At 58.4% G+C, this 103,903-nt stretch overlaps 3 protein-coding genes and 1 long non-coding RNA gene across 5 annotated transcripts; 3 read left to right on the forward strand and 1 right to left on the reverse strand.

Moving 5' to 3' along the window:
• Positions 1–2,217: 2,217 nt before the first annotated feature.
• Positions 2,218–23,933, forward strand: PDXK (pyridoxal kinase). The gene is made up of 11 exons (XM_047797539.1): positions 2,218–2,460; positions 14,726–14,780; positions 16,244–16,348; positions 16,785–16,868; positions 17,208–17,254; positions 18,009–18,094; positions 18,962–19,007; positions 21,392–21,503; positions 22,064–22,200; positions 23,380–23,446; positions 23,700–23,933. The coding sequence occupies exons 1-11, from the start codon at positions 2,374–2,376 to the stop codon at positions 23,810–23,812; spliced, it is 939 nt and encodes a 312-aa protein (XP_047653495.1). The 5' UTR covers positions 2,218–2,373; the 3' UTR covers positions 23,813–23,933.
• Positions 23,934–31,152: 7,219 nt separating this feature from the next.
• CSTB (cystatin B) lies at positions 31,153–35,566 on the reverse strand. The gene is made up of 3 exons (XM_047797546.1): positions 35,403–35,566; positions 31,842–31,943; positions 31,153–31,501 (listed from the first exon to the last, which is right to left on the reverse strand). The coding sequence occupies exons 1-3, from the start codon at positions 35,466–35,468 to the stop codon at positions 31,373–31,375; spliced, it is 297 nt and encodes a 98-aa protein (XP_047653502.1). The 5' UTR covers positions 35,469–35,566; the 3' UTR covers positions 31,153–31,372.
• Positions 35,567–36,067: 501 nt separating this feature from the next.
• On the forward strand, positions 36,068–41,275 carry LOC125113771 (uncharacterized). Of its 2 annotated transcripts, none has more exons than XR_007131590.1 (3): positions 36,068–36,508; positions 37,289–37,351; positions 41,245–41,275. It is a non-coding gene; the product is annotated as an uncharacterized LOC125113771 (long non-coding RNA). The 2 variants fall into 2 exon arrangements; XR_007131589.1 differs by lacking the exon at positions 41,245–41,275 and adding an exon at positions 38,329–38,491.
• Positions 41,276–48,056: 6,781 nt separating this feature from the next.
• Positions 48,057–60,949, forward strand: RRP1 (ribosomal RNA processing 1). Its single transcript, XM_047797552.1, has 13 exons — positions 48,057–48,290; positions 49,936–50,018; positions 51,465–51,522; positions 52,647–52,732; positions 53,127–53,188; positions 55,296–55,425; positions 55,509–55,573; positions 55,738–55,904; positions 58,223–58,308; positions 58,932–59,029; positions 59,202–59,221; positions 59,857–59,967; positions 60,484–60,949. The coding sequence occupies exons 1-13, from the start codon at positions 48,158–48,160 to the stop codon at positions 60,717–60,719; spliced, it is 1,335 nt and encodes a 444-aa protein (XP_047653508.1). The 5' UTR covers positions 48,057–48,157; the 3' UTR covers positions 60,720–60,949.
• Positions 60,950–103,903: the final 42,954 nt, after the last annotated feature.

A 103,903-nucleotide genomic window follows, 5' to 3' on the forward strand; every position in this document is an offset into this window, starting at 1 on the left:
CCAGGGAGGAGCCTCGGGGCGGGGGCCCGGCTCCTCTTCAAGGAAGATACGGACCAGTATCTCGGAGCCGCTTCTGCAGAACTAAACCCCCAACAAATGAAGACCAGAGAGGGGGACCCCCAGAACCTGTCCCGGGGCCCCTAAACACCAGCTTAGAAGACGAAAGCGAGCTTGCCTTTATCCTGGTCCTTCTCTCTGCCGCCCTATTTTCCACGCCCAAACTCTAAAACCTCCTCCTAACCTCGCCCCAGGGAGGGCACAGTCTTTAGGGCCTTGGCCTGCCGGGGCCTCCTCAGTCTGGCAAAGCAATAAAGCTTTTTTTCCTCCCTCACCCAAAACTCGGTCTCCGCGTTTCTATCGGGCCCCAGTGGACACCCACAGGCCGAGCCCCCAGATTTCCTGGGACCTAAGGGGTGACGGGCTTGACCTTTTCTGACCCTCCTGACTTGAACTAAAGCTTGGTCTCTGTCCGCCTTCGTCCCAGTTCGAAGCTGAGTTCTCCGCTGCTCAATGCCCTTCTTGAATATGCATGAGCCCTTCGCTTCAAACCTCCCCAGTTTTGCTGTTGGGGGGACACTGCTTTTGGAAAGATCCCTCGTGTCCTCCTGACTTGCTGTGACTAATCATCTCTCCCTCTTCGGCTTGGCTGTCTCTTTTGGCTGGACACCCGCCAAGAGGCAAATCCCAGTTTTCTGGGTAACCAGGGCCCAGTCCTTATGGCCTCATTTAACCTTGATCACCTCCCACAAGGTCCAGCTCCAAACAGCACTTTGAGGACCGGGGTCGGGGAGGGGCGGGGCGGGGGGGGGGGGGGGGCACGGGCCACGTGGCCCAGCTGCAACACCCTGAGGCAGAGGGCCTGCCACGTGTCCAGGGTTGGAGACCTAGGGGCCTGGGCGTCCCCAAGGTCTCATGTCCCTGAGGTTCTCATGGCCCCGCAGAGATGTGGCCCCAGACCTCTGAGGAGGCGCCCCCCCCCCCCCCCCGCCCCCGGAGCCTTGATGCTGTGGGGTGGGCATGGAGCCCGTCGTTGCCGAAATTCGGCCTCTGTCTGCCAGTGCCGAATGAAAATGCAGAGAAAGAGTTTTGGGTGCAGGAGAAAAAGGCAGCTTTATTGTTGTGCCAGGGAAGGCGGCTGCAGCGGGCAAATGCCTTAAAGACTGTGCCCGCCTTGGAAGGGATTAGGAGGGCACGGTCTTTATGGTTTTCTATGGTTTGGGGAGTGGAAAATAGGGCTGCAGATAAGGGTCAGGGTGGAGGCCAGCTTGCATTGTCTTTCAGAGCTGGTGTTTAGTGGCCCCAGGTCTGGTGCTGGCGGTCCTCCTTCTTCCTGGAAGGAAGATGCTTCTCCTGGAAGGAAGATGCTTCGGGAGCAGTTCTTCCCCTTACTGGGGGTTTTAGTTCTGCAGAAAGGCTCAAAGACAGTCTTGCTATTCCACCGCCCTGCCCCAAGGCTGTCCTGCCCCTCCCTGCTCTCTGCATCCCCTCCCCTCCCTGAGGAGCAGCTGCCCTTGGGAACTCAGGGAAGGTCCAGGAGGCTGAGGTTTAGTCCCCAAAAACAAGACATGGAGGCCACAGAAAGGCTTGTGTGTCCAGGAGCCCCACAGGACACTAGCACGCTTACACTGCGGCCTAGCGCTGGGCGCGCGGTGGCCGGAGGGGCAGTGCACTGCACCGGGTTCTGGGCTCTGGAGGCCCTAGGCGAGGACCCGCCTGGCCCGATGGGGCCTGGGCGAGGGAACGTGCAGGCCCGCGGCCCTCCGCTCGCACCCTTGCCGGGTTCCACTCCCAGGGCGCCACGTCCCTGCGTTTCCACGTTGGGAAGGGTCCTTGTCTGACCCGCTCAGGGTGCCCCCGCCGGGGAGGCGCCAATGACTGCGGAGCCCTGGGGTTAGAGGCGCGCGCAGGAGCAGGACAGGGGACCTCGGGAGCGAACGAACGACTCAGGGAGCGGATAATGAAGGCTCGGGACGCCGCAGCGCCTTCCTCGGTAAAATCGAAAGTGCAAAGCCGGCGTTTTGGACGGTGGCCGCCCACGTGCCCGGGGCGCCGAGTGACGCCGGCGGGTTGCCGGGGCCAGGGGTGCGGTCTGCAGTTGCCGGTCCCCAGGGAGGGCCCGGGGGCGGGGCCTCGCGGATGCCCCTCCCTAACCCGCCCCCCGGCCCGCCCCGCGCAGCGCGGGCCCCGCGGGTTCCCAGCCGCGCTGAGGTCAGAAGGAGGCGGCCCGTCGTCCGAGCCGAGCGCCTGCGCCGAGCGGGGACGCGGCGGAGCGCAGCCCGAGCGCGGCGGGAGCCGAGCGGAGCGGATCGGAGCCCCAGCGCGCGGCGGAGACGCTGACCCCGCCCGGCCCCGCGCCGCCCCGGCTGGCCCGGCATGGAGCAGGAGTGCCGGGTGCTCTCCATTCAGAGCCACGTCGTCCGCGGCTACGTGGGCAACCGAGCGGCAACGTTCCCGCTGCAGGTACGCTTACGTAACGCAGCGGTGTCCCCGCGCCCGGCCGTGCGGGCCCGCGGAGGAGTGGCCGCAGCCCGATTGCGTGACCTTGGCCAGGCCACCCGGGCGGCCCCGAGGCCCCCCTCGGGAGCGCGGGCTGGCCCAGGCGGGCGCGGGAGGCAGGCGCTTGGCGGGGGCGGGGTGGCCCTTGAGCCCCTGCGGATGGATGGGATGGGGCAGGGATGGGAGCATCGGGTTAGGATGAAGCCCGGGTGCCTGAGCTGTGCGCACCTGCCAGCCCCCGCCCCTTCCCGCCGGCGCGACCCCGGGGCTAAGAAAGAGCGGCGCCGCGACCCGAGATCCCGAGAAAGAGGGCCTGGGTAGGCAGGTGTTTGCTTTGCTCACCTGGTGAGCTCCCCCTCCATCCCTGTCCCCTGCGGGTCAGGACGGCAACAGGGAAGGGGAGGAGTAATCTCGCAGTGAGGCCCGGGGAGGCCAGGGAGGGTGCCGGCCTGCGGCTGATCATTCCTGGGAGGTGGTCCCCTGGAGGGCGATGGGGCGGAGAAGGCCTGCCTGCAGGTGTGGTGTTGGCGCTGAAGAAGGCAGGCCCAGAGGCCACTTCCCGCCCCTGCAGGCTCTGGCTTTAGCACCTGCTCTCTGGCTGCACTGGGCTTCCTCCCGCCTCCTGCCCGGCCTCCTTGAGGCTCGGGTCTCCCTGTGGCTCATCAGCCAGCACCTGCTGCTTCCTGTTGCAGCCTCAAGGTTACTGTTGGGCAGCCCTGGGAGGAGAGGTGGAGGCCTGAGTGCAGGGGAGAGTCATGCTCGGGTGTCGGCATTGGGGCACAGGCCCGTGCTTACCGGCGGGCTCAGCAGGAGGCTGGCGGTCCAAGCAGGGTGGCTGCGCTCTTGGACCACTCACCTTCCGTCCATTGTCCCTGGGCCGGATCCCTAAGCTGGGAGCAGACCTCAGGCCCCTGCTGTGTGTGCTCTGTTCCCATGCTGGGCCCTTGAGGACATAAGGGGCCACTCTCACAATGGCCTGTGGGGTGCCGGCTGGCTAGAGGGACCGTGGGGAGGGGTGGAGCTGCCTCGGTGGAGCTCGAGGGCCCACCTCAGGCTGGCCTGCTTGTCCCCAGAGGAGGAAAGAGTGGGGCAAAGACTTGAAGGTGAAAAGTACAAGGGTTCAAGGCCAAAGTGACCTGCCTGGCTGGCCCTGATCTGTGAGCACACCTGTGTGTGGTGCTTCAGATACCTGGTCCTTGGTCCTCCTGTTCCAGGTGGTGGAGGGCAGGCCAGAGGGGACAGTCAGGGTGCCCACCTGACCTGAGGCCCGGTCACGGATTGCTTGGGCAGGGCCCCTGGGGTGGGCCCCTGCAGAGGGGAAGGTGCAGGGTCTCTGAAGCAGGGGCAGCCGGGGTAGGGGGGGTGGGGGACCAGGCAGAACCCTGAGAACAGAGCACACCTCCCCCAGAGTGGTAGCAGCCGCTGCTCCCCCACCTGGAGGGAGCCTGGGGCGCCGCCCTTGGCAGAGGTGTGCAGAGCTGTGCCAGCCTCTGTCAGCTTCCCTGTGCTTCTGCCTCTCCCAAGCCCCCGTCCACCTGCGGCCAGTTTGGTCCCCAGACAAGCACAGGATCTGCTGGCCCTGGGCCTTGTTCCTGAATGCTGGCACTAACCCTCGGCTTCCACACCGTCGTGCCCCTTTCCAGCTTCCTGGCACCCACGTGGGGAAGCGCCTCTTAAGGACAATGCCTCGGAGTTCCCGTCCTGACGCAGTGGTTAACGAATCCAACTAGGAACCATGACGTTGCAGGTTCGATCCCTGGCCTTGCTCAGTGGGTTAAGGACCCGGCATGGCCGTGAGCGGTGGTGTAGGTTGCAGACGCGGCTCGGATCCCGCATGGCTGTGGCTGTGGTGTAGGCCGGCGGCTACAGCTCCGATTCGACCCCTAGCCTGGGAACCTCCATATGCTGCAGGAACGGCCCTAGAAATGGCAAAAAGACAAAAAAAAAAAGGACAACGCCTTGATTCCTACCTGGGGTCTCCCAAGTGCCTGGCATCCTGCACCCGGACCTGTGGGCTTGAGGGATATAGGTGTGGCGCTGTCACTCCCTCCTGTCACCCTTGGGGTGGGGGTGACGCCTCTGCCTCTGATTTAATCCATCCCTGCACTTTTGTCTACTTCGACGTCCTCCACCTTGTCATTGTGAGATTGTGAGTTTGCGTTTTATCTGGGGACCTGCTGAGGTCTGTCTGTAGCCCAGGGGCCCCGCGGGACAGCTCCAGAGAGGGCAGGCAGAAGCCAGTTTGCGTGACATTTTTGGCTGCGGCCTGCGTGCATTCAAGCATAAGTCTAGGGCGAAGGTTCCTGCCGACGCCAGAAAGCGGATCTCCTGACTTAATGATTTCAGTGCTTTCCCGTGTATGGGAAGATGCAGGAGTTTGGGGTCGTTGAAACGCTCTCCGAGGTGTGCATGTAACTAGCGAGGGCTGATCAGAGAAGTGAGCGCCTCCTCCCTGCATCCCTCAGGCGGGTGGCTGCCGTGGGTTCCACTAGCCTCGTGGAACCGGAGGCGAGCCGGGCTGGATGCGGGTTGGGGCCTCACTGGGTCCTTTGCCCTCATCTCCTCCTCCTCCTCCTCCTGATTACAGAAGTAGGGGGTGGCCTTGGGGGTGGGGAGAGCCAAGGAGAGGGAGAGGCCTCAGAACAAACGCATTCCGCCGAACCAAGTCCACCTTGACGGAGGGTGAGAAGAAACTCCCAGCCCGAGCGCAGACACCGCCCTGGCTAGAGGGCCCGCTTAGGGCGCAGAGCAGGCCCACAACGAAATAATCTCCAGACATTCCCAGTTCACTGAACACTCCTCCCCTTAACCCCTTAGCTCTTCCTTGCCCGGACCCCACGGCCCCACCTGGCCCAGGCTGCAGAGCCCAGGCCCCTGCAGGCCTTTTGCTCCCTACCCTAAGTCAGCTGTGCCCAAGGGGAGGTATGGCCCAGGGGAACCCGGCTGGACACAGGCTTTTGGGCTCTGGTTCCCAAATGCTTTTCCCCGGGTCCCACAGCACATGGTTGTGCTGGCAGGTGGGCAGCTACCTTCTCTGAGCGGAGAAACACGTTGTCCAAAAAGGGAAAGGACCAGAACCTTGACCCTGGTTGGGATTTGTTTCTGGGCTGAGTCCAAAGTCCGTTTTAGTGGCTGAGGGGAACAAGCCACTGTGGCACTGGAGGCAGAGCCTTGGGCGGGGTGACCCCGCAGGGAGCGTGAGGGGGCTCTCGGCCTTCATGGGGGCGGGGGCTGGCGAGTGCATGGGATGCCCCTGGGGTGCCCTCCGCCGGGTGGGGGCCTCCCGCTGCTCTGGCCTTGGTTCTGGGGAAGGAAAGGGTGTGGATAGAGGACGTGCAGCCCCTCACCCCCACCCTGGTGGCGTGTTTCCTCTTGCAAGAGGCACCGTCTCAGTGGGCTGTCAGGGGTGGTTCTTCTGAGCCCCTGTGGCCATGCCGGCTCCTTAACCCGCTGAGTGAGTCAGGGATCCGGCCTGCATCCTTGTGGACACGAGTAGGGTTCCTGACCCCCTGAGTCAACGGGAGCTCACAATCTCCCCTGTTTTCCTAGGGCCGTGCACATCTTCCAGCCGCCCCCGCAGCTCTGCCTCTGCCCTCTTGCTTCCCGTTTTGGAGAAAATCCTTTGGGTTCTTGAGGCTTAGGGTTATGTATGAGTTTGCTGGGGCCGCGGTAACAAAGGGCCACAGATTTATTCTCATGGTTCTAGGAGCCAAAAGTCTGGCATGGTCGCAGGGCTGCAGTTCCTCCAGAGACAGGGGTGAGGGGGTCCTTCCTGCCTCTTCCAGCTTTGGGTGGCTCTGGGCATCCTTGGCTTGTGGCCATGTACCTCCAGTCTCTGCTTCTGTCACGTGGCTTCTCCTGTGTGTTTCTATAAGGACCTTTGTCACTGGGCCCAGGGTCCGTCCATCAAGGACGGTTCTCGGAGTTCCTATTGTGGCTCAACGGGTGAAGAACCCAAGTAGTGTCCGTGAGGATGCGGGTTCGATCCTTGGCCTCACTCCGTGGGTTCTGGATCCAGTGTTGCCGCAAGATGGCTCTGGTGTAAGCCGGCAGCTACAGCTCCAATGCGACCCCTGGCCTGGAAACTTCCATATGTCACGGCCGTGGCCCTGAAACGATTTTTTTTTTAAGGACGATGCTTGGCTTGACCGTGTCTCGCACGCCCCCGTCTCCGACTCCGTGTGTGCGCGAGTCCCCAGCCAACATGGGTTTCAGGGGCCACCATTCAGGTCGAGGTAGCTTAGAAAGATCCTCTTCATCGAAATTTAAAGGGGGCACAAATTGGGGGTTCACATAAAGGCCCAGAGTAGATAACACAACATCCGAGAGCCGACCTATTTGGAAGGGACGGAGCAGTCGAGAGTCAAGCTGCCCTTTGAGCCGCGGCCGCGACCCCATCTCCCTTGCGGCCAGGATGCCGGCAGCCGCCCTGCTGGGCAGGCAGCCCTCGAAGGTGCCCAGGCGGGTAGGTCGCTGGCTTCATGCTGACTGAACTTGGCACCACAGCTGCCGGCACGCGTGACCTCTGCTGCGGGTTCCCGGAGGCTCACAGCGCCGGGGAGGTGACATCTTGAAGGGCCGTGTGGGGACAGTGACATGACTCTGAATTCTAGGGCCTTGAGAGTCACCCCCCCCTTTTTTTTTTGGTCTTTTTAGGGCTGCACCCGTGGCATATGGAGGTTTCTGGGCTAGGGTCGAATTGGAGCTGTAGCCCCTGGCCTACACCACAGACAGCCACAGCAACACCAGATCTGAGCTGCATCTGCGACCTACACCACAGCTCACAGCAATGCTGGATCCTTAACCCACTGAGCAAGGCCAGGGATCGAACCTGCATCCTCATGGATGCTAGTCAGATTCATTAACCGCTGAGCCACAACGGGAACTCTGAGAGTCACCCTTGAAATAAGGAGTTCCCGTCATGGCGCAGTGGTTGACAAATCTGACTAGGAACCGTGAGGTTGAGGGTTCGATTCCTGCCCTTGCTCAGTGGGTTGAGGATCCGACATGGCCTGTGAGCTGCGGTGTAGGTCGCAGATGTGGCTCAGATCCTGTGTTGCTGTGGCTGTGGTGTAGACCGGCAGCTGCAGCTCCGATTCGACCCCTAGTCTGGGAACCTCCATATGCTGCGGGTGCGGCCCTTAAAAGACAAATAGATAGATAGATAGATACATAGAAATACCATGAGAAGGGGAGGTGGGACCGCTGGTGACCGTGGACGGTGGTTTAGGGGGACACCTCAGTTTGGGGTCTCAGTTTGGGTCTGTAGACATCAGCCTCCTTTTCTGAATCTCTGCTCATCACTCACTGCAGAAACAGAACCAAAATATGATTCTGTTTCTTGGTACAAGGACCTCGAGGCCAGGCCTCTTTGCCAGTGGACTGTGGCTTGGAAGAGCAGGCTGGCGGGCAGCGGGGTGTGCTGAGAGGCCTGGAAACCTGGGTTCAGACCCTTGCCTGTGCCCAGGAGCTGAGCTGGAGGGCCCTGCGGCTGCCCGGCCCACTCCGCTCTGGAGCAGAGCAGAGACCGCAGAGCTGCCGACAGACTCTGGCCCGGGGAGGGGGGTGGGGGGGCCCCTTTCAGAGCCCTCTGAGCTGCAGGGTGGCCTTCCGCAGAGGATGAATGGATTAGTGGTTAAAATGCCTGGTCCTTGAGAAGAAAATCTTTGCATTTTTTCCTTAGGATTCCCAGGCTAAAAAGGACCTTTTTCTACCAGAAGTATGTTTGCAAGATCCTGGAAGAATGTCACCTGCCCTTTAAAGGATGTAGTTTTTGCTTGTGTGTTTTTCGTGGTGACACACATGCTGGCAAAGAGCGCAGGGGCGCCGTCGCCCAAAAGCTCGCTCCTTCCCAGGGGTGCTGCCCGGGGCGGGGGGGCGGGGGGTCTGGGCTCGGTGGCCTGGGTGTGTCCTCTGGCCTGTGCTCTGCAGGCGCGGGACCTGCCCGCTTCCCCGGCCTCTGGAGTCCCCTTCCGATCCAGGCGCGTCCCAGCCCTGGACCTGTCGCGTCATCGTTTGGTGTTTTTCCGTGAATGTCCAGAATTGCTTAACGTCTTGGTTTTCTGACTCTTACGTTGGGGCTGCTGTTTGGGACTCCTCGCCTGTCCTGGCTGAGAGCAGGAACGTGACCGCCCCATTTTCTGCCCTTTCTCACCGGGTCTGCGTGTCTTTGGGGTGTGGGTAGGTGTGTACGCGTGAGCAGGTGTGCAGTTGTGTGGGGTGGCCTGGCTGTCCGGTGCGGTGCCCTGTCTTGTGTTTGCGTGATGCCTCACAGGGACCCCTCTGGAGGGGTGGGTGAGTCTGCAAGCAGGTGGCCTCTGTGGCCCCCACAGCAGGGGCTTGGATGTCCCCTGGAGCTCACCACACAGAGCTGTTGAAATAAGATCAGCCACTTCTCAGGGGGAGCCAGAAGAGTGACCCAAAGAGGAGAACAAATGGAGTTTCTCAAGGAGAAAGGACGGTGGGGTGGGGCGGGGTGGGGGGTAGAATGCAGACCCCCCCCACCCAGAGCCTTCGGGCCCCCAGCCCCAGTGCTGGGAATTTGGGGTGAGACCCCTTTTCTTAGGGCTTTGCAGCGCAGCCCAGCAAAACCCGACCTACTGTGCGGCCTGCAAGCCAGGGCCGGTGCACTGCGCTGCGAGTGGGACCGAGGCCGAGTGACCGGGTCCAGGGATGTGATGCTGAGGCAAGGACATTCATGGGGCGAAGGTGGCCTTGGGACTTAAGGCTCTGCTTCAGGAGACACATGGCTGTCAGGGATGAGAGGTGTGGGCTGAATTGTGGACACGGGGCAGGGCACTCGGCCGGGGGGCGGATCAGGATGACCACAGGCACATGGCTTGTGTCGCCTCTTTCCTGATTCCAGTTTCCCGGAAGGGTGACTAAAGGGCTTGCAAAACAAGTGAAGGATTTTGAAGACAGGGAGGTGACCCGTCTTCCTGCCCAACACGAGCTGCTCCCCCTAGAAGGACGTGGCGGTTGGGGCTCCCCCACTCCTGCTGTGCCGAAGGCTCCCCACGGGGTCTCCCTGCAGGGCTGGAGGCTGGTGCCTGGCTGGGCGCACCTGCCACCCCCCAGGCCAAGGGATCCGCGGGAGCCAGGGCTGCATTCCCCTGTTCCCCTGTTCCCCTGTCACTGCTCCTGGTGGCCGGATGCCTCCGGGACATCTGATGTGCCCTCCCCGGGTGTGCATGTACAAAGTTTGTTGGGGTCTCCCCTGCCCTGGAAGAAGCCGGAGGGGGCTGGAGGCTGGCTGAGGCGGCCGCCTGTCCTGACAGATAAGATGTGGCAGCTGCGATGCCCTTCTAGGGCTCGAGTCACACGTTTGCCTTCAGCGCCTGTCGCCTGTCACCAGGACCTGGCCACGGTGCGTCCGTCTTGGCTGTGCATCTCGGCGGCCCTCTCTGATCAGAGACCGTGGCTTCAGTGTTAGTGGACGTTGAGTGGAGCCACGTCTCCTCCACAGCCCAGCGGAGCTGGCACGACCCCAGGTCCCCAGCGCTGGCTCGTCATTGTGGGGCTTCTCAGCTGAGGCTCTAGTTCTTCCAGAAGCGGGAGTGCACTTGCTGGTGGAGCCTGAGGCCTGGCTTTGGCCACCAGCCTGCATTCAGAGGCTCAGGGGGGCCCCTTGGCACAGACTTCTCAAAACCCCTCCAGCCCGGGGCTGCAGAGGGAGCTGAGAGCTCGGTTTCCACCGGGTCTGAACTGAGAGGGGCTCACCGAGGCACGGAGGTGGTGTCAGCTTTGGGGGGTTAAGAAAGCGTGGAATTCCCAGAACGGTGGGACACGCAGCCTGGGGCCTGGGCTTTGTCCCCGGGGGGCATCTGGGGGCCGGGGCAAGGGGGCCGCAGCACAGAGGCTCCGGGCATGGGAGTGGGGACCCGAAGCAGGCCCGCTTGGGCGTCTCCGCAGAAAATTCCAGGAGCACCTGCCCCAGGCTGGCGCTGGGCTGGCGCTGGGGGTGGGGGCGGCCCGGTGGCTGCTCCTGCTGTCCTGCCTCAGGCGGTGTTTCCCTTTATCTCTCAAGGCCTGGCTTCCCCTCCCCTCCCTGCCACGGAACTAGGCTTCCTCTTTTTTCTTCAAAAGAGTCTCACTGCTGGTAAGTGTGGAACAGCTGGCAGGGGTGGGGCCGTGCCAGTCAGTGTGAGCCCTGGCCCCCGGCTGCCGCCAGCTCCCAGCCGGAGTTGGGAGAGAGCCTAGGATTCCTCCTTGGCCAGCGCACTGGGGAGTTGCCGTGAACTGACGGGGGTGTGAGCGGGGATACTTACTGCCTGCTTTCTATAGCATCCCCGTGGGCTCGATGGCTCTCCCGCGTGAGTTTAGTAGGCTGCACGGGAGGCTGATGGTTGCCCGGCTCCAGGGCCCGGCGTGCGCAGGGTCCTCTCCCCTGCGCCCTGGTTTCCTCTCCTGCCTGCGGCCCGGGCACACGGCTCTTTTGGAACAGGTGGAGGGGCGGCTGACAGCATGGTGTTTGTGGCAGGTGTACGGCCAAGTGATCCAGTTGTGTATTTCTTCAGATTATTTCTCATTTATAGGTTATGAGAAGGTGTCAAACGTAGTACCCTGTGTTCTACCGTAAGTCCTCGTTTGATTGATGTACAGGGCTGTGTGTCTTCTCTGAGTGTCACTGGCGTGTCGTGGGCTTGCGGTGTTGTCGGTTTCAGGTGCCCTGCAGGGTGACTCAGTCGTACACCTGCATATGCTCACATCTGCCCTGCTGTCCCGTCCAGGTTAGTGGGAGCACTGACTGAGTCCTTTTCCCTGTGCGCTGCAGGAGGGCCTCAGTGGTGAGCCGTTCTGTACGGCGTAGTGTGTACGGTTTAGTCCCAACCTCCTAATTCATCCCTCTCCATGGTGGCTTTCCCTGTGGTAACCCCAAGTTCGATTTCAAAGTCTGAGTTTCTATTTTACACGTGAGTCTTCTGTATCATTGTGGATCAGGTTCCACCTGAAGTGACCTCATGATATTTGTCTTTCTCTGACTTGGTTCACTGAGTATGGTAATCTCTAGGTCCATTCGTAATTGCTGCACATGGCGTTTCATTCTTTTTCATGGCTGAGTAGAAACGGAAAATTTTACGGGAGCCCAATTGGAGGCATATAGCCCAGGAAGAGCGTCTCGAAAAGCTCGGGTGACTGTGTCCGCAGCTGGAAATCAAGGCACAGCAGTATGTTTTTTGAGGGCAAAGACTGGCATCGAATGGTCTTTTCTAGAGTTGACATAATCAGATCTAAGCGCCGTGGGACCCCTTACCGAGCAGCAATGTTATCTGGTTGGAGAACATTGCTCTTTGCGGTGCAAGTATTTCTGCTGCTGGGAAGTCTGGTCTGGTCTGGTCTGTGCACCAGGCAGATACACGGTGCAGAGTCGGGGAGGGGAGGCCGAAGGGCAGAGGACACTTTATGGTTAAACTTTTATGGTGGCATAACATAGGAACTTTATCTCACACGCCGTATCTTGGCTATTGTAAATAGTGCTGCTATGAATATTGGAGCGCAGGTATTTTTTCCCATTAAGAGTTTCCATCTTTTCTGGATAAGCTGCCCAGGAGTGGAATTGCTGGATTCTGTTTAGCTTAAGGAACCTCCATTCTGTTCTCCATAGTGGCTGCACCAGCCTATATTCCCTCCAACAGCGCAGAAGGGCTCCCCTTTCTCTCCGCACCCTCTCTGGCATTTATTACTTGTAGACTGTTGTTCCCAGGCTAGGGGTCGAATCAGAATCAGAGCTACAGCGGAAGCTTCTAAGTCTTATTAAGTCCGACTTGTTCACTTTTGCTCTTATTTCTTCGGCCTTGGGAGAAGAGAACGCTGGGTGTGTGTAAGTGGATTGGACTCACCTGGAGGTTGCAAGGGCGGGCAGAGGGAGAAACAGACCTGGGGATCTGTCGTGTCTTTGCTCTGGTTACTTATTTTGCTTATTAACAGCTGTTTGTTCCCTTAGGACCATTAATTACTGGGGCCTGTTCTAGGACAAGCCTTGTGGCCAGGCTTAGGTCACCACATGGCTTAGGCCAAAAGTGGCTTTTTTTTTTTTTTTTTTGTCTTTTTAGGGCTGCACCTGCGGCATATGGAGGTTCCCAGGCCAGGGGTCGAATCGGAGCTGTTGCCGCTGGCCTACACCACAGCCTCAGCAACTGATGCCAGATCTGAGCCGCGTCTGCTGCCTCTACGACAGCTCACAGCAACGCCGGATCCTTAACCCACTGAGCGAGGCCAGGGATCGAACCTGCAACCTCATGGTTCCTAGTCAGATTCATTTCCGCTGCGCCACGACGGAAACTCCAAAAGTGGCTTCTCTTATGTCAAGAGAGCCAAGAGAGCCTTACCGAATGGGATCCTGCCATATAGCACTGGGAACTGTATCTAGTCACTTGTGATGGAGCGTGATGGAGGATAATGTGAGAAAAAGAATGTGCACATATATACGTGTGTGACTGGGTCACTTTTCTGTACAGTAGAAAATGGACAGAGCACTATAAACTATAATACAAAAAGTAAAAACCACTATTAAAAAAAAAAAAAAAAAAGCCATACCAAGAGTTCCTGTTGTGGCTCAGTGGGTGAAGGACCTAACACAATGTCCATGAGGATGCGTGTTCGATCCCAGGCCTTGCCCACTGGGCTAAAGGACCCAGCGTTGCTGTGGCTGTGGTGTGGGTGGGCAGCTGCAGCGCCAATTCAGCCCCTAGGCATGGAACTTCCTTAAGTTGTGGGTGCGGCCCTAAAAAGCAAACACAAACAAGCAAACAAAACCAGCCGTGCCTGGACCCCCTGGAACTTGGAGAGAGAGGCGAGCGTAGCGTTGTGTGATGGGGGTACCGCAAACACGGGAGGACCTCAGGGTGAGGGGCTGCGTCTGGGGGCCCTGCCTCTGCAGGTGGAGAGCACTGTTGCGGCAGGACCCTCCCCATCTCCCGTCCCCCGCTGGCCCAGTGAGTGCCCAGCGGGAGCCCTGGGCTTGAGTGGGGCCCTGATGTCCAGAGTCGCAGCCCCAGCATCCCAGAGCCGAGCACCAAAGGGGCGGGGGCGGCTGAAGATGGGCTTTTAACCGCAGGAGCCTCCTTCCTCCTTCCTCTCCGAGCTCGCTCGGCCCCCGCGCTTGTGGGTCTGCCCTGTGCCCTCAGCCTGGCACGTGGGTTTGGTCGCTACCCTCATGCTAGCGTGTGATGCTGTTTTATAAGCTGCGGGTTTGGGAAACAGAGATGCCAGCACAAGGGCTTAGCGCTGTCATTGAAAAGCAGAAAATAGCACCTTCAGAGGTGCCAGCTCTAAAGGATTAATTATCTCCAGAAGCGATGGAGCAGGCTGTTTTGGCAGGATTTTCAGGGTTTGCGTCATCATCGCTTCAACTCTGTTTCTTTTGGAATTGATGAGAATTTTAGGGACCCGAACCACTGCGGACTCTGTGTCCAGGAGGCCATGAAATCTGGCAAGGAATTGCAAAGTGCCCATTTTAACTTTCTAGTTCATAAAAAGGTTGTTGGTTTTTGTTCCTTTAAGTCCTCATAATACTGGTTTAAAATTCTTGGAAAGACTTGATAACATACAAAACTTTTCATCTCTTGTTGTTCTTTTGGCTGCACTGGAGACTTTCCAAAGTTCCCAGGCCAGAGATCAAACCCAGTGCTGTTGTCACCAGAGCCACAGCAGTGACACCAGATCCTTAACACGTTGAGCCACCAGGGAACTCCAGCCTTTCATCCCTTTCATTAAAAGGGGGGCCCGTGACGTTCCTGTCCTGGCTCAGCAGGAATGAACCCGACTAGTATCCTTAAGGATGCAGGTTCAATTCCTGGCCTCCCTCAGTGGGTTAAGGATCTGGCATTGCCATGAGCTGTGGTGTAGGTTGCAAATCCGGCTTGGATCCAGCGTGGCTGTGGCTGTGGGGTAGGCCGGCAGCTGTAGCTCCAGTACCACCCCTAGCCTGAGAACTTCCATATGCTGCGAGTGTGGCCCTAAATAAAGCGGGGAGCTCCAGACTTCCCACCCTGGCACAGTGGGTTAAGAATCCAACTGCAGCGGCTCTGATGGCTGGGGAGACGCAGGTTCGGTCCCCAGCCTGGCACAGGATCCTGCATTGCTGAAGGTGCGGCCATAAATGGGGAGGGGGCTCCTACTCCATAAGCTTTTTTTTGGCTGTGCCTGCTGCCTGCAGATGTTCCCTGGTCCGTGATCGAACCTTCCACCCCAGCAGTGACCCCAGACCCTTCTCTGTCCCTTCTCGCAGGTTCTGGGGTTCGAGGTCGATGCAGTGAATTCTGTCCAGTTTTCAAACCACACAGGTAAGGCGACCTCAGCCGTCCTGGTGAGTGTGGGAGGAGAAATGGCTCTTTGGAAAATGGGCCAGCCCCTCCCCCACGGACAGGAAATGGAGCCCAGGTGGGGGGCCTGCCTGGGCACAGGGCGTGGGCAGGGATGGCAGGTTTGCCTGCGTTGAAGCTGGTTGACCTGGCCAGGCAACGGGACCTCTCAGCCCCTCCAGTTTCCTCCCTCCATAGACTGGGGGTGGCTCCCCTGGCGCCTCCTCCGGGCCGGGCCAGCCCCGTGCAGTGCGCCTGCCTGAGCCCCTCTGCCCGGGGGGCACGGCAGGCTGGGAGGAGGCAGATTTTCTCTTAAAAACCAGAGCCTAGTGTCTCTGGGACCCCAAGGTTTCTGGGCACAGAAAGCCTTCTCCAGGTAGGCTGGCCCCAGGGGACATTGGGTCAGGGACCTTGGAAAGCCCCCAAGGTGTCCCGGGCTCCCCACCCCCGTGGCCTCGCTGCACTGCCCTGGAATCTGGCACTGCGGCAGTGGCAGGAGAACAAAGCCACTCAGTTCTTAGAAACATCCCCATATCCCTTCTTTGAAATTACTCAGAATCTCAGAGCACAGAACGTCCCAGAAACAGCTGGCCGCAGGCCGATCAGAGAGGCGGAAGGGTCCCCCTCAGCCCGCGTTCTCAGGGGGGTGCGGTCAGGTCATCCGGGGAGGAGAGGAGCTACGTGCAGGTTCAGACGAGAACCTGTGCCCTGGGCACAGTGACATTGGGAGGCTCCCCAAAAGTTGTCATCAAGCCAGTGAACCTCCCTGAAGCTGACAGGTTTTACTGGCAGTTTTATCTACCCATTTTTTTTTCCTGCTCTCTTTTTTTTAAAGTAAAGGAGCCAGACTGGCTTAGATGTTAAGTGATGGACGTCTGCCCGCGGGCTCCCCCCAGGGCAGTGCCAAGGCTTCGGAGCAGCCTCTGTGGTTTGCTACTTCAGCAGGGGTTTCCTGTTACCAAGATCCCAGCCCTTGGGCGGGCGCCCGGAGCAAACATCGGGGCTGGAGGCTGGCGGCTGGGGCAGGCCTGGTTGTCCAAGCACGTGGCGTGTGACCAGCTGCCAGGCCTGGCAGTGACCCCGTAGTAGGGTGGGTGGGGAGACAGGGGCCTGCGGCCGATAATGCAGTGAGGAGCTGGGTCCCTCTGCGTCCGTGGCTCAACCTCTGCAGTTTTTTCATTTGTAAATTGAGCAGGTTGGGTCACCTCAGATCAGAGTCCTGGGCACTCAGAACCTGACTGGATCTGGAGATAAGATCCTAAAAGGGGCAGGTTCGGGTACCTCATCCAACCTGATGGGTGGCCCTGGAGGCGACTGGGACTCAGGCCTTCAGAGGAACCATCCCCGCAACGCAGCGGGGGATGGGTGGCCTGCCAGGCCAGCGGCTGAAGCCGTGTCCGGCCCCTCGAGCCCACGTGCCAGGGTCCCGCGCGCTCTCCCCGCAGGCTACGCGCACTGGAAGGGCCAGGTGCTGAACTCGGACGAGCTGCACACGCTGTACGAGGGGCTGAAGCTGAACAACGTGAACAAGTATGACTACGTGCTCACGGGTGAGGCCCCGGGGCGCCTGCTTGGACGGTGGCCGTCCTGACGGCCACGTCGCCACCCTGGGCGTCGGTGCCCCCCGGCCGGGGACGGGCGGGTCGGGGACGAAAACACCCAGGTAGGCAACAGGCTGCCACCTGCTACGTTGGTTTCATCAGCAAACCCACGTGGTCGGTTTATCATGTTAATTCTGCAAAAGGGCGAGGTTGCCCCTCGTACACCCGCGGCTTCTCCGTTTTCTGTGATTTCGTGCGAGAGTTAACGCTGCTTTTGGGACATGCGTGTCCCCTCGGTGTCTACAGTTGTCACTGTACAGGTGGCCCCTGTCTTCACCCTGGTCGCAGGGTCCGGGCACCGCCCGCTGGTCTCGGGGCGGAAGGCTGTGATGGCACTGGTCCCCCTTGGCTCCAGGCGGGTGACGAGAGTCCTGCCCTCCCACAGGTTACACGAGGGACAAGTCCTTCCTGGCCATGGTGGTGGACATCGTGCGGGAGCTGAAGCAGCAGAACCCGAGGCTGGTGTACGGTAGGCACTGGGCCCGCGCCGCACGCGTGCCTGGGGCTCCCACCTCACGTCCTGCCCCTTCTGGCCCTGTAGCAGCCGGGGCTCCGGGGACAAGTGGACTGCAGGCCATGTCTGAACCTGGCGTCTGTCGGGGGCGGGTGGGAGAGGCAGGTGACAGCGGCTGTAATCAGCGGCCCCATGCCAGGCCCTGTGGTTGGGGTGTGTGAGCCCCCGCCTCTGGGGCACAGGGTGGGGTGGGCGCCTCCCAGGCCGGAGGATCAGTGCGAAGTGCCGGGTGAGGAGACAGGGCGTGTGCGTGGGGCTGCAGTTTGCTGATGAAACGCCCTTTGTGTCCCGCAGTGTGCGACCCGGTGATGGGAGACAAGTGGGACGGAGAAGGCTCCATGGTGAGTGCGTCCGCCCGTGTCGCGGGTCGGTGGCACTGTTGGCACCCGCGCCCCATGTCGAGCTGGGCGAGCCCCGCCCTCAGGGTGAAGACCTGGCCCTGTTGGGTGGAGAGGCCTGCTCGACAGGAGGCTTCGTTGGAGGGCCTGAGGGTGGGTGGGTGTTTCAGGTTATGTGTCTTTGTGGAAGCTGAAGCAGCCACAGACAATTTGTAGATGGATGAGCCTGGCTGTTTTCTAGTAAAATCTCAGGTGTGGACCCTGGAGGTTTGCAGTTTTCCTGTGTCACATAATGAATGTTTTTCTTTTAACTCCCCGCCCTTAACCTTTTAAAAACTCTTGGGTGGCTCAGTGGTTAACAAACTTGACTGGGATCCATGAGGATTCAGGTTCGATCCCTGGCCTCGCTCAGTGGGTTAAGGATCTGGCGTTGCCTTGGGCTGTGGTGTAGGTTGCAGATGTGGCTCGGATCCTGCATTGCTGTGGCTGTGGTTCCGATTAGACCCCTAGCCTGGGAACCTCCATATGCCATGGGTGTGGTCCTAAGAAGCAAAATAATAAAAACACTAACGTTTAAAAAATAAAAACAAAAAAACCTTTTAAAATCACTCTTAGCCTATGAACTGACCCGGGCATGGTGGGCGCTGTCCCCCGGTGTGGCCTAACCAAGGCTGGTGCACCAGGGTGGAAGGGCTCCCCCAGCGCTGCCTCGGGGACCCCCACGTGCACCTGCGCTGTCCCTGTCTCTGCCCCACAGTACGTCCCCGAGGACCTCCTTCCAGTCTACAGAGAGAAGGTCGTGCCAGTGGCAGACATCATAACCCCCAACCAGTTTGAGGCGGAGTAAGTAGCTGGCACCAGCTGGAGCGTCCCCATCTGCAGGGCGGGGCACCCCACCGAGTACCAGGGTCAAAGGCGCCGTCGGTGGTGGGTTCACCCCAATGCCCTATGGTATTGAGGACCCCCTAGCCGTTTTTCTGAACAGCAAGAGCCTCTGGGGACAGGAAGGGGCGGGCACAGGGGCTCTGGCGCATGGGTGACAGGCCACAGCACAGAGAGCCATGCCCGTGCACACGGGCTGCCACCCCGGAGCTCTGAAACCCACATCCCAAATGCCCACGTGGGTAAAAGAAACAGAGCAGGCCCTGCTGCCTGGCTCCCAGGGCCTGGGGTGCTCCGCCTCTGATGACCTAGGGGTCAGGCCCCAGGGAGGAAGGGCCTCCCAGAGCCGCGGGGCGCAGCTGGGCTCTGCGGTGTGTGTGTCTCCCTTGGCCCCTCAGCCAGGTCCCCTCTGGCTCCGAGGTCCCCCTTCAGGCACTGGTGGGGCCCAGGGTTCCCTGACCTGCGCCCCCCGCACACATCAATCCTGGGGGCGAGCGGCTCACCCAGGGGAGCCTGGTGCCTGGTGGCTCACTGTGCACTGACCGTGGGCAGCTCTGGGACTCGCTGGCACCACGTGCTGTGACCATTTGTGGCTGTGCTTCCTGGTTCCAAGCAGTAACCGCGGTCTCACCCGGGCGGCTTTGTGTCCCCTTTTGGAATTGAACTTGACTCTTGAGCCGTCCCCAGCCTCAGGGGCCGTGTGGTCTGTGATGGCTGGCAGCTGTGAGTTCCCTGTGGGGCAGGAGGGGTCCCCAGTGCGCTGTGGCCCCAGGGGTCTTATCGGTGGCCTCAGGAGTGGTGGCTCACCTGTACCTCCCTGTCTTCCAGGTTGCTGACTGGCAGGAGGATCCACAGTGAGGAAGAAGCCTTGGCGGTGAGAGGCCTTCCAGGCCTGGCCTGGAGCCGGCAGCGCCGCTCATGGCGGTGGGGGGCCGGGGGTGGGGGGGAGCAGGCCTGGGAGTGGGCACCCCGAGGGGTCAGCATCCCACTTGCTGCCACCCAGTCTCCAGGGCCCCAGGGACGCATCCTAAGTTCCGTTTTGGCCACTGGGTTGGTTGCCTGCAGCTTCGTGCCTGTTGGGTCTGGGCTGGCCCACGCTCCATTCTCGCAACAGCTGTCCCGTTGGAGCCTCCGAGTGCTGCCCACGGGGCGGCTGAGAACAGCAGAAGTTTGTTCTCTGTTCTGGAGGCTGGAGGGCTGGGGCGGGGGGCAGGCTGCTCTGTCTGGACCCTGCAGGAGGATTCCCTTCCCGCCTCCCCCAGCTGCTGGGGGCGGCAGGTGGTCCTTGGAGCTCGCTCCTTGGCCTCCTCTCTGTGTCTCTGTCCTGATCTCGCACAAGGACACCGGCCAGGTGACCGCATCTTACCTTGATTACACCTGCCCAGGCCCCCTCTGCCACATGAGAGAAGAGGTGCTAGGGGTTAGGGCTTCCGCATCTCTTTGGGGGGGGGGGGGTCACAGTTCAGCCATGACAGGTGCAGCATTTATAGAGCGCCTGCTGTGTACTGTGCCCTGCGTGAGTCTTGCTTCTCGGGTCCTGCCAGAGGTATTGTCACGGGTTTGTCACCCCGAGGCCCTGCCCTCCTGCTTAGTGGCCTGTGCCCATGACCTGTGTGCACAGCAGGGGCCTGGGCGCCCGCGGAGAGTGCCTGCCTGCCGGGCGCTGCTTGGGCTGAGGCTTACGCTGCCTGGTGGACGGTCAGGGCAGTGAGCGCACAGGAGAGGGCGCTTTGGGCACCTTTCTCACCAGTGCCCACTGAGCTCTGTACCAGGCAGGGTCCCACAGTGCACCAGTGGGAGGGTCTCCTGGGTGTTGCTTGGGTGGGAGGAGGATGTGTCTGGAGCACAGGTGAGAGTGTGCCAGTGAGGAGACTGGCACATGTCTGGCTGGGTGTGTCTGGAGCCACAGGGCAGGATTTCAGACAGAAGGGCGGTCAGGGTGACACCACAGCCCTGGGCGAGGTTTTTCAAAGTTCTTTCAAACTCTGGTCATGCTGACAAGCCCTAGGTGGGGTTTAGCACCCCTGGGCCGCGCCCCCAGCCCCAGGCCCTGCCCAGAGTGCCAGGCACTGCCAGGGCCTCACCTCCCACATCCAGGCCTCATCAGAGTCTGCTGGCCCCTGGGTCAGCGCTGTCGGCGGCCAGTGGGGCCCATGCCTGGGCCTGTGGGGCTGCGAAGCCGCTTCCCTGAGAGGGAGAGGGCTCGCTGGGGCCGGGGAGACGGGGCTGTGGGCGTGATGACCCTCGTCTCGAAAGGACCCAGGTTCCTGCAGGGTCCCCACTACAGGGTGGCTGCTGCAGGGGGCGGGGGCGGGGCACACCTGCTGTGTGGGAGGGGCCTGGGCCTGTGGGGGGGGGGGGTTGGGGAGTGCTCATGTGTTTGTGTGGGTCCGTGTGTGGGGTTTGCACAGATAGGTTCACGGGTGCACACACAGCGTGTGTGGGTTTTGCACAGGTATGTTCACATGGGTGCTGCGGGTGCACGTGCGTGTGAGTCTCGGCCTTGGGCAGAGGGCGCCTGCGCGCCCTCACCACTCTGGCTCATTTGCCTGAGGCCCATCTCCTGTGAAAGCTGCTCACCCCGCCCGCGGGTCGCAGCTGATGAGCGGCACCAGACACCCCGAGGGTGCCCTTAGAATCCAGGGTTGGCATCAGAACCCTGCTCGAGCTCAGCGTGACCCCACAGGATGGGAGTTCTGAGCAGCTGAGCTGCCCCACCCTGTGGAGGGCAAGGGAAGGGCCCTTCTACCTGGTACGAGGCCCTGCTGGTGTGGCTGGCACTTTCCTGAGCCCCAAGCTCACCCTAGTTTGGGGATCGGGCCCTCAGGGTGGGACGCAGGAAGTCTCCAGCCCTGCGTGCGTGTTGAGTGAGTAAAGGAGCCCATGAGGGGCTTCCAGAAGCAGAGGGGCAGGAAGCCCTTCTGGCCTGGTGGTTGCTGGGCGTGGCTTCTGCCACCCTGGAGCCCAGGTGAGCAAGGACGGTGGCCTGACCAGCTGGCTCCTTCCTGCAGGGTCAGACACAGGTAGGGTGCAGGGTGGGGTGACAGTCATGCCCCCTTGGACTTCAAGGCAGCTCTAGCCCAGCAAAGCCAATGGGCACAGGGCCGGGCCCAGGGGGTGGCTCCCACGTTCTCAGCCTCTCGTCTCCGTCCATCCAGCAGACTCGAAGAATCTGAGGGGCTGGGCAGAGGGGCACGGCTGCCAAGTGCCCGGCACAGGTGGCCAGGGTGTGGCTGACGGCCCCATCGTGTCCTGCAGGTGATGGACATGCTGCACGCAATGGGCCCTGACACAGTGGTCATTACGAGCTCGGACCTCCCGTCCCCGAGGGGCAAAGACTACCTGATCGCGCTGGGGAGCCAGAGGACGCGTGAGTGGCCATCCCGACCCCCCGCCACCCCGTGTGGGGCCGCCTTCTGCCTTCCTGCCACGTGACCCTTGAGGTTTCTGAGGTTTGGGGTCCAAGAGAAAGAAAATCATACCAGACTGGGCAGGTAGCCAGTCTCCTGAGCCCTGGAGAGGTCAGGCTGCACACAATTGGAAGAGGTTTCTGAGACTTGGGGGCGGCCAGTGCCCCCCACGCTGGCAGCACAGGGCTAACACCCCCTCATACCAGCCCCTTTGGAGCCCAGCTCCTGGGGAGCCAGGTGCCCACGGGTCTCCCCCTACCCGGGCCACCCTGCCACGCGGCTGGTCCCCATGCCGATGTCACTGGGAGGGCGTGTCCTGCTCTGCCGTGTCCTTTAAAGATGCTCAAGCCCCGCCTCCTCCCTTTTTCTACTTGGGCTGGACGGTCCCTGGGGGGTGTCGGGCATACAGGCGGGCTGAGCCCCCTGACCTGTGTGGGAGAGGCAGCCCGCTTCCCAGGCCACAGGCCTCTCCCGGCCCGGGCTTGGGGTCCCAGCCGCCCTCCCCTCCCCTCCCCTCCAGGATCCCCCGACGGCTCCGTGGCGACGCAGCGTATCCGCATGGAGATATGCAAGGTGGACGCGGTCTTCGTGGGCACTGGGGACCTCTTTGCCGCCATGCTGCTGGCGTGGACGCACAAGCACCCCAACAACCTCAAGGTCAGCCGGGGGCCTAAAGGGGGTGGGTCCTGACCAGATGAAGCCTGAGGGTCGAGAGGAGGTGCAGCCTCAGCACCTCGGGATCTAGAAGCACCGCCGGCAGGGAGACCAATCAAAGCTTGTCCTACAACAGGTCCCTTGGAGGGTAAAGGACAGGGTGGTCGGACGTGCCAGAGACTCATCTCTTGGGATTGTCCCCCCCTGTCCCCCGCTTTGTGAGTCACTGTCCCTGGTGCCCCGGGTGGGGCTAAAGCCGTTTTGCCCCCTGCTGGGCAGGTGGGCTGGCAAATTGGGGGTGGGGTCTTTGCTGTGCCGCGCGGGGTCACGGTTGCCTCCTTTGACCTCCCTCTGCAGCGTCCCCTCCCCTAGGGGCAGGTGCACACCCTCCCCAGCAGTCAGGACATGAAATTCAGGGCTGGGGCCCTTCCCATCACCGACGCGGCTCGCGTGCTTGGTCTCCGCGGTGGTTTCGCCCTCTGCTTCCTCACTCGAGGGACCAAGGCCAGCTGGTGCCCAGAAGGCCAAGCCCGGGATCAGCCCTGGGTCCCCGAGTCGGGAGGGAGTCCAGTCCGTCTTCCTCCTCAGCACCTGCTAAGCCCCGGGTCCCTTAAGATGCCAGCAGGCAGGGACCTAGGCCACCTTTGGGGCAGGAGCTCTCTCCTGTGTACATTTTTAATAACTATTCATTCCGGAGATGCTCACTAAGCACCTACCATGTGCACCTACTATGTGCCAGGCAGTATCTATTGGCCAAAGGTGCCATGGTCCGTTTAGCACACAGGCCTCTGCTCTCCTGGGACCTCTGTGGCCGTGGCCCACCTGGGGGGACCCTGTGACCCCGGAGCCAGTGCTGGTGTTAATGGACAGTCCCAGAGTTCCCATCGTGGCTCAGCATGTTAAGAACCCAACTGGTATCCAAGAGGATGCGGGTTCGATCCTTGGCCTCGCTCATGAGGTTAAAGATCCAGCGTTGCCACAAACTGCAGTGAGGTCTCAGATGGGCCTCAGCTCTGCCGTGGCTGTGGCTGTGGCTGTGGGGGAGGCCGGCAGCTGCAGCTCCGATTCGTCCCCTAGCCTGGGAACCTCCATGTGCTGTGGGTGTGGCTCTAGGAAGACGAAGGACAGTCCCACCCGGGTCGTGGGTGGCTGGGCCGGGCTCAGTGGCCTCTCCTCCCGCAGGTGGCCTGTGAGAAGACGGTGTCAGCCATGCACCACGTCCTGCGGCGGACCATCCAGTGTGCCAAAGGTACCCTCTGGCCGGGCTGGTGGGGTGCGGTGTGGCCTCGTGAACCGGCCCACGGCTCCCGCCGTCTCCCAGGCCTGGGCCTGGGCCCCCCGGGGCGGGGGCAGCCTTGTGGCGCTCTCTTCCGACGTGGGGGGGGGGCGGGGGTCTCCAGTTGGGGGCTCAGCCAAAGGCAGGGGAAGGAGGCTCTTCCCCGGGGGGGGGGGGGCACCCCATCCCCACTCTGTCCCCGTCCTGAGCGTGGTCTCTCCTGCAGCCAAGGCTGGCGAAGGCCGGAAGCCCAGCCCGGCCCAGCTGGAGCTGAGGATGGTGCAGAGCAAGAGGGACATTGAGGACCCGGAGGTGGTTGTCCAGGCCACGGTGCTGTGAGGGCCGCCCGCGCCCGCCTCCCAACGCCCAGTGCCCCGGTGTCTCTGTTTCCGTCCTCGTGAAAGATGTAACATCTGCCTTAGAGCTGTGACCGAAACTTGGTATTTTTTTCTTTTCCGAGTGTCCAGCCTCAATGGGTCGTCATTGTCAAAATGTGCCAGTTGTGCTTTTTCACACGAACGACGTGATTGCAGGCCCAGTTCCCCTCCCACGAAGGCTCCTGGGCCTCCCCCGAAAACCAGCTCGGGACGTCCTCCCTCGGGCTGGCTCGGGCCCATCCTGGGAGGCCGTGGTGTCAGCCTCCGGGGACGCGTCGGGGGTGGCCGGTCACCTCCGGAAGGAGGAGGCCAAGTGTGTGTGCCCTGGTCCCGACCCGCCCCCCTTTCTGTGTTCCTGCTTCAGAAGCTTTTGCCTCTTGCCTGCGGCGGGCTGGGCCCCTGGGGGTTTCAGATGCTCTGTGTTCCTTCGCCGTGTGGATGGGATCCTGCAGCTCAGGTGCACAGGCGCTGCAGTTAGTTTGGTGGGGGCCTTCGCGGGACCCCGAAAGTCCCAAGTCGGTCTGCAGATCTAACTTGTGTCGGGGGGCTGCCTTGTAACGCCCGGCATCTCCAGGGTCCCCTTGGGGGCCGGGACAGAGTTTGCGGACCAGGGTGGCCTGTGGAAGAACGCGCCAGGTTCTTTTGGGAAAACTCCTCCAGTTTCTGGTAGAACACGGTGTGTCTGCCGCCTGCTGCTGGTGACACATGCATTGTGTCACCACATCTCTCACAGGCAGGTAGAGGACAGGCTGTTGGCATGTTGAACCCCACAGTTCTGTGTGCTGGACCAGCCGGAGGCACCCCCAGCCAGCCTCTGCCCTCCACCCCTCCCCACAGCGGGCAGGGGGCAGCGTGTCAGAGGAGCAGCTGGCAAGACGCCGCACATGGGCTGGGGCAGCGAAGGCCACGGCATTGGCCCTGACACAGTCCTGCTGTCCACTGCTGGGGTGACCGCCCTGGTCCCCCTTTGCCCAGAACTATGAGGCCCCAGGCATGGCCGCAGGCAGGAGTACCCATCCTGAAGACGCAGCACCCAGCCCCGACTGCAGGCTGCAGGCTGCGGGGCAGGTGTGGGCCCCTGGAAGGCAGGCCCTCCACGGGCAGTGCCCCAAGCCCAGCCCTGCCCACTCATGGGGCTGGGCCTCGTGCCTCCTCAGCCCTGCGTTCTGTCCTGTGTAGGGAGGGCTCCCTGCAGCCTTGCCTTTCCCTCTCCCAGCTCCGGGAACGTTCTAGGTAACATTCTCGGGCATCAATGCTCAGACGCGGCGTCAGGGGTCCTCAGCTCCCCACGGCGGCCCGCGGGTCAGGGCATCTGGGCGCCTGTCATGTGTCATGGGCCTGCAGGGCCCGCTGGCCCAGGAGGAGGAAGGCGGTGCTGGTGGCCTGGCACGGGGTGGCTCAGGGACCAGCCACAGTTCCCCAGGGCCCCAGGCTTCCGTGGAGCCTTTCATGCCGTCACTGCCAACGAGAGCTGGGGAGACGGCCACCCCACCAGCCAGCAGGAAACCTCTCTTGGCTTTAACAAAGAAAGAAAAAAAAAAGAGAGTCTCTAAGTATAAGACTAGGGAAAACCTCTCGAATGAGACGGTGAAAACTCCCCCTGAAGACGTGGTTTTGGGGTCCGGGCTGGCCCTGAGCCCCGTGACCTTGAAGGAAGATGCACTTTACAAACACTCTGCCTCTTAGTTCTTTGAGGCCAGAGTCTGGGCCCCACAGTGGGTTTAAATCTTGGCTCTCAGTGTTGTCCACGGAATATCCCACCCGTGAACTCTGGCAGGATCCAAGGCTCTTCTGTCCCCCTGGCTGTACAGTCCCAACCCCGAGGACAGGCTGTGGCCCCAGCCCTCTGTCTCCTGAAAGCCTCTGCGGAAAGAACCCTAGCCGCTGTGGGAAACCCCTGCCGGCCCCCCGGCCCCCCAGCAAAGCGACCTTCCTGTCATGATGTTGCCGAACTTGTGTCTCTCGAGTCTCCGTGGGGACCTGTCCACCTGTCCTGATGACAGCGGCGGCCCCAGCCTCTCTGTGTTCAGAATCCTCCCCCCCCCGCCGCCCCGAAGGTTCCCAGGGCCAATGACAGTGGATTTTGATGGTTTGGGTCCAAGTGAGAATTAGCCATTTTTTAAAAAAATGTTTTTCATGGTTTAGTATCATGCAAAATAATTTATTTTAAGATAAGAAATGTATTGGTCTTGACTTGCCTGCTTTTTACCAGAGTATAGATTTCAAACCTTCCCCTGTAGGCCTTAAAGAGGAATTTAAAAATGTCCTGTCTTAACCAGTCTTGAACCATTGTCAAATCGTGTGAAGGTGGCTGGGTTAGTCTGCTATTTTCTTGCAATATGCACCCGTGATGGTAAATGATGCTTTGTTCCCTGGTCGTGTTCTTAAGCTTGTTAGAACCGGTCTTGAGAGCCGGTGGGCTGAGCCTGGCTTGCCATGGCTGCTCGGATGTGTAACTGGTTGCTGAGGCTTCTGGCCAGAGGCCAAAACACGCTGCCCAGCCTGATGCCCCCGGCCAGAGGCCAGAACACGCTGCCCAGCCTGATGCCCCGGGCCTGGGGTTGCGTGTCTCCCAAGATGCCGCCCATCTCGTGCCTGAGCCTCCTGCTGTCCCCTCTGTTGAAAGGCACAGAGAGGAGGGAGTGTCCTGGCCTGGGGCCTCCACGGTGGACCACCGGCCTGGGGCATAGGGACCCACATCCCTGGGAATCAGCACTCTGTGGCCATGAGACTGGGCTGAGTCCCCGTGCCAGAATAACCTGCCTCCCTGGGGTTCTCTGCGGCCCACATGGTCTCAGGCTTGGCACGCACTGTCCTGTGGGGCAGGGGTCCACCCAGCAGCCCCCCAGCACCTGCCTGGGCCAAGAGGGGAGTGGGGGGTGAGCGGTGTGGATTGGTGCAGGCCCTGGTCCTGGCTTTCTGAGTCCAGGTCAGAGCCACGTGGCCCCTGACTCAGTTCTGCCAGTGGGAGGGGCACAGCTCCTGAGCCCACCCGTTCAATCCCCTGCCACCTCAGGCTTAGGGAGCTTCCCTTCTCATCACCTGCTAAGCCACGTGGGCGCTTTGGAAGCCCTGGCTTTGGGGAGGCGGCTCTGGTTGTCTAGATCTACTGCTCTGAGCCAGCAAGCCTTGAACTTGGGCTTGGTTGGGCTTGGTTGTCTCAGGGTGTACATTGTCCCCCGCCCAGGAGCCCCTCCCATGTTCTCCAGGTCTGCCCACGGGCCCCGGTCAGGCTGGTGCCTCGCAGAACAGGTCAAGCACCCACACGCATGTGGCCTCGGGGCTGTGTGCACAGCTGGCGTCCCCGGGCGTGTGTCTGTGCTGCCACTGAGTCAGGAATTGTATAGACAGTGCTGTGGTTTCACGATCCAGCCCCGCACTTCAGGCTTCTGCCAGCAGGGGGCAGAAGGGAGGCGGTGGTGGGCAGAGGCCCCGCCCCCACCCTGGTAGGTGGCAGCCTCCCTTCCAGGGGATGTTTCTCTGGGACACGTCTTTGCTGTCGGGTGACAAGAACCAGGCTTGGCAGGCTGCCACGCAGCCTGGGGGTCCCAGTTCCTAAAACCCTGCGCTTTCCCCACCGCGTGTCTTCCTGCCCTTCGTTCCTCTCTTGTCAGCAAAGGCACTGACGTCAACCCATGTCTTAGCCTGCACGCCCGCCTTCGTTAGGGGTCTGTGCCCGTGACCCGGTGTGTCCATCTGACCCTTGAGTAATTGTAGGTCCAGCTTACTTTATATTTAAATATATTTATATGACTGGAAAGTTCTTCCTAGAATTTTCTTTTTAACTTCTGGCGGAGTAGACAGGTGTTGTAAAACTTTCCACTGTCCGTGCCGACGGGGCCGACGGAGCTCAGAAGCTTCGCCTCCATCTCTGGTCCAGGCTGAGGGGGCACCTCGGGGAGGGGCCCCGGCTCCCGGCCACACACCCAGGTGGGCACGTCCCCAGGCGTCAGCAGGCAGCTGTGCTGGGAGGATGTGCCTTTGTGAGGCCGAGGCCCACGCCCCCTGGCCGGGGACCTCTGTCCTGCAAGGGCCACGCTGCGCCTCCCGGGGCTGCCAGCTGCCACGGAGAGGACACTCTGCTGCCCTAGGTCCCTGGGCTCCGGAAGTCCCCAAACAGGGGCCTTGGTCCTCGGGCGTCGAAGGGTGCTGAGCGGGGCCAGAGTAGCTGGGACCGTGTCCTGACGAAGGTGAAGGTGCTGGCATTTGGGGAAAAGGAAGTGAAGGGCCCTGACGGCCCTGATGGGACGGGTTCTGTGGGTGGGGGTTTGGATTTGACTTTAAAGCTGCATACTTTCTGAGGCCCTGACTCAGCCCAGCTGATGCAGACCTGGGCCTTCCCGAATTGAGCTCAGATTCTGGAGGCTTCTTGCGGGGGTGATGCAGCCTAGGACAAAGCTCCGTCCCGGTTGTGAGGGTTCTCGTTTTCACGAGCCCTGTGGCTACCAGCCCTGTGTTCTGTGCACGTGTTTATAAACAAAGCCCTTCCAGTGCTGTAGAGGCCGTGTCTGTCTGCTGTGGTCTTAGTGACTTAGGATTATCACAAATAAATATTTTCATGGTGATTGTGCTGAAGTGTGATGATTTCCTGAAGCCGTGTTGTCCAGCCAGCCAAGCACTGGTTCCTGCTGGGGAGGGATGGGAGCCCGTCCCCCTCCCATCACCCCGATTCTTGGGAGGCATGTGCTGCCCTCCCCGCCCTGGCCAGGTGCCCTCCATCCAGCCTGCTCGGTTCCCTGCCCTGGTGCTCACTGCCGGATGCTCCAGGCAGTGAGGTCGGGCTTCTTGCAGGTTTGCGCTGGGCGTCAGAGTGGGGGCCCCCTTCCCCGGCCCCTCCCTGCCAGATCCCGAGGACCAGCTTCGGTCGTTGACCAAGCGTCACGCTCCTTCGGAGTCCTTCACACCTGGGTGGTGACAGCGCTGGTCCTACTCTCCCTGCGGGCGACCCACGGTCCTTCATCCCGAGGCAGCACCAGGCTGCGGGACAGGCAGGGAGGAGGATGGGCAAGGACATGAGGTCTGCAGCACCACCAAATCCGCCTCTCCAGCCCCGCGTGCCGCCCAGTGCCGCTGGGCTCCCAGCAAGGCCCTCCTGGCCCAGATGCCTGACCTGGGTCAGGCCCGGGCGGCTGCTGTAACACATGCCCACAGACTGGGGGGGCTCAGAGCCACGCAGATTTATTCCTTTCCATTCTCAGGAGTCTAAATGCATCAGAAAGTCACAGATACAGAGACCGAGCGAGTGGGGGCAGGGGGGGCCCAGGAATAAGAGATGCAAACTGCTATGTACAAAACCGGTGAGTGCTGGGAGATAGTACAGCACAGGGCGTAGCCAGTGTTTTGTAACTAAATGGAGTATAACTTTTTGTTTGTTTTTGTTTTTTAGGGCCGCATCCGCAGCATATGGAGGTTCCCAGGCTGAGGGTCAAATTGGAGCTACAGCTGCCAGCCTACACCACAGCCACAGCCACACAGGATCCGAACTCCATCTGCAACCTGCACCACAGCTCACGGCAACGCGAGATCCTTAACCCACTGAGCTAGACCAGGGCTCAAACCGCAACCTCATGGTTCCTAATAAAGGGATTTGTTTCCGCTGTGCCCCAGTGGGAGCTCCTTGGAATGTAACTTTTAACAAAAACGGTGACTCTCTGTTGTATACCTGAAACTTACAAAACGGTCTGTGCATCGACTACACGTAAACGTAAAAAAGTCCGAGGAGTTCCCGTCATGGCTCAGTGGCTAAGGAACCCAACTAGGATCCACGAGGATGCAGGTTTGATCCCTGGCCTCACTCAGTGGGTTAAAGATCTGGCATTGCTGTGAGCTGTGGTGCAGGCTGGCAGCTGCAGCTCCTATTTGACCCCTAGCCTGGGAACTTCCATATGCCGTGGGTGTAACCTTAAGAAGAAAAGAAAAAAAAGAAAAAAGAAAAAAAAAAGTTTGAAATCATGCGTGAGCAGAGCAGGTTCCCCCCTTTTCTGGCTCCTAGAGGCACCTGCGTTTTCCGGATCACAGCCCCTCCTCCACCTTCAAGTCTCCTCTTCAGTGGGACACTGGCCCTCCTGCCTCCCTCTCATGGGGACCCCATGGGACATTGGGCTCACCCGGCTACTCCAGGACCGTGTCCCCATCTCAAGACCCTTCGCTTAATCGCACCTGCAGAGCCCCTTTGCTGGGGCACTGGAACGTGGGGAAGAGCCACTAGGCAGCCCACTGTGTCCTGGATGTGTGGTTTGGGGTCCGTCCTTTGTGTCCCCCAGCACACACAGGTGATCTTCACCCCCGAGACACCAGCATCCTGCAGCAGCTCAGGCGCTGGCCCCTTGATCAGGCTGTGCCTGAGCCCCACATGGTCATGTAGCCACACTTGCCGCAAAGGAGTCTGGAAAGTATCAGTTTTTACCTGTCCCAATGATATGGTCCCCCTTCCCCCCCAGGGGGGTGGAGAGGACAGACCTGGGTGGGAAAGGATAAGCCTCTGGTCACCTATGACATAAACTCCGTCAGAGAGGGAGCCTGTCTGCGTCTGTCCATCCTCGCCCCAGACAGCAAGCGGTCTGGTGCACAGGACACTCAGCTCAGCCCAGTCCGTCATGGCTTTGCCCAGCAGGACCCCAGGCAAGGCTGGGCCTTGGGGGGAGGCCTGAGGGCCACCAGCTCTGAAGTGCTGCATCCAGGCCCCTGCTCTGGCCAGGACAGGAAGTGCGAGTGGCTGCCGCCCCAGCAGCTGCCTTAGGGCCCCCTCGGGCACCCCAGCTGGTGATGAGACAGATGGCCATGGCAGCAGGTGTCTGCAGCACACGAGCTGCCCCAGTTACAGGTTCCTGTCCTTGATAGGGGCAAGTGTGACCTGATCTTGGTCAGCAGAAGGCCGTGACCAAAGGCACTTGGGGAGCAGCGTGCCACAGGGCTGCTCCTCTCCGTGAGCTGTGCTGGCGCCCCTTGGCCCCCAGGGTTGGAGCCCCAGCATCACTCAGCAGCCACCCTCTTGGCCAGAATGAGGACTTGGGCGCTAGAGCCTCCAGGCTTTGGCGGAGAACTCCGGGTGCAGAGGAAGTGCCCCACCTGAGGGCGCCGGGCGAGGGTGGGGTGCGCCAGGGAAGGGGCTGCCCACCCGAGGGGCTCGGCCCTGTCTGGGGAGCCTGACCTGGGCAACCCCGGGCTCAGCTGCTCACCTGGAGGGGTCTCAGGCAGCACAAGGCCCAGCGGGGGCTCCACCTAGGACAGCTCTCATCTGGTGACGTCTACATTATGATAACGGCTTCGGATGAAGGCAGCAAAAAGCCCAAACAGTGGAAATTCCCAAAGACTGAAAATATATTTATCTTTAAGGATCACGCTGGTTCTTCTTGAAAGTAACGCGGTTAAGATCACCGCAGGAGGAAAGGAATGAACATGATAGAAGTTAGACACAGGAGAGGGGCGTCCCGTCCCCCACCCAGGGGCACCTCGGAGGGTCCCCGACACACGCTGGCGGCGGACAGACCCGCGCAGGCGACGGGCTCTCTTCAGCTCAGGCCTAGAAGTAGGTCAGCTCATCGTGCCTGCTTTTGTTGGTCTGGTAGCTGGACAAGGTCAAGGGCTTGTTCTCGTGCGGGAGGCTTTCAAACACCCGAAGGTGCACGAAGTCGTCATCAGCAACTTGAACCTGGAATGACAGCCGAGTGAGGGGCAGGCGCCGCCCCGTCCCCTCGTCCCCGGCTCCGCTGGACCTGGCAGGGCCGGGAGGAAGGTCCTGGACACCTGGAGGCTGCGTCCCGTCGGATCCCCAGCAACCGGGCGGGTGACACGCCCAGCCTTCCTCGTTCAAGCGCGCAGGGGACACCCTCACGGCCGCAGCCAGCCCCGGCCCGACGCGCCCTCCATCAGAGCCCCCTCCAAGCAGGCCGACGTGCGCACATGCACCCCTTGTTTTTGAGGGCCTGCAACCCCTGCCCTCCCACGAGCCCCCACCTCAGGGCAGACCCTCCTGCGAGGCTGACGCCTACCTTGATGAAGAGGTTCCTGCCAGCGACCACCTGGCTCTTGAACTCCACGGCCTTGAACACCGGGAAGGTCTTATTCTCCTTCTCCTCCAGCTGGGACTTCACCTGGGCGCAGACAGACAGGTGAGCGCACCGCCATCCGCCGCGTCCCGAGCCGCCCTCGGCTGACTTCGACAGCGTGAGCGCTCTTTTGTCTTTTCAGGGCTACACTCGCGGCATATGCAGGGTCCCAGGCTTGGGGCTGAACTGGAGCTGTGGCCGCCAGCCCACCCCACAGCCACAGCCACGCGGGGTCCAAGCCACGTCTGCAGCCCACACCAGAGATCACGGCAATGCCAGATCCCCCACCCACTGAGTGAGGCCAGGGATCGAACCCACATCCTCATGGTTGACCCCCCACTAGTTGGGTTTGTTACCACTGAGCCAGGATGGGAATGCCTCCTTTTTTTTTTTTTAATTTAACCTTTTTTTTTTTTTTAAGGCCACAACTGCAGCATGTGGAAGTTCCCAGGCTAGGGGTCGAATCGGAGCTGCAGCTGCCAGCCTCCGCCACAGCCACAGCAACTCCTGATCTGAGCCGACTTTGTGACAAGCTGCTTGGGGCAACGCCAGACCCGTAACCCACTGAGCGAGGCCAGGGGTCTTCACAGACACTGTGTCCGGTGCTCAACCTGCTGAGCCACAGTGGGAACTCTGGCCCGACCGTTAAACTGTCGGCTCTGTTGACAAACTACAGAAAACAGTCCCTTAATTCTGCTGCGGGGTCAGCGGTACCATTTCCCTGCACGACCTGCCTTTCTTCTCCAGGTGTGAGATATAGCGCTTTATATTTTCATCATCATGACAAGTTCACACCCCATTTCTCTTTGTTACGTAGCCAGCGCATTTGAAAGACTATACAGGTTTTTAAAAATGTGTGTGTTTGTACTTTATGTGGCTTTGTTTCTGTTTATTTAGGACCAGAGAATATACACCAATTTTTTTTTTGCCGTACCTGTGGCATGCGGAATTTCCCTGGCCAGGGATCAAACCTGAGCCACAGTCGTCACAAAGCTGAATCCTTACCAACGAGACCACCAGGGGTCTCCATGTATATAGTTTTTTATTTACTATGTGACCCTTCAAAACGAAAACATTTTATTTTATTTTATTTTGGTGTTTTTGCCTTTTCTAGGGCTGCTTCCGCGGCATATGGAGATTCCCAGGCTAGGGGCCTAATCGGAGCTGAAGCCACCGGCCTACGCCAGAGCCACAGCAACGCGGGATCCGAGCCACCGCGTCTGCAACCTACACCACAGCTCGCAGCAACGCTGGATCCTTAACCCACTGAGCAAGGGCAGGGATCGAACCCGCAACCTCGTGGTTCCTAGTCGGATTCGTTAACCACTGCACCGCGACGGGAACTCCGAAACTAAAACATTTTAATATGTTAAGCCAAATTTAATGTTCAATTTAAATCTAATCTTCCGTCTGATAGATAGGCCTTCATTTCCTTAAGCATTCCCATGCTCTCCTGTAACAGGTAATACAGCAGGTAAAATGCTTTGCTGCATTTTTAGATGCTTTCCTTTGGGAGCAGTTACTGGCACACAGTGACTGGGCTTTTGGATCAGTGCTGACTTCCAAGGTCTCGCCTGGCCTTTCAGGAATTGAGCATCTGTACAGAGAAAGGGGCGGGCAGGTTTGGTTTGGTTTTGACTTTGGAATCTCATATAGGACGTCCCTGGGGGCTTAGCAGCTTAAGGATCTGGCCTTGTCACTGCTGCGGTCCGGGTCTCAGCCCTGGCGAGGGTTTGATCCGTGGCCGGCGAACATCCTCATGCCAGGATCAACGCCAAAAAAATAATAATCATAAAATTAGAAAAAAATACCCTAATCTAGTTTCAAACCTGGCTGCTCTCAGGATTACCGGCAGGCACTAGGGCATAGTGACTCTGTACTGGAGTCACCGGACCTTTCAGTGAAGCCAGGAAGCACGCTAGGGACGAGGGGATCTCTGTCACTCAGTCTAGTGTGTCCCTGTGGCAAAGGCTGTGGGGCCTTCCAGGGCGGAGAAGATGGACAGAAAGGAGAGGACGGAGGGTCAGCCAGAAGCCAGGCTGCCTTCTCTCCGCGCAGCTGCCAAGGTGGCGGTGTGCGTGCCCCAGGGGCCAGTGCCCACCCGAGTCTGAATTCTCACCTGGGGAGCCTTCTCCCTGGGAGGTGCCGGGCGAGGTCTGCGGGGAAGTGACCCTGCAGACAGTTTACAAGCCCAGGGGGCTGAGGGACAGCCCCAAGCCCCCCGGGAGGTGGGAACAATCTCTCGGTATCAGGCGTAGAGGCAGGAAAGCCCCTGCCCTTTGCAAGCATGGGTGAGAAACCCCCGCCCCAACAGAGGCGGCGGAACAGGGAATGCAGAGGCCACCAACGCCAGGCCAGGCCACAGCCCGGGGGCCGGCAGTTGTTGACCAGGAGAAAGGTGGGCTGGGCCGGGCCAAGAGGACCTGCCAGTTCCCAGCCCTGAGGGGCCCAGGAGGGACGGAGGGAAGGCTCTGAGACAGGAGCCGACCACTCGATGAGGTGGGACAGAAGGAACCACCGTGGCCGGCTTCTGACCGGGGCCCCGTCTCCGGCCTCGGTGCTCGTCTGCAGCCCAGACCGCTCCCCAAAGCGTCAGTGCCAAGGCCGCCAGACGGTGCCCCTACCCAGCAGCAACAACAACTGTCCACTGACATGTCACTTTCAAGGGAGGGACACCTAACCCAGCGGGCCTCGAGACAGCAACTCCGTTTTCCCGAGGGAGGTGACACACAGAGTTCACGTGACAAGCGGGGACTTTTCAGCCTGGAGAACCAGGAAGAGGTGGGTGGCTGGGCTCTGGGTGGCTGTGGGCTAAGAGCTGTAGGAACCACCTCCCAGCCCCGCTCACACTCCACCCTGGAAACTCGCTCATTTTCAAAAGCACCGAGAGACGGACTCACCGCCACCACGGTTTGCAGACGGTCAGGGCCACCTGAGCAAGGACAGGGCGCTGACCTCATGCCTCCAGTTTAGGAAGTGGGGCCGCATTAAAGGAGATGAAGATTTGTCTCATTTTTCCTCTTATCGCAACTCAGCCTTCCTGTGCCCTGAACTTGTCTCGTAAAGCCCGCCTTGCCTCACCGATGACAGGTAGTGCAGGCCCGGCTCCTTCCATCCTCACCGGCTCCTGCCCACCAGGTGCCTCTGGAGGAAGCGCCACAGCCGCCCAGGGTCTGGACCAGGCTCTGCCTGGTTCTGGTGACTGTTTCAAACGTGCACACAACAAACGTGCAAGTCTGAGTCTAGGGCGCCGATGTGCCCCGTCCCCAGACTCGCTCACGGTGACCTCACTCACAGGCTGTAGGGTTTGCTGAGCGCTTTTGCGGAATCGTCCCCTCGCGGCCCTCCCTCTGTGCACATCTCGGCTCGCGCCTGCCAGGCGTGCAGGGGCATCGTCCAGCGCCCAGCCCGGCCCTCGGGGCGGGGGGATGCGCACGGGCGCACCGCCTCCCTCCCAGCGGCGAGGCCTGCTGCCAACCCCGGCCCGCCCCTCGCAGCCCCGACCTTGTCGGCGATGGCCTGGATCTCGTCCGTGGCGGGCTGCGTGGCGGAGGGCGCGCCACACATCATCGTGGCGGTGGACGGGCGCAGACACCGGGCGGCGGTCGTGGAGCGGCTGTCACGCAGGAGCAGCGGACAGTGGCGGAGTGGCGGACCTCCGCGGAGCACAAGTACCTAGGGTGGCGGTCATGTGACGCGCGGGCGGAACCACTACGCAAGGCGGGGCGGGGGGGGGATGGATGCCGGGATCGGAATACGGCGCGGGGCGTCCGGGTTGGGAATGGGGCGCGCGGCATCCCCTTCGCGACGGGCTGGGGGAAGGCGCACGGTCGCAGCCTGGGACCCCCGGCAGGCACCGTCTCGGGGCCAAGGGTCGTGTGCTGCAGGGCCATCGCCCCCCCGGAGCTGGGTGGCGTCCTCCCAGCTGCCGAGTCGGGGGGCGGGGCCCGCAGGATGGGGCGGGAGTGCGGGCAGGGCCGGCGGGGTCCGGGGCGGGTGTGGCCCACGCCCAGCGGGAGGGGGCGGAGGGTGGGGACGGTGGGGTTCCGATCCCGCGGGGGTGGACGCTGCCCTGCAGGATGGGGGGTGGGAGTGGGGATGCGGCCCGGGGAATATCGGGAGAGGGGTGGTGGGGGTGGGCGCGGGGTGGGCACGGTGGGTGGGTGGGGGTTGTCCCCGTCCCGCGCTGCCCTGTGGGGAATGTCGGCCCGGTAGCATGCGGGGTGGAGATGGTCCAGCCTGGCTCCATCCTGGCCCCCCAGACCGCACAGTGTTCCCTGATCCCTCTGCCCTGCCTTCGTCCCCCCCAAACAGTTTGATGTGATGACGGGGGGACGTCCAGAAATGACGCCGGCATTTGGAATCTGGAGAGGAGGGGGGCAGCTGGACCTGAGACGTGCGGACAGAGGGGAGAGAAGGCCCCACGCGCAGTCGCCGCCCTGACAGGGCCTCACTGCCCTGTTCCTCTGCTCGCCTGGCCCTGGCACCAGCAAAGGTGCCCCACTTGTGTCCACCTGCTGTGTGGGCTGCTGTGCGCATCACAAGTGTGTGCGCTGGGGGCCCAGTGCTGACGTGGGTGGACAGAAAAGGCACAAAGGAGTCCAGTGATGGTGAGCTGATGACTCCTAAGGCCTCGGGCTGGGGCGGGGGTCAGATCCGGATATCAGTAAAGGGCTTGGTCCTGATGGGATCTGGCTTAGGATTTAGGTGAGGTTCAACCACCTGGGAGGGGAAGGGCCCCTTGTCTTATCCAGGAGGGTGGGGCCCATGGAGCTGCCTGGACAGGACCTGCCTTTGAGAAGGATTCAGCCGCCCCCTCCCTGCAGGGCTGCACCTCAGTGGGCGCTGGTACTCTCCCATGACCGGGTGCTGACTATGGGCTCAGGCCCAGCCTCGCCTCCTGGTGGGCCCAGGGCACAGCCCCAGTAGGAGTGGCCTGTGAGCAAGTGCCTGGGAGCTGAGCCTCTTTAGTGCCTGCCAGGGCAGGTGCAGGAAAGCACCTGAGGTCGCGTGTGGTTGAGGCCTGGGAGCCGGGGAGAGACAAATCCAGCAAAGGCCCGAGCGCAGGAGCCAGATTCCGGTGGGGGATTTGCAGCAGGGATCCCAGCAGGGGAAGGGGAGGTGAGCCTCAGCCCCACTCCCACTTGGCTTCTGGATTAGCAGGTCCTAAAAGGGAACGGAGGAACTGGGGTTCCTGGCCTGCAGTCTACGTGTCTTGAGTCTGGTGGCCTTTGACCCCAGGGCCTGTGTCCATAGAATCTGGAAGTGTCATCTTGCCCTTGAGGATGACTCAGAAGAGCCCATAAACAGTGATGCTTCCTGGAGTGCTGTGGCTCCAGGGCCCTGTGTCCCCTGCTCCTCGTTGATTAGACAAAAATGTGATTGAACAGGTATGGCCAGCACAGAAGGGAGCAAAAAGAGGGAAAAGAAAGCCAAGAGGAAACACACTGGACGTGAGTTTGGTTTTTTTTTCTCCCCTGGCTTCACCCACGGCATTCGGAAGTTCCTGGGTCAGGAATCAAACCTACACCACAGCAGTGACCCAATCTGCAGCCGTGACTACAGCTGCATCCTTAACCACCAGGCCATCGGGGAACTCCTACTATTAATTATAAACCAGACATAATTCATGATTGAATGAATGAATGAGAGCGGGATTTGACCCCATAAAAATGCAGAACTCGTCTCTGTCGAAAACAAAGCCGAAAATAATGACCAAGAAGGGCAATGTCACTTGGGTTTGGCAGAGACTCCCAGGCAGGCGGGGGAGGGGGGGGCTTCTACCAGAGAAAAGGGAGGCTGGGGGGTGGGGGTGGGGGTCCCCGATGGCAGCTATGGGCCCGAGGAAGCTGGGGCGGGCTCACCCCATGCTGCGCATCCTGTGGGATTGATTTCAGGGCCATATTTGGCCCTCTCTGCTTGTCCTGAGTGAGAAGGATGAGGGGCAAAAATTAGGGAAGCTGGCCGGCTGCTGAGCCTTCTGGGGCAATGGCTGCAGAGGCTGCGGGTTGGCTTCCCGATGGTTTTTGCAGAGGTTGTGGGTCAGAGTTCTCTCGTCACATGTATGTGGTTCAGCCACGGTCCCTGTGTTTAGTCACCCTCTCGTGATGCTTTATCAAGTCATCAAGTCAGTGTTGCTTGATGGCTGCATGTCTGGGTCCAGATGCATGTTTTCAAGCTGCCGTGGAAGGCAGGCTCTGATGGTCAAATGCTTGGGTGCTGATCCAGCCCTTCCTGGTATTTGCTATGTGGCATAGGACTAACTGCTACACCTCTCTGTGCCCAAATTAAGCAGTAAGTGTCAATGAGCGTAAAATGCTTGGGACGGTGTCTGAGCCCTAGGGGGAGGTGATAATTTGTCACTGTCCTTGTCAGTAATTACTGTACTAACAGGAGTCTTGCTCATACTCAGCATTAGTTTTCTATCCAGAGGCCCCTGAGCGATGCTGACACCTCTCGTTCCAATGCCATGGCGTTTCATTTCGCAAGAACCCGGTCTCCCCACCGTCATTCCCTTTTGAAATCTGGAGGCAGAAGGATCAAGTTTATCCTTTTTCTTTTTTTTTCTTTTCTCTCTTTGGCCACATCCGCATGCGGAGGTTCCCTGGGCCAGGGACAGAACCCCCGCCACAGCAGCCACCCGCACCACTGCGGTCTCGGCGCCAGATCCTTGCCCCGGTGAGTCAGGACGGGATTCCCAGTTTTAAATTCAAGCAGTTTTGAAGTTTCGCTTGCGATCGCTGCTTTTCCCAGAGTTGGCAGAAGCCCAGGGGTTTGTTTTCAGCGTCTCATGGTCCCTTCTTCCCGCGAGGCCGTCGTAGACATGCACGTCTTCCTTCTTGCCTTTTGGATTCCTCGGCTGGACTAATAATTACATTGATATCAGACAGATGAGTGGGAGAAAACCAGGTTCATTTCTTACATGTAGGAGCCCCGGGGACGTGAGACCAAGAGCAAGCCTGGCAATCGAGGGTCGGGGCCGGGGGCTCCCAGGCCTCGGGGAGCAGAGGCTGGTAACAGACGTGAGCCGTGCAGGGGAGTCTTTCCGATAAAACTTATTTCGGGTAGCGGTGCTCGTCTGGTGCAGGCCCCCATCGCAGTTCTTTTGGGTCATTAAGGAAGAGGTGATAGGCTTTCCTGAGTCGGCGGGTTCTGGATGGCAGCAGACTCAGAATAGTCCACGTGCCGGGGGGGGCTTGTTCGACTCCCTCCCCACCCGGCTCCGCTGAGGCCCTGGCCGCTTAGGCGGGTGACCCCTCCTCCCTTCTCCTCAGTAGCTTGTGTTTCCTCATGGAGACGTTTCATCACCAGAATTTGTTGCTAATTAAATTCTAGCCCGTGGAGTTCCCCATGCGGCACAGTGGGTTAAGAATCCAACTTCTGTGGCTCAGGTCGCCGTGGAGGTGCAGGTTCCATACCTGGTCTGGTGCAGGGGGTGGAAGGATCCAGGTAGGTGGCAGCTGTGGCTCAGATTTAATCCCTGGCCCAGGAACTTCCCTGTGCTACAGGTGTGGGCATTGAAAAAGAAAGAGTCTAGCCCAAGAAACCCTGTGTTGGGGGTGGGGGTGGGGGGTTGCGAGGTTTAAAAAAAAAAAGGAAAAGAAAGGTGAAATGTTTCAACAACGAAGCATTTATTAAATTTATGTTTTCATCTTCAATAGCAAGGAAATTATAGTGGAAGTCGACCTGGAATTAGGCGCCCACGTGGGCACATCACTCCCCGCCTCCTGCATCAGCACCCATCACAGGCCTGGGGGCCTGGGTATGCTGAGAGCAAAAGCAGAAGGTGGCTTTACAGACAGGTTGGCCCCTCAAAGTGAAACTGACAGCATTGATACTTGAACCTAGCCAGAACCGGGATCGGGACTTGAACCCACAGTTCTTATTTTTTTTTTGTCTTTTGGGCACCACTCACAGCATATGGAGGTTCACAGGCTAGCGGTCCAATCAGAACTGCAGCCACCAGCCTACGCTAGAGCTACAGCAATGTAGCGTCCAAGCCTCGTCTGCAACCTGCACCACAATTCATGGCAATGCCAGATCTTTAACCCACTGATTGAAGCCAGGGATCGAACCCGTGCCCTCATGGATGCTAGTCGGGTTCGCTAACTGCTGAGCCACTCCAGGAACTCCTGAACCCACAGTTTTTAAATTAGAGTCACTCACCTGGTGTCTGGATTTACTGAGGTTCTTTTGCCTCTCTCTGTGCAGAAGGAATTCACCAAGAGACAAAGTAATAGGCAAGAAATAGATTTTTTTCTTTTCTTTGTTTCTTAGGACTGCACCTGAGGCATATGGAGGTTCCCAGGCTAGGGGGTCCAATCAGAGCATCAGCTGCCGGCCTATACCGCAGCCACAGCAACTCGGGATCTGAGCCACATCTGCAACCTCTGCCACAGCTCGTGGCAACGCCAGATCCTTAACCCACTGAGAGAGGCCAGGGGTCGAACCCGCATCCTCATGGTTACTAGTCAGATTTGTTTCTGCTGCACCACAACAGGAACTCAGGAAAGAGATTTATTAAGGTAGGATGCTTGTGAGAGATGCCAGCAGCCAGTCACGAAGGCTCTGCCCCGAGGATCAGGTGGGCTATAGTTTTATCATCCAAGGGGCGTGGGAGTGGGAAAGGACCGCCTCTTCCTCTTTTATGTATTTATTTATTTTAGGGTTGCACCTGCAGCATATGGAGGTTCCCAGGCCAGGGATCTAATCAGAGCTACAGCTGATGGCCTACACCACAGCCACAGCAACACCAGATCCGAGCCGTGTCTGCGACCTACACCACAGCTCATGGCAACGCCCGATCCTTAACCCACTGAGCGAGGCCAGGGATTGAACCCGCAACCTCAGGGTTCCCAGTAGGATTCATTTCCGCTGCGCCACGACGGGAACTCCTATTTATTTATGTATTTATTTTTTAGGGTTCCTCTTTCTTAGAGTAGTAGCTCCTCCTTGGCATCCAAGAGAGAATTTGACCCTATGAGGCCAAACTAGGACTGTCAGGGTGCTTTTCCAAATCAGCAGAAGGGAGGTCCTTAAACTCCCGCCCTTTGGTCTGAACCCGAACGCTGGCCTCACCCCACCCCCACTCAGTGACCCGAAGCCTAGGGTGTGCCTCCTCAAGTCAAGTCCCTCTTGAGCAAGTGTCCTTCTCCATGCCTGCGAGGAGCTGCCAGCAGCACACAGGCAGCTCTGAGCCCCCTCTGCAGGGTGGACGGAGGTGCAGACATTGGACGAATCAAGGGAGAGAATAGATGTTCGTTTCGAAGGGCTGTTGCTCTAGACTAACGCAGGCAAAGGGCTTTCTTTTATCTTTTCTTTTTTCTTGTACTTTTTTTCTTTTTAGGGCTGACCTCACAGCGCACGGAAGTCCCCAGGCTAGGGGTCAAATTGGAGCCTATGCCACAGCCGGAGCCAGAGCAATGTGGGATCCGAGCTGTGTCTTGCAACCTACACCAACTCGTGGCCATGCAGGATCCCCGACCCACTGAGGAGGCCAGGGATGGAAGCTGCATCCTCATGGATACTAGCTGGATTTGTTTCCACCGTGAGCAAAAGGTTTCCTAAGCGTAGAGGCTTCGGAAGAATCAGAAGGGAAAGGCTGGGACCCGCATGGGGCAGGCGAGTCTCTGGGGACACGTGTTTATGTGTCCAGGCCATCCCAGCTGTTCTGTGCCTCCTAAAGACCTGGGGACCCCTGTGTGGCTGCCCAGCAGACAGGCCTCTGTATCTGTCATAGGAGTTGCTAAATAAATATTTGACTCCTTACATACTTCTGCAAATCCAGAATAAAACTTCACCATTAAAGCAGTTGATGCCAAGAATTTATTTTAGGGAAAATTAATGACGGACAGAAGATTTATCTATTAAAATGTCCATTCTGGAATTTAGAAGCCACCGCAATGCCCAGCCTTCACCTTTGGCGAGAGGCCTGTGTACGTGGGAAGAAGTGTCTGTAGAACTGTGTCTCCCAGGACCCGCTGTTGGTGGCACTGGCTCCTGTTGAAAGGTCAAATTTCCATCCCTCTTCCCTGGGGATTCCAGGTCTCTGGGGCTCAGTGGGGTCCAGGCACCTGTGGGGTTGGTGGAGGGTCACCATGGTAACAGTATCCACCACGGGGGTGGGGGGGTATTGAACCACTCTCTGCGATTTTCTGTATTGTCCCAAAGTGTTTTTTTTTTGGCTATTTTTTGGGCCGCTCCTGCGGCATATGGAGGTTCCCAGGCTAGGGGTCGAATCGGAGCTGTAGCCACCGGCCTACGCCAGAGCCACAGCAGCGCGGGATCCGATCCGCGTCTGCAACCTACACCACAGCTCACGGCAATGCCGGATCCTTAACCCACTGAGCAAGGGCAGGGACCGAACCCGCAACCTCATGGTTCCTAGTCGGATTCGTTAACCACTGCACCACGACGGGAACTCCCCAAAGTTTTATTTAAAGGACTTTTTGTCGGAATTCCCGTTGTGGCGCAGTGGTTAATGAATCTGACTAGGAATCATGAGGTGGTGGGTTCGATCCCTGACCTTGCTCAGTTGGTTAAGGATCCGGCATTGCCATGAGCTATGGTGTAGGTTGAAGACACAGCTTGGATCCCAAGTTGCTGCGGCTCTGGCAGAGGCTGGTGGCTACAGCTCCAATTAGACCCCTAGCCTGGGAACCTCCATGTGTTGCGGGAAGCGGCCCTAGAAAAGGCAAAAAGACAAAAAAAAAAAAAAAGACTCTGTCTTTAGAAGAAATACTGCATATTTCTTGAGAAATATGTTTTTGAAATGCTGCATTTTCTTGAGAAGTGAATGATATCATGGGAAAATACTTGACATGTTATTAAAAAGCAGTTTCAAAAGTGTCTTGGTGGGTTTTGAACCTAATATCCATGAGGATGTGGGTCTGATCCTTGGCCTCGCTCAGTGGGTTCAAGCATCTTGTGTTTCTGTGGCTGTGGTGCAGGCTGGCAGCTGCAGCTCTGATTCAACCCCTAGCCCAGGAACTTCCATATGCCATGGGTGTGGCCCTTAAAAAAAAAAAAAAAAGGCAGGAGTTCCCGTTGTGGCGCAGTGGTTAACGAATCCGACTAGGAACCATGAGGTTGTGGGTTCGATCCCTGCCCTTGCTCAGTGGGTTAACGATCCGGCATTGCCGTGAGCTGTGGTGTAGGTTGCAGATGTGGCTCGGATACTGCGTTGCTGTGGCTCTGGCGTAGGCCGGTGGCTACAGCTCCGATTGGACCCCTAGCCTGGGAATCTCCATATGCCGAGGGAGCGGCCCAAGAAATAGCAGAAAGACCAAAAAAAAAAAAAAAAAGGCAAAAACATGTCAATACAGTGTGATTAATATAATTGATATAATAAGTTAACATAATTAATAAAAATTCACTGCAGAGAAAATAAAGAACAGATCTGTCAGAAATTTTTCCTTTAGGTCATGAGACTATGATTGGTTCCTTCCCTTAACTTTTTTTATTTCCCTAATTTTCTTTACTTTTCTCTAATAAAAATCGAGAGAGTAGGAGTTCCTGCTGTGGCTCAGTGAATTAAGAATCTGACTGCAGTGGCTTGGGTTGCTGTGGAGGCGAGGGTTCGGTCCCCCACCTGAGACCGTTATATGCCGCAGGTGTGCCATAAAAGAAAAATGAGAGTGTAAAAACGGGGGGAGAAGTGCAGGATATGGAGGTGACGGGAGTTGAGTCCTAGAGCCACTCAGCAGAGGGTGGGGGCATGGGGTGGGGGTCTGAGGGACAAGGGCCTGGGTGGTGACAGCAGCCCGAACAGACAGGCTGTCTAAGGTTTATGCAAAGCGAATTTCAGGCCCTTGTTCCAATATTAAGACTTTCAAGGGAGTTCCCGTCGTGGCGCAGTGGTTAACGAATCCAACCAGGAATCATGAGGTTGTGGGTTCAATCCCTGGCCTTGCTCAGTGGGTTAAGGATCCAGCATTGCCGTGAGCTGTGGTGTGGGTTGCAGACACGTGGCTCGGATCTGGCGTTGCCGTGGCTGTGGTGTAGGCCAGCAGCAACAGCTCCGATTAGACCCCTAGCTTGGGAAACTCCATATGCCGAGGGAGCTGCCCTAGACCAGGCAAAAAGATAAAAAAAAAAAAAAAGACTTTCAAGAAGGCAGCACCAATTCTAATAAAATAAAAATGTTTTAAGAGCTGTAAAAAACAAGAAAGGAACTAATATCCTTTCGTGAAATAAGATATATTAAATAAAATGTGAAACACACACACATGTAAAAAAAGCGACGCCGGGCACAGCCCTTCTGCCCAGGCCATGCTGCCAACGGTGCCCAGGGACCCCCAGCACCCAGCAAGCTCTGCGACAGCCCCCAGGAGACTTTGAAAAGTCTCCTAAACGGGGACACTTTTGCATCTAGAACTGTCGATGAGAACGCAACTGACAACCAACTTAAGGAGAAAAAAGAGTTTTATTTGAGCCCAACTGAGGATTATAACCCAGGAGACAGTCTTTCGGAAAATGCAAGCACTGTTCCGCCTGTGGGAAGACAAAGCCATGGTCACGTCCATTTTCCAAAGGACTGTACGTCGAAGGACGTGCTGGTATCATATCCACAGCTCAGCAGGGACACACAGCTCGGCAGGGAGAAAGAACTGGGAAAGAACTTGTAAGAAGTTACATTCCTCGGAAGAAAGGGAGAAAGTTGGTCTTCCGGGCTGAGCGGGCACATGCCCACCGTGGCGGAGGTCTGGTTAATGGATAACGCACACGCGCACAGTCTTTAAAGGGAGAGGCCCCCGTGGACAGAGAGGGGCTTTTTGATTTTGTTTGCTTTTTGTCTTTTGTCTTTTTAGGGCTGCACCTGCGGCATAGGGAGGTTCCCAGGCTAGAGGCCAAATCAAAGCTGCAGCCACCAGCCTACACTGCAGCCACAGCAACGCAGGATCCGAGCTGCGTCTACAGCCTACACCACAGCGCACGGCAAAATGCCAGATTCTTAACCCACTGAGCGAGGCCGGGGATCGAACCCGTACCCTCCTGTTTCCTAGTCAGATTCGTTTCCACTGCGCCATGACGGGAACTCCCCCCCCCAAAAAAATTTTTTTTTTAATTGCTTGTTAGGCTTTGGTGTCTTCTTTTCCTGCTTTAGGCTTTTTACAGCGTGGAGCACCAACCTCTCTCGAGGGCTCAGATTTGTCATTTGACTGCCCTGCGCACCTGCTGAGACTCAGGCAAGTGAGGCTGGAACCTTCTCCGGTTCAACAGCACCCCTGCTGCCTGGGGCGCAGCCTGACACTCCTGCAGCACTTAAACTACTGGCGAAAGAGCTGAAATACTGTTTTCAAATACGGAAAAAGCTGGACGAATAGAGCATGAACGCCCTGGAGCCGACCATTGCTAACATACTGCCATGTGTCCTTGAGAACCACGGGGGTAAACGTGTATCTTTTCATTGACGTCATGACACTTCACCCCCACCAAACTCTTGGCAGTTATCTCCTAAACGTAAAGACACTGTGGGACTTCCTGTCGTGGCACAGCGGAAACGAATCCGACGAGGAACCATGAGGACGCGGGTTCGATCCCTGGCCTCGCTCAGCGGGTTAAGGATCCAGCGTTGCTGTGAGCTGTGGTGTAGGTCACAGACACGGCCTGGATCTGGCACTGCTGTGGCTGTGGTGTAGGTCCCGGCAGCTGCTGCCCCAATTAGACCACTGGCCTGGGAACCTCCATATGCCGCAGGTGCATCCCCCCCCCCAAAAAAAGGCTAAATAAATAAACATAAAATAAGGACATTGTTCTCCATCATGTGCTGGCAAACGACGCCCATTGGGCCTAATCTGGGCCGTGGTCTGCTTTCGACAATAAAGTTTTATTGGAACAGAGCCACACCCATTCATGCACACACGGGCTGTAGCTGCTTTTGTCCTATGGGGGCAGTGGTTTTGGTCCACAAAGATGAAAACACACACTGTCCCAACATGGCAGAAGAGTCAGCACAGGCCCGACTGCTATCCTTCGAAAGCCCAGCTTACAAGTGTGGCCTTCAGCCAGCCTCTGGGAATGGGGACGCGCAGAAGGTCCCATTACCCTGTGATAAGAGTGCCTCGCTTTCCCCTAAACTGTTTGTCCAAACAACATGAAGTGTGCCGGACATCTGCTCTCCCTCTGGGAGTCTGGAACTTGGGGATGAGCCTGGCAGCCTAGGCTCTGCTCTCACAAGCTCTCTCTCTTTTTTCTGGGGCCGTGCCTCTGGCACATGGAAGTTCACAGGCCAGGTTTTGAACCCAAGCCACAGCAGTGACAATGCCAGATCCTTAACTGCTACAACATGGGTGAACTCCTAACAAGCTCCTTCTGAAGGTGTGTTGTCGCAGCTAGTTCTCACTCTACAAGGCCTTTCCCTGTGCTTGCTCCCCTTTAGCCATAATTTTTTTTTTTTTGCCTTTTGTAGGGCCGCTTCCTGCAGCACATGGAGGTTCCCAGGCTAGGGGTCTAATCAGAGCTATAGACGCTGGCCTACACCAGAGCCACAGCAACTCGGGATCCAAGACTTTGTGTCTGAGACATACACCACAGCTCACGGCAACACCGGATCCTTAACCCACGGAGCAAGGCCAGGGATGGAACCTGCAACCTCATGGTTCCTAGTCGGATTTGTTAACCCACTGCGCCACGATGGGAACTCCCCCTTTTGCCATAATTAATCACATCCATGAGTCTTCCTCAGTCTTGCTGCTCCCCTGACACATGGCCCTTTACAGAAAAAGTCGGCTGAGGCCCATTCTCCCAAACATTACTGTCACCCCTAAGACAACAGTTCTTCTGCAGTGTACACTAACGTCTAGCCTATGAGCAAGCTTTCCCAATCATCCCCAAATGACCCCAATATATATATATATTTCCCACTAAGCAGCATATAGAGTTCCTGGGCCAGGGATCCAAGCTGCGACTGCCAGATCCTTAACCCACTGTGGCCCCCAGAGATGGAACCTGTATCCCATCCCTCCAGAAGTGCACCTGATCCCGTTGGGCCTCAGCCAGAACTCCCCAAGTGAATTTTTAGCTTTTTAAAAAACCAGGATCCAGGGTCATCATGGCTCAGCAGTAACAAACCTGACTAGGATCCGTGGGGATGCAGGTTCCATCCCTGGCCTTGCTGGGTGGGTTAAGGATCCAGCATTGCCCTGAGCTGTGGTGTAGGTCACAGACGCGGCTCAGATCTAGCGTTGCTGTGGCTGTGGCCATGGCCTGGGACCTTCCATATGCCACGGGTGCGGCCCTAGAAAGCAAAAATAAATAAACCAGGACCCAATCGAGATTTGCATATTGCACCCCCTCCTTTACACATGCTTCACCCATGCCTTCCTTCATGGCGTAACTGTGAAGAAAGTCAGACTCTCAGGGCTGGGATCGAGATTGCCTCCTCGACAGGCCTTCCTCCATGTCCTGAAGCTGGGGTGCACTCCAACAGGCTGGACGAGGTCAGAGCAGCCCACCCCACCTGTGCTGCTGCAGGGTTGGGGTGCCCGCCAGCGGTGGCACACCACTGCAGGTGGCGGGACCGTCCCACAAACCCGGTCCCTGACCACTTCCCTGGGCTGTTGTGGCACTTTCTTTCTCTTTCTTTCTTTGGTTTTTAGGGTCGCACCCCGAGCACATGGAAGTTCTAGGCTAGGGTGTTGAATCAGAGCTGCAGCTGCTGGGCGACATCACAGCCACAGCAACACTGGATCCTTAACCCACGGAGCGAAGCCAGGGATCGAACCCTCAGTCTCACGGTTCCCGGTCGGATTCGTTTCCCTGTTGGGGCATTTTCTCAGGACCTTCTCGGAACCAACGATTCACTGGAGGCTGCGCAGTGTCTTCTGCCACCTCCACCGCTCCTCTGTCTCTGCTCCCTGACATTCACTGCTAAGGAAGGGCCTTCCGTCAGCAGCTGGGGGTTAACTACAGCCACCCACCCTCAGCAAAATAATATAATAATAATAATAATAATAATAATAATAAAAGGCGGGCAAACGCTTAAGGACATCCCTTTAATACCCAGGATCCAGAGTGAAAGTCCGCCAACACTGACGCGGCGTTGTCGTTGCGGGCCACGGCCACTAGGAGGCGGTGGCGCAGGCCCCGGCGAGGCCGGCGCGGAAGCGTGACGTCACTCTGAGTCTCGGAGAGGCCGGCGCGGCCCGGTGACGTCAGACTCCGCGCCGGAGCTAGGCCCGCGCAGGCTGTGACATCACGCCGCGCGCCCAGGCGAAGTGGTGCGGTAGCGGAGGTTCAGGGGTCTCCACGCGGTCGCTATGGGTCCGCGGGTGCAGCTTCCGCCCGAGATCCAGCTGGCGCAGCGCCTGGCGGGGAACGAACAGGTGACCCGGGACCGGGCGGTGAGGAAGCTCCGGAAATACATCGTCGCCAGGACGCAGCGGGCCGAAGGTGGGCGCGGTTCGGCGAGTTGGGGGCGGAGGGGGCGGGGGGGGCCTGAGGGGCCTGGCGGGCAGGGGGACGCGGGGCGTCCGCGGCCCCGGCCCCTTCCAACGGCGTGGGTCTTCCACGTGGTCGGGCCGTGCGGGCGGGGCCTGCGTGGGTGCTTCCACCCGCTTGCCGCCCACCCTCGCTGCTCTGAAGGTTCTCGGCGCTCACCTTGTGTTGCAGTGGCCGCGTGTCCCTCAGCGTGGACTCCCCCTCCCCAGCCCCTTATCTCCTTTTCCCAGCTCAGACCTGCCTTCTCTGGGAAGCAGTCCCCCTCCCAGCCCTCAGTCCATATATCCCTGGTACCCACTGTTTGGGCACCGTTTATTTTCTCCTCAGAGCGGCATTTGTCAGTGTTGGAGGTTTTCTCTCGTGTAATAATTGGGTTGCTGTCCGAGTTTCACTGTGGTTTGCGCTCCTCAGAGAACGTGCTTCTTAAGCGTTCTATGTAGCAGTGGTTCTCAAAATGTGACTCCAGCAGCAGCTGGTCATTTGTTAGGAATGCAGGTTCTCGGGTCCCACCCCTGCCTCGCTGAACCAGAAACTGGCAGGTGGGCCAAGAGTGTGTTTTAAGAGACCCTCTGGGTGATGGGATCCTTTTGCTAGAGTCCGAGAACCGTTGCCCAGGAACATTGCCAGACACCGCAGTCAGGACCTCAGTGTGTTCCCGGCGAGTGACTTTATATATCCGCTTTCATAACGAGTCTGAAGCAGCTAACTTGGAATTGAAGACTTGAAAAGCGGGAGTTCCCTTTGTGGCTCAACAGGTTAAGAACCCAGCTGGTATCCATAAGATGCAGGTTTGATCCCTGGCCTCGCTCAGTGGGTTAAGGATCCGGCATTGCCATGAGCTGAGGTGTAGGTCACAGATGTAGCTCCAGTCTTTCATTGCTGTGGCTGTGGTGTAGGCTGGCAGCTGCAGCTTGGATTTGACCCTTAGCCTGGGAACGTCCATATGCCATGGGTGCAGCTGTAAAAAGACAACAGACAAACAAAGAAAAGTCATAGATCTCTGGTGTGACGCTGGGCGAATTGTTGCCCACACGTTTGCCTGTGTAGCTACCATCCAGCCTAGGAAATGCTCCCTCAGCTTTGAATCTGTGAAGGTGGAGTCCTGTGCCTGGTGCTTGAAGATCTGTCAGTGTTCACAGAATGAATGAACCTGTGCCCTGGGGGGTCCCTCCAGCCCTAGGCCCAGCAGGTTCTGGGTTAGGGAGATGGCTGGGGCGATGGGGGGTAGGGAGAGGTACCTTTACAGTAAGAGGACCTGGGTCTGATTCAGGCCGTCACATTTTCTCTGGCTGTGTTCTGGCTCTAGAAGGTTGGGTTCAGGAGTTACGGTCGTGGCTCAGCAGTCACGAACCTGACTAGTGTCCATGAGGTTGCAGGTTCAATCCCTGGCCTCACTCAGTGGGTTAAGGATCCGGCATTGCCATGAACTGTGGTGCAGGTCACAGATGCAGCTCAGATCCGGCGTGGCTGTGGCTGTGGTGTAGGCTGGCAGCTGTAGCTCTGATTAGACGCCTAGCCTGGGAACCTCCATATGCTGCAGGTACGGCCCTAAAAAGTCAAACTAAATAAGTAAATGGTTGGTCTGTTTGTGTTGCAGGTAGCTTCACACATGATGATCTGCTGAAGGTGTGGAAAGGCCTGTTTTACTGCATGTGGATGCAGGACAAGCCACTCCTCCAGGTGAGGGGAGGGGAAGGCGGCGAGGGGCTGAGGCAGCAGCTGCAGTGGGAGCACCGTGAGCAGATGTTGGCCCCTTTTGACCACAGCAAACACGCTGGGCCGAGATTTGTAGCTTCAGTATATGTTTACGTATGTAGCTAGAGGGGTCGGGGCCTTTGGGTGCAGTGGGTGTCAGACTGCTGACTTGAGCACTGCGGCGACACTGCTCCTTGCCGGTATGGTCACCGGTGAAACAGCCATTGGTCTCTTTCACTGAGCACCGAAATGCTGGGAGCTGAGGGGCAGAACCCAAGTCTTCTGAGGCAGGTGTTTCTCCTGCTAGCTGTTTTTTGTTCACTGTTCTTGATTTTTAGAATTGCCTTTTTATTTTTTTGTTTGTTTGTTTGCCATTTCTAGGGCTGCATCTGCAGCATATGGAGGTTCCCAGGCTAGGGGTCGAATCGGAGCTGTAGCCGCTGGCCTACACCACAGCCACAGCAACTTGGGATCCAAGCCGCATCTGCAACCTACACCACAGCTCATGGCAACGCCGGATCCTTAACCCACTGAGCGAGGCCAGGGATCGAACCCGCAACCTCATGGTTCCTAGTCAGATTCATTAACCACTGAGCCACGATGGGAACTCCTAGAATTGCCTTTTTAAAAAATAGACTTTATTGTGGCTCGGCATAAGAATCTGACATAGTGTCTGTGAGGACATGGGTTCAATCCCTGGCCTCGCTCAGTGGGTTAAGCTGCAGCTCCGATTCGACTCCTAGCCTGGGAATTTCCATATGCTGCAGGTTTGGCTGTAAACAGAAAAAGAAATAGATCTTGGTTTTGGAGCAGTTGGAGGTTTACAGCAGAATGAGGAGAAAGTTCTGAGGTTTCTTACACGCCCCTGTCCTCACACAAGCACAGCAGAGTGGGACACTGTCCAGCACGTGGACCTGCAGGACACGTCAGCGTCCATCACTGAGGGGCTTGCCCTGACATGCCAGCCTCTGTCGAGGGTTTCTCAGTGGGAGGTGTTCTGGTTTTTGCTGCGACGTGCAGTGGCCTGAGGTGGGACCTCAGTTCCCAGGCCAGGGATTGAGCCCGGGCTGCAGTGGTGAGAGTGCCACGTCCTGAGCACTCTGCCCTCAGGGAGCTCCCACTGCGGGAATTATTTACTCTTCAGAGCCAGCGGGGCGGTGAGGGCGCTTGCTGAGGATGCGGGTTTCTGTGCTCTGGCCCCTGCCTCCCGAACTAGACTCTGTCGAGGGTAGGCTCGGGGATGGTTGGCACGGTGACTGCAGCAGGCAGTGGGCGCCTCAGGGCCTGCCAGCGCCCCCTTTCTGCTGCACAGCCTGGGGGCCGGTTCCCACCTCAGGTGAGGCCAGCTGAGTGTCTGTCTTCCTGCTGTGGCTCGTTGCTGTCAGGCACACGTGCTCAGGGACTGAGGTGTGTGTGCTGTTTCCTGCACAGGAGGAACTTGGCAGGACCATTTCCCAGCTCGTCCACGCTTTCCAGACCACGGAGGCACGTGAGTATCCACGCCGTGGTCACACCCTGCAGTGCGGCCCGAGCGGCAGAGGTCCCTGGTCCAGCGGGCGTCTGCAGGTGCTGCTGTGGGAAACCTGTTCAGGGGTCCAAGGCATTGACCGGGACAGTAGGCTCAGCTCAGGAGTATCGAGGGCTGACCCCTTCTACTTAAAGTCACAGTGGGAGAAAAAAAAAAGAAAAAGCAAGTTTCCATCCTGGCTCAGCAGCTTGAGAACCTGAGCCATATCCACGAGGATGTGGGTTCATCCCTGGCCTGGCTCTCCGTGGGTGGAGGATCTGGCATTGCCTTGAGCCGTGGCATAGGACAGCAGCTGCAGCTCGGACGGGACCCTTAGAGCCTGGGAACGTCCATGTGCCACAGGTGTGGCCCTTCAAAAAAGAAAATTCTAGCGGAGGCTGGGATGGTGGCAGCTGCGTGTCCGCACCTTCCTTGGCGATTGTGAGCCTCCTGCTGCGCGTCTTTCTCAGTAACTGTCCTCCTCCTTTGACCAAGGCCAGTCGTTCTCTCCCCGCTGCCCGCCCGTTGGAATCACTCGTGTCTTTCAAAGTCCTCATGCCCCGAGCCTGGTCCTGTTCACTGCCTCTCGAGCAGGGGCTTCAGAGAACGTGGCTGAGGTTCGGGGTTGTAGCTGGGCTTTGCTTTTCTTTCCAAGGTTCCTAAGAGCCCCTTTTTATTTTATTTATTTTTTTGGCTTTTTAGGGTCGTACCCGCAGCATATGGAGGTTCCCAGGCTAGGAGTGAGATCGGAGCTACAGCTGCCGGCCTACACCACAGCCACAGCCACACCAGATCTGAGCCACATCTGCGACCTACACCACAGCTCTCACGGCTACACCAGATCTTTAACCCACTGAGCGAGGCCAGGGATCGAACCTGCATCCTCTTGGCTGCTCGTCGGATTCATTTCTGCAGAGCCACCACAGGAAGTCCCAAAGCCCCCCTTTTAAAGTCAAATCCGTGGCACAGTTCCTCAGCCCAGCAGACTCTGGGGCGGTGGTGGGTCGGTGCCCCGTGGCGTCCTGCTCAGGCTTCTTCACGTTCTCTCACCTCCCGAGACGGGCTCTGCTTCCTCCTGACTCTCTCTGGCCTTTCCCCTGCTCCAGAGCACCTGTTCCTGCAGACCTTCTGGCAGACCATGAACCGCGAGTGGGCGGGCATCGACCGGCTGCGCCTGGACAAGTTCTACATGGTGAGCAGCTGCGGGGGGGTCGCCCCCCACAGAGCTGGGCTAGGTGCCAGGCGAGGGCTCCCGGGCAGCAGGCGCCCTGAGGTGGGGGGGATGTGGGCGGGTGTCTCGGCCCGGGCACCTTCTGCGTGCGTCCTCTGTCACCTTCCCCACAACTGACCCTTCGTGGGATGTTGGGGTCACATGAGCAGGTAGGGAGACGGGAAGTGCTACCGGCTGCTGGGATCAGGGCTCAGAGGCAGCGGCCTCTGGGTCAGACCTGGTGCCCCGTCCCTCGTAGCCGCTGGGTTGCTCCTGCTGTCTCAGGACCCGCTGGGCATGTGGGGACACAACAGGGGCAGGGGGCTGTCTGGGGACTTCTGGGCCGTGCCCGCTGACGGGGTCTCCTGTGCCACAGCTCATGCGGATGGTCCTGCACGAGTCACTGAAGGCCCTGAAGATGCGGGCATGGGAAGAGAGGTCAGTGCCCTCGTGTCCTGCAGCCGCGGCGCTGCCCGCCCCGCCCGGGCATCTGCTCTGCTGGTGCGTCCGCCTGCGTTGAAGGCTGCCTTGTGCTGTGAGCACATGGTCGTGTGTGTGTGTGTGTGGAAGCGTCTGAGCCTTGATGGTGGGTCTCCCTGTGGATCAGAACCGTGTCCTCCCGGGAGGTGCCGCCACTGAGCAGCGGCTTTTGTAGAACAGGGGCCGTCCGGGCCAGCGGCCACTGCTCTCGGCTCCAGAAATGCTTGATGTCCAGACTGCACTTTTGCCAGTGGTGCTTGCGGTGGGCAGTTGGCCCCTCCCAGCTGCAAGGGCCTCCTTTTTCTGCTCCGCCCAGGCCGCGACGGGGCAGGGCGGGGTCCTGCTGCCTGGTTCCCGGAGGGGGCGGGTCCTGCTCCAGTGGGCAGGGGGCGGAGGGCACCGGCTCCTGCTGCCTGGTCACCCAAAGGCTCTGCGTTCAGGGTACCGCTGGGTTACCCAGGCAGGGTTCCAAACCTGCAGGGGGAGGTCTGAGATCACAGTTGCAAAGTGGGTTTCTGAAAATTCATATTTTAAGGTTTTTAAAATCAAAATCTTTTAAAAGCTTTTTTTGCTAACTGTTTGAGTGATGGATACCCAGCAGAAGGAACTGAGAAAACTTTTAAAAGACATTAAGAAGTAATTTTAATTCCAACAGACAACTGATTTTAAGACATTGGATTGTTCTGCACGAGATACCAAAGTGGCACCGTCTCAGACGTGGAACTGTCAGCCTTTTAAGGGTTCCCGACACGTTTCCGGACGCCCCGTGTGTCAGTGCCGCTGTGTGATTTGGGGAGGGACCTTAGAGGCAACGGTATTGACTTGATTCGTGGTTAAAACGTGACGGTGCAGTTTTTACTGGGGACGTGGTCCTCGGAACTGTCAGCTGTCCAGGTGGCGGGCAGACAGAGCAGCTCGCGGCCGCGTTGGCCTAGGGCTTTCTCATCTTCTGGACGCGGCGTTAACGTTCTCGCGCCGGGCGCCGCCGCCCGGTCCCCAGCCCCCAGCCCCCGTAAGGAAGATCAGGAGTCGGGCTGTGGTTCCTGCACTTCTTCTGGGTTGAGAAACTAGGTGAATGTGGGTGCCTCTGGTTTTTAGTGCTTTTCATCCTTAAAGTCCCGCGAAGCCCCGAGATGGCATCGCCCCCTTTTTAGGACTTAGGGTTGGGGGTGGCGGTGACTGAAGCAGGGTTAAATGTCAAAGGATGGCCTTCCCTCTGTCCCTTTGTGTCGGTGTTTGGAGAGGCCTTGCGTCCTCCTTGTCACTGGTAATTCCACGCCTGGACCCTTCTGAAGAGACTGGTGACCCCCCACTGCCCTGGGTCAGCAGCTGCCAGTCTCAGCTGTTCCTCTTGGGCAGCGTGACGAGTCTGTGTTCTGGTGGGTGTTGGTGAGTGTCCCTGGCCGGAGGAGGCCTCTGGTGCCCAGCCTGGCCCCTTCCTGCTGGACTGAGGATGGCGCTGTGTCGCCTGTACAGCACCCGCGTCTCCGGGACGCTGTTGGAAGGCTGCCCACGTCGCAGTTGGGGTATCGCTCTCCGTGTGTCTGTCGAGCAGCTGGGTACGTCCAGGCCCCTCAGGACTGGCTCTCGAGCTCCTGGGAACCCTGGGCCCCTGAGACGCTTGAGACCAGCGTGACATGTGACGTGCTGGTGCGGCGCGACCCGCGAGGCAGTCTCGTCCTCTTCTCTGGTCTCTGCCTCACTTTGTGCTCTCTCTGTCCCCGTGAGCCTTCCTGCGCAGGTCCCAGTGGGGACAGCAGACACCAGACCAGGCGGTAGTAGCCTCACGTCATGCCCACCCGCGGCCTCTGGGGCGCTGGAGGCCTGTGAAGGTTTATGCAGCTCGGCAGCTGAGTGTCCGTCCTGCTGTGGGTTCGGTGCCGGCTGTCACCGTGTAAATCTATACCTGCAGAGCCCTCTGTGCCGCGTGCCTGGCTATTCGTGCACTGGGGGCCGGGCTGCACCGCTTCCTGCCAGAGCCCCCCAGGTGGAGCGAACCCCCACCACCACGTGCCCACCGTGCCCTCGTGCGTGCGGCTGCTGGACGTGCCGTTTCTTCCCGCAGGCAGACCGAGCGGCTGCTGGAGCTGCTGACCACAGAGATCCTGCACCCCGACAGCCAGGCCCCCAACGGGGTCAAGAGCCACTTCCTCGAGGTCTTCCTGGAGGAGCTGACCAAAGTGGGCGCCGACGAGGTGGGTGTGGCGGGCGGGCAGGCGGGGAGGGGTGGGCTGGCGCCGGGTCTGTCCCCAGAGCCGAGCCCCCTCCTCTCCCGCAGCTGACAGCGGACCAGAACCTCCGGCTCATCGAGCCTTTCTGCAGGGTGGCCGCCCGGACCCAGGAGTGAGTGCCGGGCCCCGTGGCCTCGTTCTGGGGTCCCGGGTGCCCTCTCAGGGAGATGACAGTCTGGTGGGGCCGCGGGGCCGTGGGGCGGGTGGGACGAGGCGTCGGCCTTCCTTCCCCTGGAAGGCCCGGCCTGACGGGCGGCCCTGTGCCCGCTCCCCCAGCCCCCTGGTTCTGCACAGCATCACCCGAGGCATCTTTGAAACCATCGTGGAACAGGCCCCACTGGCCATCGAGGAGCTCATGAATGAGCTGGAGGCGCAGGAGGAGGAGGCGACGTCGGAGGGGGAGGAGCAGGACCGGGCTGTGCTGCCCGGGAAGCCCCCTCGGGGTGAGGACGCCTGCACCTGGGGGGCGGTGCCTGGCCTGGGTCAGGCCTCTGGTGGCTCTTGCCGGGGTCCCTGCCTTCGTCTCCTGTCCTGTCCCCTCGCTTCTGTCCTTCCCCCCAAGGTCTGTTCCCAGCATGCTGCCAGGGTGACCTTGGAAACTGGCACCCGACGCTCCCTCCACACCCTCCCCGTGCCCCCCACCGTGGCCTCTGCTGCTGTCCCGAGCCCCAGGCTCCACTCTGCCCCGCCACCCCTGCCCCAGGCCGCCAGCCCTGCTCTCCACCCCCTGGCAGGTGTCTGCCCTCTGGCTCCAGGGCTCTGCCCTGACCCCCACTGTGGACAGTGCCGCCGCCAACCCTCACCCCGCCCTGCTCGCCGCCCTTGCCACCATTCGTCTTTGGCGCGAGTCCCTGAAAGTTGCGTAGGTCACTTGTTCATCTTTCCAGCTCGCCTTCCACCCCAGGGGTGTCAGCGGCACAGGGCGGGGGCTCTGCTGACTGTGGCTGTGTCCCTGGTGCCAGGAGCGGCCCCCGGCCCCCAGGAGGCGCCCCTGGCTCGCGTTGGATGAGTGAGCGAGCAAGCGAGCGAGTGGAGGACCAGCTGGGAGCCACCGCGTGTGCACGTCCCCGTGGGCTCTGCGCCAGCGGTGTCTGGTCGGGCCTGTCCGCCTCAACACTGCTCTGGGCCCTGGTGGGACGCCAGCTGGTCCCGCGTGGCTGTCTCCTCTGGGTGACGCGTGCGCTGTCCTTGGCTCCAGGGGCGTGTGTGGTCCACCGGCTTCAGGGCTCTCCTGCCTCTGGCTTTCTCTCACTGTGGTGGCATACCCCTGACACCAGTTTACCCCCGTGGCCGTCCGGCAGCGCGCGGCTCCGTGGCATTCCGTACGTTCACGCTGTGCAGCTGTCACCCGCCCACCCACCTCCTCCACGTCGCGTCTCCGAGACTGAAGCTCCGTCCTGGTTGCCGCCAGCCCCGCCCTCCCGCCCAGCTCCGGCCCCCCGCTCTGCTGCGCTGTCTCTGAGGCCGAGTCTGCCCGGGAGACTTAGGGTGGTTCCCTGGTTCTCCTTTGAGGGACCCCCCCCATGGTGTCTCCCACGGCGGCTGCATCGTTTACGTTCCCATCGCCAGCGCGCCAGGGCCCCGGGGTGCCCGCGTCCTCACCAGCGCTCGCTGGCCTCTGGTGTTGGGGGAGTGGGGGCAGAGTGGCTGGGATCTGCCTTCTCCTGTTGATCGCCGGCGTGGGGAGTCTTCACGTGCTCGGCTGCTCGTGGGTCTTCTCTGGAGAGGGAGATGTTTGCGCCCGTCTTTCGCCCGTGTTCGAGTCCGACTGGCTTCGGTCGAGCTGCAGGGCTCTGCCTCTGTTCTGGATGACGGACAGTCCTCCCAGACAAGCGATTTGCAGCCGTGTCCCGCTCTCTGGTGGCCGTCTTCCTCTGTCAGTCGTCTCTTTAACGCACGAAGTTTTTAAATTTTCGTCAAGTCTAGTTTGTCTAATTTGTTTGGTTACCTGTGCCTCTGGCATCATAGCCAAGAAATCCTGGCCAAATCTGGTCTTTCCCTGAAGCTTGCGTCCATCTGAGTTCTGCCGTTTGAGGTCTGTCTTTGAGCATTTTGAGTTAATTTCAGGGTGAGGTGGCAGGTGTGGGTCCACCTTCATTCTTCCCTCCCTGGTGTCCAGTGTCCCCAGCACCGCGTGTTGAAGGGACTGCCTTCTCTCCTCTGAGCAGCCCTGTGTCTTTGTGGGAGGTTGACTGCGGGATGGAGGGTGGCCTCTGCGCCCTCTGGCGCTTGTGCCCCGGTTGGTTGGCAGCCCCCCGCATGCCCAGTCCAGCTGTGTCTGGCCATCTGACTGTCCTTCCCGGCCCTCCCGGCCCCTTCTCAGTCGCCCAAGTCCCTGGCACAGGCAGCCCGAGGGCCCTATGGTGGCCGCATGCTGTCCCTCCCTGCCGCCCATGCCCGTCTCTCCCTGCGGCCTGGGCCTGTGGGCGGCAGCTGTCTCTGTAGGTAGTGATGTCAGCCCCGACGCCCGGCCGGTGTCGGCTTCCTCAGCCAGAGCTTTGGCTCCCGTCGCCCTCCGTCCAGGCCGCCGCGAGGCTGGACCAGCCCCGTCCCTCCCTCCTGGGCCCCTGCCCTGCCTCTGCTGCCCAGCACACCCGCCCTTCGTCCCTCCGGTTTCCCCCTCGAGGACGGGCCGGCTCCCTCCTCTCCAGGCCCGCAGAGCACTGCTCCCCTGGGCGTGAGGCCGGCAGCACCCCGCCGTCTGTGCTGTGGGCCCAGATGACACCGGGTGTGTCTGAGTCCCTGCGTCCTTTTGTCGTAGGCTCTGTCCGGGCGGCTGAACCTGTCCTGGGTGAGGAGCAGGTGGAGGACGATGACGACGAGGACCATGCTGGCAGCGTCCTCCAGGTGAGTGGCCTGGGCATGTGGGCCGAGCTCCCGACTCCGGAGCCGCTCTGGCAGGGGGAGTGGCGGGGATCTAGAGGCGGGCAGGTGCCCGGGGCCCCTGCAGGGGCTCAGGCCTGTCACAGATGAGGTCAGGGGCCAGGCTTCGCTTCTCAGCCCTGCACCTGCCCGGGCCCCTTGGGGACACGGGGACCACGAGTGGTGTGTGCTGAGTGGTGGGTTTCGGCCCCGCCCAGAGCCAGCTCAGCAGACAGGATCTGTGACTTGAGGCGAATCGGGCCCGTGGAGTCCTTTCTGATAAGTGGCGGATGTTGGCCGGCGGATGGCGAGTGAGCTTTTAGACACTTGGGTTCAGTAACATGTGTCAGGTTCATGGTACTTGTTGCTGCTGGTTTTAACGTGGCTCCTGCCGGGTTTAAAGCCGTGGAGAGGCTCACCCCACGGCACCCCACATTTCCTTTGGGCCGTGCTGCCCGGGAGCGTGTGCTGTCACCGGCGCTTGCCGAGGGGACTGGGGGCTGTGGGCGCGAGGCCTTGGTGAGCGGGCCACGTGCTTGATCTGTCGCTTTGCATTCCGGAGCACTGGGTGACTGGCCCACGCTCCACTGTGTCTCTCTGTGGGACAGTTCGACTACGAGGCCGTGGCCAACAGGCTGTTTGAGGTGGCCAGTCACCAGGACACCCCGCCTCTGAACCGGAAGCGCCTCTACAAAGTGATCCGCAAGTGAGTGTCCCTGGAGGCGCTGAGCTGAGGTCGCCCGCTCGCCCGCCCTTGCGGTGGCCTCACCCGGGGGTGGGCGGGCGGCCTGCCGTCAGAGCTCAGGCGGGGACGGCTCCCCCGGGGTGGCCCCCTGCAGTGGGCGCGGCCCCGGTGACCAACTGTCCTGTCTTTTCAGGTTGCAGGACCTCGCAGAAGGTGAGTGGGGCCCCCGGCCTGGGCATGGCTTGGGCGCGTGGTCACCCGCACAACAGGCTGTGCTGTGCAGCGGCCCTGGTGCTTCTCGGGGGAGGCGGGCTGGGCCTCTGCAGCGCCTGTCCTGGGGAAGCCCAGGATCCTTGGCTGAGAGCCTGAGGGGCTGGTCCCAGGGGTGGGAGCCGAGAACCTGCGTTTCTAGTACGGGCCCGGCGGCCGCTGCTGGTCTGCGGTGCAGCGACCGTCTCCTCCGCCTCGATTCTGCTGTTGGTCTCTGCCCTCCGTCTTAGCCTGTGTTCCCCTCTCCCCAGGCGGGTTGTCTCCTGCCACGCTTCACCTGGTGCATTTAAAAGGCGCGTTACATGCAGTGTGTCCACACCTGGTGGGTCGGGACAGGCAGGGATTCCTGCGTGACCCCAGCCGTCAGGGTCCAGGAGGCGCTCTGCCGTTCCCAGCGTGACCACTCCCAGGACAGCGCGTCCTGTCACAGGGCCGCCCGAGCCGAGGGCCCTCAGCCTAGGGTCGCTTTCTTGCCTGAAGCCTGTGGCCCTGGTGCTGCCGGCCGCTGGGGGCAGGGCGCGCCCAAAGAGAAGCCCCTGGCCCTCGCAGCCGCCCTAACTGCCCGCCCTGGTTCCTAGGCCTCTTCCCTGAGGACGAAGTCCCGGAAAAAGCCTACAGGAACCCGCGGGGAGGGAGGCGCGTGAGAATGAAGAGACGCTTGTCGCAGGCCCGGTGGCAGGACGCGGCAGGTAGGCCTGGCAGCGCGGGCTGAAAGGGGCCGGCGTCCCCGGCACCCTCGTCCCCCGTGTGTCGCCTGAGATTGAGGGCTGACTCCAGGCGTGACCCCCTCCCCAGCCTGCTGCCCGTTGCCCCCTGCCCGCGGCCCTGCGGGGGGTGATGCCCTGGCCCAGACGCCTTTCGGCCCCTGGGCTGCCTCTGTGTCCCCCCCCGGCGAGTTGAGTCAAAGCTCCAGCCCAGTTTTCCCAGCTCCCCCTTCCGACCATCCGCACCTCTGGCCCCCGCGCCCCCAGCCTGGCCCGCCCGCCCCCTTGAGCGCCTCTGCCCTGGTCCTGTCTTGGAGCCGGTCAGTGTTCCCAGTGTCAGGAGCCTGAGTAGGTGCTGCACCTGCCCGATGGCCGGGGGATTTACCTCCTCGGGATGCCCCGGGTGGCCGAGCCCCCCAGGCTGTGGGTGCTTCTCCCGCCCTGTAGGCGGGCGCCTCGGTCAGAGTCACGGGAGGTGGACCAGTCTTCTTGCCGTTGTAGGGAGAGGTGCGGAGGAGGCCTCGTGTCTAGAGCCAAGCCCCAGATCTGTGAGGAGGAGGCAGCGGCGGCGGCGGAGCGCGGGGGCCGACCCTGCCGTGCCCCAGGAGCAGCCTGGGGGCCGAGGCAGGAGAGGGGCCCACAGCGGGCGGCAGCAGCCTCGGGTGAGGCCCAAAGCCACTGTGGCCGACTGCCAAGAGCCAAAGGCCAAGAGGAAGTGGACCCCACGGGGCCAGTGACATTCACCAGGACCCCCCAACACCACCAGGGAGAGTGAGGGGATAGAACAGTCGGGTCTGCTTCCCGAGACTCTGGGTGCCTACTGCTCCCCAACTTCCTGTGTCTAGAAGCGGCTGGGGTCAGGCCCTCACTTAGCGCCCGCATCCCCGAAAGCGCCGAGGCTGTGCTGACCCGGTGGGGCCGGGGACCCTCACGGGGCCCACAAATAAAGTGCTCCTTGGTGCCTGCAGACCTGGTCCTGCTCCGGCCCGTCTGCAGAAGGGCCCGCGGTGCGAGCTCACAGGTGTCCCCAGGGTGTGGATTTTATACCTGAAGCCTGTACAGCTCCTGGGACCCTGGAAGGAGGCGCGACGATTGGCAGCGTCGTTGTCCGCGCCCCTGGGCTGGGGCTTGGCAGTGAACCCTGCCTCGTGCCAGCCCTGCTGCTTGGGTGGCAGGGTCGGCTCCCTGCCCACCTTTGTCACCTGGGACTTGGAGGCAGAGCTGGATCTGAGTTGTCCCCGCCCCCTCTGCCCACCAGGCCCAGTTCGCCTCCCTCCGCCCCCCCTCAGTTCCACTTCAGCCCCTGGTCCAAGCATCCCAGGGAGACGGGAGGTAGAAGCGAGGCCCAGTGCCTGGGAGCTCTGGTGCTCTTGATCTCCTGCGGTGCTGTGGCCACACAGAGGGCTGCCCAGTTGACAGGCGGGCACTGTCTCGGTCAGCCTGCCCGGTCATGGCTGAGCCGAGGCCCGGCCCAGGAAGGGCCCACAGAGGCTGGAACCGAACCGTAGTTCCAGGGCCCAGCTGCCTGCAGGCACGTCCCCTACCCAGCAGCGGGCACTCAGTGGACCCCTTTTCAGCCCAGCTGCGGGCGGGTGGGGCAAGGGGAAGCCAAACTGGGTGAGGTCCCAGAGCTGGCCCTTCCCTCCTCTCTGCTGGCGGGAACTGTCGGTGGACAGGCCATGGTAGGAACGGAAAGGGTGTTTTTTGAGCCAAGCTGAGCCCTGTGGCCCGGGAGATGGCCTCCTGGGCAACCGAGGAGCTGCTCCCAGGGAGCCTGGCTCTCGGCTCAGGTCTGTGTGTCCTCAGGACACAGAGCGTCAGACTGGTCAGGGACACGTCCCTTCGAGGTTCCAGGAAGGTACGCCAGCACACCTACAGCCAGGCAGCCGGGCCTTGGCCCCTGGAGGGGGTCCGTGGACGGAGGGCCAGCACTGGTTCCCACCCGTCCCCTAGGTGCTCCCTGGGTTTTTCTGGCCTGAAGCCCCAGCCCTGGAGCAGCCACTCTTCCAGGGGCACTGGGTCCCCACTCAGCCCTGGAGGAGCGGGTGTGGGTGAGGTTTGCCAGCCGTCACCTTTTTTAAAGGTGGCTTTACGAGGTGTGCCCTGTTCCATCCTCCTGCTTGAGGGGCCCCCCTGCTGGGCCTCAGTACGTCAGTAGCTTGGGTGTCCATGATCTCAGTCTGGTCGCCCCACGGGAAGCCCGTGCTCGGGGCCTCCTCGGTTTTGGGGCCAGTAGGACCCCCACCAGGCTCGGATGCTTGTTACAGTTTCCTGGAGCACTTGGGGTCGGGGTGAAGCCCGCGGCGTCTGAAGTGACACGAGAGCTTTGATAGCTCTGCAGTCAGGACCCGTTCCGCTGCTGGCGCTCTTCCCGTGAGGCCAGTGTCCCTGGGGCTAGTTCACTAGTGGTGCTTTGGGGCCCCCCCCACCCCGCGTGTCACATGTAGATGTGCCTCACGACACCCAGAGGGACAGGGAGAGGGGGTCGTGGGGGCAGCCCCCTGCGCTGGGTCACCGGGTTAAAGCCTTGCCCGGCTTGCTGAGAAGGGTCCAGAACCACAGCCTGGAGTTCTCAAGGCACTGACACCGGCCCCCAGACTCAGTTGTGGCCAGGACCGCTCGGGGAGCCAGGCTGAAGGCTTTGACTCCTGATTCAGGGGTGGGGAGCAGCTCTGACCCAGGCCGAGTCTAAAGGCTGTACCCCAGGAGTCTCACCCAGGGCGGGGCGGGGAGGCAGGGGGATCCTCCCTCTGATGGGTGTGGGGACAGCCTCAGCCCACCAGGCTTGGCAGGGAGAGGCTACCTCTTCACTCTTGGCCCAGAGACCTCCCCCCAGGCAGCACAATGCAGACAGGGGCCCCGACCCCAGGCCTCCCTGTTGCTCCACAGACCAGACAAAGGAGGCCCCCCCCCCTCCAGTGCCACCTGCCTGCGACAGAACGGAGGGAGGGCCCAGCTAGTGTGGGGGACCCGGGCAGCCACTCCCTTGCCTTCTGAGTCTGCTGCGGCCCGTGAGGACCGGGGTGGGAGTGTTCCCCAAGGAACTCGAGCTGACCCTGCAGGGGGCAGGCCTGTCCTGTAAGCTGGGCTGATTTTATTTCCGTGGCGGTGTCCCCGCACCCCCCACACGAGTCCTGGCTCCCAGCGTGCTGGCACCCTCACTTTTCGTAGCTGAGTTTCTTTGTCATGAGCTCGTTTGCCTTCATCAGCCGGACGTGTCCATCCTGAAGTTACACTGCTGCACTTCTATGCTGCAGCCCTGCATGTGGTGTGAGCAAAGGCGGTTCCGTCTCCCTGCATCCGCCTGTCTGTCCATCAGCCTGCCTGCCTGCTCACCCCCGCCAGCCCCCGCCGTTCCTGTGTACCCGCCCTCGGCTGTTCACCCACCTGTCATCCATCACCTCCAGCTTCTTCCTGTCCCTCTTCTGGAGCAGAGGGGATTGAAGGACCATTGTCATTCTGTCTGCAAAGTAACCTGTCCCCCAGGAGCGCCATTTCTCTGCCGGTGTCACCCCCACAGTGGCTTCCTCCGAGGAGTTGCCTTGTCACCCAGCGCCCTCCAGCCTTGCTCTGGGCGAGGGTGGGGGGACGTCCACGGAGGGCCACCCAGCCTCCTCTGGGCACCACCCCCCAGGGTGTGCTGTCCCCTTTCCTTTCTGGTCTGAGACCCACAAGGAGCAGGTGCAGTCCTGCCACCTGCCCTTGGGGTCCCGTTGGCCCTGTGAGTCCTCCAGGCCTTCCTGGCAGGTTAGGGTGCGGTCCCACCTGCCCAGGTGCCCCCTGTCTGTGCTTTTCTCAAGGGCAGCCTCTGAAGATGTCTCCTGGGGACTGTCCCCTCTGTCCCGGCTGGGTGACCAGGGCTCTGAGTCTGGGGTGGGGAATGGGTTGCACGGATAGTCTCCTGGCCCGGCCAGCCATCCTTGAGACCCCAGGCTGGACACAGGCCCAGGGGTCCTCGGAGCCAGCCTCGCCGTCAGGAGGCTGCGTACATCCAGCTTCTCCCCCGAGCCTGGCTGGCCTGCAGGGGAGACCCCTGGCGGGGGGCTTCCTTCCTGAGGGGTCCTGGGTCTCTGGGCCCCCGCCAGCTGTCCAGGCCCTTCCCTCAGGGGCCACCCGGGGAGGATCTAGGGTCCTGTGCTCATCCTTGTCCCTCTCCCGGGGTCTTCACCCTCCTTGCTCCCAACTGCTGGGAAAATGGGACCCCAGGGAGGAACGGGTCCCTGTCCTTAAGCGAGGACAGCTGAGCTGCCCCAGGGCCCTGCTGCTGGCACTGCTGGCCTGGGCGCCCACGGAGAGCTGGTGGCCCGTACATGCATTGCAAACAGGTCCCCAAGCCCTTCAGCCCTGCCCACCTTAGAGAAGCCGCCAGATTCCCGAGGCAGAGGCGAAGAGGCAAAGGAGAAGCGGGCGTGGCCCCGGGGTCAGCCCTAGAGCCCAGGCTGGGGCGTAGGTGCCGGGTGAGGATGCTGGTGCTGTGCCTTCTGCTGGAGGTGGAGGCAGAGGAGATGGCACCCTGGCCGAGCTGGGACCTGGCCCTCTTCAGGAGAGCATCCCCCTGGTCCTGTCTGTACATGGGGTGTGGGAGGGACCGGTGATCGGGCAGCACCAAGGACCCTCGGGTGTGTGCCTGCTCCTGGTACAGCACTGCCCTTCCGGACACCTAGGAGCGCGGGGGTCCCAGGGGAGGGGTGTTGGGATCCAGCCTCACCGCTGCCCTCCTTTCTTGGGGGGCTGTTCACCCTCATTTAGGATTTGCCCGTTGTGTCGCAGCAGCTGCCCCAGCCGCCCACTTGCCAAGCCACACAGAGGATGGAGACGGGCACAGAGGCTGGTTCTGGTGGCCCCAGCACCGTGCCTGCCCCCCACCCCCGCCACCCCGTTGCCCTGTTCTCCGCGTCTCCCCTGGTGTCGCTTCCAGTTGTGACATTCGGTGTTGGCGGTGGCCGCGCTCCCTGGCTGGACCCCGGACCTGCGGGTGTTCCGTGCCCCTCACTGCCCCTCTCTGCAGGCCCCTTCTCTCTCGTCCTCCCCTTCCTTCCTCCCTAAATGTTCATGCGGTCCTGCAGGAGGCGCCCGTGCTGCGCAGGAATCACTGCAGACTTAGCCGTGGAAGCAGCAGCTCCGCGGGTGAGGGGTCAGGGCGTGGGGCACATCTGGCGCCACAGGGCCCCTGTCCCAGCTCACTGCTTGTTGGCAGGATTCAGTTCTTTGCATCTGAGTTGGAGCTCCCTGTTTCCATGGCTGTCAGCCAGGGTGGCTCCGAGCTGCACAGCTCTGGCCTCGTGCCCAAGGCCAGCGGGAGAAATCCTCACACTTTGGGGGGGCTGTCCCATGGCATATGGAGCTCCTGGGCCAGGGGTCAGATCCGAGCCACAGTCACTGCGGCAACGCCTTACCCTTAACCCACTGTGCTGGGCCAGGGATCAAACCTGCGTCCCATGCTCCCAAGACACTGCCTGTCCCATGACACCACAGCAGGAGCTCCAGAAATCCTCATGCTTCTAATCCGTCTGACTTAGTCCCCGGCTCCAGCTTTGCCTGCTTAGGTCAGGCCCGCCCATGTGGGCAAGGGGATGGGGGCACACCCGGGGGGGGGGGGATCCGCTGAGTATCCACCCCCCATCATCCTATGTCCCATCTCTCTTCCTCTCCTGAGTCCTGACCCAGGAACAAGTGACCCGGGGGCCCTTTCCCTCCCCTGCCCCTGGAAAATTCCTCGCCCTGGGAGGTTGGCCAGAGAGTGAAAGGAGCAGAAAATTATGGGGTGTTGGGTTGACTGAACCAAAAAGTGGCCCCAAACTCCCTGGGCACTCAGACTGGTTCGCCTTGCTTGGCAGTGGGGCTGTTTTCCCAGCCCAGGTCTGGGGTGACAAGGAAAGCGGGGAGAGGTGACACCCCACCTTGACCTACAGCCCAGCCGCCCTCCCCCCCAGCATTTCCCTGTTCATCTTCACCCTGCACTCCCCGACCCAGGGTCTCCCTGACTGCGGCCCTCAGAATGCCCGGGGCTGGTGAGGAGCCGGTGGGAGCTGGTGACGCTGGAGGACCAGGTCTGCAGCCACCTGACCGTGGTGGCCGGCAGTGCCTCCACTGGGTGTGAGCCTGCCTCCCCCTGAGGGCCAGCGGCTGGCCCTGTCCTCCCATCAGGGTGGAGTCCCTGGGCAGGCTCCTCTCCCATGACCGACCAGGGCCCCCTGCTGCAGGAGTGGGCTGCTCCTTCCAGGCCCGGGGACGGGCCACTGCCAGGCGGGCGGAACAGTCCTGATCCAGTTCTGAGCCTGAGTGTTCGGCCTGGCAGGGGCTGTACTGCTCTCTGAGCCCCCAGTCCCTCAGTCCTCTCCTGCCCGATGACCCAGGCCCTGGCGTGTTGGGGGTCCCTCAGGCACCCCAGCAGCCCACTTGCTTCGTGGCACTTGAGTGATCTGGGTTTTGCCCTGGGATGTGTCCCTTCAGGGAAGGGGGGCACCCTTGGTCGGGGTTCATCTTGCCAGCCCTCCCATGGGGAGAACAGAATGTCCCACTCTGGCCTGAACGCGGTGGGTCACCCGCACGCAGAGAAGCCCTCGCTGTCCTTGCGGAGGCCCGAGGCCGTCTGTCCTGCAGCTCCCTGGGCACCAGCCGCCGCTCAGAACAGGCGCCCCCTCTGCCCCAGGCCAGGCCCCTCTTCTGGAGCCGAGTCCCCTTACTGGGTCGAGTCATCTCTTTCCAAAGCTTTCCCCTTTCTTGTCCCCTCTGGCCCCGATCCTGTGCTCAGCAATAATCAACCAGAGTCAGGACTGGCTGCGGCTGTGGGTGACATCGGCCATAGCTGAACGGCTGCTGTCGCTGCCGTCCTGGGAACACAGACTCGGGCTCTTTCTCCAGGGCCGGGTGAGCTCACAGGCCCCTGAGCCACGGACCACCTGGCCGGAGCTTCTAAACCTGAGCCATCCTGAGTCCGGAAGCCACAGAAATGTCCCAAGACAAGGCTTAGCCCCGGCTTCCTCGCTCTTCCCCCTAAACACACCCCACCCCCCAGAGACCTGCAGGCGGGAGCGGATCCGAGGCTCGCACTCCCGCCCCTTGGAGTCTGCAATGATGCCCGACTCTGCTGCACACTCTGCGGTCAGAGCCGGCTTTCTGCGCCCCGGCACCTGCTCGGTTACACCTCCCCGGCATCCTGGTTTCCAGGGTGACGGGCCTTCGAGACCAGCTCTCGCTCTCTCGCGGCTGCGTTCCCTTGGTGCCGGGCAGATTCCCGCGAAGCCCCTCCGAGCTGCACCTCCGCTCCCTGTCCTGCTCGCTGCGAGGAGTGGCCTCGGCCGCTCTCAGCAGAGGATTTTGGCATCGCCGTCTGTGGCTGTCCTTTGAGCAGCTGAGGAAAGTCTGCCTTGATGGCAACGGAAGATGCTCCTCAGCTTCAAAAGTGGGGGCACTGGATTGAGAGGCGTCACCTCAAAGAACCCAGACTCGCGCTGGCTTAAGCAGGAGGGGAGGTCGCCACTGGTCAAGTCCCTTTTCCTCCTCACCCCTGTGTGGCCACTGTCCCTGACTGGCCGCTCCTGTGTCCTCGATCGCCCCTTGGGCAGGGGCGCGTGTTCACAGCCCAAGTCCTGAGGCTCCTCTGCCCTGGCCCGGAGGAGGGTGTCACTCTCAGGCTGCAGGCTGGGGTCCGAGGCCAGGCGTGGAGGGGCCGGTTCGGCCACAGGCTGCTCTCCTGGGCGTGCGCACGGCCGTCTCCTCCCGTGTCCCCAGAGTCGTCCTCTGCGTGCCTGGGTCCTGGCCTCCCTCTGGTAAGGACGCATCTTGGATGGAGGCCAGCCCAGTGCCCCTCCCACCTCAGTCCCCTTGTCCCAAAGACGGTCGCACCTGGGTGTGCTCGGGGGTCAGGACCTTCAGATACGGATCTCGAGGGGGTGCAACTCAGCCCACGACCGCCGCCGCCGCCGCCGTCTAAGGAGCAGGCCGAGGTCTGCGGTGAAAGTGTTATCTGAGGAGCTTTAAATGAGGGAGCGGGCTCCTGCTGCCTCTGCAGGGTTGTGGCAATCACTGATAATCTTCAGTCTCAACATCCTTCTGGGGACTGTTTTTCCCGTCACAGCAGCGGTCAGACGGGCACTTGCAGATTCTAACAGAAAAAGGAAGCCAGTGTATTCCGTGCAACTCACGTGTCCCGAGACCACGAGGCGCCTGCGTAATTTGTGCGGCGATTAAATCTCTGCGAAGCTCAGGGTTTTCTTTCCAAACACTGGCCTGTGTTTTTTTGGGGGGGGGCAAGGGGAGAAGAGGGTCTCCCCACATTCCGAAGGCACCCAGCAGCTGCGTCCCAGGGGAGATGTGGGCAAGGCCGGATGGAGAGGAGGGGGTGGGAGGGACAGTCCAGACCCCCGCCCAGCCCTGCCCATCCCCCGCCCCCTCCATCATTTCGTCCCACGGAGCCTGTGGGATGCTAACTTGGGGTCACGTCCGACATGGAAGCCCTGACCCCCAGCGCAGCCTCAGCGTCCCTCCCTCTTGGGGCCCCGTGGTCAGCTGGCCTGGCTCTCGGCGGTGGAGGGGGCGCTTGGTGGGGGTGATGGAGAAGCACTGGGTCGGCTGCTACAGCGGAGGGAGCGGTGGTCGGATCTGAGCTGCCGTCTCAACCGAAGCCGAAGCTGTGGCAAAGCCAGATCCTTAACCTGCTGGCCAGGCCAGGGATCAAGCCTTCATCCCAGCTGCTAATCCCATTTTGCCACAGCGGGAACTCCTATTTAGACTTTTTTTTTTTGCCTTTTAGGGCCATGCCTGTGGCATATGGAGGTTCCCAGGCTAGGGGTTGAATTGGAGCTGTAGCCGCCGGCCTACGCCAGAGCCACAGCAACGTGGCATCCAGGGTGCGTCTGCAACCTACACCACAGCTCACGGCCACGCCGGATCCTTAACCCACTGAGCAAGGCCAGGGATCGAATCCACATTCTCGTGTATCCTAGTCAAGTTCATTAACCACTGAGCCGTGATGGGAACTCCTAGGCATTTTTAATGCCACTTATACTTCAGTGTATCATGTATTAATAAGAATAAAGCATATGTAATACACATCCGTGGTGACAAGTAGGGCAGTAAATAACAAATCCAGTCGTTAAAAAAAGAGTTTCCTGGTGGCACGCAGATTAAGGATCTGATGTCGTCACTGCCGTGGTGCCGGTTCGGTCCCTGGCCCCAGAACTTCTGCGTGCTGTGGGTGTGGCATCCAGGAAAAAAAAAGGGATGTGTTTTAAAAGCCAAGTATATATATGAGAATAAAGTAGATCAATTGGTTATATTATGTTGAAAATTGAATTCATTTTGCTTTACATTATTCTGTCCTGGTTTGTAACAGAAAGTCTAACTCTAGACGCGATGTACACGCCTAGGGGGGGGCTGGCCCCTGGCTTCTCCGTGAGTGTGCTGCACACACGCAGGGGCCTCCTGGGGTGCAGGCTGAGGGCCAGGGCCCTGCATGACGGGGCCTGGGGGAGGGTTGCACCCTGGGGGCAGCCCTCTCCTTCCAGACCTGACTTGGAGATAAGTTTGTGTACCTAGCTCCCTCCTTCCTCCCTCTCGCCTCGCTGAGCTCGTCCCCGTGTCAGCTCAGCACCATGGTCGGGGCCTGGCCAGCCACCCCTCCCCTGACCCTTGCACTGGATGCCTTCCGACTGTGGGACACCACGTGGGAACCACAGAGCCAGGGTGCCCAGGAACTGGCCAGGCTCCGGGCACAGACCAGTGCCCCCCCATCACCCCCTGCCTGGCTGACTCTGGGGGTGGTCACGCTACCCAAGGACCCCCATAGATGGGCAAGTCCTTGGGGAAGCTGGGGAGGAGCTGGGAGGGGCAGGGCCAGCCACCCGTGCCTCGATCAGGCCCATCAGACTTCAGTTGTATAAACCAGAGGCGGAAACCACACCAAAGCAGGTGATTCTAGGGGGCCCTATAAGGGCAGGCAGGAGGCCCCCCCAGAAGTCCCATCCATGCGCCCCACCCAGTCACAACACAAAGGTAACGACCTTCTCGGCATTTAGTTGTCAACAAAAACTCAGGCAACAATCAAGGTTGGAAGTAAAAAAGGACTTTTATCCCAAAATGAGGATTACAAGCCGGGAAGCAGCCTCTCAGCAGCCCCGAGCCCTGCTCTGCCAGATGGAAGGCGAAGGCTCGGTCCTCTCCAGTTTCCAAACAAGGATCATTCATCAAAAGACACGGATATCTTCCCTAAATCTCACCAGGGGCGCACAGGCCAGGTCAGCACCCACCCAGCCCGGCGGGTCACCGCCGTCCCCTGCAGAGCTGGGAAAGAGCGCCTTTCTGCTAAGAAGTGACAGCGCCAGCGTCGGAAGAGGGGACATCCACCCATCTTTGCAGCGAGCTGGCCCTCGCCCCCTGAGGAGGGGGTTACTCTGTGCTGAGGTCCGGGCTGCTGCACCTTGGGGCGGGCGGCGGAGGCCCGAGCAAACACGGAGAGGATTTTGTTTCATTTTTCTCGTCCTGCCTCAACAATATACGTTTTATTTCATCATGGTTATTGCCGCCTGCGCGGTGAAATAGGGCCCCCACCCAAGAGCGAAAGCCCGTAGTTTAACCCTTGTCTGCTTATTACTTTTCTAAATGGCTTTTATCGGGGGCCAACTACGCATGGCATGAAATGTACTGCCAGTGGCATTTCGTGCATCCCCAGTGTGGTGCAGCTCGTACCTGTCCAGTTCCAGAACATCCCCACCCCCCAGAAGGAGCCGGCACCCACTGCCCGTCCCTCCCCACCCCCAGCCTCAGCCTCTGCCTCCCACGAATCTCCCTCCGTCTCTGTGGCTGTCGTTCTGGGCATTTCCTATAAATGGGCGTGCACAGTGCGTGGTTTGAGCCTGGCTCCCTTCACTGAGCCGACTGTCCCCCAGCCTCAGCCCTGCGGCTCCTTGTGCCAGGACGTCCTTCCTTTGGACGGCAGAATCCCGCTCCCCCGGGTGCACGGACCAGCCTGTGTTTATCCACCGTCCCTCCGTGGTCCCCTGGGTGGTGCTGCCACCTTTAGCTGTTGTGGGTGGTGCTGCTCTGAACACGGGACTGCAAGGGTTATTTTCTTCCAGTCTTAGGAAGAGGTGGTTGGCACACGGCTCTGGGCGAGTCGAGGGTGGGCAGCCTGACGACGTGACTTCCATTCGTCATCAGACGGTCATTGCAGTAGGTGCAGTGACCCCGTCCGCTCAGACACACAGCGAAAGACGCAGAAAAACGCCTTTTCCTTGCGATCGCTCCTGGGAGTCTCTCTCCTAACAGCGGCCACAGGCAGCACACGGCATGTGAGTTATAGTTGCCGTGTTGTAGCTTACATCCCTGGGGCTCGTTTATCTTATAACTGGGCATCGTGCCTTTTGGCGACCTTCGCCCTGCTCCCCTCCGCGTACCACAGCCGCCCTGACCCCCGCCTCTGGGAACCACAGACCTGATCTCCTTGCCTGTGAGTTGGCTGGACGTGTAACTGACCTGCCTGCCTGTGTTGGTTCCTCTCACACAGCACAGCGATGCTCTATTTCTGTCCGCTTCCCAGTGATGCCCGTAAGTCTGCTTCTGCTCTGTCACCACACAGGGACTGACTGGGTCCCCACACTGTACATTTCAGCCTCCTGACTCACTTCCTTTGCGGCTGGACGTTTGTGCCTCTTCATCCGTCACCTCCTCTCCTCCACTCCACCTGCCCCATGGCCCTGGCAACCACCTGTTGGTTCTGCTTCTTTTTGTCACGTTTGTTCCTTTGTTTTGGTTTTTAGATGTCACCTATAAGTGAGCTCGTACGGTATTTGTCTTTCTCTGTGTGACCTATTTCACTTAGCATGATGCCCTCCAGGTCCATCCGTGTTGTCGCAAATGGCAGGATTTCATTCTTCTTTATGGCCGAGTAGTATTCCACAGTATTCTGTGACAACACCGGATCCCTAACCCACTGCGCTGCAGGAGGACTCCCAGCCACCCTTGATTAGGGCGTTTAGTCCATTGGCATTTAAACTAATTATTGATGAGTGTTACTTACTGCCATTTTGGTCGCTGTTTGGGGCTGTTTTTGCAGTTCTTTGTTATATTCCCTTTTTCTCGCTTTGCCCTTTTCCATAGTGATTTGGTAACTACCTTCAGTGTCAAGTTTGGACGCCTCTCTGTGTGTGTGCATAGATTTTTGGCTTGTGGATACAATGAGGTGTGTATGTACCAGTATACATATATGCATATATACATGATTCTTTTAAGTGGCTGAGCCCGCAAGTTCAAATGCGTTTTAAAAATCCTGCCCTTGTACTCTTTGCCTCACTCTTGCTGACATCACACTTTACGTGTAATTGTTTTGTGTATTCCTTAACTGCTTATTGTGTCTGTGGTTGTGGGGCCCTGGGTGGGGGCAACCCAAAGCTGGTGGGCAGGGTTGGGGACCAGAGGGTCCTAGAGCTGGTACCCCCCGGCTGGTGTGTGGGTGCTGGATCCTAGGGTGAGTGCCCGCCCAGGGGTGGGCAGAGCTGGGTCCCAGGGTGTCTGGAAGGAGGGCCCTGGGGGTTTAGGAGTTGGTGTCTTGTCTGCTGGCAGCAATAACTAGACAGAGGATCCGTGACGGCACCGGCCAGCATCGTGTCCACCTGCTAGGATGAGCTCCCCTGCGCGGTGGCCGCCAGTGTCTGTGTCTCCAGGGGGAGCTGCAGTGGCCTCTCCAGGAGACTCGCAAAGATCAGTGAGCTTGGGTTTTCCAGGAGTGTCTTCTCTGCTGTGTTAGAAACAGGTAGGAGGAAGTTCCTGCTGTGGCGCAGCAGAAACGAACCCGACTAGTATCCATGAGGATGCAGGTTCGATCCCTGGCCTCGCTCAGTGGGTTAAGGATCCGGCGTTGCTGTGAGCTGCAGTGTAGGTCACAGATGTGACTTGGATCCCGTGTTGTTGTGGCTGTGGTGTCGGCCGGCAGGTGTAGCTCTGATTAGACGCCTAGCCTGGGAACCTCCATATGCTGCAGGTGAGGCAGTAGACCCCACCCCCCAAAAAAAAGAAGAAAAGAGAAAGTAACTAAATAGGCAGGAAAGGAGAGGGCGGGGCTGGGGGCACGGGGAGTGTCACCTCCAGGGCCAACGCCTTTGCAGGGCCGCCTGGGTCCGGAACAGAGTCCCTCCCAGGCTCTGAACGCTCCGACAGGTTCCACAGGTTTGGGTTCAGGCAGCAGAGCCCCTCCCGAGGCAGCGACCCCCCAGGGCTGTCGTAAGCATCTCCAGGAATGCAAAGGCAGGAGCTCAGCCCGACCTGGGCGCCCAGCGCCCGCCCTCTGGACCAGGGGGCTCTCAGCAACACCCTCTTCTGTGCAGCGGCCAGAGGGCGACTGTCAGCCCTGAGTCCCATGGGCATTTACGATGACTGGGCTGCAGGCTCATGAAGGCTTCCCTGGTGAGCGACCCCAGAACGCGGACGCACCTGTTCAGTGACCCCGCCGACCCCAGCCCTTCCCACCAAGCAGCTTAGGGGCAGGCAGGGCCCAGGTCCAGTGGGAGTCACAGGGGCGTCCGACCAGGAGTGACACCAGGGCAGTCACCCGGGCACTGGCCACACCCGCCTGGGGTTGTCTGAGGCCTCAGTGAACGCGTCCGTGTAAAGGGCTTAGAAGCGCCGGGTGCAGAGTGGCTCTGGCTGAGCGTCAGAGATGTGATTTTTTACCGTGTTTTCAGCCTGTGTGTGCAGAACAGCGGCCTGCCTCCCAGCCCGGGGTGGGGGCTGTGGAGCTGTGAAAATAGGAGCCGCATGCCAATTCTGGAATCTTCCCAAACCCACACGTGGAGAGACGGCTTTTCTCCCGGGAAGGCGGCCGAGGAGAGCAGAGTGCCTGGAGAGTTTGTTTTTCAGTTCTGTCTTTTTAGAGCTGCACCCGCAGCAGGTGGAGCTTCCCAGGCGAGGGGTCCAATCTGAGCTGCAGCTGCCGGCCTGCGCCACAGCCACAGCCATGCGGGATCCTTAACCCGCTGAGCGAGGCCAGGGATGGAGCCTGGGTCCTCGTGGGTACCAGTCAGATTCGTTGCCGCTGAGCCACGAGAGGAGCTCCCCGCACAGTTTATTCAAGGAAGCCGTGTTATTGGAGAAGCCGCTTGCAGCAGGAAAGCACACGCATCATCAGGAGAAAAGAGGCAGCGTTATTGCTCCCCCGCCGGGGACGTGAAGTCCTTTGGCAAACGTTTCTTCAGTGAAATTTAGAGGCCCCTCGGCAGTCATGTGTGTCCTGAAGGGCTGTCAGCTGCGGGATCGGAGCTGGAAGCAGCAAGGAGCGGAAGGTGCTCGGAGGAGCCGGGCCGGCGCCCGGCCGGCGCGTGAGGGCCTGGCGGGCGGGCGGGCGCTCACTGCCGGGAGAGAAGACAGGGCGGCCCAGGCTCTGCCTCGCTCCGGCTGCAGGGCTCAGGCTCCAGCCCGGCGGCCACCGCGGCCAAGCCAGTGCGGACGGGGCTCTCTGAACAGTCACTGCATCCCCAGGATCAGGGGGCCTCATGGAGCCTGCACCAGAGCAGCGTCCACCCCGCCACGTGGGGCGCCCCAGGACGGCCTGCCTAGCAGAGGGCCGCCCCCGGCTGAGAGCGTCCCCGTTCATTCATTCCAGCAGAACGAGTGACTCTGCGGCAGAGTCGGGGTGCATGTGTGGGAGGGCTGTGTCCTGTGGAGGTGACATCCAGCCGGGGAGTAGACACTGAGCACACACACACACACAAGTGCACACACACGCACGTGCACCTGAGCAGAGGGTCCGTGCTGCCTGAGCAGGTGCCCGGGGCTAGGGGTGCCGCCCACTCACTCAACCCCTTGGGGTGCCTGGGCCTCTGCCAGTTCTTGCCCACGTGACCTTTGACCCGCATTCAGAGATCCACTGTGGCTGATGTGGATTCTGTAGCCGTGGCCCCAGTGGCGAGGGGGGCTTCCATGTGTGGATGTGCGCGTGTGCACGTGTGAACACCAGCATGCGTGTGTGCCTGTGCCCTGGGGACCCCCGGAGGCAATGGCCTCCAGGCAAAGACCTTGACTCTTATTTCTCAAAGCCCCCCTGCCACACGGGCACAGAGGGTCTGACGGGCTGCAAAGGCCTGAGAACCCTAAGCTACCCGGGACCCAACCCATCCTTCCTCCTCCACTTCAGGGGTCAGGCTGCCCACATGTCAGGCGGGGTCAGGCTGCCCACTGGTCAGGCGGGGTTGGGGAAGGTGAGTCAGGGGTCTGTGAGGCCAGGCCAGGTTCTGATGTTATTTAAAACTTTGATGTTTTGGAGTTCCCGTCATGGCTCAGTGGTTAACGAATCTGACTAGGAACCATGAGGTTGTGGGTTCGATCTCTGGCCTTGCTCAGTGGGTTAAGGATCCAGTGTCACCGTGAGCTGTGGTGCAGGGTCAGAGACGCAGCTCGGATCCCAGGTTGCTGTGGCTGCCTAGGCCGGCAGCTACAGCTCCAATTAGACCCCTAGCCTAGGAACCTCCATATGCTGCAGGTGAGGCCCTAAAAAGACAAAAAGACAAAAAAGAATTTTTTTTTTGAGGTTTTGATTATTGTTGATTTGGGGGCATCTATTTTGATGTGCTAAAGTCCTTTTTTGGCTGCATTCATGGCCTGTGGAAGTTCCTGGGCCAGGAATTCAACTTGCACCACGGGAGTGACCCACATCCTAACAGTGACAACACAGGCTTCTTAACCCACAAGGCCACTGGGGAACTCCTGATTTATTAAACTACTTAAATATTTAACTCCGAGCTCACTGCTGAGTTTTTGACCTTCATCAGTTTTTCACCCCCATGAGCCCTCCGGCCTGGCCCTGCCTGCAGGATCCTGAAGCCTCTCCTCCTCCCTGGGGGACCCAGGCCAGCCTCGCCCCCTCCCCCTCCCCAGCATCTGGGGTTTTTGTCCTTTATCTGTCCTTGGGCCTAGTGGGCTGGGACAGGCAGGAGGAGTGGGCTTTACAGTGGGGCCTGGACCACCAGGGTGGGGCAGCTGCGAGGCTGGCCGTCACCTCCCCCCGAGGAGGGGGACAAGGGTGGGGACACCTGTCCTCAGACACCCGCCCAGCTCTGCGCTGCATAGTTGGTTTCATTTCCTAAGTAAAACCAAATTGAAACCAAAACCGAACTGACGCCCGGGCCAGGGCAGCGAGAGAAACAGATGCAGCAGCTGCGCGGCAGGCAGACTGCAGGTTTCTTTCCACCCTGGTCCTGCCTCAAGCTCGTCTCTGAGCATAAAGGGCCCAGAAGGTGAGCTCAGACTCTAGATGTGAGTGTGAGCGTGTGCATGAGTGTTGGGTGTGATCCTGATTGTGCGAGCATGTGAATGTGAGCACAGGTGTGCACGCTTGTGTATGTGTGGGCGAGCACGTGAGTGTGTGAGTGTGAGCACACGTGAGCGTGTGATCATGTGTGTGAGCGTGTGTGTGTGTGTGAGCGTGTGAGCAGGCACGGGGGGCGGGAGGAGAAAGGAGCCAGAAGGAGACTCCATCGGCCGGCCTGCGGTGAGACGCCGTGTCCTTGTCTCCTGGGGAGAACCTCCTGCGTTCACATGGCCGCCGCGCAGCCAAGCCTGGGGCTCTCGTCACGGTGCCACTAAGCAGAAAGCTGGCAGCAACAGGCATTGTGCGACCAAAGGATGGGGTGTGATCCTTCCCAGCCGGCCTGACTCCCTACCCAGTGCTATCCCCTGGGCTCGTGTGGGCATGTGGCCTTGGTCCCCAGCTGTGCATTCAGGCAGGACCCTGTACCCCATCTTACCTCAACAAAGGGGCACACCAGGTGGGGTCCCCAGAGGACAGCTGCAGGAGCAGCTCCGGCTGGCTTGGCTGAAACGGGCTGTTTGAAGGGATGCTGGGAGCGCAGGGCCTGGGAGCCCAGAGAAGCAGGTGCAAGCTTCCGAAAGCAGCACCCCAAACCTTGCTGAGACCAGGAGGCAGACCCCTGCCTGGCGCTGCATGCTTGTGCCTGGAAGTTCCTGGCTGCACTGCTGGCCCCCTGACCCTGGACGCTGTGGTCCTATAAGCAGCCTGAGCTCACTTGCGCCTGAGACACGCGTGTCACAGGCCGAGCCCCGCCCCCCACTCGAAGCCTCACCTGGAACATCCGGGCTCGGAGCTGGGTCTGCCCCTGGCTGCTGGGGGCAGGTCTTTGGCGCCTAGACTGGGGCGCCGATGCCCTGGTGCGTCCCCAAATACAGACAGGCTGTTCCGAAGACACTGGGGACAGAAAGGAACAGACTGTTGACAAACAGCCAGCTGGACACATCGTTAGAAAATTAAGCTGAGCAAAACAAGCCAGTTCTAAGTGATTACCTTACAGAGGCCTCCTTTGAGGGAGCATCCTTAAAATGACATTTTGGAAGCAGAGGGCAGAGGGACAGTTGGTGGGGCCGGGAGGGGGGACGGGGAGTAAAGAGAGGAGGCTACGGGAGGGCAGCAGGAGGGACCCGGCGGGGACAGGGCGTTCTGTATCTGTGTCCGTGTCGCCGTCCTGGTCTGATACTGCAGCACCGTTTGCAATGTTACCCCTGGGGAAACAGAATAGAGGATCTCCCTGTTGCTCCTTACATGTGCTTGCGGATCTACTGTGATCTCACAATTAAAAGTTTAATAATAGCTAAAAAAAAAAGACGGCAGACCAGGACAGGTGCCGCCACTGGGTAGGGGGTGTCTGGTCCCTTCCTTGGTGTCTCGGTGCCTGTGCCCAAGCCTCCCCTGGGGCAGCCTCTCTGTCCTGCTCAGAAACTTGCAGACCAAAAAGAAAAAACAGAGGAAAATAGTCTTCATTTTTCTATGAAGAAAGATGAGACACTCAGACCAGAGACGCGGGCTGGACTGCTTGAGGCTTGCCCCTGGCAGAGGCCTCTTGGCCAGAGACTGTGGGGGTGTCTCAGGGGAGACGAGCTTTTCCTGGCTCTCACTGTGTCGCCTGCCCTTCCATCTGCCGTATTTCAGTGTCGCCTTCTGTGTGGCAGAGCAGTGCCATCTAAAGACCGCAGCTGTGCCCCTTCTGCACAGACGAGGGAGGGGGGAGCTCCGGAGACAAACACTGCATCTTTTCTTTTTAATCTCGTTCCCCCCTTCGGTTTGCCAGTCTTGCCCATCAATGTCCCCTGGACTTTGAGCTGTTTGCAAACCCAGTGAGCATCTGACTCCTGGTTTAGGGCAGGTCGGAGGTGGTGCTGGAGGGGAAGGCACACCCCTTTGCTGACTGGGCAGTGGACCTGGTGTTCCGCCACCCAGCTGGCCTCGGTGGGACCCTCGCCAGAGGGAATATGGGGTCACACTCCATGGACTCAGCATCCTAAGCAGAGTCAGAAGTGCATCTGGGGCCCAGAGCGCCGTGCTCCGTGTTGTACTCTGGTCCAGCTGATGTGAGAAGGGGTGGAGCCTGGGGACCGCAGAGCAGACCGGGAGCAGAGCAGCCCAGCCAGGGCGTGGCGGGACGAACAAGCAAGCAAATGCCTCCCTCTGAGGTCCCCAGGTGGCTTACAGCTTAATCTGCTCACTTCTCCCCGTTCATTTCCTTCTATTTATAAGTTGCTGGCTCTGCAACTCTGTAATACTATCTAGTTGTAGTCATAGGGAATTGGGAATTTGCTTTTAGAGCTCTCAGTAGAACACAAATTGCTGTCATTTGGTCTGTCTGCCTCCCTCTGCCTGACACCAAACTCACAGGTACACATGGGGGCCCTCCATCCCACTAAAAGCCCTCCTTAGCATGGAGAGGCATCTCCGGTTTTCCATCTCAGGGGAGAGTGTGTGTGTGTGTCTTGAGACAGAAGCGATTGGAGAGGGTGAAAAATACAGGTTTGAGAATCGAAGGTCCAATGCTTGGCTCTAGAACTTATCTGCTATTTAAACTTTGGATTCCTAAACATGGTTAGAGGCGGTCACTTCATGTCACAAAATGGCCACTGGAGCACCAACCATCACACCCATATTCCCGACAGGAAGAGGAGACTGGGGTGGGGGGAGAGCGCTTCTCAGCTGAGGTAGCCCTCTTCAGGGAACTTTTCTGGAAGCCTCAGCCCATTGTTTACAGCTCATTGGCCAGGGGAGCTGAGAAACATTTTCTCACGGCTGCGCCACCAGCACAGGGCTTGTGCCAAAAGGGAGGAGGGGAGAATGGCCATCGGACAGGCAGTGGGGGCAGAGATCCCTCCCTCGGGCTGGGTGGAGGCGGCCCCACTGGTCCATTTTTCTCAGCCCCTGTTTGCTTTGTCCACGGCACTCGCCACAGGGTGTCTCTCCCTAAGACTGCGAGCTCTCCAGGAGGAGGGGGCTGGAAAGTGGGGCCCATCACGGCTGCCTAGCTTAGGCCAAGGTCCTCCGGGGTTTGGGGGCACGGCCCCCAGCACGAGGAATCTGGAGAAAAGCAGGCTATGTCTACAGCTCTGATCTGTCTTTGGCTACGGAACTGAATCTCTCATTTCAAACACTGTCGATGGTATAGACACGAGGATTTAAAATGTTTTCATTATTCAATTAACCCATGTTTACCTTCTCACGTCCCACCCCTCTTCTCAATTTCTGAGCGTAACTGCTGTTTCATTTCGCTGTAATCACCTGTTTGTCTGCTGTTGTTGGACGGCTGCCAGGCTCCATGCTGGGTGCTGGGGGTGCTGGGGACGGGAGGTAGGCCTGGGCCTCAGGGGCACAGATGGTGGGGGCTGAGTCCCCACGCCCCAGGGCAAGGGAAGGGTTGGCAATTAGGACCACCAGCCAGGCCGGGGCGGGAGGGAGGTTTCTGGAGAGGGGGCGGCACCTGCAGCTGGTGGGAGGCGGTGGATGGACGGGTGGACGCGGGAGGAAGCACGTGCTGCAGGGAGGGGCAGGGAGCTTCTGCATCGGCCGAGCAGGGTGAGGCGCAGGCTTCGACCTGGCAGAGCCGCAGGACAGCGGGGCAAAGAGCAAGCAAGCGCTGGGCCAGAGAGCCCGGAAAGCTGGCACAGTGCGGGGAGGCCAAGGAAGGGAACTAGCCTGACGGCACAGTTCCGAGGGCGGGTTTAGAAATAGGGAAGGGGGCTTACCCGCCGGCACAGTTCCGAGGGCAAGTTCTAAAAATAATGAGGCTCACCTGCTAACCCGTACAACAACGGCAGCAATAACACAATGAAGGCTTTGCACAATAGTGCAAGAGTAAAAATTGCTTCTGGGAAAATTCAGTCTTTCCTGTTATTTACTTATTACTCAACCTTTTCTGTTATTTGTTTGTTATTCCTTGTTATTTTTCTATATTGTTTTGTGATTCAATAAAACTGGAACAACAAATATTGGAATAGTAATAAAATAATGTTTCACCTTGGCGAAATTCCCCCATTCAGATCTAATGCAAGCAAAAACAAAGTGTCCATTGGTTTGTTACGAGTAAAAATAGGTTTTAGAGTTAGGTCATTGTGGAGTGTACAATAGGTTAGACATACATCATTCCTGATGGAAAAATATAATCTTGCTTTTATTTATTTATTTATTTATTTTTGTCTTTTTTTGCTATTCCTTGGGCCGCTCCCGCAGCATATGGAGGTTCCCAGGCTAGGGGTCTAATCGGAGCCGTAGCCACCGGCCTACGCCAGAGCCCCAGCAACGTGGGATCTGAGCCGCGTCTGCAACCTACACCACAGCTCACAGCAACACCAGATCGTTAACCCACTGAGCAAGGCCAGGGATGGAACCTGCAACCTCATGGTTCCTAGTCAGATTCGTTAACCACTGCGCCACGACGGGAACTCCTAATCTTGCTTTTAATAAGTTTTGTAGGGAGCTTTTAAGTTTTATGAAATTAAGTTGTTCTGATGTAAAAAATATTTTCTCATACTGTCCCCTGACCATAATGCTTTGAAGTTAGTACCCCTAAGCTTTAATCTAAAAAATGAGTTTTTGTAAATGTTAAATTCTTATGCTTGTGACCTTTCTAGTTGTTAAAGTTTAGCTTAAAACAATAATGGGTGGCGCTTGCTAAAAGTAACCACAAGACGTTTTTATACCGAATTGCCTTATTTTCATATCATGAATTTTCCCACATAATGTTTTGTACCCATTATAATTTTGCATGATGCATTGTATCCGTTAGTTTTGATTAAAATTCTTAGAACACACTGCATATCTACTGTACCATGTAGTCTAAAATTTAACCTTTGAGAAGATGACCTAAGCACTGTGGTGTAAGTTGCAATTAAGCTGTCTATATAAACTGCTACCTGTGCTAATAAAATTTGAGCAGTCCAGGGCCCTGAAGGAAGGGACCAAGAGGCTGCCTCCGTGTGCTTCGCTGACACTGTCCATCCCCGGAGGGGATACCCTGGCTGCTGGAGCTGGACTCCGGCAGCGCAGAGGGACGTGGGCCTGTCCCCGTTGCCCAGCCTGGGCTCAGGAGGGCAGGGGCCTGGCTCAGGGGCCGTTGCTGAGTCACTGCGGCCCCCAGCTTCTGGCCGTGGGAAGACCCCTACTTCGCCCCACGTCTGGGCAGGAAAACACTGCCGCCAGGATCAGGGGAATCGCACTGCCACGTGGCAGTGTCTGCCGAGACGGGCTTCCGGAGCCCACGCCAAGCGCCTGGGTCCATCTGGTGTGGGATTCATCTTCCCGGGGCCCCGGGCTGCTGGTTTCAGCCTGGGGTCAGCAGGCAGCGTTTCCCGCGCACAGCGACTCCGCCCCGAAAGCCGTCGTGTTTGGGGTTAGCGCCGTCCGTCCCGTCTCCAGAAGCAGTTTCCTCCCCGCCTGCGCAGCACTGGTCTCCCCAGCTGATCGGGTTTTAGGTTGTTCGGGGCGGAATCGGCGCTTTTGTCCCAAGGGCAGGGCTCTGGAAAGCAGGCCCGGGAGGTGGCCTGCTCTCCGGCTCTAAGGGGTCTGAGCCCTTTGGACCCAGATGCGGCTCTGGGGCCTTGACCTCAGCCCCAGGTGTCAGGCCCCACGGCCCCGGCCCAGACCCGCTGCAAGGGTCTTATGCGTCTTCCAGAATCCTCCAGAGCTCCTCCTCCTGCTCCCTTGTACCGAGACGAGCCCAGCGGCCCAGCCTGCGGTCCCTCAGGTCCCCTCCAGCCCGGGTCCAAGGCCCCCAGGGGGATCCTTGGCTCAGAGGAGGCGGTGCTTCTGTCCCCTGGTGACCTCAATCCTGCGTCATCTGGGACAACACGCGGGGCTCTGCGGGGAGGGCTGTGGAGAGCGCACCCCGGGCAGCCCAGGACCCTTCGAAACACCCCACCCCAAGGTGCCGAGCACAAGTGGAGGCCGGAAGGGGTGTGAGGACCCCCCAGGGCCCCGCCCGCCCAGCCCCTCCCGGCCCTCCCCCTGCCCTCTCTGCCCTGGTACACGACGGCCTGGTCAGGCTCCTCTTTAGAAACCGCTTCCGAAGGAACCCAAAATACCGGTTTCTCCACGCGTCAGCTCCCGGGCCGGAGATGACTCACATGCCAGGCACGGCCTCCTGCTCGGCGCCCACGCAGGGGCCCGTCTCCCCAGCCTGGCTGTGCGCCGCGTTCAGAAGGCCTGGTCAGCCAGGCCCCCTTCTCCGCAGGACCGGCCGTGGGTCCGTGGGTCCCGAGTTCAAGGTGGGCTGTTGGCCCTGGCGTCCCTGAGGGCAGGGGTGCCTCCGAGTGACCAGAGACAGATTCCTTTCTGGTCAGCCTCCTGTGGCCTCATGTTTGATGTGTGCTTAGCTGTGTCCGGGGGGGGGGGTTTCAAAGCAGGTGACCGGCGTACAGGAGCTGCGATGACGACAGCAGCCTGTGTGTTTGCTTCAGGTGCGTGTGGATTCCGGGCTGGGCACCGTCCCAGGCCCACAGCCCTTGGCATCGCTTCTGCCTCAGAGAGGGGGACACTGGGGGTCAGAGGGGCTCCCTGGCTGCAGGGAGAAAGGTGGCTTCCAGCCCCTTTACTCAGTCTGTTCCAGGGTTCTCACCAACGCTGCGGAGACAACAATACCTGCAAATAACAAGGCCTGCCTTTCAGGACTGTGTGAAGAGACTCTTTGAAGGCGCCTCACGGAGGGCACACAGCAGGTGCTCAATGTATGCAGGCCCCTCCCCCACTCCCTGGCGTTTGAGCGCCTCCTGGGCCTGACCCTGCAGGGACTGTGGCTCCATTGTTCTCTCTGGGAACCTGGAATGTCCCTCTGAGCCCAGCTCCTCCCTGGGCCTGGGGTTGAGCGTGGCCCCGAGGGCCGATGGCTGTGAGCATGGGACCACCTGCTTCCCAGGCCCCCCCACGGTTGTGGCCCCTGGCACAGCCGGCAGGACAAATGCAGGCCAGGCAGCCGTGCCTGAACATGCAAGCGTCACAAGGCAGCTGGCAAACACTGCCGCTGTCTGCTCCGTGTTCCCACCTGACCTGACGTTCCCACAAAGACGGGCCCAGGGCAGAGGTGGGGATGGGCTTCTCTGGGGGGGCTCTGGAAGGTAGGGGGTGGGTGCCACCCCTTCCCTGCCCAGCCCTGGCCCTCCTGCTCCACTCACCCCTCAGCTTGCAGTCCCTCAGCCGGGGTGACCGTCCCTGGGAGGGTGCAGAGGCCGGAGGTGCTGGCGACTGGACCCGGCTCAGGAAGGCCAGGCGGGGCTCTGGTCTGCTCCTCGGCGTGCCAGCGTCTCGCCCTCCAGGGAGGGCCTCTGCCTCTATCAGGAGGGCCTCCTTGCCTGGCGGGGGCTCCTGCTTCTCCCGAGCCCTCTCACAGAGACCAGCTCTGCAAAAGCGGCCCCTTGTGCCTGCCTGCCTCCCCAGAGGCCAAGCGCATCCCCCAGCATGTGCTCGGGGGGCAGGGCTGGATTCTGTCCTTCTGGAAGTGGGGGTCAGGGGCTGCAGTGCCCCCAGCCCAGCGGCTGCCCAGGGTCCTCTCAGCCTCTCCGAGGGCTTCTCAGAGGCCCAGGTACGGCCCCTTCCCCCCACCTGCCCGCTCACTGGGGCTGCTCAAGGTGAAGTGTGAGCGACGGCGGCCGCTCCCGGTTGGAAGGTTAGGAACCGCCCCAGCGGGAAGGGACGCACAACATCCTGCTGCAGAGAGAGCCTCCATCAGGGCTGCTCTGACAGCTTCGGCCCAAGAGCACAAGGACCTTGGGGATCGCATGGAGTCCCCGGCACCCCCCATCTTTAATGTCACCCCCCCCTCCCCCCGCAAAGGCCCTTTGCCCTGAGGCCACATCCACAGGTCCTGAGGATTAGGGCGTGGACCTCTTCAGTCGGCGGGGGGGGGGGTCATTCTCCTGTTTACCATGGAAACCAACTAAAAGCGAAGTGGTACCCGCTGGTCTCGCTCCTCCAGGACCGGGCGGATGCCAGGAGTGACTCTGGCGGATTCTCTGGGGACCAAGGGCAGAGCTGCTCTTTCATCGTCTGGGTTTTATAAACCGCCTTTCCAAGCTACACACCTTTTCTGGCCTTATTATGTTTCTTCAGCCAAATGAAAAAAGCGCCTGAAAAATGGAAAAGCAATTTGTTCTCAAATCCTGGCCCTCGGTGAAGGGTTCTTGAGTTGCTCCAAATGCAGGACGGATGCGGCTCGCAGCCCAGACACGGTTTGTGGGTGCTCCTGACTGCCCTTCGGTGGGTCCTGACCAGCACCCCAAGAGAAATAAGAGCGATTTGCTACAGATGAGAAACAGAGAAGGAGCTGGTGAAAATCAGTCGTCGTGTGTCTGTTTTCTTCTTTCATTCCCCAAAATGGAGAAAAAAAAAAACACTCAGATTTTTCTTTTCTCCTTCATAAACTAAGAGGAGATGCTGCTTCCTCCCAGAAAATATGGGCCGCTTCGCATGTGATAAAACAAGGACTTTTATAGCCTCCTGGGAGGGCTTGAAATTCGTTTCAGTTTTTTCCAAAGAGCGTTTTGGCAGGACGATTCAGCGCCTAAAAAAAAATTCCTGTTCTAGGAAATTACTCCAGATACCAAAAAAGCATCCTGCCCAACTCTTGAGGGTGGAAAGCTCCCCCCAAAGAGGGGAGGGTTGAGAAAACCACAGTAAACACACTGGACAGCGTATCACACGCGGGGACCGGCGTTTCCAGAGATTTAAGATCACAAAAGAAGTGCGTCTTGCTGTGTGTTTCCACCAAAGCTGCCCCCCTCCCCGCCCCCTCCCCCCCGGCAGGGTGGTCCCCTTGTGTGTGTGCGGGGGAGGGGACCAGAAGGGGAGGAGAGCGTTCTCGTGAGCAGGGAGCTGGGGACCCTGGGGGGACGGCAGGGACACGCTCTGGGACCCTGGAGCCCAGCAGCGGGGGCATCCATGCAGCACATCTTAGTCAGTGCCGCTGCTGTGACAAAGAACCCAGAAGGCACGGCTTGTCCACGAGAGATGTTTGCTTCTCTCCGTTCTGCGGGCGGGGTCGAGGTCAGGTCAGGTTCAGGCGAGAGCCCCCTTCCAGCTGCAGACCGCGGATGTCCTGTGGACTCTCTTCAGGTGGAGAGAGGCCTCTTCCTATGAGGGCGCCGTCCCCATGGGTGAGGGCTTCACCCTCGGGACCCCATCCCCCTAAAGTCCCACCTCCGAGTACTGTCACACTGCAGATGACATATCAGCACGGGGAAGTTTGGTGGGGACAGAAACACTCCGTCCACGACACAGCTGTAGTCAGAGGGGCCCCAGACTGGAAAGAGCCCAGGAGACTGGATAAACTGCGCCCTATCCATCCAACTCAGCAATGGAAAGGAAGGGACTAGAGTTCCCGCTGTGGCTTTGTGGGTCAAGAAATCAACCGTGAGGGTTCTGCTCGCAGCAGAGGCGCAGATTCGATCCCTGGCCCAGCGCAGGGGGTTAAAGGATTCGGCATTGCCGAAGATGAGGCTCGGATTCAATTTGTGCCCCAGGAACTTCCATACGCCATGGGTGCAGCCGCCCTCGTCCCCAGAAGGGAAGAATTATTTCAGCATGCAGCACCGTTGAGACATCCAAAGCCTGTTATGCTGAAAGAGGCCCTACCCCAAAGGCCATGCTCTGTATTAGTCCATTCATATAAAATTTTAAAAATGAAAATAGGCAGAGTTCCCACCACGGCTCGGTGGTGACAAACCTGACTAGTATCCACGAGGACACAGGTTCGATTCCTGGGTTCAATCAATGAGTTAAGGATCTGGTGGTGTGTGGTGAGCTGTGAGCTGTGGTGTAGGTCACAGACGCGGCTCAGATACCACATGGCTGTGGCTGTGGTGCAGACTGGCAGCTGCAGTGCCGATTCTACCCCTAGGCCGGGAACCTCCATATGCTGCGGGTTCAGCCTTAAAAAGACAAAAAAAAAAAAAAAAGGAAAACGGACAAAATGAATCTGCAGTAGAACAGAATCAGAATGATGGTGGCCTCGATGAGGTAGGGTGGAGGTTGTGAAGGAATGTTCTGGAATAGCAATCACATTCGGTATCTTAATAAGGACTTGGGTGCACAGGTGTACGGCTTTGCTAGAAATCGGCCAAGTCTACGCATTTCATCGTGTGTGTACGCAAAAGAACTGTAAGTAAATATTGAGCTTAAACTCTAGTTAATGAAATGTATGCTGAAGCGTTTTGTGGGGAGAACTGTAAAATCATCCATGCACGATCTATAATAGGAATAGAAAAGAGCTGAATTTCATCCAAACTGAGAACTATAGCCCGGAAGCCAGCTCCCCAGATCACTGAGAATCTGCTCTAGAGCAGCACAGTTTTCAGCCCCCATTTGTATCTTGTCAAAGCAAAGGACATTGAAAAGTCAGGGCTACATCCTTCCAAGGTTTCAAAGACGACAGACCAGCACGTCCACAGCCAGTCAGCATGGCCTTGGCCCCTGGGGAAGGGGGTCTTATCATGGAAGGAGGTGCCAGCGCTGGTGTCCCAGGAAGGGAGCTATTTAATCTTTGTTTTTAATGTGGGCTTATTTTTTTTTTTGTCTTTTTGCTTTTTAGGGCCACACTCTTGGCACATGGAAATTCCCAGGCTAGGGGTCAAATTGGAGCTGCAGCTGCCAGCCTGCACCACGGTCACGGCAATGCCAGATCGGAGCCACGTCTGCGACCTACACCACAGCTCACGGCAACATGGGATCCTTTAACCCACTGAGCCAGGCCAGGGATGGGACCCTCGACCTCATGGACACTAGTCGGGTTCTTAACCCACTGAACCCCAACGGGAACTCCAGTGTGGACATGTTTTACTTCTGCCAGCCTTTTCTGGAGCGATTAAAGCAGGTGGGCAATGTGGTTCGCTAGGCCACACCCAGGTCGTTTCACTTACAGTGTAAAGAGCAGTTGCCCCAGGTGTCAGCAGGATGCCTTCCCCACATCCCTCCTCTTAGCAGCACTGCTATGGGCAACTTACCTTGAAATGTGTGAAAATAAGAGACAGAGGGACGGTGGGGTGGGGAGACGGCCACCCAGGCCGCGTGGTGTCCCCTGTGGAATCAAGACCCCCTAGGTAATGCGCTCGACGTTTCTGTTAAAGTTAGAATTTTTTTTTTGCCTCTTTTTTGTTGTTGTTATTGTTGTTGTTGTTGTTGTTGCTATTTCTTGGGCCGCTCCCGCGGCATATGGAGGTTCCCAGGCTAGGGGTCGAATCGGAGCTGTAGCCACCGGCCTACACCAGAGCCACAGCAACGCGGGATCCGAGCCGCGTCTGCAACCTACACCACAGCTCACGGCAACGCCGGATCCTTAACCCACTGAGCAAGGGCAGGGACCGAACCCGCAACCTCATTGTTCCCAGTCGGATTCGTTAACCACTGCGACACGACGGGAACTCCTAAAGTTAGAATTTTTTATAGAAAATGTTAAAGAAAAATATGAGGTGGCGGACACCGAATACCTTTCACAAGAACCACTTTCAGCCATTCTCTTCTTTGGGAAGGAGTCCTCGGAGAGTCATTTAATTCAAGTGAACCGCTTTGGCCCAGGAAGACTCTCCACAGTCTAGCAACGGTGGCAAAATCTAAAATTACTCGATGCCGATAAAAAAAAAAAAAAAAAAAGCAAGAAAAATAAATAAATAAATAAGTCAAATTACCCAGTGTCTTTAAAGCATTTGTGTCGTATGTTCGACTCCCTCAGCAACGTAGACACCGTGAAAAACACGCTTCCGAATCCGTGTCGAGAGGACTGTAGGCAAAAGGAACAAAACTCGGTTGTCCTGCAGCCTCAAAAACCGGGACGCAAAATAATATTCATCCAGGTAACTCTTTTTTATTTCCGCCTTTTGCCTTTTTAGGGTTTCATCTGCGGCATATGGAGGTTCTCAGGCTAAGGGTCAAATCGGAGCTGTGGCTGCCGGCCTACACCACAGCCACTGCAGCACCAGATCCGAGCCTCATCTGCGACCTGCACCACGGCTCACGGAAACACCAGATCCTTGACCCACTGAGCGAGGGCAGGGATCGACCCTGCATCCTCACGGATATTAGTTGGGTTTGGTACCACTGAACCACCATGGGAGCTCCCGAGATATTCTTTTTAATGTAAGTATCAATGGCTATGCACTTCTTCTAGAGCTATCTCATGACCTCTGATAGATTTTATTTTATTTACTTATTTATATATTTTTAAATTTTTTGTCTTTTTGTCTTTTTAGGGCCACACAGGCCGCATATGGAGGTTCCCAGGCGAGGGGTCCAATAGGAGCTGCAGCTGCAGGCCTACACCACAGCCATAGCAATGTGGGATCCGAGCCGCGTCTGTGACCTACACCACAGCTCACAGCAATGCCAGATCCTTAACCCACTGAGCAAGGCCAGGGATGGAACCCGCGTCCTCATGGATGCTAGTCGGGTTTGTTAACTGCTGAGGCACGATGGCAGCTGCAACATGTCATGTATTTAGTATGCTGTATTTTCATGCATCTCAAAGTGTTTTCCGCTCCATCTTGTGATGGCTCCTTTGACCCGTCGTTGGTGTGGAGTGGGTTATTTAGTTTCCACAAATGTGCTAGTCTCCCAAACACGCTTCTCTGCGTGATGTTCAATATCTACGTTCCTAGGCTCATGCCAGGGCCTTTCAAAGCCCCTGTGGGCATCTCATTCCTCAGATTTTCCTTTTATGCTTTGGTTGACCTCCTTCAAAAAAAAAATTTCTTTTAAATGGCTGAACCCATGGCACATAGAAGTTCTTGGGTCAAGGACTGACTCTCAGCTGCAGCTGTGACCTGCGTCACAGTTGTGGCAACACAGGATCCTTAACCCACTGCACGGGCTGGGGATCAAACCTGAGCCTCTGCAGTGACCTGAGCTGTGGCATTCAGGTCCTTAGCCCACCATGCCACAGAGGGAACTCTTGGTTGACTTCTTCTTTGTCTCAACTGGAAACACTGCCCCAGGCAGCTGTGATGTTAAACAATTGCCACTGATTGTTTCCATTAAGGAAAAAGCTGTTGAAAATAAGATCGAATTCAGGTCATAGAAGGACAAGCCCTTGCAAGTGGGGGTTTCCAGGAGTTACCTGGAAATGATAACATATCAGGAGGTGGGGATTTTGGTGAGCACCAAACCCAATCTGACCTCTTCGGTGGGTGCTCGGCTGCTGGCTTTCATGGCTGCTGTGATTTGGAAGGTGTTGGTTTTCAAGACAGCTGCAGGGATGGAGCAATGGGAACAGGGCAAGCTAAAATACCACCAACTCAATGTTCTCTCTGAGGTTCTGCTGCTTTCTTGAATACATTGTTTCTCAGAGTGTTGCAAGCCTTTGGTTAATTTCCAGAGTTTGGAAAAAATTGATTTTCCTAATTCTTTTGGCAGCATTCTCATTGCTTTTATGGTGGAGCCGTTTTTTTGGAAGTCCTTACTCAGCCATTCTGAAAGTGGTTATTTCTGCTGGGATATTCTCTCTCTCTGATTTTGATGCATGGCCAGCTCTCTCTGTCAGTGCTCCAGCTCTGGCGAGATGCTAGCTCAGCTCTATCTGTGTGACCAATAGCGGTTGGCCTTATGGCACTGGAAGGAAGGGATGTGGGGAAGGAAATGGTCAGTGGACAGTGCGTTTAGGGCTTGCAGATCTTCCTGGCCCCTCCTGGTCGTGCCGTCTTCTCAGACGGTGGATAGTGGCCATGCTTGGAGCCCATGAGAGCGTGGTTGGGCCATGGTCCTGCCAATTACATGACTGTGTGAGGGTCTCTTCTGTAGGAAGTGCCTTCTGGTTCCTTCGTGAGATAAAACTGGTGCTCAAGACTGGCCTAGGAGGGAATGGATTGCTTTGTGGGGAACAGGGTACCTCAAAATTAGCCCACAACGAGGAAAGGAAAGGCATCTGCTAGGTTTTTTATTGATGACATGAGGGAAACCCATCCCAGCCTTGGAGCTGGGAACCATCATGTCATTAAGGAAGCCAGAAGATTCTGTGTTATTCAGAACGGGCTGGAAAGTTGGAGCAAAGCAGTGGTGTTTTCGGCACTTTCTTTTTATGTGAGAAGTGTCCCAAAGGACCTGCCATTCATTTTATCATCAGATCAGTTACCAGAGATGAATTTTTCATGGGGTGTTTTTCCCTCCCCGCAGGCATATACAAGGCACGAGTCTGGCCTTAAACCAGCTTGCTGACCCCTCCTGTGTTGCAGGAAGATGGAGAAGAGACACAGCATCTTCCTGTCCTCTCCTCTGGCTGGAAATCGCACTGCTTTGGGGCCTCATGAGTGTGCTCTTCAGAGGACAGGTGCCAGCGCCACCCAGCACCTGGAGTTAGAAATCAGGTCCAGGCTCTTTGCGGCGCTGCTGCTGGGGCAGCTCTCTGTCACCATGTGGAATGTCACCCACGGCCTCCTCCAGGTCCTCAGAAGACAGTTAGTGATAGGCTGTGTCTCTCAGGCCAGGTTTTCCTGTGTTTTACCTTTGTGGACAACTTCCCCAGCGCTGTCCCCGACGGGTGTGGAGGTCCCCAGAACCCCATGGAGATGAGACATACTCACAGGCTCAGGGTGTTCACAGGTTTTTCAAAAGTTTCAATCCACCAAAATGTTCATTTACCCCCTTCCCCCCAACACAGGGTTCGGTTAATAGGAACAGAGCCACAGCATCCTCAGCCGGCTGTTTCTTCTAAGTTTGATGGTCACCTCTAAACAACTACTTGACTTGTAGTCTCACCAGTGGCTCAGTGCATCCGGTGGCCCTTTCCCACCAGGTGAGGGGGGATGGCCAGAGCCTTCCACCTGCCTGCCTGGGGCACACTTGTGCTCCCTGCCCAATAAAGATCTCACTTCTGACACCTGCTTCTTCACCAGCTCCTTCCCCTGTGAGTGGCCAGCTCACTGCAGGAGTGAAGGGAGGGCTCTGGGCAATGCTGTGGCCCCACCAGTGGTGGACTCTAGTTTATTCACGTGCATTGGAGAATGCAATTGTTCTTTTCAGAAATGACGATGAGCCCACGCGACAGGAAGCCTCTGTAGCTCCTCCCAGGGCCCGCAAGGTGGAGCAGGGGGGGAGCCCACAACCAGGTTCTGGGGTCCCCTCTCCCTCCTCTGGTTCCCTTCCTGGTCCCTGCACCGGGCCCCCTCCTAGGCTGCTGAGTGTGCCCTGTGTACCCTTTTCACTTACACACTACGCCTCCAAATGACTTCATTCTACTGTACATGCCCTGTAAGGACCCTCCTGGGCACGAGTTCCTTTCCCCTCCTGCCCATGGGAAGACAGCAGTGCGGTCCTCCCACTGGCTCCCCCCCAGAGGTAGATCAGGGGTGGTTGGAGGGTAGCACCAAGGACTCCCACAGAAAAGAAGGACTACTTGGAGAAGGTCCAAAGGATTAGAGCTGACAAGGTCCAGGAGACAGAGGACAGGAGCATAACCAGCAAGGGCACAGCAAACCGCAGCCCAACACCCTGACAATAAAGTACACATCTGTGGAGCCTGTATCACCACCTCTCTCTCTCTTTTTTTTGTTTGTTTGTCTTTTTGCTATTTCTTTGGGCCACTCCTGAAGCATGTGGAGGTTCCCAGGCTAGGGGTCGAATGGGAGCTGTAGCCACCAGCCTACACCAGAGCCAGAGCCACAGCAACGCGGGATCCAAGCCGCGTCTGCGACCTACACCACAGCTCATGGCAACACCGGATCGTTAACCCACTGAGCAAGGGCAGGGATCAAACCCACAACCTCGTGGTTCCTAGTCGGATTCGTTAACCACTGCACCACGACAGGAACTCCCACACCATGAACTCTTGCCCACACTTTCCTCTCCTGCCTCCTGCCCAACCCTGGTGCTTCCCCACGTGGCCCTGCATGGTAGGCTATGTCTCCCGAGGCCCAGGGTCTGTGCATATAAATGTCTTCCTTGTCTGCATGTCGTAACACACCTCATGAAGGCCAGTTCTGAGTACCCCTAAAACAAAGACAATGAGGAGTTCCCGTCATGGTGCAGTAGAAACGAATCTGACTGGGAACCATGAGGTTGAGGGTTCGACCCCTGGCCTCGCTCAGTGGGTTAAGGATCCAGCATTGCTGTGAGCCATGGTGTAGGTCACAGACGTGGCTCGGATCTGGCGTTGCTGTATCTCTGGCATAGCTGTAGCTCTGATTAGACCCCGAGCCTGGGAACCTCCATATGTCATGGGTGCGGTCCTAAAAAGACAAAAGACAAAACAACAACAACAACAACAACAAACCCCAGAGACAATGAGTTACCATGAATGTCCAAATATAATGCCAGGTATTTGTTGTGCTGGGCACTGCAGATGTGCTGAGCTGGAAGGACACATTCCCCACATTCACGGGTCTCACACCCCATGGGGGCACAGCTGGTAAGTGAGAGGATGGAGACAGGGCGATTCCAGGCCCACAGTGGCCAGAGAGCTCCCAGAAAGCATGGATTCTTCTCCTGCAGAACTCTCCTCACCGAAGGATGCAGAAGGACCCACCTCAGGTCTTTAAGTGGGACCCATTCACGAGCTCCGGGGAGGTTTGAACAGACCTGTCCTGTGCCTGTCATTTCTCACCCATGGCAGAGCAGCCTTCGCCAGCGTTAGAGGAGAATCTGATCTGATTAAAAATAACTGCAGCCTCCTCATCTTATTTAGGACTCAGAAAGTGTACACTTGAGCTGCAGGCTTTGCTCCGGAGTGTGAGTTCACAACATTCTAACTGGGCTTTAATCTCCTCCAGGGCACCTTCCTGCCCACCTTCCGGTTGATTTTCGCCAACACGACTGCGAGGTGGATGGAAGATTAATCACCTAGGCTACAATTAATAACTGTCATTTCCTATTTTACGGTACATAATTATCATCCTTTCATTGTCAACCCCAAACCACCCATGCACATCACTGGAACTGCGGATGGGAGCTAATTTCATCATGCGTGAAGAGCTGCCTCTCAGAAACAGGGTAAGCGGCATGAAAGCATGTCTTTTAATTGAAAAATAAATGTTCTTTTTCTTTTTAGAGCCACACCTGTGGCACATGGAAGTTACCAGGATAGGGGGTGAATCGGAGATGCTGCCGAGGCTCATAACGCATCCACGGCAACACCAGATGCAAGCTGCATCTGCAACCTACACCACAGCTTGTGGCAATGCTAACCCTAACCCTAACCCTAACCCTAACCCTAACCCTTAACCCACTGAGCAAGGCCATGATCAAACCTGCATCCTCACAGAGACAACATCGGGTCCTTAACCTGCTGATCCACAATAGGAGCTCCGGAAAATAAAATTTTCAATTAAATAAAATTGGAGAAATTCAGGAAACCAAAAAAGAAAGAAAGAAAGTAGATTAGTCTGACCACATAAAGACAACAATTATGAATATTTTGGCTGATACTCCTCCAATCTTTCCCCCAAATACATAGACTTTTTGAGTATTGTTGTAAACAATTACTTTGACAAATTTTTGTCTTCTTTTATCACTTGAGATTTTATGGTAAGCACATTTACTGTTGATAATTCTATGAGATCCTTCTGTTTAGCACTGGGAACTATGTCTAATCACTTGTGATGAGTCTATACATATATGTGTAACCGGGTCGTCATGCAGTACAGCAGAAAATTGACAGAACAGTGTAAGCCAGCTATAATGGAAAAGATAAAAATCATTATAAAAAATAAATAAAATAAAATACACAATTCTAATGACTATATTTTATCAAATTGATGAAACTCTTCCCTTTTGATACATAATAATTGTTTTCAATTTAAATTCTGTGACCAACATTTTTGTGTGTAAAGTTTTTGGGGGATGTAGATAATTACTTTTGGGTGGAGTCACAGATGGATTTGCTCAAGGAGAGCATTTTATTGCTTTTGGCATATATCGAACTATTTTTTTTAAAAAGTGACAAATTCTCATGCCACATATAGGAGAGTTTGAAGATATTTTGGACCAAGAAAAAGGGATGCAGGTGCTGTTACTGAACCCAAGTGTGGGTGCTTGTTACTCAAGAATCCAACACTGAGACACAAGCATTGGGTAAAAGAAAAGAGAGCTTTACTGAGGAAGCTGGCAGTCCCAGGCAGAAGGTGGACTCATGTCCCAAAGAACCAACTCCCCACTCCCCAGGTTTTGCTCAAAGATAATCAGGGAAGAGAGGAAGGGCTAGATGCTGAGGAGAGGGTTGTGCATGACCCAATCAGCTCATGGGCATTCTGATTGGCTGGTGATGGGGAAACTCATCTGATTGGCTGGTGATGAGGCAATGGGAGTGAGCATAATCCACCTTCTGGCTCCAACTAGTCTGAGTCTACGTGCTGGTGGGCAGCACACAGTTGACTTCTTCACCAGGTGGGGGTTCCAGTATCTGCAGTGCCCCTCCAAGGATATGACTCGGGATGTTACCTATAGTCCTTGAAGAGGAAATAAGGCCCTTGACTTTGTTTGATGGTTAAACTATTATTATTTCATCTTGCTGGCCTGTTTTCCTTTGTTTCTGAATTTTCTAACTTCTCTGATTAAATTTATTCTTTGGCCAATATTTCTACAAACAAGAGGCAGGGAGGAGGGGATGTCTGTCCCTGGAAGGCCCACAGGGTCCTGCTTGGTGACAGTGCCCTAAGTAGGCAGCACAGGAAGGGGGAGAAGACTCACTTTGATTCAGAAGAAACTGGCTGGTTTGTCCCAAGATGAAGAGACAAAATGGACAAATATTAGAAGAATAAACAAAAACACAAATGAAAGAACAAACACCGAGGTAGAGGTATGGGAAAGACTCTGAAAACCACCCTGCACCCTGTTCTTTTCTAGACAGCAGTGTAGTCAGGCTTCTGCAAAATCCAGCCACACTGCAAATCTCTCTGAAAGTTGGCGGTGGGCACAGGAGGTCCAGGAGTTCTGGGAACAGACAAACCCCGGTGTCAACTCCCATCTGTTCTGTGCGTCCTGAAAGCTTCTGGAAGAAGGAAGCAGCCTCAAGCTGGCCCTGTGGGGGCTGCACCAGTCGGGAGCCTGGCTGCAAGTGTTGGAAACCCAGTTCCAAAAGGCAAAGCAGACCTGGAAAGTCCTATGCACCAGGGTTGAAGGGTACTCTGCCCAGTGTAGCCTCCATCTTTCCATCGTTCTTGTCTCCTCTCTCTCCATTTCTCTGTTCTGCTCTCTCCTGTACTAGCTTTATGCTCCCACCATGGAAATATGTGGCAGAACCTAGGAGCACCCAGTTTCCAGTCTCTATAGCTGGGAACTCAGCAAAGAGAGATCCCACCCATGAGACTTCCAAGGAAAGTCCTGGAATTGTGTCCCACAGGCCTGGCTTGAGTCCCAGTCCCCTGGCTGACTCGCATGGCCTGGGCCCCACCATCTCTGTGTAGATGGGGGTGCATCATTTGTCCTGGAGTGGGGTGGGTGTTTCCCCAAGTCAGACCCTGTTCCCCATGGGATGGGGACTGGACAGCTGTCACCTTATGCAGCTGCCAAGAGAATGAGAAGGAGACTTCCCTCTCGTACTGAAGACCCAGCCCCATGTGGGGCCACTACATTGGGCAGGAGAGCCATGCTTGGAGAACCCACGTCCCTTTTGCCCCAGTGGTCCTTCTCTCCCTCTTCCCCTCTTCGGGTTGGGATCCTTTTTTCTGGGTCTGGAATCTGCTCTCAGGCCCTTCCTGGTTCCCAGCCCTGGATCTCATCTCATAACAGCTCAGGCCTGTAGTTCCAGGCTCCTTCCCCCAACACTCTAGCAGTCAGCATCCCTCAGGGTCCTGGCCTCAGACAGCCCTGCTCTGGGTGTCTGGGCCTCTCCTGGCACTCTCTCCGTAAGCCTGTCTGCTGATCCTGGGCCCTGAGCCTGGTGCTGGTGCTCTGTGACCTGCTGCTGCACCTCAGCTGTTTGACCTTGAGTCCTCTTGCTAATGTGGTATCTTAAGGGTGACCCCCCCACCCAGGGCACGTTCTGGCACCTCTCTGTCTCCAAAGCCCATTTGGTCACAGCTGTGAGTGGTCCAGGACTCTGACCCCCAGACTCCCACTCCTAGAGCAGCTACTGGGACTGTCTTGTTCTCTGGTCCCCATACTTGGCCACGGTGAGCACAGAACTGACTCAGGGCGCATGCAGAGTGAACAAACGTCACAGGACCCAGGGCATGGACAGCAAGCGTGGGGTTAATTCTCTGGAGAGAGCAGCTCAGAACGACATCCACGAGGTCTTTGAGGACCACCTGCAAGAGGAGTAGTGGGGCCCTGTAACTGCTCCCCTAAATGGCCCTGGTCCCCAAAGCCCCTCACCTTGTGCGGGTGCATGACCTCCTGCCTCACTGTTTGGGATCAAAAGTTCTGGGCTGAGCTGGGGGGGCAGCCGCTCTCTTAAGTGGAGACTCTGGAGCTGGCCGTGGTGCTGAAGCCAGGGCCCCCCTGGGCAGGGCCACCAAGGCGAAGGGCAGAGTTAGGTCCACAGGAGGGCTGCACTGGGGTCATGCCAGGATGAGTGAAGGAAAAATCCCATCTGAGACCCTAGCCCTGAAGAAGCATCACTAGTCAGAGCCTCCCACGGACCTTCTGTGGGCTTCCAGGCTCAGTGCCATCCCAGGTGCCAGCACCTACTTGCACTACAGGAAAACTCACAAGCTAAGAAACAAATTTAACAGCAGCCCACCAGAGCAGGTACTGTTCACAGCTGCTTTTTTCAGATAAGTAAAACAAAATTAGACCTAGGATTTAAATAGCACCTTCCAGCTTCCCTTCAAAGGGCTCAGAGCAACACTTGGAATTAACTAAGCCAGTTAAACTTTTCCAAGCAGCACAGCAATTTGGGAGGACATCTCAGAGGCACCCTTGTGTATCTGACATCTGATTTTCCAAGCCCGCCCATTCTAAGGGATGGAGTGAAAAGGGAAGATCCAACCTAAAGAAACCACAAAATCTCTTCTGGTGAACAGAACCATCCCGACGTGACTTGCACTTCAGGAGAGATCTGCAGAGCGCTCAGCCACTGCAGGAGCTAATCTCCCCTGTGGGATTCCCAGGGCAGAGAGCAGTGCCTTAGGGTCGGTCCTGACCCAGGCCCCCTGGGAAAGAGCCAGCCCGGGGCTTTGGCCTTTTGTCAGGACCACGGTTAAGGCAGAGCGAGCAGCCACAGGGTGTCTGAGGAGTATGGGCTTCAACTACGCAGCCCCAACTCTTTTTAAAAAATAGCTTTAATCGGGAGTTCCCATTGTGGCTCCGTGGCTTAATGGCTCAACACTGTCTCTGTGAGGATGTGGGTTCGATCCCTGGTCTCCAGTTAAGGGTCCAGCTTTGCCACGTGTTGTGGCGTAGGTCAAAATGGGTTCGGATCTGGTGTTGCCATGGCTATGGTGTAGGCTTCAGCTGCAGCTCCTATTCGACCCTTGGCCTCGGAACTTCCGTATCCTGCAATAAAAAGAAGAATGATAAAGTAAAAGCAGCTTTATTGGGGTATGTTCACATAGCAATGTCACGTGTACAATTCAATGGCTTTCAGTGTCTTCACGGGTCCGTGTCAACATCACCGCCACCAGTTTTACATTTTTATCACGTCAGAAAGAGCCCCCTTCCTGGGGACAACGAGGAGGCACTTGCAGCATCAACAGGATGTTTGCAATGGCTTCAAGCCTCAAAGCATACAAATCCTATATTTTTAATGCTGCTGAAGAAGCACCCTCATTTCCGGAGAGTAGTAAAGAACCAAATTACACACCCCAAAGGGGGAAATCAGGAAAAATTTTCAAGGAAAAATAAAAAGATGTCCCTTACCCTTTAGCTACCAACCTCTTATCGTCCCCCCGCCCCCGCCCTAAGAAACCACCAGTCTGCTTGCTGTCTCTACGGAGCCGCCTGTTCTGGATTTTGACGTAAATGGAATCACGGTCGGTGGTCTTTGGACTGGTTTGGGCTCAGCCAGATGAGGACTGACTTAGGGGCCTTCCTCCGGGGTCTGCTCCTCCAGATGCCAACCCCTCTCGGGGCCCCGCCCACAGGCCCTGCCACCTGGGTGGATCTCCTACCCCCACCCCCTTGGCCAGGACTCGCCTCCTGGCTGTTGCCCCAACACCCCAGGGATGCCCCCTTCCATGTGCGTGCCCTCTGCTCCGGACCGCTCATCGCTGCCTGCATCCTGTGTGTTTACTGACTCACCAATTTATATGCTGACTCCCCCCCCACCCCCCTGTATCCCCCCTTGACCCTGCAGCCTTGCAGGGTCAGCCCAGGAAAAGCTGGGGCAGAGGCCTCTTGCCGCCTCTCTTGGCCACACGCTGCATCCCTCTCACCTGAGGACGAGCTGCCCGGCAGTTCCCAGGGATGCTCCCTCTGCGGGTGAAGCTGCTGCAGCTGTGAGCCACTTGGTTCTTGACGTGACTGCGATGATGTGGCCTGTGGCTTATGCCAACACGTCTTTCTTGCTCGTGAGCCTGCGGCTGTCTGTGGCTTGGCTGCCCCTGGCTGGGCAGCCAGACGTGGGCTCCAGTGGGACTCAGCTCCATCCCATGCCTTCCTTCGGGATCCTCTCGCCGTGGGGAGGTGGGGGACGCTCCTTTCGGAAACTTGCCGCCTCTGACAGCTCAGCCCAGAGCGGGCCGTGCTCTCCTCCCCGCCTTCCACGGCAGGCCTGTGGCCACGCGGTGTCCACTCTGCTCATGGGGAGGCCAGGCGGGTAGGGTTTGTGGACAAACAGCACAGGGTCCTTGAGGTGGCTGCAGCTGACCTTGAGCAGCGATGTCTGGAGGACAGGGGGCGGGGCCAGGAGGTGGGAGGCACAGCAGGTGTTTGTTCCCGCCTGACAGATAACGCCTGGACCCCAGACCCCTGACTCCTTGGATTTGTACTCAGAACCTCCTGGGGCCAAGCATCTAGGATGCTTGGAGAAGCAGAACGATGCTGAGGAGCCAGTGGCTCAGGAACCAGGAGTGTACTTGGCACCAGACCTGGGCTCCCGGGGGCGGGGGGGGTGGGGGGCTGTGCCTGGGTCTTTTTTTTTTTTTCAGATTAAAAAAATGTTTGGAGTTCCCGTCATGGCGCAGTGGTTAACGAATCCGACTAGGAACTAGGAAGACATTTATATGCACAGACCCTGGGCCTCGGGAGACATAGCCTACCATGCAGGGCCACGTGGGGAAGCACCAGGGTTGGGCAGGAGGCAGGAGAGGAAAGTGTGGGCAAGAGTTCATGGTGTGGGAATTCCCGTTGTGGCACAGTGGTTAACGAATCCGACTAGGAACCATGAGGTTGCGGGTTTGATCCCTGCCCTTGCTCAGTGGGTTAACGATCCGGCGTTGCCGTGAGCTGTGGTGTAGGTTGCAGATGCGGCTCGGATCCCGCATTGCTGTGGCTCTGGCGTAGGCCGGTGGCTACAGCTCTGATTGGACCCCTAGCCTGGGAACCTCCATATGCCGCAGGAGTGGCCCAAGAAATAGCAAAAAAAAAGACAAAAAAAAATTTTAATTGAAGTATAATTGGTTTACAATGTAGAGTTAATTTCTGCAGTACAGCAGAGTGATTCTGTTATATGCTCTTTTTCCTATTTTTCTCCGTTACGGTTCATCTCGGACATTGAATGCAGCTCCGTGTGCTGCACGGGGCCTTGGGGTTTAATCCGCGTTCAGTGAGTCACACTTTGCATCTGCTAATCCCGAACTCCCCGTCCTTCCCCCGTCCATCCCTTTCCCCCTTGACAACCAAGAGTCTCCTCTCCGTCTGTGAGTCTGTTTTCGTTTCATAGATATGTTGATAAGGGTGGTATTTTTCCCGGGTTGGGGGGCGTGATAGAGCCATTCAGAAGTCCCCAGGACAGGGCAGGGACCTGAGCCTCTGCAGTGACCACGCTGGATCCTTCACCCGCTGTGCCCAAGACCAGCCTATGCTGTGTTTTAGACCCCACATAAGCGGTGGTGTTTGCCTCTCTCTGACTCACCTTGTTTAGTGTTGTCATCGCTAAGTCCATCCAGGTTGCTGCAAATTTTCTGAGCTTTTTTTTTTTTTGTCTTTTTGTCTTTTTAGGACTGTACCCACAGCACATGGAGGTTCCCAGGCTAGGAGTCGAATCAGAGCTGCTGCTACGGGCCTATGCCACAGCCACAGCAATGCCAGATCTGAGCTGCGTCTTTGACCTACACCATAGCTCGTGGCAATGCCAGATCCTTAACCCACTGAGCGAGGCCAGGGATAGAACCCACCACCTCATGGTTCCTAGTCAGATTTGTTACCGTTGCACCATGACAGCAACGCCTCGCCTGAGGCTTTAATCAAGAGGCCAATCTGAGAAGCCTTATTGACCAGTGAGACTGCAGCCCAGGAGGGTGGCAGAGGAGTCCCAAGTGTCTGCTGGGCACCTGCCATGTGCCAGGCCCCAGGAGAAGCACTGCACCCACATCAGCTCGTGAACTCCCAACTGTGACCGGCTGAGGCAGGTGCTGTCATTGCTCCATCCTACAGATGAGGAAACTGAGGCTTCAAGAGGGTGAGCGCTGTGTGGGAGCCCCCAGCAGGTGGACTTGGGGCCCAGGCTGGGCCCCAGGCCTGCCTGCCCCTGGAGTGCGAGTCTAACCACTGGGTGGCCCCCATGGTGGGCACAGCTGGTGTCTAGGAGGGTCAGGCTCCCATGGCCTCACAGAGCCACTTCCTCCTCCTCGGGAGGGTGCCCCCTGCTGCAAGGCAGGCCCACCCATCTTCTGGTCCGAAGAGGAGTAGGACGCGGTGGCGTCTCCCCGCCTCGTGGACTGGTTGGCGGAGGAGACGGGCAGTGAGTGCAAGTTGGAAAATCAGGGGCCAGGTTGTTACCGACTTGGCCCTGGGGGTGGCCCCCTCTGACCTGTCTGTCACTGCTGCGAGGGCTGGCGGGACCGAGGGCTCGGGCCTGGGATGGGGTGGTAACGGCAGCTCTGTGCCCGCCTCGTTGCTCCTCACACACTGGAGTTGGGACACAGGCTGCCAGGAAGCCACCTCGGGGGTCAGACCACCTGCCCTGCCCTGTGAGGCCCTTGCTCACAGCATCCCGTGGGCCCGGGGACCCAGCTGCTTCAGTGCCAAAGCCTCCGCCTCCCTCCTGGTGCCACCTGGGCTCAGCAGGCCTGCTGGGAAAGCCCTGGGGCCATCACCGCCAGAGCCTGGACGGCCCCCGCCCCAAATTCGGTGCTGAGGCACAGACGAAGGACCCTGCAGGGGTGTCCGAGGGGGCATGAAGTTCACCCTCACGGGCCCAGTCTTTCGGAGGAGAAGGAGTACCTTTGCAGGTCTGCTGGTGGCTCAGAGCCGGGGAGGCGCTGGCTGGGCCGAGGCTGGTGGTGTTCCCACTCGTGGGCAGGGGCCTGGCATGTTGAACCTCCCGTACCCCGGGAGGAGCCCTGCTGGCCCAGGTGTGGGGCCCAAGGGGCTGCAGGAGGGGTGGGTGTGGACGCCGCCGCAGCCGGATCCCCTGGGCCCTGGGACCTGAGGACCCGGCCCCACTACGGGCTTCAGGCCGAACCGACCGCTTCCTGCGTCCGCGCCTCCCTTCCTTCTTAAAGGTCTTCCGAAACATGTTCGCGGAAGTGAATTACAGCCCCTGTGGAAACCAGTGGGGCCATTCCTCAAAAACTAAACATAGAATTTACCGTATGACCCCGCAATCCCCCTTCTGGGCGGAAACCCAAGAGAAGCGAAAGCAGGGACTCGGTCGTGTTTGTTTTCCTGTGATCACCGCAGCATCGCTCACCAGGGCCAGGTCTGCGGAGGGAGAGATGCACGGAGAAAGTGCCACCCGTCCACCAATGGGACAGTCTCCAGCCTTCAAGAGGAAGGACGCTCTGACCCGCGCTGCAACGCGGATGGACCCGGAGGACGTCAGGCTCGGTGACACCAAAGGAGAAATTCTGTGTGACCTGCTGGTAGGAGGTCCCTGGAGGGGCCAGATCCCTGGAGACAGAGAGCAGTGGGGAGGGGGGAGGGTGCCGGGGCTGGGGTGGGGGTCAGTGTTTCACAGAGACAGAGAGTCTGCTGGGGCTGGAAATTCCGGAGATGGACGTGGTGGCGGTTGTACCACGTGGTGAGGGGACCAGCGCCCCTGGGCTGTGCGCACCTCCCAGGGGCCGGAGCGGTCGGTGACGTGCCAGGGATGTTCCGCCCCAGCAATGAGTAAAGAGGCGCCGGAGGCCAGCTCTGGCGGCCAGGGCGTGTATGCTTTCCCGAAGAAGAGGGGCGGACGGCGGCTTTTGCATCGGAGACAGCCTCTTTGTCCCTTCTTTCAGGGCGCTGGATTGCTCCCACTTTATGGGCAACAGTGGTTGATTATATAGACAGTTTTTCACCACAGATTACATTACAATGTTAAAAGTCCATTGATTAACTACTATATGGTGTAGCAGCTAGGCATCCTGTTTTAAGACCCCTATCTTAACTAAGCTTAGTGAATATTTTGAAGAGGCCCTAAAACACAAGAATGTGGCATCACAAACCTTGTTTGTAGACGGGTGCTTCTCTTCAAAGCGTTATGGCAGGGAGACAGTGTAAGTAAATATAAACCAACTTAATTAAACTAGCGATCACTAAAAAGCTTTTAAAATCAAAGACAAAACTCACAGCTAGGTTTTTTGGATAAGATATGGCTAACTTCTATGGACCTCATTAAAATCCTAACTCTAAAGTGTACCATATAACTAGTTAGTAGATAAACACTATGTTTTAACTAAGTTGGATTTAAATAGGGGAAAGTCCTTCAGGATGAAATTCTTATTATATTATTGTTGTAATTTTGTTAAATCACGAATCACCAAGGAAAATAAGAGTGGAAAATAAGAATAATAAGTACATGGTCAGGAAAGACTGAGGAACTGAATAACAGATAAAACAGCAGGAAAGACTAGGTCACCCGAGAAACAATCCATGTTCTCCAGCGCAAACATGGAAACTGTTTTCCCGGGAAGCCCCAATTCTCCGCATCAGCATCAAAGTGAGAGCCGTGTAACCTGAGGCCTGCCCTCGGCCTGTACCGTGCAGGCAGGCTTTTACCCTGCCTGACCAGAGGCCCACCTTCGGCCTGTACCGTTCAGGTGAGCTCCCTTTCTTGGTTAGGAACCTGCCTTCAGGTTTTTCTGCCATCAGGGAAGGTCCTTTTTTGGAGTCCCTGCATTTTCTCGGCTCCCCGCAAAGAAGCAGCAAAACAAATCGGCAGGCGTCCCACGTGCTGGGGGCCCTGAGTTCCACCCACCCCGGCCCCGTAAGCACAACCGCAGTGTCCTTTGGATGGAGACCCTGGAAGCTTCCAGAACAGCTTCCTGGGGTGGGCTCGGGGGCCGACTGGGGGAACCAGTCCGAGTCCATCTGGAGGCACGAGAACGGACTCTTGTCTGAAAAGTGGTCGAGACGCTAGAATTTCTGGTTTTTGATGTCCGCGCCTCCATCCTGTCCTTTAAAGGTTCACAGGCCCCCCTTCCCTGTTCCCAGGCCCTGAGGACCCGCGGCCCTGGGCCCCTAAGTTCTGCGCAGGAGAAAGGGGACCTGGCCTGGACGCACAAAGGCGACACGGTCGGAAACTGTGACGGTGATGGGGACACCCATGTCCCCATTGACACGGCTCCTCTGCACCATGGCCCATCCTCCAGGTAAGGGGTGAGCACCTGGTGGTGCAGCCGGCACCCCGGGAGCCAAGGTCTCAGGTGGGCACAGCCTTGGAAAGCA

The sequence above is a fragment of the Phacochoerus africanus genome, chromosome 1 (genome assembly GCF_016906955.1).
Source record: "Phacochoerus africanus isolate WHEZ1 chromosome 1, ROS_Pafr_v1, whole genome shotgun sequence".
Classification (NCBI taxonomy): domain Eukaryota; kingdom Metazoa; phylum Chordata; class Mammalia; order Artiodactyla; family Suidae; genus Phacochoerus; species Phacochoerus africanus.

Excerpts from the sequence above, each read along its gene's own strand:
- CSTB (XM_047797546.1), bottom strand. The coding sequence starts at position 35,468 with ATGATGTGTGGCGCGCCCTCCGCCACGCAGCCCGCCACGGACGAGATC. Across the intron at positions 31,944-35,402 it reads TCCAGGCCATCGCCGACAAG|GTGAAGTCCCAGCTGGAGGA; the intron begins GTCGGGGCTGCG and ends GTCTGCGCCCAG. Across the intron at positions 31,502-31,841 it reads GCAGGAACCTCTTCATCAAG|GTTCAAGTTGCTGATGACGA; the intron begins GTAGGCGTCAGC and ends CTGTCATTCCAG.
- RRP1 (XM_047797552.1), top strand. The coding sequence starts at position 48,158 with ATGGGTCCGCGGGTGCAGCTTCCGCCCGAGATCCAGCTGGCGCAGCGC. Across the intron at positions 55,905-58,222 it reads GCCCGGGAAGCCCCCTCGGG|GCTCTGTCCGGGCGGCTGAA; the intron begins GTGAGGACGCCT and ends CTTTTGTCGTAG. Across the intron at positions 58,309-58,931 it reads ATGCTGGCAGCGTCCTCCAG|TTCGACTACGAGGCCGTGGC; the intron begins GTGAGTGGCCTG and ends TCTGTGGGACAG.
- PDXK (XM_047797539.1), top strand. The coding sequence starts at position 2,374 with ATGGAGCAGGAGTGCCGGGTGCTCTCCATTCAGAGCCACGTCGTCCGC. Across the intron at positions 2,461-14,725 it reads CGGCAACGTTCCCGCTGCAG|GTTCTGGGGTTCGAGGTCGA; the intron begins GTACGCTTACGT and ends CCCTTCTCGCAG. Across the intron at positions 22,201-23,379 it reads AGCACCCCAACAACCTCAAG|GTGGCCTGTGAGAAGACGGT; the intron begins GTCAGCCGGGGG and ends CTCCTCCCGCAG.